The sequence below is a fragment of the Mytilus californianus genome, unplaced genomic scaffold (genome assembly GCF_021869535.1).
Source record: "Mytilus californianus isolate M0D057914Y unplaced genomic scaffold, xbMytCali1.0.p SCAF_5, whole genome shotgun sequence".
NCBI lineage: Eukaryota > Metazoa > Mollusca > Bivalvia > Mytilida > Mytilidae > Mytilus > Mytilus californianus.
In genome coordinates, this window is record NW_026262701.1 from 83,560,816 (window position 1) to 83,691,457 (window position 130,642).

At 33.3% G+C, this 130,642-nt stretch overlaps 2 protein-coding genes and 2 long non-coding RNA genes across 7 annotated transcripts; 2 read left to right on the forward strand and 2 right to left on the reverse strand.

Moving 5' to 3' along the window:
• Positions 1-8,022: 8,022 nt before the first annotated feature.
• Positions 8,023-45,819, forward strand: LOC127703210 (F-actin-monooxygenase MICAL1-like). Of its 4 annotated transcripts, none has more exons than XM_052207733.1 (24): positions 8,023-8,138; positions 11,816-12,039; positions 18,188-18,395; positions 19,497-19,604; positions 20,401-20,502; positions 22,542-22,583; positions 23,306-23,820; positions 24,798-25,003; positions 26,231-26,346; positions 27,378-27,528; positions 27,739-28,039; positions 29,561-29,738; positions 32,461-32,543; positions 33,388-33,460; positions 34,512-34,734; positions 35,531-35,697; positions 36,250-36,350; positions 38,077-38,302; positions 39,480-39,529; positions 40,410-40,617; positions 42,282-42,381; positions 42,771-43,288; positions 43,890-43,991; positions 44,684-45,819. In XM_052207733.1, the coding sequence occupies exons 2-24, from the start codon at positions 11,824-11,826 to the stop codon at positions 44,818-44,820; spliced, it is 4,131 nt and encodes a 1,376-aa protein (XP_052063693.1). In that variant the 5' UTR covers positions 8,023-8,138; positions 11,816-11,823; the 3' UTR covers positions 44,821-45,819. The 4 variants fall into 4 exon arrangements, with proteins under 4 accessions (XP_052063693.1, XP_052063696.1, XP_052063694.1 ...); XM_052207736.1 differs by having other exon boundaries at positions 34,515-34,734; XM_052207734.1 differs by having other exon boundaries at positions 8,075-8,143.
• A 3,519-nt stretch (positions 45,820-49,338) lies between these two features.
• LOC127703211 (F-actin-monooxygenase MICAL2-like) lies at positions 49,339-92,070 on the reverse strand. The gene is made up of 24 exons (XM_052207737.1): positions 91,833-92,070; positions 89,526-89,748; positions 87,179-87,386; positions 83,639-83,746; positions 74,368-74,469; positions 73,244-73,285; positions 72,045-72,559; positions 71,140-71,345; positions 70,101-70,216; positions 65,819-65,969; positions 65,272-65,572; positions 64,046-64,223; positions 62,933-63,015; positions 61,554-61,626; positions 60,598-60,820; positions 59,169-59,335; positions 58,069-58,160; positions 57,064-57,283; positions 56,002-56,051; positions 55,016-55,223; positions 54,572-54,671; positions 53,789-54,156; positions 53,051-53,155; positions 49,339-49,870 (listed from the first exon to the last, which is right to left on the reverse strand). Exons 2-24 carry the CDS (start codon positions 89,739-89,741, stop codon positions 49,749-49,751), a joined length of 3,954 nt encoding a protein of 1,317 aa, XP_052063697.1. The 5' UTR covers positions 89,742-89,748; positions 91,833-92,070; the 3' UTR covers positions 49,339-49,748.
• LOC127703232 (uncharacterized) lies at positions 67,702-69,411 on the forward strand. Its single transcript, XR_007982832.1, has 2 exons — positions 67,702-68,597; positions 69,275-69,411. It is a non-coding gene; the product is annotated as an uncharacterized LOC127703232 (long non-coding RNA).
• A 25,078-nt stretch (positions 92,071-117,148) lies between the features above and the next one.
• LOC127703227 (uncharacterized) lies at positions 117,149-118,767 on the reverse strand. Its single transcript, XR_007982827.1, has 3 exons — positions 118,129-118,767; positions 117,763-117,869; positions 117,149-117,301 (listed from the first exon to the last, which is right to left on the reverse strand). It is a non-coding gene; the product is annotated as an uncharacterized LOC127703227 (long non-coding RNA).
• Between the last annotated feature and the right edge of the window lie 11,875 nt (positions 118,768-130,642).

Here is a 130,642-nt window from a genome sequence, read left to right on the forward strand (position 1 = left end):
GTATGGGAAAAGGAATATTAAACTCTTTTAAAATATATTTGAATAAACAAGAATTTCAAAATATTTAGTTAGCAGTATAATTTAGATGTAAGTGTATATAATATGAAATTAAGGGACTATGATGCATAGTTTTTTAATTCATAAACTTAAAAACAAAAGGTTTTTTTTTCTTACACAATCATTGTTCGCTGCTACAGAGAATGTATACCCATTTGTCGAAAGTTGAAGACCGCAAGTAGCCTTCTAGATTTCTTTTCTGGTTTTATTGTGTTATTGTCTCATTGCCGCATATTTCTCATCTCTTCTATTCATATCAAGACGAATGGTATATGTCTATGAAGAAATAACATAAAAAATGTGGTGCATACTGAATAACCAGCGACGTCACAATGTCTGAGGATAAGTTATCACAATCGTAACTACTCGGTAGGCGTAGCGAGAATGGCCGAGTAGTTCCGATTGGAAGTTATCAGCGACGTTACAATGTGTGAGGAGGAGTTATCAACCTTACTTTCGTCAGGCGTAAAACTTTTTAAGAGAGGGGGAAAGACAAGTAAAAGAAAGATAAACAGATTATCTGTTATCTACCACTCGACACAATGTGAATGCTTTTTAGCTCGTTTGCTACGCTCACTCGCTAAAAAGGTTCACACTGTGGCTTGCGGCTGATATTTTACGATACCAATGTGTACAAAACCCGATAATCTATATGTATTATAGACAAAACAATGACCATTTGGAAAATATTTTTGAAAATTTACATATCAGCCTTCTCTTTGTAAAGTTGTGATATCATACATTTTGTTTTTCCACAAAATGCAAACAAAGGATAAAATTTTAATAGGTTTTCAGACCGCAAAACATGTGGCAAATTATCTATTAGCGTTCTGTTTGATATAACATGTATTACAAAGAACATCTGACTCGAATATTTAATTTGTCGAACCCTGTGCGCGCTCTGTGTTGTGAAGGCATTTACATTGTGGTTGAAATCCCGAGGATTAAATTAATCAATTTTATACAATTATGTTACAATTACCGAATGCAGATGTACATTTTAATGTCAAAATTTTATAAGAAAGGCTAGATAAAAAACGTTCTATTTCACTTTCTCACATGAAAATGTATCAACCTAAAATTCTTTTCATCTTGAAATAATTGATTTATTATCAGGAGCTACATGTAAGTAGGGCCTTTGTCGTACTCCTTTTTAAAACCTTTTTTCTTCAATCAAATCTATCGAAAACAAACATGAATTCTCCAAGTATATTACAGAATCTCCAGAAAACTTAGTCTAGATTCTCTTCGTTTTAATTTTCATATCCACATTCATACAAAACATTTAAACATTCTCCCATCATTTCACACAAAAGTTCCACTCAGTTTAAAAAAAAACAAAACGAACGTACGAAAAAAACCGGAAACTGTTAGAAAGGAATGGTGATTCAGAGCTATCTTATGAATCTTTCCAATCTTGGAGATCAAGTTTGGAAATATCAAAACTTTCACAAAACAGACGATATCGTTCGAGGTCAATTTGGTTGAAGAAATTGTAATCTTAGTGTGGTTATAATTACATTAATAATCAAATACAAGTTTTACAATTTAACAGTTATTAAAATGTATCGTTTCAATTATGCTAAAACTTGGGACAGAAACCTTGGGAATGGACAATCAGTCAGTAAGAGAAGAAGGTTTTAAATGCAAATATTTTTTTTCAATTTTTATGTTTGAAAATTGTAATATAAAAATGTCTACCCCTTTGTTAAACTGTAAGTTGACCAGTCGTTGTATTTTGATTTGTTGTGTCGTTGGTTTACTGTCGAATTGAGATATACCCCACATCTGTAATTTGTATAAAAATTCACAAATGTCAGTTTCAATGCTTCATTCAGTTTCAGAGTAATAAAAACAAGTTGATAACTTGCCATTTTTTGAAACAAGATAAAAATGTGTTGGAGGCTACAGATCAAACAAGTTATAAATTACTTCCGCATTGTACGTTCTATTTTCAGAAAATAGACAAGCTATGAAGTCTTTATATAGATGATCGTCATCCAATAATGAAAATTTTGACTAACGTTTCCTCTTCATTTTTATTCCTATCATTATTCTTATGTGAACAATGTTGCACTGTTAAAGCATGCTTGATAAATTGTACCATGCACACGTTGTATTCTCATCATGAAAGCAAATTAAAAACGTCTTTACAACAGAAATTTATTTTATGCAGATTCAACATTATTCTCTACACTTATATCTTATCCAGATCAGTTTGTTTTAACTTGATTGTTTTACGTGTCACCTTGAATGCTTGCAAAATGTAGCGATGTCAGCACTTTATATTTGGTGGCACATACTTAGTTATATCGGGTCGCACATTTATTACGTTAATGTATTTTAATGAGATTAGGTGATCGGTGCCCGAGTTGTCTAAATGTCCAACTACTGCATGATGTAGCTAGGTATCCAAAAAACTGTATGCACAAATTGCGGCAGGAGGTTTGGGGGCTGCTTAAGGCCCCCAACAGGTCAAGGGCAAAGCCCTGGAAGGGAGTTCAGGGGGGCGAAGCCCCCCGGCGGAAAACGGTTTTCAGCATTTTTAGTTGCAAAATTTTGTGTACAAAAACTGGTCATTTTATGATGATAATATACACTTTTTTTAATTTACGATATGCATTGCCCAGCGTGATTAGCGTAGTCCTTTTATTAAGCAGTAAATTCTGTTTAGTATTTTCATATCTATTCCTTTCTGATTGAGGATAATTGATATATACGTCAATTGATAGTACATATTGACGAACCTTCATTAAAAAAAATAAGGGTGATAAATATAAAGTATATAGGTAAAAAAAATTCAGAGACAAGTGCCTGTGCATGTTTCACCAAAACCTTTGTCAAATTTGATTCCATTTAGCATAAATAAAACGTCTGATGTTAACAGTAGTCTGGGTTCCGGACACTGTTCTCAGTAACGCAAGGCTCATTATTATCATACTGAAATTAAATAACTCGAATTGGTATCAAACAATATATCCAATTCTCACGGGTTATCATATAAAACATGTTAAGCGTTATATTTTTGCTCATTGTGCAAGGGCTTACTATGGTGACCTATAGTTGCGAGCTTCTTTAATTTGTAATTTGGTCTCTGGTGGAGAGGTGTCTAATTGGTAATCATACCACATCTTTTTTTTTCATATAAGCATCAATGTCATCGAAAAAAATCCACAGAGAGATAAAAGATATATCAGACGTTTTTTTTTATGCTAAATGGAATCAAATTTGACAAAGGTTTTGGTAAAACATGCACAGGCACTTGTCTCTGAAAATTACCTGACAGTGTATATTTTCAAATTTTTGTTCATTCAAATTTTCAATTAAAATTTAGATATATTATTTTTTCACGCGTGAAATGTACAAAAACTGAACATCGATCACAAACACCACCGTGAATTTTTTTTTTTATCAAAAGCCCTTTTACGGCTGTTACGACAGACAATACTTGTGGATCTTAAAAATAGATAACTTTAAAAAAAAAACAAAAAAAAAAACAATCAATTTTTGTATTTGTTATTTCGAGTATTTCATTTAATTTTGTCATTACGACAATGTTACAATTGACAACTTTTATTTATCAAATATTTTGTTTCCCAAGTTCTATTATTTATGATTTATTCATTTCAACAAACAATTATGTTCATACCTGAGTTACAATCCCTGGTTCTGCATCGTTAGTTCCATAAATTTAAACAGATTTTGAGCTTTCCTCTGATGTCAAATTATCGTCGTCATCAACTTAAATCATTTTTCCTCTTTAGTTAAATTACACTTTGAAATCTAAACATAAATAGAAGAATTAATAAAATTATTTAAGTGTAAATGATCAAATGGTCATGCGTATGATTGTCCTGTTTATGCATGTAATATTTGCCACTTTACGTTCAACAAGAAAATATAATTTACATCAATTTATCAAAATTTGAAGAATAAGATAAAATGATGAAGCCTTTTCTTAATATTCTATAATAAACACAATCTATCAAATTGGTGTTTTTTTTTTCTTAAATCTAACCGTCGGATTTGTGTATGAAATTGTGTTTATATCATGATCTGAGCTTCGTCGGATAGAAATCGACCTTATGTAAATGAATATCAATACGTCTGTTAACCTATTTCGGGTTGAAAAATCTCTCTGCAAAGTCTGTAACTGTTTGAAAATTGAGTTGTTACAAAAACCTTACAAAACAGACAAAAATGTCATCTTCTATTTCGTATTCGAAAATTTCAAAATCAATCAAAGTTTTATACATGTACATGTATACGTCCAATTGCATACGGTGGATTTCTATCCGACGCAGCTCATCTTTTAAACTGCGCTTTTCAGTGAAGGGTTTGCTCATTGAAAAGGGTCGCCCGGTAACCTATAGTTGCTTTCATTTGCGTCATTTTTTTCAGTGGAAAGTTGTCTTAGCGGAAATCATACCACATTTTCATATTTTTATTTTTTTATGATAAAATAACTTTTAACCATAAGTGTGCGTGGTATAAACCATTCCTTGTTATTCACCTGTTCTTCTTCCGCCATTGAAAAAAATGGCCTCTTGAAAAATTGATCTAGTAGACTTGTTGACTTTGTTGTTATATTTATAATAGAATTCTCCAAATAAACTCGGCCAATCTCTTGTTTCAACAAATTGGGCTCTGAAGTATGCAACAACTGTTCTATTAAATTTGTTTACAAGGCCAGAAATTATTGTGTAAAAATGTTTTTTAAAATTGTATGTTCAACGAAGGCAGCAATTAGAACATAACTGTTCAGTTTATTTATAGTTATACCGTTTGTCTACATAAAGGTAATTAAAAATAATGAATAGTCATGAAAAAAGTAAGGTTAAAAGCAATGAATATTCATAAAATAAGTAAAAAAAAAAAAAACAGGGGAGGTGTAAAAACAATGCATATTCAAAAAATAAGTAAGGGTGAAAAAAGCATAATCAAAGATATAATCCTGGAGGTAATGTAAAGACAATATATATTGTAATGTTTAGGTGATAATAACTTATTATTTGATTACGGATAACGTATTTTAGTGAAATTCAGTTTCTAACCATGTGGCTGGGGATGGTAAGGACGACCATTATTTTTTCTAGTTTAGAGTCCTATTTTGGATTTGGCTTTTGTATAGGAAATTTTTGTCATATAGCTCTTCAACTGTTTCGGTTCTTACACATCCTCGGCTTTCAAATATTCGACTTTGAGTGTTCCTGATGAAGGTAAATCCAGTAAACGCTTCGGACGCATGAAATTATTTAACGCATTGTTTTCATTTTTTCTTCATATATATTATCATCTAAGTGAAAAATTATTTAATTGTGGTTTACATTATCCGTAAAAAGCCTGCTTATGAATCTTGTTACTGTTGGATTTGTTAAAAACTGTGGAATATTTCGTTATTCATCAATTACTTGAAGTTTGATTAGGATATTCATCGGAAGAGACTGTAATCAATGGACTATACAGGATTTACAATTTTGACTTCTTGAACATATCTGTCTGCAGATTAACAATTTGTAAATTTCAAAATAAACTCCATACTGCTATAGTGTTGTTTTCTCTAATTTCTGTGGTGTCTTACGTAATTTGTCGCGGAAATTCGAATTTGATGGAATTGTGTGCTTTTTAATCGTATGTACATGCAACGCCATGGACTGTCGAAAATATGTTCTCTTGTAACATTATCATTTATACTTCCAGAGATACAGTTAATTAAGGTGGTCTATATGTGTACTAAATGTACATAAAAAGCAGTGAAAAGGTGCATTTAAAAAAAATTATATTCATATTCATATTTGACAATTTCTTAGTCCGCTGATGCCTGAACAGTGCTAATGAAATTGTAAAAGATTTATGACATTATGTTAAGATACTGTGGGCACCTCATTGAAAGCAATATTGATTTCAACAAATTGCTTTGTAACAAGTGAGTCGCTGCGAGGTATAACTAAATCGAATATAACTGTTTTACCATAGACGTCCGTAGACACAACGTTAAGTTATTCTTTTTTGAAGTAACAAATGTATCTGACAGTTATAAAATGCATTGTAATACTCAACAATTGAGCACTTTTATTTTTGGAGAATTTTCACTGGTAAAAACTCACCAAAGATGCCTGGCTTATAATTTTGTCCACCAGACACGAGTTATGGGGGTAAACTCAGTTAATGAATATATCAAGTCATCAAGGACCGCCTCTTTGGGGAGAGCTTTCTGGATAACACGGAAGACCTGTCCTCAACTGATTGGTACAAAACTAGGGTTTATAGAAAAAAAAATAATGCTGAGTGCAGTTACTTTTTTTACTACAGGTTTGAAAAGTAATGGGTTCAGTGAAGTAATCTAGTGCGGATCTACAGTGTTTGTAAACAAGCCATGTGAATGTCCCAAAATGCAGCATGACGCTATGTATGTTTTGATTGTTGCAAAGGATAGGCCTACATTTTTACTTTAATGAATGATATATGAAAGCTTTTAATTACTTAAGGTGAACCAGGTATAAATCTAGTTGAAGGAATATGTTTGCATTGAAGTCAATGGTAGGTTTGTTTTTACTCCTATAGAAAACGATAGATAAATTTAACTATGTTCCTTCGAACATCGGCAAACTACTGTTGCCTATATTACGAATACAATCTTTTCAATTATGTTCAAACTTTTGCGTACACAGACTTAAAATCTAGACGGACTCGTTTTATTATCATCATATACAAATAAGACAATGTGATATGACTGAAACTAGTTTTAATCAAGGAATTTACAGCTCACCGAAGTACCCATCACAGAGAACCGTGGTGTTATATGTAAACTATAAATACACCCGCTGTATACAAAATATGAAATTGTTTTACAAAGGCAACTACCGATTTATTTTTTAATTGTAAGCCAATTTTTAAAACATGCATAGTAAAGTATAAAATGACTATTACTTTCTAGGTTCGCAACAGATTCAATTTGTCATTGTTAATAGCTAAATATCAATTAAAGAGGGTTTAAAAAATCATATTAAACAAATGATTGGTTTTTTTTTCTCAATTGACTAGTCATGTAAAAAGTAAAATAATAAAAATACCGAACTCCAAGGAAAATTCAAAACGGTAATTCCTTCATTAAATGGCAAAATCAAAAGCTCAAACACATCAAACGAATGGAAAACAACTGTCATATTCCTGACTTGGTACAGGCATTTCCTTACTTTATCTTAGAAAATGGTGGATTAAACCTGGTTTTATAGCTATCTAAACCTCTCACTTGACAGTCGCATAGAATTCCATTATATTGACAACAATATGTGAGCAAAACAAAGAGACATAAAAGGTAAAAATGTCAAAAATTGTAAGTTAAGCATTTACTAGCCGCTAAAATATCCTTTTATGTGAATAGGGACATAAAGTTTCAAATTATTTTTTATTGAATATGTATTTATATTCTTTGTACCCTCGTTGTTATTGCTGGTATTTGTTTTGCTACACACAAATGTAATAAATATGATATGTAATCTCTAATAATCAAGATTGAAAAGACCCTGTAACCCAAGATATAATTCATTTGTAGATCTATGGTTTCAACGGAACATCCTGAGCGATATGTTCTCTAAATGTAACATGAAACTATAGAATATATATAATTTCCCAGAAGTTAAACTGAATGTGACAGTTCAAAGAAATTGCAGGGATTAACAGTTCTTCATAACCTTAAAGTTAGCATGGTTAGAAGGTAAATTAACCTGTTTAAATTTCTCACTATATTTTTAAGTTATTTTTGGATTTTAAATATATAAACTATGCAATAACAATTTAGCTTGTTATGTTATACCTGTGATTTGATCAATGGTCGTTTTAAGACGAATACAACATGAACCTATCAAAAATCAGTTTTATCAGATTCCAGGAAATCTTTGTTTCAAGATAGTGATAATCCTACTTTTATTCTTACAATATTTTTTAAACCAGTACAGTCACAAACACACATTATATTGACTTACAATGTTTAAAATTTAAATCCCGATTAGTCCTCAAATAAGCATTATTTAACAAATAGTTGTGCTGGAGCTAGGAGCCAGAAAGGTCTACTGGCGAAGGTAAGGTTTGTTTTATTGAACGTTTTTGTACCATCATTTAAAATATTATTTTAATGTCACTTAAAGTTTTATAATACGTTCTTGTTGGATTGCAATTGTCTTGTGGAGGATTTGTACTATAGAAGGAAAACCACTTTCGTTTTAATGCATTTGTCGTATTTGTTTTGGTACCGTCTACCTACAGTTGTAATATGTTGTCGATGTATGCACGTTGCACAGAGTGAGATTATTGTTAACAAGGTAATTATCTTATCCGTACTTGCATAATCCATGAAACGATCTGAAAACCATATCTCCTTTATACATTCGATTTCAAAGATGAAATAAGCATTTAGTAATGTAATGTCGTCATTACAGGCTAGAGATATTACACTTTAAGTAGATAAAGTAAAAGTAGCCAAGCAAGTCTTGCAATAAATGCAATTGTGTTGCACATACATGACTTGGTATCCAAATTAATGTACACATTGCTCAGAGATCTCTGAGATAATGGTATTAATGAAATAAGATAGAGTTACCTTTTATAACTTTGTTTTCTTAAAATAATTTTTTTTCCATTTGTTTTTTCGTGTTCTTTTAATTTGAAAAGTGCATGTTGATTCTTGATTATGATAAAAGTTAATTCAAAAAGTGTTTAATTAAGCGTTGATATTGTATGCGTTTGAGTATAATTGTAACATGAATAGACATTTCATCAGTTAAAAGGATTTATCACATGAATTCAGGCTATACTGACAGTTTAAAGCACCCAATAACAAATTCATACAATGTACAATATAAACCATGCATGACAATGATTTCTTTCAGAGATAAAGTTACTCTGTATGTTTAAGTTTTCCAAATGAATAAACTTTAAAAACCTGAAATCCCTTCAAATAAGAAAACGTGCAATTCCATAAATTTAGCAACAAAATTGACTACCTGACTTAAAATAATGCATACATGAAAAAATTGTGAATAAAGTGTAAAATACGCATTTTAGGACCCCTTTTTATTGCGTTTGTTCTAAACCTGAAATAAAATTGTCATTATCAAGTCAAAAGCGAATTACTGTAGTTGAAATTTTGTTAATCCACGTGACAAAACATTGAATTGCGTTTGAGATGTGTTGGTTCAACAAAAGGTGATAGATGATCTGTAACAGTTATTCCTATTTTGGAAACAAATAGGTCTTTGGATATTAATAGCAATCTTTTACACACGTGGAGAAGATTCTGCTTATCCTTTCGGAGCACATGAGACCACAACCGGTTTTTGGTGGGGGTTAGAGTTACTCAGTCTTTATTTTTCTATGCTGTGTTTTGTATACTGTTCGATCTGTTTGATCGTTTTCGTTTATTGACACTGGGTTGTCGGTTTATTTTTCTACATACGAGTTTGAATTTCCTTTTGGTATATTTCGCGCCTCTCTTTTAACACAATTTTTGTGCTTAAAAAGTAAAAGATGACTTGTTGTGCTAGTTTCGTCAATCAAAACATTATACGCATGGTTACCTTGGAAGACGGATGGAATTTGTTTCCTTTTATCAATTTATTTAAAAGTGACGTTTTTCGTGCAGTAAGGAAATATTGCCACTTCAGTAAGAAACCTATCAACATGTTCGTGCTTCTATAAATGTGGTAATAGATTCAGGAAAATTTGCCCTACCTCTTTAGAAAGTGTTAGAATTTAAAAAGCAGTTGGCAAATAAAAAAAAATTAGACTACTGAACATATACACAAAGACAACGCCCAATATGACAGTTTAATGCAATTGCCTATTTGCCAATCCGTTACTAACCCTTTAGTAGGGATTTTTTTTTAATTTGCTTTCACTTAGGACGATTGACATTAATTTCGATCACATTATATAGCACAACTACCAAATTTAAATGTTTGTAATGTGTGTAATCTTTAAGTTCTTCAATTCGTTTTTTATTCTACTAAATGTTATGTCCAGTGTAGTTTTGTGTGTTGAGGGGTCGAAACAATAGATCATATATTTTTGACTTGTCCATTTATATCAAAATTATGGGACGATGGGAACTCCTGGATATTTGAAAAGATAGAACAAACCAATATGATAGCGCTTAAAAATTCTTTAAAAGAAAATTTATTTTATAAAAGTAAAAGACTCATTAGGACGGATAAATGCTGGAACCCCTGGACTCCTTTATTGTCATAACAACAAAAATAAACAAAAGACACCATATGTTGTATAAATCAAAAATATGTACTATCGATCCAAGCAGCCTTAAGCTATAGATATATCTTCTGCCTATATATTATATTATGCATAAAATGTGGATAACTTACTACCATGTCCATGTGCAAATAAAAAGAAATTCATTATAAAAAAAGTTATGTCCAGCTCAAAACTTTTGCTATTTATAAGTAATTTTTTTAATTGAGTTTTGGTTTAAACACCTAGTAGTCATGATTCCGCCGTTAAGGAACCAGTTTACAATTGGCAAAGGGTAAGATTCTGTGTTTAAAGTGTACAATAACATATGGCAAATACATGTTTACTATTGCAGGGATCAACAATTCTTGTTTACCCATACAAGGTAGAAAATTGAGTTTAAATAGCGCCTACAATTTTGAGCTATATTTAGATCAAACAATTTGATCTGGGTTTACCTGTTATTCAATCAATGGTGGTGTAAACAAAAGGCTATATATAAACCAGTAAAAAATATTATTTTTTAAAAGATTCAAGGAAATCAGATAATGTTCCTTTGATTGATTAAAAAAAAATCAGAAAACTGTTCTTCGAATTTTATTTTTGCATTATCATTATATTCTGAGCCTGGATGAACACTTGGTAATGACTTGCAAGACATATTTGTTTACAGATAATCATTGATCTACGTTTAGGTTTGCTGGGTTTATTGTTCATATATCACACAGGGATTTTGAGGAGGTAAGGTCTTTCGTCGTTGTATGTTGTACGCTTTTGTTGCGGCGATATGAAATCATATCAGTGTCACTGCAAAACCAAATAGATCATTGAGCATATCATCAACTAATGCCATTGTCATTGTGAACTATAAATCAGCATTTTAGATAAGATACTTTTTTATCGTAATTTTTTTTAATGTCTGAAGAGTATTATACGTATTATAATTTCATATTGTGTAGATCAATTACAATTACTTTGACTGTTGCCCATTTATGGCTACACTTAAAGCTAGGTTAAAGTGATATTCAATTTAAACGAATGGAATCTTTACGTTAAACGGTCTCCATGACACATGTGTTTATAATTATCAAATGTTTTTGTCACAAATGATCATTACAAACGGATATCACCTCCTTATTTTTTCGGTGAATTTGTTTTAAGCTTGAAAATGTATATACGATTCATCCAAACTTATAATCTGATTAAATACAGTCATATGTCCACGCTTCTCTTCAAGACGCATCTGACAACGCACCGTTCAACTTTCTGTTCTAATGACGTTTTTGAATCCTTTGGTTGTGTCGTAATTTTACACACCTTCAAATATTTAAAGGCCAGATTGCATTTGCCGATGAACTAGTTACTCGTATATATATATATATATATACAAAAATGCATGAAGTAAATACTATTTATCTTCTTATTTATAATGAAAACAAAGGTCTTGATATTGATTATACAGATATGTCAATAAATTTGATAACATTTAAACAAGTCGAGCTGTAATATTTTATAGGCTTTAGGATGGAAGAATTCAACGTTTTTACAGAGGCTCACACTTGTAAAGATACACTTAAAGCTTTTAGGGAATTGAGTACAAAACTTGGATTAGACGATACACCTCATGAACAGTTTTTTGACAAATTAAGATCAGGATTTTCCAACTGGAAGATTAAACGATTTTTAGATCAACTGCAGAAAAAGTTTGCCCCGAAAACACAAAATAGCGATGCTACAAAAGTAAGTATATAAGTGTATATAGTCTAAATTTACTCTTGTTTAACAATGTCAGTGCTTTAAGAGATACAGATAAATTTTCAACTTTAGTATACCACCATACCTTTATTCTTAATTGTTATTTTAAGATTACAGGAATATTTTTTAATGGTCGATATAGCTATGTTTTGAAAAACTTTGGTTAAATTCCAGGGACCTTGGTGGTCAAGTAGTTCATCTACAGCAATCACTATAAAAATAAGGAGATGTCGTATGGATGTAAGCAATTATAGGCAACCGGACGGCCGTCAACAATGAGAAAAACCCATACCGTAAAGTCGGCTATAAAAGGCCCTGGCATGAAAATATGAAACAATTTAATTGAGAATTGTCTGTCAATACTTAAGTTGTGAGTTTACATTACACGCTCATTACAGGTGTTTTCGACTGCAGTCTAAATTGATTAGGATTGCCTGTTTTCCTGTCGATTTTCTCCATCAATAAAAACTAACAGCCATGATGTAGCTAAGTGTGCTGAAAATAACGTTAAACACCAACAATCAATCATTAAATCATTGTTTTCATTTCTAAATATGGATTAGAAACTATGTAATAATATCACAAGATTTCAAACGTTAAAATGTCTGGCCTGCTTTACTGATGTTGGTAAACTTTGTGTGTTCATCACAAATATAAAGGGTTTTTTATAACTTAAACCAACCACTATTAATGATTCATGAACATGAGGTCATTGTCAGATGAACCTTGTCAGTCAATTAATTATATAAATACATAACAATTATCAAAAGGCCGTACACAGCAGTTGCCCTATTGCTTATAGTACATGAGCAGCGAACATACTAAAGTAAGCTCAACTTGACCTTTGAACCATGAAAATGAATTCAAGATCAAATCAACCTTACCAGACTGACACGTAGCTTATGATCATTCATTACAAAACATTTGACATATTATGATAATAGTATTTAAGAAAATCACTTAACATATATCTCTTAACCTTGAAATGAGGTCAAGGTAAGATATACCCTTTCTGTTGAACATGTAGACCTTGTAGCGATTGAAAAAAAGGCACTCTATATACCAAATATACCCCATATGCAGTAAACATTTAATTAAAAAAGTTTATAACTTGTCCTATAACAGACATGTACTTCATCTATAACTAGATAAAATTTTGAATTGTTAAGATATATTGTTACGTTTTTATCGAAAGGAGGCAAAGGGTAAATTTATTATATTTGATGAAATTTGGATTGAATGATATCAGTGGGACGTTAAGTGTTCAGGTTATCTTACAAACGACAACAAATATGCAAGTATCATAAATACTTTGATGATAAATACACTTTAGGCTGTGTATCTGAATTAAATGTAAATGACATCAGCTCTTTTCCGGGTGCTTCCACTATTCTGTCAATCCAATAGTCCGAATATACGTTTACTTGCCATAATACTTTATACTAAATATATTAATTACTTTGGTAGTTGCATAACTTTTAAATTCTTTTTGAAATATTAAATAAGATTTATTAAAAAAAAATACCATCGGAATAAAGAAGAAGGATAACTGAAAATGTGCATGACGTAATAAGCCTCAGTTTTTTGGCGTTGCCTTGACGTTGCGCACGGCATTGGTACCACTGAGCGTTACACGACGTCCCAATAAAACAAGGATGCTGACGTTGTTTCAAAGAACGTTTCAAGCATACAAGTTTTTTACTTATGTGAAAATGCCACTTTAAGTAACCATAGAATTTACATTCTTTTAAGAAGTCTTTATTTTGCAGAGATTTTCGTAGTCGCTTCGATTCATTATGTATTTTCATTTTGCATTAATAAATACAAACATTGATATCCAAATTAAAAAAAAATATTTTAAACACTCATGAAAAATTGCCCCTAACAGCAATGTTTAGCACTGAATAACAATTTGACGTTTTGAATCATTTGTATGTGAGAAGATTTAACATCTTTTTTGTATATTATTTAGCGTCTTTCATTTTCAAAATCCAGAATGTTTTGAAACTTCAAAACTGATTTTGATACAATAAGCGAAACAAATGCAGGGAAAAACTGACACTACCGTTTTTCACTTATGAAGAGTGTGCTTCCAAAATATTATGTGCATATATATCTGTATTATCCGTTTCTTCTTTTTCTCAAAATTAAGTAATGTTCTTTGTGCCGCAAAACTTCTTCAATCTTGGCTAGTAAAATTGTTAATACTTTGTTTCTTGTTTCTGTTTCTTCCCTTCTATTATTAGTTTCTTTTTGTCACGTTGTTGATGTTGGTATTTTCTCTCCCACAATTTGTCTTTTTAAAATTTAGCTAATATTCAAATGCTTCTTAATTTGATTATTTGAAAGATGTTGATAGACGATAGCCTGATATTTTTCTTTTCGTAATCTCATTTTATCTCCACTTTATTCATAAGAGGTCCGTTGTATTCATTTTTTTCTAAAAATAAAAGTCGCTTATACTAGTGTTATAATTCATATTTCATATATTATCGGTTTAACTCGATGAATCATCATCATATGCGTATTAGTTCACGATTTTGACATCAATAACAATTTTGTGGAAATTGTTTAAAATTGGCAATATTTTTTGATAAATCCCTTAGGAAAAACTTTATGGAATATGCATCACGTATGAAATAGAAATACGTGTACTTGTGCTGCCATTGTTGATTTTCAATATTTGAAGGTAGAACGGGGTTTAAATTATTAATTTTTTTATTGCAGAAAACTACAAATAATCGATTTAAAATTTTTACCATTATTGTTAGCAAGATTGAATGATGAATAAATGAAATTAATTTGTGAAATTTTCTTTGAAAAGAATAAATAATGAGCTTATTTTATGGTTACATCTTTTTCATTTAAAAAAAAAGGTTTCATTGATTGAAATTTTTAAATCATGGTTGTTTTATCAGGTAAATAATCCAGAATGTTTATAATTTATTTTATAAAGGAATTTACAAAACATTTACCTATTTTGTGATGAAGTAAGAAAACGAATATGGGGATTCCGTGTTTTATTTTTTGCTTTCGGAGAGCACATTATAAGAGCTGTCTTCTCATATATATATATTATTTAAAACTCTATCTTTTAGTTTTCTTTATATTCGCATAAATTTACATTTCCCGTGTATAATCCGTACAAAATCTGAACATTTTCCACAAACTTTTAAAAGCTCTAAAAAAAGGTCGGCGATCCATACTTTTTACTATGTTTTTGAAATTATAGCATTTTGGCAAAGTATGAAAAACTCTACCCCTTTTTATATGGACCCAAATAAAGCTACATCAACTGATATTTGACCAACAGCAGAGTGAAACCGATTTTAAAAAATATACTCAATTTGTTGTGACAAGATATATATTATTTAAGTAGCTGCTTTCGTAAATATACATGGATCAATGTTTTCTGAAAGGAAGTACTATGGACCAGGAGTGCATTTCATGTACGTTTTATACTATGAATTGGGTTTTTTAGCGCTTCCAATTTTAAAATATAACTGGGTATTGGTTAACACTAAATTTTCTTTGACATTTTTAGACCGTTTTCAAACGGGTTATCAAGTTACGGGTTTCGGGTTTCGGTTTTGAGTGATTTTGATTTTTTAACAAGTATAAAGGCAATATTCCAGCCATTTTTGTGACGTTTTGCGAAGAGAAAAAATAAATCTACTATACACAAAAATGAACTTTTCCACACAGCAGATTGGTTGATTGATTTTTTTGTGTTTAACGCCAAATTCAGCACGATTGGCTATTTCGTGGCGGTCAATTTTTATTGTTGAAGGAAGCCGAAGTGCTCAGAGAGAACCGCCGATACACACAGCAGACATTTTGGAGTTGATTTAGTGATAAAAAAGGAACTATGGTGTCAATTTGTTACACATACAGCGTGTTCAATGCAGTATATTTATTGTATTTAATATTCTTTCTTTAGTATTTCTATAAATTGGTTATGCATGCAAACAATGATGTACTTCCCACAAAATATACACTTTCAAGAAATATGGATAGGTTTTTTTTTGGAAGATATGGGGTAGAGTGCATGGTGACTTTTTTCTAAAGGGAACTTAAACTAGGTTAAAATGTACTTGGGAGTGTCTTTAAATTATTACACTGGACCTGCTACATACATAGTTGCGTGCAATCCATCATATTTATCGGACAACTATTACCCTAACACTCAAATTAATGTAAAAGACAAGTTTCAATTAACATTTTAATACTCGTCCATCGCATGCCTATGTAGCAGTAAATTCTGTTGGAGATTCGAGACAACAAACTCCATTATTCCACACATTACTTCTAGAAGTAACACTGCGACCTTCCTTTTCATACATATGTTGCTAGGTAGATGATAAGAGATTGTTCTACTCACAGTAAACATTTCTATATTTATATACTACATGGAGCTAAGAATACAAGTACGAAAACAAAATCCCGGCTCTGCAAACTGGCTAGAAAAATTGATTCACATATATAGTTCCGATTCTTTAATTGCAACGCTAGGAATTAAGGTCAGGGTGTAAAGCTTGGGTTTGAGTCGTTTATAATCTGGCTAAGGGAAAACAATTAGGTGAGCCCATTTTTGGATGCATTTTCATTTTTACTGTATGTTCTTTTTCTAAAAGTGAGACTGTGATCGTATGTGAACTTGTCTCACATTTTTGGCCTCGGAGCCTGGTCTTTGTCAAGCATCCGAGTTAAATATTTCGTCATATTTGAATTATTTATACAATGTAGATCTACTTTGATGCATATTTAAACAAGAACTTTATTTAATATAGATCAGATCATTTCATAAGATTAATTGTATGCCAAATATGCAAAAAATTAAGCGTTATCATGACGTGAACGTCAAATTACAGTTATGGGGACATGTTATTGGACATCTAAGTTCGTTTCGTATTTTATACCTGCAGCTCAAACAAAAATATATATCACATCATTTTAGAAGAAATGAAATGTATTTTCCGTTCATATCGGTTAAATAGTGTTCAAAATTGGGGATCAAATAAAATTTCGTTTAATAAACAGCCTCTGGGTTACTCTATGCGTCATTTTATCCATCGGGACATTTTATTGGACACGGGAAAACTGACGATGTTTTGAAAGTAAGACTGCAGTTATATAGTGATGACTTCATAAAGCTTCTTTAGGACATGTATAAATTTTCTGATAATATTAAAAGCCACTTTCATCTGTTATATCTTGTAATAGTGGAGGCCGAAAGTTTTCATAGGAGCTGAGCAGCTGAATGGGACATTTTTTCTCTTCCTAAGCTCAACGCTCCTGACAATCTTCTTTCACTCACAGTTAAAAACGTTTATGACGCTATTTTTCATCAATTGTATACAATACTGTTGTAAAATGTTATCTCATTTAACTTACGAACTAGTCCGCATTGTGATTTCAAAGACACAAACAAAACAAAATTGTAACAGCGGGACACCCTTAAAATGACGTTATAGCCGTCGAAATGAGCAAAGTTTTTCTTTACATGATATAAATAGCACAAATTCATCTAATTTATTGATTTCTGTGGTTTATTTCCTTTCGAATGATATACTTATCATGGATATATATTGTATAGGAAAAGAGCGTGAATTGGATTAACTCGCTATCTAACGCATTTTTTCAAAGAAGCACCGATACCGTGCGCAACGTTCTTTAATAAACTATTTATAAGTACACGTTAGCTGTTCCAAATCTAATATTAACCTCTCCTGACTATTCCGGCGCTGAATATAACGTTTGATCATAGAAGATTCCCTATGTTTTTAGCCCATAAGAAAAGAGAATTTTTATAGTCATATAATAAACTAAGATATTACCCTTTACTTAATCGGGCTACACAAAGTGCATTATACACTTTTGTTTGGTGGTTTCATATGTTCAAACTCGCAAATTTCACAAAGCACTGGTGGCATTTCATCATAACTCCATTCAGCACAAACGAATATCATTAAGCATATATCACACGTTTTCGTCGATACTATGCTGTATATGCAATTCATAATTATCTTATTCGTTTCCCAAAAGAATGTATAAATAATTGAATTGTATTTTCTCTAGAATCCCAAAGCTTTACCTTGTTGGAACTTGCATAAAGTGAATTTTGACATTTAAGGTACTAGTTGTTGGTGCAGGGCCATGTGGACTACGGATAGCTATTGAGACTGCCTTTATGGGATGCAAAGTTGTCGTGATAGATAAACGGGAGGCTTTCACAAGAAACAACGTACTCCATCTCTGGCCATTTACAGTTACTGATTTGAAGAACATAGGCATAAAACATTTCTTCGGAAAATTTTGCCAAGGGGAGTTAAATCATATAAGTAAGTCTTCAATTTTGAAGCTGAAATTGCTCATCTAATATATACCCTCGTTTGAATTTATCTATGACTAAGTATAAATACAGCAGATGATATTAGTTTAACATGTTTAAAGTTTTCCCTTGTAATTCCACAGAAGAGATGAATTCAAATATAAATGTGTATCTCATTATTTTCAAGAACATAAAGTCAAACAAAACAATCCTTTCACGCATGATACATATATCTGAATATTGTATTTGAAGAAGTTTCTTTAAACAAAAGCTATATCATATTCATGAATTTATAAAGATACACGAAACAATCAATCGGTTTTATTTTACTCGAATCATTATCATGTGATGACGGCTCTCAGAAATTTTTTTTTTTAAATTATATTCAAGCGATCATTTTTTATTAATCATACAAATACAGTTTACTCATTTCAGATGTCTCCTATAAAAGTGCAAACATTTTAGGTAAACAATGGCCATTGGCTTGGCGGGAAAACACTTTTATGATATCTCACATTGAATTAAGTGTTAGGTTTAATACAAAAATATTTTGAAATACATATTCAAATATTTGGTAGAATTATTACGTGACTTTATTGAAAAACGGGAATGTTTCATTCTCTTTAACAGTATTTCGTAACTCAGAAAAAAGGATCAATATTGTGTTATAACGATTAGTCGACAGTCATTTATATCCTTTCAGGTCATTATAGATACACGAGTAAATTATACAATATACAACTAAAGATTGATGCATTTTACAGCTTTATACTGGACAAATGCGTTTTGTCAACGATTCATACTCTCTTTGAACCATAGAAAATCTTATCCTTTTTATTGAATCGCTTTTCAAAATCTAAATACGGATCTCATTTGAAATATTCCCTTTTAAAGGTTCTTCTCAATGGTGACTTTGTAGAAGCGTCAAAAGGCTTTCTATGAAAGCTACGCTATATTTTTAATCGTGTGCTTTGTTGGGTTATGAAGATTTGACCTCTATAGGGCATTATATTTTAATTCACACTTCATTATGTTGTGTTTATTAAGTTAAACATGTAAGTTGTTAGTCACATATATTACTATTTACTAGATAACATTTTGCTCCTTTTAGGTATTCGTCGCCTTCAGATTTGTCTTATGAAAATAGCGTTGGTGCTAGGCGTAGAGGTTTATACCAGCGTTGAGTTTGATGGTTTGCAGTGTCCACAGAAAAATGGTGGTAAATATTTAGAAAATGCTAATTTAATCATCTCTTCGACGTTGTATGTTCAAATATTTTGACCTCGAGCATCATTGAAGAGAAATTAAATTATGAAATGTCATTCTTGTTCAGTAAAATTGGAACCGCTTATGTCATTATACCACTGTGTCGACACCTCTGCTAGTTCACTGTTAGTCTGACTATACAACATATATTATTATATTGAAATTTGCCATTATGAAAATTAGGTAATCATCTTAAATGACGGAATGTATCTTCGTCATGCAAATCTATGATTCCTTTTTCTGGTTTGACTATACATTTGGTACTTTTCGGTTTTATCAGCTCACAAATTTTCATTTTAATGTATGTTAATTTAATTTAATGAATGTATAGATAAGTTGGAAAATTCAATTTCCTTGATATACTGGCATTTACTAATGATGGTTGTTTAAATTATGAGAATATTCTATACACTGGCTTATTCATTTAAACTGAAATAAAGAAATTATATAGATTATGCATTAACAAATATCTGATTAAGTGTTTTCGGGAATTTCTTTTAGTCGAATATCAATGTGGATGATTGGTATTTGTGTTCATATATCTTATTGCAGTAACTTCTTTGCGTAAAAATGTAATCCCTTGATGCTTATCGTTATAATATCGTATCTCAACATAAAAACTAGAAATAAACGAAATCTGCCCACGAATCAATTTTCATACATCTTGTTTTTAATTAAGGTAGCAATATAACAGTTATTTCGTTTTCTGTAGATAAATACGATTATATCAATGATTTCTCGTTTTGAAGGATCAGGATGGAAAGCCGTTTGTAAGCCACAAAATCAAAAGGTTGCTGATTTTGAATTTGATGTTTTGGTTGCCGCAACTGGAGCTCGTGATGCTCTGTGTGGTAGGTAGTGAAAAAAAGTATTTTAAAAAGTTATCATGATTTTAAGAGTTTGAATACAAAGCTTATTATATTCATAGGCAACATTATTTTACCGATATGCAAATCTGATAAATCGGTTAAGAACATTAATGTGTGTAAACAAACAGAACTTTTTATATGGGACGAGATTGTCTCTATTACGATAAGAAAAACATTACACAGAATGTACATGCTAAGTGAATGAACATAACATAAAATTTAGGGTGTCCAAAGCGCTTTTCTGAATTTTACTTCCATCGGGAACGCTCAAACCTAAAATTTTGAAAGCCACGGATGTATTAATAAGTAGAAACGTTAAGAGCAATATAAGCATAATAATGTTAACTGAGTCTTAAGTATTCATTATTGAATTCACATTATTTTCTGTGTTACCTTATTGACTTTTTATCCGTTGCACAATATCTCCAGGCTACTTTAACGGATTCATATTCATTCTAACACACACTAACAGGCGTGTAGAATGAGGCCACTGTGGGTGAACATGTCACGAATTGGAAGTCTAGAGTTAGTTTACGTTGAAGGTGCAAACATTAGAAGAATCCAATGTCGCATACAATAATACAAGTTTTTAACTGTCTTTATGTCACAGTTTTTCCGATGATTAAATCTCATTAATCGATTAAGAAGACAAATCAAGGTAACAAAACACAAACTGAGGGAATTGCATGAAATCGAAGAGGCAAGGAAGGCGCGTCTACAGGATAAGCGTCTTCTCCTATACACCAAATCTAGGTCCCTAGCTCTTTCTCTATATTCAAATTTTTAAAAAATATTTAAAACTGAAATAAATATTTGTTTCACATTGATAAAAAAGAGGCAGAAGATACCAAGGGGATACCAGTATGCAAAACTCATTACTCGAAGAAAGACTTACAATTCCATGGCAAAAAAACAACGAAAAGACAATTGCACAAAACACCAATGTAACATAGAAAACAAAGACTGAACAACACGAACCCCTCAAAAACTGGGTGTGATCTCACATGTTCCAGAGGGTGAAGATATACTAACCCACTACAATGTAGTAGCACCTTTTAAGTTGATCATGGTAAGTATAAATTCGGTGATGGGTCTATTTCGTTGATGCCACAGTCGAGGACGAGAGGACGGGATTGTGTTTACAACAACTCGGTGGTCATCTGTAACTTAGATATGCTGTAACTGTCAACCAACTCATGATGACGTCCGTAAAACTTCAAAACGATGACTTCAACTGTACCACTTGGAACTCTTGGTTCAATACCTTCCTGGCTAGTGGTATCCTTTAATCAAGGATAAAAAGATACAAACATCTGGTTACAAATTACATTTTGTGGAACAATTTGACCAAGAAACTTCCTGAAACTATTTTTCTATTCACAACATATTAATTTGTACATTTGGTGCACATTCACAGGAAACCCACTCACTCTGTTGATCTTCTAACTGACTTGTTTCTTTGTTTAGACATCATATAATTGCTTATGAAAAATATTGTGAAGACGTTAGCATATTCCTGAAATTTCAGGATCATTTATATGTATGATTTCCTGTTCCTAAATAATTCAATAATCTATGATTGTTGGTATGTTTATCCCATTAATCCAATTGAAATTAAAATGAAGGTCCCCACAAATACATTTTAATCTAATTCATATAAAACAACTGTGATTTAAGGTCGGTCGAAAAGCTGATTTTAGTTTTCCAATTGTGAACGTTGTCTGTTTGGTTGTTCGACTTTTTGTTTTTCATTGTCCCTTGGTATATTCTTCTATTTTTTTTTTATTTAAATGTAATGTTTGCAGGGATAGGAAATGTGTTTAAAATAAATCATTTAAAATTACCCCCCAAAATGTTTAACACCTCATCATCCTCAGTAACGTATGTTGCGGATTTTCAATTAGTATGTTTACGTGCTTGAAAGTTGTTTCATGGGCCATCGTACAACATCTTCTTATTTTTATATTAATACTCTAAAATAGAAATACAGAGTTGTGATCGTTGAAAACCTTATATTTCAGAATACAAACTTCGATTTGAAAATGGAACAGTCATTAAACAAGGTTAATATATTAGTATAGAGTTTTGAAAAATAGATGAATGTTTTATCGATGATTATTTCTCTTTACTCTAAATGTATCGTAATGACATTTTTCCGACATCTAAGATGTGTTTTTAAATACGAAAATATTTTTTACAAGCGATATATTTTCAAATATATTTTTTTTGTTATAAATTAACACATTTACCGTGCAAAACCGTTTTAGAAATATGTATTACAGTATAAGATGGTTTAGGAACAAGACGAAGTAAACTACTGTGGATTCATTTATTTTCGTGGATTCAAATTGTCGTGGATTTAAGAAAAGTGTTATTTTCGTAGATACGTCATTTTGTGGTTTTGTCAATTAAGTAAGCATACAAGCCTACATATAATTTGTACTTCTTTGATGATTTAAATTCTTGGGTAAAGGTGAAAATCCACGAAAATGGGTATCCAACGAATAATAGTGAATCAACAGTACATGTACCAACCAAATGTTTCTGAAGTAAAATTTATGAAAGGCATTTGAATATTATACCTCTTGGATGATGACGGCCGATAACAAACGGAATTGACATTAAGAAAATGAAGCCTATACATCCAAGCATTCATGAAAGAATAATAAATAGAAGAACAAAACGTTCAAAAACTCGGTCTTTCGTGCGTTACAACTATGAAAGAAATTTAGAATAATCACAAGAGTAACCGAATGAATTGTTTCTATGATTTATTTTGGTAAAGGTTTTGAACGAAAGGAATTTCGAGGACAACTCTCCATTGCAATTACTGCTAACTTCGTGAATTCAAACACTGCTGCTGACATGAAGGCAAAAGAAATTGGAGGAGTTGCTCGTCATTTTAACCAATCATTATTTAGTAATTTGGAGACTAAGAAAGGAATCAGGCTGGAAAATATGGTTTACTTTAAAGATGAGACGCACTATTTTGTTATGACACCAACAAAGGCAAGCTTAGTCCGTAGGGGTGTTTTCAAAGCAGATTTGTCTGATGCTTCAAAATTATTAGAAAGAAAAAACATTGACGTGCAGCGATTGCTAGCGTATGCAAGAGATGCTGCAAACTTTTGCACTGACAATGCAATGGTTAATATGTGCTTTGCAAAAAATTCTCATGGGATGGATGATGTGGCCATGTTGGACTTTTCATCGAAAGTTGAAGCTGTAAATGCATCGCATATCATTGAGAGGAATGGTAAAAAACTGCTCATTGGACTAATTGGTGACAGTCTTTTAGAAGTATGTTTTATAATATTAACACTAAAAATTATCAAAATAAATACTCGGGTTGTAAATTAAGAGGGTATCACCAGCCCAGTATTCAGCAATTCTGTGTTAACACGAATTATCATTCATATGGTCAAAATTATAAATATGCTGTTTTGCAAAAATTTGAATTGTTCAAAATACTAAGGATTTTCTATCCCCGAGGATTAGATTGCTTATAAGGAGTATTTGGCAAAACTTTTTAGAATTTTGTTTCCTCAATGCTTTTCAACTTCATACTTGAATTGGCATTTAAATTTTTATTCAAGCCTCACTGATGAGTCTTCTGTTGACAAAACTTGTGTCTGGCGTACAAAATCATCAGTCTGGTATCTTTGAAAAATTTCTTTTTACAATATGAGTGAATAAAAATTATTACCCTTTAATGCCAGCAGATCAGTAATCAGAAAAATATATCCAACTTACAATTACACAATAACTTCCTGTTAGAAAACAAAGCAATAAGTTATTAACTCACCAAACAATTGTAACAACTAATGATTTATAAATGTCATCAGGATAGAAGTTTTCTTGTCAAAGTCAGACCTTTTAAAACCAGTGCCTCATATTATATAAGGTGATTAGTTTATTTCACTTGCATTACACAGAAATTATGTAAATGAAGTTGGATGGTAACCATTACTTATATTTCACAGCACTCACTTTATACTAACAACCTTTCACTGAAGCAATTTGCTAAAATATTTTACCAGTTGATCAGTTTGTTGAGATGAAATCAAACTGCAATTTGTTTGAGCAGTTTGTATTGTGATAGGCCAAAGCCTTTAGGATAAGCACAGTAAGTTTAGTTTGTAGTTTCCTTATAATAGAACAGAAGTTTAGAAATTCATTGTTTTACTGAAATTGACACATTTTAACTATATTAAAGCAACAAAGGAACGATACTGTGAAACATTTATCAGAATCATATTCATATGATAATTTTTCAGCCGTTTTGGCCACAAGGTACTGGGTGTGCACGTGGATTTCTTGGAGCTTTAGATACAGCTTGGATGATAGGGAATTGGAAAAGTATGAAAGAAAAACCTCTTGATATTATAGCCCAGAGAGAGAGCGTTTACAAAGTCTTATCTCAGACAACTCAGGACAACATCAGCAAGAAGTTCAGTAATTACACGGTTGAACCGAAATCAAGGTATAATCAGGTTATGGTAAATAAAACATGCATATCTTTTATGCTCACCAAATAAAGGAGGAAGTATGATAACTTGGATGAGAGCCAATGTTTTGTCCTGAAATTGCATAAATAGTAAACTTATTCAAGCCTTTCAAAATTATGTTAGTTTTATTATTAAATGAAACTGTAAAATCTGAAAATTTAAGTTCAGTAAGGTCACTTAGCCTGTCAAAATTGACCATGTTGACGTTTTTGACTTAAAATTGCAACTTAAGGCATAGTTGTTGGTAAACTAATAGAAATGAGCAAGGTCTTTATCCAAACGATATTTTAAACAAACTAAAATCTTTGAAAAAAAACATATGTTAGCAAAATATCTTTTTATATTAAGCCTTTGGTCATATCGAAATATGAATGACAAGACTCCAAACGAGGGTAGACTCCAAACGAGGGTTTGTTAGCTACAACCTTGGCATTCAGTTCTTTTGCTTTGAATGTCCAGGATGAAAGTAAATCCAAATGCGCTTTGGACGCGAAAATTGTAAACAGTTATTTTCATTTTCTAGCCCTGGGTTTACACCGATGCTAGTGGAATTTTAGTCCAGTATGGTTTATCACCTCATTTCTCAGTGTTCATATACTGACAAGAATGTTGTTGATAAATTTAGAAAATATCATTAGGATAAGGCCTAAAATTCTCAGACAAAATTGACCTTAGATACATTTTTTTAATTTTTAAGTCGTTTATGGTTTTGGCTCTTAACATTTTCGGATGTTATACATCATTGGCTTTAACATATTTGACTTTGAGCGTAACGGGTGAAATAAAATCAAAGACGCGCCTTATACGCATACATGAATAGTGTTATTTTCATAGATAGCATATAACTCAATTCCAATAAGACAAGAGCCCTACTGAAAAAAACAAAAAATAAATTTCAAAAATCAACTGATATCAGACGGACTTATGTTTTTGAACATCTGTATATTTATAAGACGTTTTGATTTTCGAATTCAAGAGGGCTTATTATACGACCTCATTTATATGAAGTTTTCTTTTGGTTAAACGGAGACGAACTTTAACGTTGAATCTAGAATGCACATTTTTTCTTATTGTAATTTTGAGTTAGATTCAATATTTTGTCTTTTTTATCAGTGTGGAACGGACAAAACAATGCGACTAGAGATTAAGAATATGTATTTGTCGATAATCAAGAGGTTATTGAGGTTTATATTTGTCTTCAGATATTCAATCATTAATTTGAAAGCAGTTACTACCGAAAAAGCAAAGGACTTTTATGATGACGTGCAAGATGACTTTAGTGCAGACGCTGTTTCTCCGGTTAAGAAACCCAAACAAAGTAAGTAACGACCATGTATAAATTGCTGTTGAAATAATGCACTTTTGCAACTGACAAAGGATGGCTAGATGTGTTTTCCCCAATATTCAGACTATCAATTCTAATTTGTGATGTAATATTTTCCTTCTATTTAAACCAGTAAGATAAGATCTATTACATGATGAAAATAGGAAATAAACGCTTCAAAAATTTGTCTATCGGCGTCCTTGTCAATTAACTATAAACTACAAAATTTTTTTTGTTGGCGTCTCTGTTAGATTTTTTTATATGTATGTTTGATTTTTTAAGTCAATGATGTTGTATGCCATTGGCAATCAAACTACATCTTCGTATTGTTATATTGAAAATTATACCGTCTGTTTTCCGTTGAAGGGACTGTATCAATTCGATCATTGTTGTTTTAGTACAACATTAAATTATTACTTTGCTAGTAATCCTTTTATTTTAAAGACAATCCGGTACACGTTTAAATATTTCTATGAAAACCTCATGTTTCACCATTGCTGTGACAGAGGGTGACCCTGTTACTATTAGTTTCTGTTTTTTTTTCAGTACTCTCCGTATCTGATTTTGAATAATGACGTAGATTCTGTATATCGAGTGGAACTTAATTAACTCATTTGTTTTGTTATTTCATATTTTTGAATACTTACAAACGTATAAAAAGTGGTTGCAAAATTACACGAACAATTATTCAAATGAGTTCATCCTTAGAAGAAAACAAAACCATGAAACAACTTATTCGAAGTACCAGAAGAACATAGCATAGTTGTTTTTCATTCCTTCAGTATATTCAACTCTTTTATTGTGTTTTCTATTATAAAGAAACCATTTATGAAATTATAACGGTTGCTAACTATACGATTCAAAATATATATTACAACTTATTTAATGTACTCATAAATGGCTTTCTACGTAAACAGAGAATTTCAAGAAGCGCGAAAGGTGATTCATTCATATTTTGCTCTGACTTATACCTCTTTATGTCTGACGATAAACATCATACTATACTTTTCCTCTTTAATTTATAGGTGACGAATCAGTGGATTTACCTGATTTACTGCTATGGTGTCAGAAAGTGCTGGAAAAACACACACAGTTTAAAATAAAAGATCTGACAACTTCCTGGAGAAGTGGATGTGAACTCGGTTGCTTGATCCATGTTTTTCGTCCTCATATAATGTAAGTAGCAATATGATGTCAATAGTTTTTTGTCTTTTATATGTCTTTTTGTTCCAAATAAACATGCTACTTCTTTTGTTTGCAAAACGATCAAATCCCATAAAAACCTGCAATAAATCCCTAGTATTTTGTTTTGAAAAGAACTTTTAGACTTTCAGTTTTATTGTAACCATAAGGGCATGTACGTATATTGATATTACTTTCTTCTAGAAAAATGGAAGATTTGGACCGAACAAATGCATTGCGAACTATGGAAATAGTAGTAAACATTGCAAAACGAGAATTTGAGATATTTCCTGTATTAGCGGTTTCAAAAATGGTAAACTTTTCGTCTGAAAATGAGGTAGAAATGGCATCGTATCTGTCCCAGTTTTACCAGCTGTTTCATGGAGAACCTATTCCTGAGATTACTTCCTCCGACAACAGCGTATTGGGCGATGAAAAGAGAGACATCACAGAAACAAATATTGTAAAACCCAGAACAAGTAGAGTTCAGATACATGACGAAAAAGTAAGTAAACAGTGGGGTTTGTTACATTCGTTCTTAGTTCTGTCAAGGTTGTAATGATAAAGAAACGAACTTGCCAATTTTCCAAAATAACGCGTGGCTCAAAATGAAAGATATATAGCTCAAATCGTACAGGTAGTTATCGCATAAAATATTACTCTAACAGGTATAAACATGTCATGCACCTTCAAATACTACATTCCTCCAACCTAGGAATATTCTGAAATTCTTTGACGTCTAACATATTCATACTAGGTACTTAGATGGAAAGGCTAATCGTGTATGACCGTTGTGTAATCTGATTCAATATCCTGACCTTTTTGTAATCTGTGTGATAATTAACAAATCTGGATATTTTTCAATAAGGCTCAAATGTTATTAGAATTGTCTCCCTTTTATCTAGTCACAGTAAGTTCAAACATGATATTCATAGATCGATTTGTAAATCAACAAATCCTCTTTGTCAAACAAATCTTTTAGTAAATGCTTAAAAATTTAAGAAATCGGCGAAAAGATTGTGTGCGAAAAACAACATAAAAAAGTTCTGCGTTGAATTTGTCATAATGCTCTTCCTGAGGTTAAGTTTGCTTTAACATGTTTTTAAGGGGGTAGGCGCACATTGCACATCAACGACTTTATCTTTTTACACATATGTAGGTAACAATCTCTTCACAACAGTATAATTATTTTACTGAAAAGTAATAGAATACACCAGAAATAAACTATATCATATCTTACTTAATAAAATGTATTTTATAAACACTAATATAACAATGGTCGTTTAAATCATACTGATTTATTACATCAATTTAGTAAATTAATGTTAACAGAACTTAAAACAAAATGAGGAATGACGTCCACACCTTTACAATAACCCGCCATCCCTTCTAATTGACTTTGCTGTCGTAGTACCCTGTTTTATTCATAGGATGTTCTCCATGACCACTCCTCCGCGGGTCACCTTCTGTCTTCTTTTTTTATATTAACGTTACTAATCCAAATGCACCATGTGCATATTTATAATTAATGTATCTTCAGTTCTTATAAATTCAAAAGATAAAGAGCTGATAAACCCTCCCAAAAATATTGCCCAACCAGGACAAGGAAACAGCAGGGGCGGATTCAGACGGGGGCATGGCGGGCGTGCGCCCGCCTAAAATTTGCAAAGCATGGGTTGATCTCAGCTTAATAAAGAATATTTCGATAAATTTACCTCAAAACAATTTTCGCCTCGCTCCCCTTGGCGAAAATTTAAGTTTGCGCAACCCCCCCCCCCCCCCCTAAACCTAAAATCTTGGATCCTTTAGCAAACAGTGAAAACCCTACACTGTACTCCGAAAGATAGATTTTTTTAATAGACTGCCTCCGTTTGACTCTGATATACAACAAGGGTGACTCAGATACCCGTATGTTGCAAAGGAGATAAACAGCCTATATTTTTAGAATTACCAAACGATAAAACAATTCTACTTAACTCTCCATTTATTCCTGGAACATTGTTTATAATATCATGTCATTTCACAGGTAGAAACTGATGAAAATATCAATGATATTTGCTACCTCTGCAAGAAAGTGTTATTCTTCCTGGAGAAACTTAGTGTTGAAAATGTGTTTTGTCATCGCCGGTGTCTGAAATGTGAAAGATGTAATTGTGAATTGAATCTCGGAAATTATAGAACACAAAAATCATACAAAGGAAGAGGTAAACCTAATTTCGTCAGAATGTTAAGGATTATTAGAATAAATTTTGCAATTGCTACAAAATTATTCAATTAAAAAGATTGGCTCTCTCCCTCGCTATCTCTTATTCTAAAGTAAATCAACTTGATTCTCGAATGTTTTACAGTTTGTGAAAGGACAGCTGATTGAAATGCTTTTGTCGCCTGAGTAGATAGTCTGACATGAAAATATTTTCTGTCAAGACCAATTCTAATTACAACAAATAAGAAGATAGTTTACAAATTAGGAGATGTGGTATGATTGCCGATGAGACAACTTTTCATAAGAATTACCATCATCTGGATAATAGCAGTTTCACCTTTAACAATGAACAATTGCTCAAGAGTGAAAATGTAAAACAATTCAAACCAAAAACCTGTAGCCTTATTCATAAAAAATCAATTTACGAAAAAAAGATATGACAGACATGAACCAACTAAAACGACATAAACACAGGCTGCTGACTTAGGACAGGCAGATGAAGTGGGTCATACCGGAATTAAAAAGCGACCAAGTGACATATAATATATAAAGGTCAGCATTTAGTCTTCAAAAAAAGACAAGTGTCTTAACATTGTATAAATCATGAATGTGCCCTTCGTCTGAACAGCAATACCTTCATTCATGTACGAAAAATCTTTAAAAACAACTCCTCATAGGACAGTACATACTAAGACTTTACTAACTGATGAATTTGACATTGTACATGTTGTACATGTGCATGGACATGTGGCAGGGTAAAAAAGTAGTTTACCGACTTTCAAAACGCATACATCCATTTAGATAATACAATTCAAGATATAAAAAACACCTCAGAGAATCGCATGAACTCACAATTGAGCGAGGCCTAGTGATTTAACATGGTGGGCATCTCCTGCGATACCAATCGACATTCTGTCAAAGTTTTACAGTAGGGATTTCGACACAATTGTTTAGATAGAACCTATCAGGATCAGAAGCATTTCCAAGTGGAACATTAAGGAGCAGTTCATCAATTCCGAATAAGCACTTAACTCTGTAATATCTATCATAAAACGTATTTAAAGTGGAGTAGCAATCACAAATTCAATAACATTTCTTTATAAAAAAAAATCCTAAATAAACTCATGTAAATACCACAATGTACCAGGCTTATAATTTTGTAGACCAGAAGCGTGTTTCGTCTACATCAGACTTATCAGTGACACTCTAATCAAATCAATTAGAAGGTGGAATTGCATAAGTTGAAGAGCATAAAGAACCGAAAATTCGAAAAAGTGGCCACATATAAAGTATACACAATCAAACTAATCATAGACACTAGAATTTAAATTTTATTCACCAGACTCGCGTTGAAGAGCATAGAGGACCCAAAATTCCAAAAGGGATCTACACATGTGGATAGAAAAACCTTATTGTTTAGAATGATTCAACATTTTATAAACAGTTAATTTACAGAAAAATGATCATATCAATGACATTTCATCCTTAAATTACTAGCTGTACAGAGTTATATAGTTTTATCAATTTTTGTGATCAAATCTACTGAATTTCGGTAAATGGATAGTGGAATAACAAAACAATCATGAAATGGACGAAATTAATCTTTAGACAAATTTTGTTTCTGTTAAATTTTTATTTTAATCATATTTTTAATTGGACATTGTTCAGGCATAATCACAGGAAAGGCATATAATCGATAATCAATGAAAGTATCTAATAGTATACATCTTAAACTTGGTATTGGTCTTTTTTCAAATGGAGGGGATACTGAATTCAAATATTTATTTGAAAATAATTAAAAGTCATCAGTTTCACATTGAAGTTATAATAAAATTGAAAATGAAAATAGGGAATCTGTCAAAGAGACAACAACCCGACCATAGAGCAGACAACAGCCGAAGGGCACCTATGGGTCTTCAATGCAGCGAGAAACTCCAGCACCCGGAGGCGTCCTTCAGCTGGCCCCTAAACAAATATGTATACTAGTTCAGTGATAATGGACGTCATACTAAGTACACTTTTACAACTTTTTATACTTTAATTCACTATAAAATTTACATATTTGTTTTACATGTTTTACTTATATCAAGAGGGTCTATAGAGTTCACATTTAATTGCAATTTAAAGTATTTTGAAATTATTTGTAGCCCGAAATGAGATTTTTTAATTGATAAAATACAAAGTTTGCCCTTCTTATTTCATAAGAATTGAGGGCAAAATTTAGATTTTTAAAACGTTTCAGTGAAATATGGCGATACCTTTTTAAATTTTCTAAAATACGGTGAAGTTGGCAATTAAAATGCCACTTTAATTTCATTATAAAAGTTCTTGTTAATGGACATGCATTCCTCTCATTGTGGCCAAGTATTTTTCTGGAAAATCACTATCCAATGACTGATGCATGGACAAATATTCAACTTTTCTGCACAAAACAACTTTCGTTTTGAAAATAATTTATCATTACTTTTGTAACTCATTCGATTGTTTATTTTGTGCAATGTCTTAGAATAGATGTGTAGTCCTTTGAATATAGTCAGTTATTATGACGTCATCATAGAAAAAAACGAGTAATAAAGGAAATTGAAAGTTCATTATCATGTTAACGGTGCGGACATTGTATCGACTCCCCTTAATTATTTATGAAATTATTTACATGTTCCATCATTTTCTATTTGAATCAGAAAGATTACAAATATGATCAAATTTTATTATTTTTATTCCAGTGAGGTTTTTCTGCATTAAGCATGCTGGTCCTAACGCAAAGTTTACACAGTCTATCAGAAAACGTCCAACACTAGTATTGAAAGTAAGATACAATCTAACTTATTAAAATGAATAACAAATTATGTCATATAAAGTAAGTATCTTCTGGTGTTCATCATATTCGACTTGCGTTATATATTTTTCCATCAATAAATCAAGTATCGGAAATAAATTTACATGTTACATTGAAACATGTAGTACAAATATGACAAAACCAGGACAAATAGGAAAAAATAAGAAACCTAGTGATTTAATAAGGAACGAGGGTGAAAACACTTAACGAAGGAAATAGGTGGGAACTTTTGTTAGATATGTAAATACACATTCCTGATGATGAGCATTGTCACGACGTGCATCAATACAGTAAATAAAAACGTCAAACCATTGAAATTTGCAATGATATATTATTTAAACTTGGTAGCTTGTAATATTTTTTATGTATTTGATAGTCTTCCGCACCAATCAAGATTGTTCATCTTTTGTTTTCAAGCAGGCTTTGACTTTTTGATGATGATGATGATGATGATATGATGATGATGATGATGATGATGATGGCTGCTTAACGTTCAGCGGCAAATAAATATGCATATTCAGGACGAGAACATGTTATTGTAACACGAATTTTAACCCTGCTTTGTGCTAGACCGACGCGCTAAGCCGGATTTTTAACGTGCTAGTTCAAAAGGTAACAGTCCGCAGGAAGACATATCACATTACCCGGACATATTATACAGACTCCGAGCCGACCAGTCTTTGCTCTTACTCTTTAATGCCGCGTGCTTAGCGGAGAAGCATTAAATACCTTTTCCTTTTTAAACTGCATTATTATGCATATATGAAACACATGGTTTTAGTGACTAGTATCAAGTTATCAATATTTTATACAGGCAAGGGATGACCCTCAACCTTCAAAAGACGCACCTAATGTTGCAAATGCAGACAGAGTCAAACATATTTCAGGTAAAGGATCCCATTACAAGTCAACAAAATGTACACCATTTAATTGCCATTAAAATAGAAGACACTATATAACTTAAAATGTCTTCAAGACGAACCAAACCATACGTCAGACATGAAAATAATGAAAATAATGATGACAAGTTTAACCTTCCTTTAACGGTACTGAGTGCTGATCATGCTTATATTCCGTCATGAATTTCGTTATCTTTTGTTTTTCTGTTTGTGTTATTTTGAGGGAAAAAATTATCATACATAGGAAATAAAGTAAATAATACGCATCATGTTACAACGCAGCATTGGCAAAAAAAATGCGTAATAAAAAAGTAAACTATCAGCGCTTTTCTAACAACATGCATCCACTGCGACCCTATAGCAATATAATTCTTTAATCGGGTCTCAACACCATCACTATTATTTTATTCAATCCTGATTCTGATGTTCCGTGTATGATATTTTCTCCTTTCCAGAAGGCGTTTCCAAGAAAGTTCTACTTATTTAGGCCAATAGAATCTATATATATGATAATAACAAAGGAATGTTTTTGTTTTAGAATATATCTTTTGGGATTTTCGAGGTTTTATTGCTCTTCGTCTTCATATTTGAACTGTCTTCCAACTGCTTTGATTCGAACGTCATTGATGAGTCTTATGAAGACCAAACACGTGCCTGGAGTACAAATTTATGAGCATGGTATCCGCTTTAAGATTTTATCCTTTCAAAACGTTACAGTTGTGAACATAATACAAAATGAACATCGATCTTTTTATATTCTATAACTTCCATACCCTAAATATGATTGTGGAAAAAACAATCATCAAAGTATCTATCAAAATATTACATTTCAAAACACGCTGGCCATCCTGCTTGAAAATTATTAAAAACGATTCCTTTGGAAACAATGCTACGGAACTAATTCAGAATAGTCACTTCCAACACCTAATTCCTAACAGCTACATTGATTAAAAGATATGAGGAAGTCAGGGGCAAAGTGCCCTAGCCGTGTCATATATCAATAAATAGTCTTTAGCTAATATATTGTTTCTATGTTTAGCAGACAAACCAAGAATTCCTGCCAGGCCAGACTTCTTAGCAAGAAGAGTTACCTCAGCATCAATGCGGAGGATAGACTTCTACAATAGCGGAGATGATGAAAAGGAGGTAGTAACAGAAGACATTATATTTGAGCATAATTTTGGCGTATCTGTTCGCGGTGGATTAGGTGCGTTTACCCTAACGTTACCGGAATCTGATGAAAACGTAGATGACTCGTCAAAGTATGTATGATTTGTATAATATATTTAAAAGAGTTAGTGTTACTCACTCTGCAGTTTGGAATGTTCTGTGTATGATATTGTCAATTTAGTTTTTTTCTTTAACATGGACTTGTACATAAAGTAAGGAGATGTGGTATTATGATTGTAAATTAGATAACTATCCAAAAGAGTCTTAATTAAGCGGATTTAAGCAATTGTATGTCTGATTTTGTTTTGGCGAATGTCGTCGCAGAATGCGAGAGATCGTAGTGCTAATCTGGCAGCAGAAACAGCAGCACAATGACGGAATTTTTGTTTAATAAACCTTTATTTTTAAGAAAGTTAATAAGGAGGGTAGTTCGTGTCTATTGTGCAAATGTCTTATAATCCGAAATTTCAGTGTCTGTAATAGCAATTTTAAACCGCGGATAGGTCTTATTAGTTGTCATTATGGAGGAAAATAGAGGACATGGTTATCTTTGAGGTAACGAAAAAATTTAACATATCCGTAGTCATATGTTCGACATATGCTAGATTAAATTTACACCAGATTATGATACTATTTAATACCCTTCTATGGCTTCCCTGTAAGTCTACCAGAATATCTAATAGAAATAGAAACCCTGAAATGTATATAATCAACTGTAGAACTATCACATTTTCAGCCAGCATATCCACACTAGCAGATAGCGTCTTTGAATCAGTCCAAAAATGACAAGTTTAGCTGAACCGGTTTAACAAGTCTTTTTGTGTGACGTAAGCTGGTCTCTTAGATTTACAATGTGACATTTATTAAGTGACGTGAAATCTATTTCAGTGAAGACAGTGACGACGATATTGAAGAACGACTTGAAGCTACTTTAGGACCAAACATTGATAAAAATATGACAGTTAAAGATGCTTCAGAGTTCTGGCAAACCTTGAAAAGAGATACAAAGCCACGCAGCTTTTCTAGACATAAGCCGGATATATCTGCTGAAAAAGGTAACAATATAGTATTACAAATATATAAGATAAAAAAATTTTACACTGTGTAAATATCAATAAGACTACTACTCTTCAACATAAAAACAAATATAAATGTCGACATTTTGTCTTTACAACTGTACGCGTTTCCAGGATAACCGTAATCAAGTAATCGTGATTTTATAAAAAGTTTTCTATAAATTGTCTTACATCGGAAATTAACTCGGTTATTTTGTGTAGTGCGTTTATCACTTAGTGCGGCTGCCATACAAATCGACACCATCAAATGCCTTTTCACGAAGGTTTGACATTGTATAATGCGCCAAGAAACCACTGTTTTTGTGCTAGCATGATACAGATATTGATGCATTTTGATTTGTACTTATACCATGGTTGCTAATACTCTACCTTAGGAAACGATTAACCTTCGACAATTTTGGTTGCTTAGATTATATCCTCTCTTCAACTTAAGCTGTTCTCTGAGTTTATGAAAATTTAAATATTTTAACTATAGGTATGGTCAAATATGTTTTATTTCTGAAACATATTTTTTACACTGAATAATTTTAGATTCATCGCCAATTCATAGCAAAGCTAGAGTGACTCTACAACCAAATGTTTCCACCAGAGAACATTCAACAATGCAAGACGAGCAAGAAGAGGAAAACGATGTAGGATAAAGATTAATAAAATCCATATGATATAAAAATAAGAAGATGTGGTATGATTGCCAATGAGACAACTCTCAAAAAGAGACCAAATGACACAGAAATTAACAACTAAAGGTCATCGTTTGGCCTTCAACAATGAGTAAAACCCATACCGCATAGTCAGCTATAAAAGGCCCCGAAATGACAAATGTAAAACAATTCAAACGAGAAAAACTAACGGCCTGATTTATGTACAAAATAATGAACGAAAAAAAAATATGATATACAGCAACGTACGACAACAACTGAATTACAGGCTCCTGACTTGGGACAGGCAGATACAGAATGTGGTAGGATTAAACGAGAATGTTGGCGCCAACCGTCCTCCCTAACCTTGGACAGTGGTGTAACGACACAGCACGTGAACAAACTATGCAAAACAATAAACGAAAAACAAAAATGAAAAACAGCAATATACAACAACCACTAAATCACAGGCTCCTGACTTGGGACAGGCACATTAAGAATATGACGGGGTTAAACTAGTAAGATGGCGCTAAACCCACCCATAACCTGGGACAATAGTGTAAATGTACAACATAAGATCAAATTATAAAAATCAGTTGAAAAGGGCTTAACTCATCAGATGGATACAAAGCAGAAATACATCTTACAAAAACACAGAGTGGACGTGACAGGGTACTTATACATCCCCACAACAAAAAGACACTCAGTACAGATCTGGGGGTACTCGCATTTACTGACAGCTAGTTAAAAGCCAATAACAACTAAAAAAATCATGCATCTAAGACTAAAATATCAATCAATACACATCCAACATTTAATGGATTTAGTGTAAAGAGCTTATTTAAGGATGTAGTCATTTCAGGTTTAGGAGTTTTTTGTCAGATGTTCGGACGCCTTGGTTTTTTTCCTACGATACAGGGTAAAATAGTTTGCCCCATATCTCCCACTTTTCTTTTCATAGAAGACTTCAATAGCTCATAAAAGGTCATTACCAAAATTTAAGCAGATTCTAGATTTCTATTTTTACGATTTGAGACCCAAATAATGCCAATGCAATATAAACAGTAAAAGTCCGAGTCAGCCTTTTCCCGCCACTTTTTTAAATCAAATATCTCGAAAAGGAGTTCAATAACCTATCAATATTTTAGCTTAACTAATGCTTTTGTGAATTATAGTATCAATTTTAAATTATTTAATTTCACCTGACTACATCCTGAAACAAATTTAAATATTTAAATAGCGTTAGTTTACTATAATTGTTTTAAGTATGGGCTACTGTACTCATCGACATTTTATAGCATTGGAAATAAATCTAGCACAACATTCTCGAACTATAAATATTATTTGTCTGTTTCTGTCTGTAATTACTATAAATTTGCATCCAAATGAACCTAATAACTAGTTATTGCTTTCTTTTAGATTGACGAGATTGTGTTTTTGAATTTTAAAGAAATAAAGTCAAAAATTGATAACACTGAAAGTACAATGGAGAGAAGCCTACCCGTTATTACAGTAAAAAAATAAGGATTAAAAAAGATGCAAAAATATCATTAACAATGAATTAAATTTCTAAGAAAAACTTCACCGAAAAAAAGTTCCATTATTTATAAACTTTGAAAAGTTTTATGTTGTTATAATGGAAGAAGTATCAATTCGTACATTTTTTTGAATCCTGTTCTCTTTTTTCATGTGTGTCCATTTTGTTTTTCATGAATACTAGGATTTAGAAAGTACAATCTGTGCTGCACCAGATGTAATAACTAACTTGTCTGATGTTAACCTACCCGATGACAAGCAGCATACAAATAACAGAAATTCAAGGGAAAATAACGAAATGTTTGAAAGAGCCCTTAAGGACTTGAAAAGGGAATCTAGAGAGCTTGAAGATAAAAGATCAAATTTTTCAGTAACTTGTTTCCAACCACAAAACAAAAACATTGATAAAGGTAACTAATATCTCTTTTATTCTGAGATTTGCTACTGTCTCATTGGCGTATACTCCGAAATCTCTTCTTGTCATTAATGCCGTATTGAAAGTGAAAGAGCAAACAAATATGTAAGGTTAAATATAAATATGAACTTCAAGAAAGTATTTTGATGGCCCCAGTCCACATGTAAACAGACAATTGGAATTAAAAACCTCCAACTTACATGCACTACATATTACACTTATTGTTTCTTTTCTATCAAGAAAAAATGTAGCAATTGTAATGATGATTAGCTGGAAATCGTTTACTTTATTTACATTGCGTCATGGTTACTAGTAACTTGACGTTATATTTAACGAAAAACCACTTAAGGATAAAAATGATATTGTATAACACCATTATATTACTTCCAAGTACTGTCTGATTGTTAGTTAAACAAATGCAAAAAAAGAACATATATCAATAGATGGTCCAGATGTTGTTTGTAAATGTTCAAACAGTTACTTGTGTCCGTGTTATGCAATTAGAAAAAGTTAATACTATTGAATATACAAACAGTATTAACAAGACATCATTGAGATGGGAGCCATTTTTGTGGGCCCCGTTGACCTTGCACTTTGACCTAGGAAGTTGTACAAACAGTCTGACACACCCTCTGGTGTTGGTTAATATACATGTCAAGTATAAAGTATGAAATTATAACGGTTCTCTAGATATAGAGCGGACACAATTTGTTACGGACGGACGGACAGACTGATCACTTTTTATAGGGCGATCCGCCACCAGGCGGTGCCCTAATAATTTTCTGATGATAATATTTTCCATTCTCCTTGTTTATGGTCCTTTTACTCAACGATCGGGTCATAAAGAAACATTTATAGAGAGTGGTACTGATTTAAATATTATTGAGTTGCAAGAAAATAGTTGATGCATTTAGATCAAAGGTATAAGAATACCAAAATAACAGCACTTAGTTCGGAAAGTATACAGAGTATATTTGTTTTGATTGTTATAAAAGCATACGATATTGATTTCATTAGGCAAGACAATTTTTTAAGAATAATTTTCCTCACGTGCACGTACGATCATTGCGAGAATTCTGGGATGCCAAGTAAATTAAACATTTAAGAACGTAAAAATCAAATGGGACTAAATATAAACATGTTTTACATATCATGTGATACTTTCATTACAGGCCCTGAAGCAAATCAACCCGAAAAAGTCATCGGACGTAACAGACCACAGGTACGTACACGTGGAAATGACATTAGTCAACCTGAAAATTAGAAATAGAAAACACAATATATAGTATGTGTTCGACAGCATACTAAAAGTCGTAAGAGGATGGAGACTGGGGAGTGTTTGTTAATTAATAAATACTGTTAAAAAAATTATACCTTGTAATAGCGTTCATATTTCAGAGGAATATTCAATAGTGTATCCAATAATGTTTCGTTTAAATGTGTCACAGTTCCTGTGAAACTCAAAAATAAAAGACAAGTCAGTGGATTCTTTAACATATAGAATAGGGTTTTCGTTGAATTGACTGCAATGGCATTTCTTAGGTATTCTATTGAATGTATTTGTAACTGGTCAAGACAAGGGTTGATTTAGAGCTTTACATATTGTCAAAACATTTGTCTAGTGTATTTACTGTTTTATTGCTTTGATTCTTCTTAGAGTCTGACATCATCTTTAATTCCATGCCAATACAAAATTTTCACGTACGAGTCGTATACTTCGTTAGGACTAAAATTAGATGAGACGACTTTTCGTTCATATTCTTAATTTTCCTTGTCTAAAGGGTGATGTCAAGTTTATATATATTATTTGAAATATTAAACACCCTTGGCGTAATGTGCATAGGTTATAAGTAGCAGGATAATCATGCATGTAAGATGTTTATTACTGAAAATTTTAAAGAAAGTATTTACATATTAGCAATTGATCAAAACGTTAAATACTAGAAACTATTGGTAAATACAATAAAATTATTAATTGTTGAATTCAGATACTATTTATCGGAATTTATATAAACGATGTTTTAATCTATTTGTAGTTTACAAAAAACTGCACATATTATATAATCACAAATACAATAGCAGTTATGAACATGATTTTGTAGTTAAAACGTTGTGACTCTGATCCGACTGAAGAGAGGCATGCTCAGCGTGTTCAACTTGCAGCAAGAAAGCTTGCTATACAAAGGCAACAAAATAAAATATTCATGGCTCAGGAAATAAAACGACAATTAGAAGAAGCTGATGTTGAGTTACGGGATGTTGAACAACAAGGAGTGGAGATAGAAACGAAACTCAAAGACAACACTGAAAGTAAGCTAATAGTTCATCCGCCATATTTTGCTATATTTTTGCCAACTTTTTCTTAAAATGTAATACCACCATTAATTTTCCACAATAAGTCTTTGTTAAATTGGCAATTTTCTAAAAATTGTGCAGAATTTATCTTTGTTTAAAATAAAGAAATACTTGGCATGTGTTAAGTTTTATCCTGTTCAGTACTACAGTGAAATTTTCACAAAATATTTCATTGCATATAAGATAATAACTATCACGGGAAGTAAACCAATCAAATATTTACTCCTTTTCTCTGTTAACAAGCTTTAGTAACCATGTCATCTGAAATTTCCAAAATATTTTATAGGAACAGCAAATAAAAAAAGAATGGTGCTCTGAAACACCAAAGATATATGTTTATAACTCAGAACTTTTTTCGGCAATGAAATGCGGTGGTTATTTTCCTACAACTGTCAAATTCAAGGGACTATTTTTTTTCGACCCTTTTTTGTATGAAACCGGATGTGACGTACTATGATTTGGTGGTATTAAAACTAAAGATAGCAGTTGGGAACTAATGTATAATGTCACTCTATACATATTTTTTTATCAGGAAAAAAAAGCCAAAACGTCTGTATTTCAAGTTATTTTTTCATGTTTTCTTTCCCTTGGTCATGTAGATTAACTATCACAGTTTCACTGATGATAAACACACGGAATTAACAAAACTGAAGGATTATTTAAAAAAAACAAATTCAAGTTCAATCTGAATAAAAATTATTGAAGGCTTTTCTGGACATAAATGAGACCTAGGGCTTTCCAAACTATGTAGGCGGTTATCAATCTATAAGAACCGTATTGTAAGTTTTATACAAGACATCTTTTTCGTAGGGAACTGCAAATCCTCTATCATTTGTTTATGAATGAGATGGTTTAAATTACAGAATTTACAAAAGTAGTTTAGAGAACAATAAACTTATTAAGTAATTAAGTAATAGAAGTACGTTGTTCATAAAACAAAATATGTGAGAACCGTTTTGTGAATTTTATATACTTATATAAGGCACTTTTTCGTTGGATAACTTCAAATCCTCTATTTATTTCTTTATGTATGAGATGGTTAAAATTACAGAATTTGCAAAAGTAGATTAGAGAACAATAAACTGATTAAGAAATAGAAGTACGTTGTTATAAAACAAAATCTGTGAGAACCGTTTTGTGAATTTTATATTCTTTTATAAGACACTTTTTCGTTGGGTAACTGCAAATCCTCTATTAATTTGTTTATGTATGAGATGGTTCACATTACAGAATTTACAGAAGTACGTTAGAGAATAATAAACTGATTAAGGAATAGAAGAACGTTGTTAAGCAAAAATCCGTGAGAATCGTTTTGTGAATTTTATTTATTTATATAAGACAATTTTTCGTTGGGTTACTGCAAATCCTATAAATAATTTGTTTCTGTATGAGATGGTTCATATTAAATAATTTACAAAAGTAGGTAAGAGAACAAACTGATTAAGGAATAGAAGTACATTGTTTATCAAACAGCGACACAAAAATTCGAGATAGGTTTGCAAGCTTAAGGCAAGACATGAATGGTATAAATCTAAATTTAAACAAATAGACTAGTGTGAAAACAATAGAAGTAAGAGGTGAACTATTTAATTGACATACCAAAAATTCAAATATTTCAGTCTTGGAAGAGAATAAACAAAGTTTACGGCGACAGCTGTGTTCATTGTACACCCGGCGACAAAAACTACTTCAATATGAAGCCGAATTACGATCAGCCAGGTAAGTGCATAAATTTGATTAAGTTAAAGATATCAGTTGACAACGAATGCAAGTATAACAAAATGTAGAAATTAAAAAAATAAATGTAGTCATTGAATTCCCGTGTAGACTTAATTTTATGGGGATACATAACATATATTATGTTGCAAAATACATTTTAAAATTGGGGATACATAACATATATTATGTTGCAAAATACATTTTAAAATTAAGTTTGTATTTTCTTAACCATTGGTTTACTCTATAATTAATATATAATATGTGAGGAAATTGTTCAATGTTTTCAGTTAAAGTATTTGGAATATCCGAGTTAAAACCATCTTCTTTTTAACGTCGTACCTTAAGCTCTAACTTTGAAGTTTTTAGAATATAAATTTCGATCATTGCAGCGAACACTTTTTACCAAGTCAAGAAGGGGAAGCTGAGGAGACATGTCCTTCTGAATATATACCAAGAGTGGAAGAGGAAAACAGTTTTGATGAAATGTCTGTCGCTTTTGGTTCCGAAACTTTCAATGAAACAATAAAGGCCAGTGGCGTCATACTTGATGACAACAAGACGTATGAGACACAAAATGCATCGGAAACAAAATCTGACAAATACACTAGTAGAATATCAGATGCTGTACCGGACACAACATTCTCAGACACAGTAAGGGCGGAAACATACGGGTTGTTAGAAATAAAAGATGCTGGTATATTGTCAGAAAGGCCATGTGAAACAACTACTGAAAAAACTAATCAAGCGAATGATGTATATAAAGTAACAACGAACGTTGTCACTTTAAAATTGTATGTAAAAGTGGTTACGAGAACTCATACTGGTGTAGATTCGTCTTTAAAGATGTCGGAAGATGACAGTCGGTGCGAAGTTAGTGGTGGAGATATATTTTCTGATGATATTGATAGTAAGCAATTTATACATTTACATATAAAGTTCCAACATTGATTCATGAATTAAAACTGTATAAATATAGACAAAAATGTGCATTTATGATTAAGATACGAGGCAGAAAATACCGAAAGGACAATCAAAAATCATAAGTCGAAGAAAATATGACATAAACAACCCGTAAAAAACGACCAATAAAACAAACAACAATCTACAAAACACTTGATAGCAACAAACAGAAAGACTGAGCAATACTAATCCAAACAAAACCCGGAATTGTGCTATTAGGTTATATATTTCACATAATTTTCAACTTTCTACATTGGTATGGGCTGGTGTTCGATAATACAAGTTAGAATTTTAGTACATTTTTAAAGAGTTTAACCCTGCTTTATATTTATAGCTCGCTATCTCTGATGAGTGTTTTTTTTTGTCCACAAGTTTGCTTCATATAAAATGTGAAATGAACTAAATGTAAATATGTTTGCTATCTTAGTTCTAGCGTTGCCATTGAAATCAATTTACAATAATAAATAATTAAAACAATTCTTATTTTTTTATGACTTAGCATACACGTGTATGACTCATAACGGAATTTTGTATTTGTTTTTTTTCAGAACTTACATTTGTTGATGACAGAGCAATAATAATATATTGGGAATGTCCTTTCTGTACACTTCATAATGACGACGGAAGCAGTTTTTGCAGTGCCTGTTATGGTGAGAAAAAATGTGCTGATCGTATTCAAGGAAAACAAAGCAAACATTGGTCCAATTTATAGAAATATATAATATACGCATAGTATTTATTTTCATAGCTGTCAAGCAGTTGTACCACATGTTATCATATGATGATACGTAGTTAAATTTATTGTGTACGTATATTGTAAAACAATTGCCACAAGAAATACAAACTATGCACACTAAAGCTCAACTCCAGAATGCTTTTGGTTAAAGGTATGAATTGAGGAAGTCACACTTATTTTACCTCGTTTGATAAATAGATTTAATCTGCTCGAATGACTTGATTACCACTTTTATTCAAATACTAAATAATTTATGAAACCAATACTACTTTAAAACAATACTTTTGTTGTGAAGTACATTTAAATTGTAAAACTAATTCAAATTGTGACCTATAACAAAACTTTTGAGATTTTTGAAATATATGTAAACAACGCTTCTTAAACATGATCAGGAAAACTAAACGAACCTGGTAATTTATAGATATATAAAATACGATGTGTGAAAGACAAACTATACAATGAATAAATAAGCTATGTATATTTGGAACACATAAACTGAACTTGTTGACCAAATTAAAGGGGGAAAATGAAACTCATATAAACTATCGGGTTATCTGTAACATGAATTATATTACACTAATATAAGTACATGTTTTGTATTTGTAGCTTGGAAATGCAACAAGTGCACTCATGTTAACGACAGGAGAAGGAAGGAATGTGAAATGTGCCACAACAGTAAACCACCACGTGATCATCATTCACGTGATCATCGCCATAATAGTTCACGTGAATCATTTGCCTAGCCTGTCAATGTTATTTGACACTACTACATGTTAGGTGACATTAGATGCGTTAAGATGAAATAAGTTCGATTATTTATTTGACGAACAATTTATGGAAGAAATAGGCGGTTGAACATTCTCATCTAAATTTTCTTCTGTTTAGTTTCTTTATGTTCATTACAGTCGTTATCATCGAAATTACTTCTATCAATTATTACATAATTTTAGTTGTATTGGGGAAAATTTGATGAATTAGGTGACTTAACAATAACTAATAATGATGTTTGGAATACTAACGCTTAAACTAATTTCATAACTTAATTTCATCGTATGTTAAATGTTTAATGATAGAGAAATATATATATATATATAAATAAATGTGTGTTCGTGTGGTTTAATTATGGTTTGGGATATTGTTCAATTTATGGATTGAAGAAAATTTAGACTGTTATTATAATGCACATTGTAAACGAGGTTATTGTCGTTGCTTTTCTACTTCTTTTTTATTAATTGTTAATTATTAATTTTTCCCAAACCTTCTATTGAATTTCCTGCATTAAACTAACATTTTAACAGTTATGCCATTAAAATCTTATAGAATAATGTGAGGCGAGAGTTTTCTTTCATGTTGAATGGTTCGCTGTGACTTTAATAAAAGCGATGTTTCATTGCTTCCTGTTTTGTAAGTGCGTATAGTAATTATGTGTCATGGTTTTCTTACACCATACCTTTTCTTTTCCATTATGTGTTATAACTATCTTAACCAAAGTAATTTTGTGTCAACAGCGTTATAAAAATTAGTCTGAGCATTTACATGGAGTTAATCTTTTAATCATGTTAGCATTTTTAAAATAATATATAGAAAATAGAAGAGTTGAGGTGCGAAATTGAGATAATATTGATCAAATGTTTGATGATGGCGTCAATAATGGAGAAATAATTTGAGTCGTTCTACTTCATAACCTTGATTGTAGAGTTTATAATGTTTTGAGTATTCTTCCATTAAACAAATTTAATTTCGTTACTGCTCAACCGCCACCCACTGTTTCTCGCCTCCATTATATGAACGAATACGTCCAAAAAAGAATGTTATAGAACAATATTCCCGAATTTGACATTTTGATTGAGTGTGAATTTTTAGATTTGATCATCGGTAAACTACAAGTTTGATATTCTTAATTTTCTGATAGAAAATGTATGCGTTGATATTATATTCAAGAAATCTACTGTGTTTGTTTTAGCAACTCACAAATAACCCCTAAAACATTTGTAAAAGGGAGAAAAAATATTGTCTAAAAATAATTTTGACACGATTTTTATCTAGTACTTTTACCTCGAAATGAAATTAGTCCTCTGTTAAACAAGTTTTACGTCGTTACTGCTCAGCCACTACTTTCTTTATTACAGAATATTGGACTGAGGAAAACATTCATATAAGTATCCTGTCACTAAATAAGTTGTGCTCATAGCACAAAAACTATTTCAATAGAGTTATGAAGAAGAAAGACTAACTCAACACTATATACGTTTTACGGTCACGAATTGGTTGACTGGTACGATATTTGGTGTCTCAACTCACTAGCGACATGTTTTTGCGGTCTTGGGTATTTTGAAACCAATTTAGTCGTATAGTTTGTTTTTTGACCGATTATGTCCTATTTCAGATTGTGACAATTTGAATGAATGTGAATTCGCATGGCGGGGAATGTATCCATAGCCGCAGACCCTTTTCCCGTTAAAGAACCCGGTCTCGCTCCTTTTCAAGTTCATGCGATTCCTAAAGTTTGTTAGTTACCTTAATTTGTCTCCTCGTAATCGATTTACGAGATTTAATCATTGAATCAACTGCTCTCGCCTTAATTTATTGATGACTGTTTTGACCAATTTTACACGAAGCATTATATTGTTTAACATGGTCTTATCATTAGATTACATGCAGATCGAATCTACATCTTGAAAGAGTACCACTTACTAATAAGCTAATCAATTTTGAACAGAGACTTACGGAAAAATTATCAAATGAACACGTATATGATATCGCAGATATTAGATATATACGCTAATAAGACAGTACAAAAACAATGTTTGGACAAACTGATAAATACAAATAACGCAAATTCCTAAAATTGTATAGTTCATTTGGAAATGTTTTTTTTCAATACTCACTGTTACCGTTTTACAAAGTGAAAAAAAACAAATGTTGCAGAATCAATCGACACTTAAAACCCAGTAAAGCAAGCGTTTTAAATGATAATATTGAAAAACTGGAACACTTTGATATGTTTGATGATGCCTCGGTATCTTATTACCTTTGATTCTAGTGAAGCTAAAAAGATGATATGATAATAACTATGTCATTGAAGCTGACCAAGAACCTTTATATTGAGATAATGTTTTGATTATAACAGCATTGTTAAAGGCAAGTCATGGGATAATACCTGAGAAATCTGATATGGAACAGTTAAACCCGGCGTTTACGTTTAAGCAGTATAATATGTTTACGATATTGACTTAGATTAAGTTATTTGTTAATCTTGGACCTTTAATAGCATTGTGCAAGACCAAACAAATCATATACATGATATACTTATGCATCCAAAAATGTAAATGCATTGTGTTTTTTTTTATCATGTTAATATTGATGCACACTGTACCTAATTAGTTTTACAAATCAAAAATTGCATGAGAGATATTAAATTTAACCTGTAATACATGTAGAATCAAATGTATTTCTACACGCATATACATGTACATTTCATAATCAACGGGTCAAGTAAATACAGTTAAGTCCGCCTGTGACGTTTAACAATCTGAGTTAATACGTTACGCTCGTGCATCTCCACACTATACAGACTTCATTATTAGGAGTGTGCTCCTTACACAAAAACTTCTCCAACAAAGCTATATGAGAAAGGAAGACTGAAATTGACACTACATAAGTTTTCCGGTCACACTCACGAATTGGTTGCCCGTTTTTAGGTTGGTGTCTAACTAGCGACATGTTTCCACTGTTTTACTTCTTCAGATACCAGTAAAGTCGTTGGCCTTTATATGATTATTTAACCAATTGTGTCCTATTCCCGATTGTGGCCGTTTGGTCGAATGTGAATTCGCATGACGGGTGAGGCATACATAGCATGAAATGCTTACCCTGCCAAAGTACTCGTTCTTGATCCTTTCGTTCCTGCGATTCCCTCGGTCCTTCGGAATCGCTAACGTAGATTCAAACATCTTGCCTTACGGAGGGATAAACCGTACTTTGTAAAACATCACTCTGATTCAAACAAAAAATCTCTGAAACTGACATAATCAAGATGCTTGATTTCTTGATGGACAACATATTTGCAACGATTGGAGGACGTGTTTTGTCTACAACTGTCCCATAGGAAACATATGTGCCCTCGTCTTGTCGACTTGTTCCTTTATTCTTACTATGCAGACTTTATATAGGACTTATTTAGGAAGTGTGAAAAGAAGCTAGCATATCTTTTAACTTCATGTTCCGCTATAAAAATGTCCTCCCGCTAAATAATTCAAAGTGTGGTGGTTAAGTTGAACGCATCTACCCCATTGAACTTGAAATAAAGGATACAACAGATACAGTTGAGTCTGTCTCATATCTTGACCTACATCTATAAATTAACAATTGACGTTCGGTTGACAACCAACATTTACAACAGAAGATATGATTTCAGCTTTCCAATTGTGAACTTTTCAGTTTTATGTAGCAAAATTCCAGCAGCGCTTGCATATGGAGAATATATACCAGTTAGTACGATGTTTCAGAGCTTGCATTTCGTATCATGATTTTCTTGATGACGATTGCTGCTTACAAGGAAGCTATTAAACCAAGAGTTCCAAGTGGTGAAGTTGAACGATGGATATGTTCCAATTGTCGTAATCAAATCCTCCTTGAATGCGACCTATAGAAATAAACTGTCAAAGGATGTGTACTTAAGTAAGCAAAGAGTTGTCTTATTGGCAATTATACCACATCTTTATATTTTTTATATTCTACTGATTTCTTCAGTTAAAAAATGGACAAAGTGCAATTACTCGGTCCCTTTACAACATCGAATCAGAGTGATGGTAAATTAAGGTCAGCAACACATAATGAGAAACATATCTAACAAGTGTGAGAGCTTTCTGTCAAATTGTCTCAGAGAAGCTGCGTTCAGAAGGTGTCACTGTGATAGGATAGAAAAAAGTTACGAGTTCAAGAACATCCTGTCAATATGATCGAAACAAAATGACGACACAAGATGGTCTTTTAGACATGCAGGCAAACAAACCTTTCGAACATATAGCGTTCTGTCAACCGTTCTCAGAGTGATTCACAAGTTGTCATTGTGTTAGAATATTCAAAACAGTCCCACATCCGTCAGAATGGTTTAAAATGAAGATAAGATATGGTTAACTGCAGCTGATGGCAAACAAAGTTACCAAGTATGAGACCCTCAAGTCAAACGTTGTCAGAGGAGTTGCAAAGTGATATTTTGGTACGATATTCAAAAACTAACTTAGAACACGAACAATGTGTAAAAAATGTGTTCATTTAATAAACATTTAAAGCCGTTGATTTTAGAATATTGGGTTTTATTCATACAAATTGGTTGTCTTCATACAAATCGGAAACATATGACGAAATCAAATGATTCGCCTTTTAGCAAAAACAAGGTCAGCATTTGTATGAATTAAACACCTTTTGTGAATATCTGAGCTACAATAATCTTGACAGTTAATAGTAATGACTTCAAGACTTCCGACTGTAGAACACAAAGTAGGTTAATGAATTTTGATACAAGAAAGACAACATTACTGTAATGTTACAAATGATCGACTGCTCATCACACAAATTCATACATGTTTTCAGATACATATACGAAATAATACTCTCCGATTAGTTCTGACCCATCTTGTATAATGACATTAAATTTGAATAAGAAAAGCTAAGCATCTGATTCACGTAATTCGTTTTGGATGACATCAAGTTGTGGTTTATTGTTGTAGCACATTTCACATTTCTTTCTTCTGGTGTCGTTTACATAGGTACACATGCTACATTTCCAAGCTATAAATACAAAACAAACTTAAATACAAAACAAATTAAAATAATTTAATCAATGATTACCTCATCCTTTTTACAATTTTTGTTCTCATATATTTGAATTTAAGTTCTGCGAATGCATTCGACCATATTAGCTAATAATTTAATTTTGGATGTAACGCGTCTTCCGATTGGCTGACGTTGTTTTGTTTATCAGCTCATAGACATAATTTTGTCATGTGACCGTGACGTCATCAACGTTTTTTCATGGTTTACTCCGGTTTAAAATGGAATTTAGAATTAAATTATAAGAAATGACTGTAATATTTTTTCTGTCTATTCGAAATAACATTAAAAATGTGGTGCACACTTTAAAATAAACAGCTACGCGGGTTATTCAGTGTGCACCACATTTTTTATGTTATTTCTCCATAGACAGAAAACATATTACAGTCATTCCTTAAATATTGGTAATGACTATTGTATTTTTCAACATGGAATAAGCTGTCAAATTGCCAGCAAACCGGGTCTTCCTTGATTTGAAGGTGACCAATTTTTAACTTAAGAGGACAGATATCGCGAATCAAACTGATTGATTTATACTAATGTATGGCGCTTTCAGGCTTGCCTGACCTGTCACGCTATGTACCTATTTTCAATGACCATATGTCCTGAACGGTAAAAGTGAAAATAGTCAATATCAAACTTAGCCGTCATTTTGTCATCAGTAACAACATATTAAAATTTGAAAACCATTGGTTGAATGTTTATATGTTACATGTATTACATGTCGAAATGAACTTAAGTGGGTATTTTGTCAAATCTATGAAGGCACATAACTCCAGAACAGTAAAAGTTAAAGACGTCAATATCGAACTTGATCTTCTTTTTGTCATCGTTCGCAGTTCACATCAAAATTTAAAAGCATTGGTTGAATGGTTCATAAGTAAATGCATGGAGTCGAAATAACGTTCTGTTTTCCAATCTATCAAGCACCATTACTCCAGAACGGTTGAAATGAAAATCTTTTATATCGAACATGAACCCCATTTTGTAATTAGTAACAACATATTAAAATTTGAATAGCATGTTATTGCACAGAAACGGTTGGCAGCTGCCAGCTGGTCGCCCATCGTTCTACAACATTTTGATAACGGTATTTTCCATCGCATTGAGTTGATTTTCGTACATTATTGATGTGTAAAACTGGACCATATCACTCACAACCTTTACATGAGATATTCATTCATTAGTAAATCGGTCCAGTTGACAAATCAATACACTCCTTAAAATATGTTTAATCCATATAAAAAGCAAACAATTCGTTTAGTTCTTTACTTTATAATACTTAATTTGAGCTGGTATGACAATGTTGAATGCAACATGTGCAATGCATGGTTATTTTCATAAAAATAGTGTGTTTGTCCATGGTTTTTTTATATTTATTTAGTGTTTAAAAAATATGGGGAAATTAAATCATTTTTGGACAGATGCCATCTAGTATGACACAATAAAAAAATCAGAAAGTGCGAAACCAATGTTCCTGTAGACAACACATATTTTTGTTATACCTTTCATCGGGGTATACCTAAGACCAAAAGTTTGAAAGCTTCACTCATGTCTACGGACTCTTTCTTATCTTCTTTTTAACTTTCCATTGCCAAGCTGCACCCGGAGATAGCCCATATGTCATGAGGCAGTGTTAAACAGATAATAATGAATAAGTCTAACTTTTGCCGAAATCAGAAATTATGTTGTACAGGTCAGAAATCACCTATTACATCAACTCGATATGAATTATAACAGCAGTCGACCGAATTTCATAAATCGATTCAGAAAATAAATCAAGATAATTAACACACAAGACCAATACCGGGTCTGGATTTGCGTCTCTGCATGTAATTAATTGAGGTTGCATTTATAATAGGGCCTCGGTGGCCGAGTGGTCTAGGTAGTTACTTCTGTAATCACTAGCCAGTCAACACTAAGGTTGTGAGTTCGAACCCCGCTCGTGCGGGTGCACTCGACTCCAATCTTAATTGACTAGGATTGTCAGTTTTCCTATCGAAGGTCGGTGGTTTTCTCCGGGCACTCCGGCTTCCTCCACCAATAAAAACTGGCCGCCACGAAATAGCCCAAAAGCGGTGCTTAAAAGTGGCGTTAAAACACAAAAAATCAAAATCAAATCATTTATAATGAAGCAAAACTCTGACGACAATATTTCTTGTACAGCGAGTTTTGTAAAATTTCAAACTGTTTCAAATAAGAAGTGGCAGCACGGCGGACGAAAAAATTGCTTACACACTAAAACACATCAATATCAAGCACCATAACAAATATAAAATCATTCCCTTCAAAAAAGAAGCCAAGAAAACTAAAGGACAGACGGAAGGACGGACAGAGTCGAGCGGTTACTAGACATGCTCTCATGTTTGTCGATGCATGATAAAATGAGGAAATCACATGAAGTAAAAAAAGAGTGATACTAAGTTCGTCGAGGACAGAGTAGCCGTCTCGATATTTGCATACATCTAGTGTTTAGCATACATCACCTACCATGCGAAACTCCCCAAAGTCAAAATGACACAATCAGGAATTATATGACGATCATACCATTGCTAATGAAATCAGTGCAAAGTGTGAACATGCATGCACATGCGTTACGTATCAATTTAGATATGTAAACGACATACGATAGGACAAATTATATTTCATCTGTCGCGAAATTGGAAGTTGACAATGAAAAAATGAAATCATCACGATTTTCATGGATTCTATTTTGAAGTTGTTTATATGTGTCAGTATCGAGGAAAAGGCCAAGATATAAAGCAGACCTTCTAGTTTCGGTAGTGTCCTCAATATCATTTTAACTGGGAAATATGAGATGCACTCACTGAAATGGGTATTGTTGAGTGACAGGATATAATCAATATATCCGAAAGTTAAATTAACGAACTTAACAATATATCTTTTATCGTTATGTCTTTGAGAAGGTTTTGTATGAAATATGTTTCTTATGATTACAAGAACAAAATGACAGTACGGATAGACAACTCGTGCTTTTTGCAATGAAGTTCAGGGCTTTATGGTACAGGTGATTATACAATGAAAACCAACAATAGTTGTAATCTTATAAATCTACGTGTTAAGTAAATAAATTTTGTACTTCAATTCCATGAACAAAATTAATATAATTCATCTTACCTTCACAGGCATCACAAAAGCTGTTTGTGTCGTCATTATGAAGTGTACAAAACGGGCATTCCCAATTCTGAGTTCCAGTTGTAAATACATCAACAAATGTAAGTTCTGAAAAAAAAAAAGAAAAAATTACATTGGTACACAAAAAATGTATGTTAAGTAGCAGCTAAAATGAATATTTGTAATAATTAGTAATTTATTAATTTTTATATTTTTTGAACTTTTTTCTTTTGATATCTGTTCTATAGAAAATTTCAAATATTTCAAATTATGTATTTATAATAATGACATTGTATATATCTTACATGTATTATATTGTATGTACGTCATGTATATGTTTTAATTGTTGGAAATAAAAAAATAAAAATAAAAAAAAATAAAAAAAAAAAATAATAAGAAATTAAAATGGATATATATGCAACTGCTAGAGCCAGAAAAAAATGAAAAACACTTGCTGCATCCCAAACGCTTTGCTCGTATTCAATATTCGGAGAGAAAAAGCGGCAAAATTAAGTAGAGGACAACAAAAACGATTATAAAGTTAAAATTAAAATAATTAAAAAAATCTTTCTGGAGATATGGTAAAACCTCGAATATCAAAGACAGAAGATCCCATTTACCGTACTGTGAAACTATTATAAACGTTATTTATAATAAATACACATTGTTTGTCACATTCATTTTTCATTCATGAAGGGTAGTCCGCATTTTGTCTAAATTTTTTTTTGATTCATTGCATACTTTCAATATCAGCAGACAAAATATCTCCACCAGTAGCTTGGGATTGACTTTCTTCTTCTGAGATCTTAGGCGTGGATTTCAAATCAGCTTTAGTACTAATGACTCTCTGTAGATATGTATCTGTGGAGATAATTTTTGGAGCCACTTCGTTTACGCCATTTTTTATTTCCGATGGGTCCTGTATGTCAATCATCTTGTCTCGTTTTACTGCCTCGTCACTTGCCTCCCTTGTTACATGGTCACTTCCAAACTCTGGAGAGTCAGACTTTTCTACATACATGTATTCTTCTTCCTCGCTAGAGCTATCACTATCACGAGGACTTATTTCACAAATTTCTTCTTTTTGACTTGGTGGTACAAATTGTTCGCTGCAAAAAGCATACTAAATATTAAAAAAATTGAAATGAATAGAACAAATAACAAATATCACAGTCATGATTTATGTATCAAACTGAGATGCCATAGATATTTTAACTGCAAAAACTGAAGAAAACGTTTTATTTTTTATCTAAATTTAAGGTAGTATAATAGTGTTTAAACTATAAGATTTTGTAGAAGCAAATTTGAAATATTATGTAATATTTGTATAATTCCACAAGAATGGTAACGCTTTCTGTGTGTCTGTAGAGTTAAAAAAAAGTAGGACTTGAATGATTAGTGTGTCTGGAGTTTGATATAGTTCAAATTTTACATGACAGCTCATCACGGCCTAAATTAATATGTACATTTCTTATTTGTGACAAACTACATATCAATGTTATTTTATCAAATATATTCACATACTTAGCTGATCGTAATTCGGCTTCATACTGTAATAACTTTTGTCGCCGACAGTACAATGAACACAACTGTCGTCGCAAACTTTGTTTATTCTCTTCCAAAACTAAAATATTAAAATCTGTGTTATGACCATTAGATAGTATAGTAAGCCTTATTCATGTTATTTATTATCTTATTTCTATGTGTATTCTTTAAATCAAATTCATGCCTTGTAAACCACGATAGACTGGTAGTAGATGTGTGATGATAGCTATGAAAACATGTCACACGTTACAATATGCACACATAAAACTTGGTACCAAAATCAAAGAACATGAAGAAGCTCTGGCTTGTTACTGAGAAATGTGACGAAAATGTCCTTTATTGTAATTATGTGTAAGAAAAAATTTAGTATTTGGTAAACAGGAAGTTGATAAATAAAATTTAGCATATGAAATGTTTGCTTACTTTCAGTGTTTTCTTTCAGCTGCTTTTCTATCTCAACTCCCTGTTGTTCTACCCTGCAAAGCTCCACTTCTGCTTCTTCTAGTTGCCGTTTGATTTCCTGAGCCATGAATAATTTGTTTTGCTGCCTTTGTATAGCAAGCTTTCTGGCAGCAAGTTGGACACGCTGAGCATGCCTCACTTCCGTCTGATCAGAGTCGGATCGTTTCAACTAAAACATAGTGTTCAAAACTGCTATTGTGTTTATTTATTTTTGTTTGTATCATACTCCTAACAGTGGTTTTTTTTGGTTTTTTTTATTTACTTGAATTTTGCCTTCTAACGCTGTATGATTGACCCTTAAAATCGGACTCTTTTGTTAACGGCATTACTATAAAACAACATTTGTGTTAAATTGTATAAGATATGTTTATTTTCACGAAAATGAAAATGGTGAGAGACAATTATTCTATATGACATCTTAACTATATTAATATAACTGTACTGCTTTAAATTTTTCCCATATATACTAATTTGTAGATGATATCATCACAACTTTTATTGAGACCCAAATGAAAAATTTAAGTATAAATTACCATCAAAGTAGGCCTAATGAATACCATTGTCTATCTTTCCTTTAAGAAGTGCACACCCTAACAACCAAATGTCACATCAAATGACATAGATGTTATCATTGCAGAACACTTGCATTTGTATTACCCATTAAAACTATTAATGATAGTTATATTAGACAGTGAGAGATCAGCAAAAAAGTATATTCATAACTTCTTCACTTTAGTAGTACAAACAATTATGTATTCTAACGAAATTATTTTTATCATGTTTATAAGGTACCAATTTTATTTAACAGTCTTTATTATACAATATAGATAAAAACAAAATACAAATATATGTGTCCATTGGATACCAAGCTATGCTCTCGGTGAAACACTAATTTGACATGTATCTTAGAAAATTAACATCATATGTACTAAGTTATTCGTACTTACCTGTGGCCTGTTACGCCGGATGCCTTTTGTGGGTTGATTTGATGCAGGGCCTGTCAAGAACATATCATATTATTTGTACTTTCTGTTATCTCATTTTGTTTATTGTAATACCCTTTAATATGTTTCATGCATTTGGCTTTAGACAATTAAAATCAAGTGTTATGCATAAAGGTTATTGTAAATAAAAAGGAGATATGTGTTTTGAAGCCAATATCATATGTTTCAGTGAAAACAAAAACAAAGATATTCGTTCATATGGGTTTTTTTTCTGAAATATATATATATACAACTTCATACCATTAATCATTATCTTACGATTGATTTCGAATTCCGTTTTAACTGACTTAATTACGAACACTAACAAATGTTGACGTCGTCGACAGAAAAAGCACACTTAACTCTTATCGCCAAAGTTGGTTGCAGACGACATAAAAAAAGTGCTCCAAATAATATGATGTTCGAATGGCATATCTTATGTGCATTCTTCTCTACTATAGTTAATAATGGTCTATTGCAGCCGAGTAGTTAATATTTCTTTTTATAATATGTACTTATTTAGAAACAAATGATATTATATAATGGTTTTATATCAATAATGAGCCGTTTCAATTATAACCAAATCGTCAAATAACAACTTATAAGGGTAATTGCAAATGCATGTTTGATCCTAAATAGTCATTTATATAGAAATTAACTGAAAATAAAAATCTACGGAAAGATAAAAAATATCATTATTAAAAACAATAGATCTAGGTAAAATTCCTTAATTTAATATTTTCAGACTTAATTTGATTTTGGTAGATCTTGAAGAAATCGTTCATATAAACTTTTAGACGTTTTTACCCCCATTTTAGTCTGTTTATACCTGAACCATTGTCATCTCAACGAACATCAATATACTTTCGTAAAGTTCATACCTATATTTGTGTATAGATACTTGTTGGTTGTGAAACTGTTGAAAAAAGAGGGTTTCTTTAAACTGGGTTTTTCATTAATGATCTGGTTTAAATGTCAATGAGACAGCAATCATAATACAAATAAAGTAAAAACAATATGTGTTACCTTTGTCAAAGCCTTTGCTCTTAGGTCGATAACAAGTTGCAGAAAATTTATATCTTCTATCATCAAAATCCCTAGATTCTCTGTTTAAGTCCTTAATAGCTTTTTCTAACATTTCTTCATTTTTGCTTGATTTTCTGTTTTCACTGGACTGCTTTTCATCAGGTAGGTATACATTAGAACTGTCCGTTTCTGAAGCAGCACTGATTGTGCCTTCTAATTCCTAGTATGTAAAGAATTACATCGGATATACTTGCAATATACTTTTATTTTAAAAGAGAAACAGATTTTCGTTGAGAAGTTGTATATTTCAATCATCAAACAAAACATACATGTTAAGCTATCAATTTTGTCAAATTTGAAATAATTAACCATCACACTTTTATTTTCTAACTTTTCAACTTCTTGGCAAACTATAACTGTGAGTGACTTCACACACACAAATCCCGTCCCGAATATTCGATCTTTAACATGTCGTACTGGGAGTATTTTTCAGTATGATCAGTCTCAGGTAGTGTTCTGTAACTCTATTGAGTTTCATCAATAATCATTCAGCTCATAATGAAATGCGTTTTCAAGGCACACAAACATACATAAAGATTAGATACCCCTAAAACTGTATTTTCAGAGGGGTAGAAAACTGTAAATGTTTAAGGTTAATTTTGGTATATGTTAGAATTGTTAGACTTGTGTGTTGCAAACTTTCAGACTTTGCTCAGATTTTAATGTATTGTAAAATACACAGTACCATGTTTAGACAATCTTAAAATGCAATTAGCTACATGTAGTTTAAACACTACGCAACGTATTCACTTATATGTTCATTCTATATTAAGCAATGATATGAAGAAGCTTAAATTCAAACTATTTAAAATATGTGATGTTAGATTAAGTTTTAACTTCTATAAAATGTTATTAAAGCAATCATAAGAAACTTTATTTAACGATTTCAATTTAATTATAATTTTTCTATTACCGTATATAATTTCTAAAGGGTCTCGTGCCTACCTCGTTTTCATCCTCTTGAATTGTTTCACGTTCTTTATCACTTCTATTTTGTCGTATATTGACTCTTTGTTGACTTGGATCCGCTGCTGAGTCTACAATAATTTAGTGTATGAAATATGTTGCAGAAAAGCATACATGTTTAATAGTTCCAATTATTACTACAGAGCACTGTCTTTGATTTATACAATGAACGTATGAATAGGGTAAGTCGAAGGGAAAATACAGACATAAGCAACCACTGGTACTTTGCGGAAATCTCCTTCAAACTGGCTAACAAAAACAACCACATTATGTGTTTGTAATCATATCGAATGTGACATATCCGATTAGACTAATCACTGGGTTAGAACTTACATGATCACGATGAGCAAAACGACGGGTGCCAATTTTGGAGCAGGATCTGCGTACCCTTCCTGAGCAACTGAGATTATCCCAAGGATTGGTAGGGTTGGTGTTTCTCAGTCTTTACCTTTCTATATTGTGTTTTGTATACTGTTGTTTGACATTTGATCGTTTTTTCTTTTTTTACTATGGCTTAATAAATTATTTTTCGGCTTATGAGCTTGATTATTCTTTTGGTATCTCCTCCTCTCTTTTTAAACAGGTTTTATAATGGTTTACTTTTATAAATTGTAACTTGGATGGAGAGTTGTCTCATTGGCACTCATACCACATCTTCCTATATCTATTTAAACTGCATCATCTGCACAGTTAAAGGTACATACATAATATCGAATTCTGTTTTTCAACTTAATCAACTCAGATAATTGAACTAAGCTACACTGAATACCTTGTCTGTTATAATATGAATGATTGAAATAACAGTTGCAACAGAATGGACTGAATAGTAGACACGCCAAAACATCTACTGAATGTAAAGTTCAGTTTAAAAATCATTTTACAGAAATCAAGTATAAAATCATGATAATGTATGGGGTTTAATCATGATAATTTATGGGGTTTAATCATGAAACATATGCAATAACTAGTGTATAAGACCACACGTTGTCATTTAGATGTCCTTCGAGAAGTGCTTTCCTTTTGACATCTACTCATAATATCGTATTCTTATTATATGCATGTACTACTACTTTTCTTACCAGTTTCAGCTGAAATATCATGTAAATGCTTTATTATGCTACGTTGCTTTGTATCTCTTTTCAAGGTTTTCCACAACTGTGAAGCATCTTTAATTGTCATATGTTTATCAATGTTCGGTCCTAACGTAGCTTCAAGTCTTTCTTCAATATCATTATCACTGCTCTCACTGAAATATATTTATACGATGTGTAAAAAGTAAAATAACAAAAGTTCTGAACTCCAAGGAAAATTCAAAACGGAGAGTCCCTTATCAATTGGCAAAATTAAAAACTCAAACACATCAATCCAATGGAAAACAACTGTCATATTCCTGACTTGGTACAGGCATTTCCTTATGTAGAAAATGGTGGATTAAACCTCTCACTTGTATAATTTAACTTGACACATTGTGGACAAAAGAGACCAGCTAATTTCATTCAAGATTACTTGTACGACCATTAATTATTACCTTACACTTTGTTGACAGTATAACTAACCAAAGTCGGATATGCCCCATTTTCTTGTTTATTTTATAAAGAAATTTGTTGCCAAGTTTACTTGTACTGAGCAACACGATGGTGTCCAATAGTGGAAATGGTTATCCTTTACGAGCACTTGTGAATATCCAGAGGGATTTTGATTGTCATATCACCGGACTTGTACTTACATGAGCAGGTGCCACATGTGGAGCAGGATCTGCTTACCCTTCCGGAGAACCTGAGATCACATCCAAATTTTGGTGGGGTTCGTGTTGCTAAGTCTTTGGCTTTCTATGTTGTTTTATGCACTGTTGTTCGTCTGTTTGTGTTTTTTTTCTAGCTATGGCGTTGTCAGTTTGTTTTCGACTTATGAGTTTGAATGTCCCTTTGGTATCCTTCGCCTCTCTTATAGTTTTTTTTTATAAGATTTGTGTGGTCTGCCATTAGTCTTTCTGCTTAAATGTGGACAAGGCTTTTTCTTTCATTTATATAAATAAGAATGCGGTATGATTGCCAACGAGACGTATATCCACAGGGGATCAAAGTGCGAGGATATATACATATTAAGGTCACTGTTCGGCCCTCAAGTCCCATATATATAGTTTACTATAACAGGCCCTAAACTGGCAAAGTGTAAATTCAAAGGAGAAAATCAACGGCCTGGTTTATGCTAAAACCAAAAACCGAAGAACAAATATGTCACACAGCAATCATTACAACCACTGAATTACAGGATCCTGAATTGGGACAGGCAATTCCAACTTACAAATAAACCATGCTAAAATATCAATCAGTTCTTATCCAAAGAATCTAGTGTAAAGACGTAATAAGGAGTTAGACAAAAACATGACCTTGTTGACTGTTCATTACACAGAGCATAACATTTAACTGCAGAGCGAATAACAATAACTTTATAAAGGTATGCCACCTATACATAGAAATAAGAAGATGTGGTATGAGTGCAAAATACCTTGAAGACTTATCATCCTCATCCTCATCAGATTCTGGTAGTTTTATGCTAAATGTACCCATTCCGCATCGAACAGATGCACCAAAATTATGCTCAAATATTTTATCTTCCGTTTCTACTTCTTTGTTATCATCTGCAGTATTGTAGAAGTCTTTTCTCCGTATTGACGCCGATGTTACTCTTCGTGCTAAGAAGTCCGGCCTTGGCGGAATTTTTGGTTTTTCTATTAAATAAAATATCAGTATGTTTTACTAAACAATTACTAAATATATATTTTCAGTGAACCAAATAAAGATATTCATATTGCACGACAAAAGGGTCGGTATCACTGACTTTCTAGTTAGTTGGAATTCAAGCGGCTTTTATATATGTGATACAATTAGGAGGTTTTCAAATTAGTTGTTCTTTGTCAGATTGGTGGAAGTCAACAGCGATATTTCCAACGTGAAAATACATATGATGTTTTTTTAGATATACAAATACATTATAGTTTGGCAAATTTTGATATTCAATTTTCTTTTATATTCCTTACATTTGAAGCATATATATATAGATTCCATAACAAGAAAGATTTATGTTTGGCTTGTAGAGGATAAAGCATACGGTTAGTCAACATCTAACATTTGGTTATCCATACTGCGAAACAATATTTGTATTCCAAACTTTTATTTTTGACATTTGATTTTTCATGTTATATTTCTTCCTGTAAAAACGGTAAATTTGTGGTAGTAAATAGTTGGTGGATGTATCTTTAATCGGGTATGGTATCAAATATTTTCACACCTGACGTTTCGAAAAAATAATAGCTGACAATTGTGTAATTTGTTTATATAGAGAATGTACCATATAGAATAATTTCTTCTAACGTGAACTTTATATTTTGTTACTGGCCAATAGAATTCCACATGTATACTACTGATTACAATTTGCATTCAAATGAGTATAGGATACTATACCTGAACGTTTTGGTAGTCTGTCTGTGTTTGCAATATTAGATCTGTCTTTTAGAGGTTGAGGCTCATTGGTTGTCTGTATAATAATTATTATTATACATTATATGGTGATTGCTAAAACTGTTATGCTTTTTCCTTAGAATCATAGCTTTACAAAAATTACAAGAATTGTTCTTTCTAAACATGAATATATTTATTCAAAAGGAACACATGTAAAGTACATAAAATAATTCCGGACTGCCAATTCAAAATCATATATCATTGCACTTATCTTAATGCAAACATATCAATGTTAAAATTATACATTTAATACTTTTCTTTACAATATTTGAAAGGGCAGTGTCGCTGACAATTGTTTTACCACTATCTGAATTCTATCTTCTTCCTGCATTCCTTATTTTCACCTTTTTAAACTTGTTTCTATCTTTGCACAAATTATACATTACATAATCATACGAGCTGATCTTATACATGTTATATGTAAATCTTTTGGATTTTAAAATGTTTTGGACTCGGAGCATTACTGAAGATTGACATTAATTTTCCTCTGCGCATCTGGTGCAAACATGGTATCGTTAATGTTATCATTTTTTAAAACATATTCGGCAAACAAAAGAGCAAATCAGAGAAATATTGAGACAACTTAGGTTTCTCTGTCTTTACCTTATTTGATGATGCTCTCACAATAGGAACATAATATCTCGAAGTCATATGTAATTGCTATTTATATTATTGATTAAAAAGGTATTCACGTATTTGAAAATTATGTCATCTAAATAATATGTGTAGATATCTTTGTGTAAGATATAATCGCCAAATTTGACACCAATCATAATTATTTATTTGATTAATTATCATGCATGGTATGCATGAAATTATAACTATCTATTCGTTTGACTGTTTGTTTGCTTGTCAGTCGAGGGAAACATATGACATACGATGTGTAGTTTGATCATGCATTTCATGTCGTTGCTTTCTGATGACAATGAATTTGTAGTTAGGTATCTTATCTGAAATAATAATCGACTTTATCTTGTTTATGTAACTTAATCGATATGCATTGTCCAATACTGTGTGTTTCTCCTCCTTTTTTTGGCCATTGTATAGTCTGGCCATTGTATAGTCTGTCATTTGTCATGTAATGATTTTTATCTGCACTAGACATCCTGTTATTTTTCTTATTTTTATACATGTTCGTGGATGCACATATGACTTTGTTATTGCGTATTACATTTACTGCCATAAAATCGTTTTATTTATATGCATGTCAGAACAAGGATTCGTTGATGTTTTATTGTATAATAACGAATCGGGTTTTTGCCTGAATAAAATAAGTCTGTATTTATAGTGTTGATGGTCTGTTAATAAATTAAAAACCTTACATCCAAGACTTGAGATGGACGTTTCCTGATGGACTGTGTAAACTTTGCGTTTGGTCCGGCATGCTTTGGACAGAAAAACCTTACTTTAATCAACAAAAGAAATAAAAATAATCATTGAAATCATTCAGATATAAAACGAAATTGGCAGAATATATAAATTATTTCACATGAAACTATTCTAAATAGACCACTAGTACTAGTATTGGAAATTATATGTTAATATTACAAACAGTTATTGAATATCTTTTTTCAATTTGTTATTTATGTTTTTCTTTAATATTTGAATTCAGGATCATAACAATTTTAAATAATGATTGATGCTTATTCGTGTATGCTGGTGTATTGCTTGGTTTATTGATGCAATGTTATTCCTTTGGTCAACTGCAAATAACATCATTGGAATTTGTATTTTAAGATTTATGCGGTATATTTCATTTACTGACTCAGCTATTTAGCAGTCTACATAACAAATATTAAGTTGGTTTGGATGCAAAAAATATAACAAGTTTATAAAAGTTCCATTTTTATTGCAATTCCATATTGGATAGGGCGTCACGAATATCCTGATATTGACTACATTTTCATGATCGATGTTAGGGTGTATTCTTCTTTGTAACCTTTGTCATTCCGCTGGTGGAGCTAAAGATGGCATTATTTAGTGTTAAACAACTATTTAACCAATAATTATGTTCGTGTACCTGTTCGGAGTCAGGAATTTAGTAGCTGGTTTGTTATGTTATGTCAGTATTTTTTATGCTGTGAGAGTTTTATGTTCCTTGCATTGCAGATTTCTGCAAGTATTGTTTTATTTCAGTATGAACTACTTGTCTTGAATCATGGTGACTAAAATCTAGAAATATTATATAGACACTTTTCTATTGTTGAAGACGGGATATTGATATATACATTGTTTGGCTTTATTGTGTCATTTAATCCACTTTCTTTGTATTCGTTTTAATCATATTTGACCTACAGAAAGAACATTTGTATGGCAGGCAATTTTCTGGGGCAAACAAAAATTCAGAAGCTGCCTTTTCCACCAGAATTGGAACGTGTAAAGCTTTGAAAAATATTAATTAATGACCATTTATGTTCTTTTCCAAAAACAATTACCTCTTCCTTTAGATGATGTTTGTGTTCTATAGTTTTCGAGATTCAATTCACAATGACATCGTTCACATTTCAGACATGCGCGATGACAAAACACACTTTCCACACTAAGTCTTTCCAGAATGAATAATTCCTTTTTGCAAAGGTAGCAAATATCATTAGCTGTTTCAACAGTTTCTTTCTGTAATTGAACAAAGTATATTGTGCATCTGCAGTAGGATAAGAGGCGAGATTAGAATACCAAAACTATTTGAACTGTACTTGAAATTGAACAGCTGTATTTTCATTTTGTGTAATTCAATTTTCGTTTTCATATTAGGTCATATAAATTGTTCATCGTTTATTGCGAACCTTTCACAATGTTTTATTTTGAGGTCGTTCCTTATGCTTTAATGTTAATATTCACATCATGGTCTTAAAGACACTCATAATCCTAAAGTGTAGTCTTTTGGGGGTTACAATTTCCGTTCTTATTCCATGACGTCCCTTTTGTTTTCTTTTGAATTTGAATATTTTAAATATAACAGAACCTAAAGTTCACGAAAATAGGTCATCGTGCATTATGCGAGATGATCTTAAAGTTCGTGGACAATCAGTATATCCAATTGCACTGTAATAAAATCAGTTAGGTTAAAACACTTTGCCTACAGTCAGTTAACATCTGTGAATTATCAGAAGTTATTTTGCAGTTTGGACTTGCCACTGGAAAAAATGAAACTGAAATGAAACTCTTTATGATTGTCTATGTAGTGTCGTTATATTTTTAAACATGTTACGATCTGTCAATCCTTTGGGAAGCTTCAATCACGCCTTTCTTCAAAGCAATAGTATCAGAAAAAGGACTTTCTGTAAAAGCGTTAACCTTCCGCTAAAGAGTAAACTGTAGCATGTGTTAACAGTTTTTTTATTGTCTGCTGTGTCATATATTTATAGTCTTTTACTTTTATTTTGCTATGAGGTTTTATGCTCCAGCTTTAACGTTAACTTTTCACTAACAATCAAATCTGCATAGTACATACAACAATAGAATTAGAACTTTCGCTAACTATTTCCTATTTAACTTTAATGCAATTTTGGATCAGTCTTAGTTAAGAACAGTTTTAATCATATTGTTTTTTTAGCTATTGAATAATTTGAATGAGCTACAATTATTGTAATACTTGTCATAGTTACAAACATTACGTTGTCTTGAAGACTGAATTGAAAAACAGATTTATACGTTTACTTACTTTTTCCATTGGAAAATCAAATCTACCATTCCTTGGTTTTACAATATTTGTTTCTGTGATGCTAGTTGTTGTATTGCTCGTTCCACTGTTATCATAAGATATCATCTCAGAAATAGGCTCATCATAAAACAGCTGGTAAAACTGGGATAGATACGATGCCATCTCTACCTCATTTTCAGATAAACAATTCACCATTTTAGAAACAGTAATAACAGGATATATCCCAAGTTCTCGTTGTGCTATGTTAACTACCATTTCCATACTCCTGAAGGGATTTGATGGATCCAAATCCTTCATTTGTCTACAGGAAAATAATAACCAAATATGTACATGCTTAAAGGGATATAGTTATACTGACAGGAGTCTCAGTCATGTAATCACATACTTTAAAAATACATTCTTAAGTACTAGTCATAAATATTTGCTCGTTATGATAAAAAAGAAGGAAAACGTGTTTATTTCCTACACCAAATTTAACCAGTTAATGTTAAAAAGTTAATATTATAATTATTGAAATCGTACTGCTGTAATTGTTGTAAATACATACATCAAATGTGGACGAAAAACATGGATCAAACATCCGATTTCACATCCACTTCTCCAGGAAGTAGTCAGGTCTTTGATATATAAATGTGTGTGTTTTTCTAGCACTTTCTGACACCATTGAAGTAGATCATGGAATTCCACTGGTTCATCATCTAAAATAAAAATGAAGAATCCTTAATTCATCAATTTCAGCAATCTATAAATTAAATAGAAGTCAAATACATCATACTATAGTTTCTACTGGAAAATAAATAAAGGCAACAGTAGTATACCATTGTTCAATCGTCATAATTCGAATAAGAAAAAAACAAATCTGGGTAACAAACTAAACCCGAGGGAAACACATCAACTATAAGAGGAAAACAACAGAACAACAGAAACACTGAGAAATACGACAAAAGCAAACGCCAACATACATAGAAACGGACTGTAGATAACAACTGCCATATTCCTGACTTGGTACAAGACATTTTAAGAAAAAATGGTGGGTTGGATAAAGGATACGATATAAATTATGGGACGAAATCACTACAACCACTTCATAAAATCAAAAGTAAAGGAGAATTTTTATTGAGCGGTTGTGAAAATTATAAATAACATATGGTATATATCCCACTAGTATTGTTATAATTTACGTACTGTTAATATTGCTGAAGTGCAAACTGAATGTATTAATGGACTGAATAAGGATTATGTCACATGTACTTCTGAGTCCTCGTATTAGTCTATCTTGTTTTGGCTAACTTCCTCTACCTTCTTAGGTTGTAATCATTGTCATTATTGTTTGGGTAATTTTCATTTCCATTTTTAATTATTTGAACTAATTATCACTGAAAGAAACATATAAGGAAAACAAGTGTACCGAACTTTTAGTCTTAGACACATGAATTTTTTTATTAGTTGTTATTGTCTTTGAACTAGTTGTCAGTAACTGCGAGTTCTCTCAGATCTGTACTTCGTGTCTTTTTTGTTGTTAGGGATGAGGGATAGATATATACCCTGCCACGTCCTGTCTGTGTTTTTGTTTTTGTTTTTGTTTGATGTTTTTATTATTGTATCGACCTGATGAGTTCAGCCTTTTTCAACTGATTTTTATAGTTTGTTCTTATGTTGTGCTGTCCCAGGTAAGGGGTGGGTTGAGCGCTCACAAACATGTTTAACCCCGCCACATTCTTTATGTGCCTGTCCCAAGTCAGGAGCCTGTAGTTCAGTGGTTGTCGTTGGATTATGTCTGTCATATTTGTTTATCGTAAATTGTTTTGTTATAAATTAGGCCATTAGTTTTCTCAATTGAATTGTTTCATATTTGTCATGTCGGGGCCTTTTATAGCCGACTATACGGTGTGGGTTTTTCTCATTGTTGAAGGCCGTACGTTTGCCTATAATTGCTTACATCCACTTCATTTTAACTTGGGTGGATACCCTTACAGAAATGAAAAGTTTGCTGCAATATTGCAACAATATAGCGGCAATATTGCAGCAAACAAATTTGTTTGCAAGAAGTGTTTGCAAGAAAGTTGCAGGTTGTCGCAGCTACCTGCAACATTCTCGCAATGTTACTGCAACAAAATTTGTTTGCAAGAAAATTGCAGCAAGTTTGCTGCAATGTTGCAAGAAAGAATTTGTTTGCTAGAAAGTTGCAGGAACCTTTTCTTTTATTATTTAAGGAATGACTTTTTGCAACAACTTTGCAAGAAAAGTTTCTTTAATAATGTCAGACAATCAGATAGTTTGCACCAATATTTCAAGCATTTTAAAATATTACATATGATTATTTGTTTTAAGATTTAAGGTTCAAATAATACACAACATATTGTTTCTTTGAACATTTGGTTATGGATACTTCTAACTATCTAAATTTGTTGTCATCATAAATTATTTTACTCAGAAATATCTGGATATTTGAATAATTTATTTTAAATAAATCTTCAAATAACAATGCTTATATTTTTAGAATTCCTAAACTGTACGTCACATTTATATGATATTTTGTAAGGAAAGAATTTCAAGAATACTTTGGTATTTATTTCAACAAGTTTAATCTAAATAATTGAGTCATAATAATTTTTGTTCTACATGTATTATTATGCTTTTTTGTCAATTTTTTGTGACATTTTTCTATGAACAATATTTTTAATTCTAATATTTTCCATCAAATGAATTTAGCCTCACCTGCAGGTTGCATTTTGTTTAATTTCTAGTATCATTATTTTAAAACTATGTATACACAAATTATCTTTCTCATCTCAATTAGTAATATGAGCTGGTGATAGAAATGTAATGTGCCATCTGGTTTCAATTTATCTCTGTGTAGTGGTAAAGACAGGAAGTACCATAAATTAATGTACACAGAGTTTGAGGCCAAATTAAGGGTAGAGCATTTCTTCTTTGTATATATTTCCATTATAACTTATAACATCAAAGATAAAAAAAAAAATATATATATAATTATTTTTTTATTATAATATATAACAAATATTCAAGATTTAGGCAATTGATATTTATAATTAGGGGCAAATTTCAAAGGGATCACACTGTCACAATACCCTAAGCAACCTTGATCAACATATTCAAAATTTGAACTGGACATGAACATGCATACAACAAACAAAGATGTCTTCTATCATGAACAAAGTAATATGAATTTTACAATGGATTTAGATCCAAAAGTTCCAATTAATTCTATTGACACTGGATAGTGCATATGATAGCCTTCAGTTGACATGACTCTTGGATTTAGGAAGATTGTTGTTTACACATAATTTGGATAACATCTTTTGGTAAGTACAATGGAGTTGAATGTCCACCATTTTGAATAAGTGCTTGCTCTTACAGTTCAAAATAGTGATATTCAAAGAGTTTTCTTAACTTAATAGAGTTGACAAATTTGTATAAGACAATAGATTTATGCACATGAATATTATTAAAATTGTGTAAGTCAGGAGATATTTTTTTTTAAATCTATTTAAGACTATATGTTTTAGAAAGTACATTACTTAAATTGAAACAAGAAATCTTCTAATAAAAGCAGTTTGGTATTAAATTAGAGATCTGTGATTTGACTGCCAATAAGAGGTCTTTCAACAAATGGCAACAATATTTAGCTTTTATATATACACAACTAATCACAAAAATTTTAAAGAATAGACAAGACCAATTATGTTATAGTTCAATGAAAAACAAATATTCAAAAAAGCAATAACAACCTAGTACTGGCATAAGGTTAAATGTATAGTAATATGCAATTTCTAGAAGGACTTGATAACTTTTAGACATTGACCCTTTAAGTGAAACAAATGCTGGAAAAATTGGTCTGTAATCATCTCTTTATAAAGAGTTATTTTCATTTTACAAGTCCAGAATTTACAATATATAGTAGTAACTTATATCTTTATATCTTTATAATGTTTAGTTATTCTTTTAATGTATGCTAAATTCTTCAACTTTTATTTTGCAGTATTTGAAATCAGAAAATTCAACTTTAAGGACAGTGAATACAGAGAAACAGAACTAAAGGATACACAGATATGTAACACAACAACCTATAGAGGACAGAGAAAATTTTGTTTTATTATTAAATCATACTTTTTTAAATGCTTAGTTTTTAATTCCTAATTTTTCAACTGAAATTGTTGAAAGACTTGCTGCAATATTGCTGCAATATTGCAAGAAATTAATTTTCCTGCAATATTGCTGCAACATTGCAGCTAATGAATTTGCCGCAATATTGCTGCAACAATCATAGCTACTGATTTTCCCGCAAACATTTGCTGCAATATTGCCGCAAATTGTTGCGGCAATATTGCAGCAACTGTTTGCAAGAAAACTAATTTGCATACGAAAAATGAATATTTGCAGCAATATTGCCGCAAATATTTGCAGCAACATTGCCGCAAATATTTGCAAGAAGCCTTATTTTTCCATAAGGGTAGTTGTCTCATTGGCAATCATACCACATCTCCTTATTTTTATATTCAAATCAGTAACATAACTGATCATAATTGCCATATACATCAATTTCAAATACGTGAAAATAAAAAGACAGGGAACATATAAAGACACAAATTATTGACCTCAGTTGGCCACTTTGCACTTAGACAAACAAAATCAGCTTAAGGAGAATAAACCTTCTATTCGTCTAACTTTAAAACAACAAAAGTTAAAATTTATAGCTCATGGTTTTTAAATGAGTAAACACTTCAAGTTGTGTCCTTTTGTCTCCAAAAACACGCCTTTCTGTGAATTCTTTTCTTTAAACAATAAAACATATACATGCCACTTACTTCGTTTAATCCTTTTAGCAGGAGAAACAACGTCTTCACTGTAATCGTCTTGCACATCATCATAAAACTGCTTTGCTTTTTCGAGAGTAACAGCTTTCGGATTAATGGAAGGATATCTGAGGAAATATATCATTAACTTGATAAATGCATTGGTTATCATGCAATATGTTTAAATATATATTATAAGTCCCTAAATGCTATGCTTTTCTCATTCAAACAAGACTATAAACCAAGAACCAAGAACAAACTAGACAAAGTGATGCCCCCCCTTCCTCCACCCCCCAAAAAAATCCACTCTGAAGTAACTGTTTTATAACAAAGTCAATGTGAGACTTTCTTTGAGATATAATTGTGACTGGGAGACACAAATGATGCCCCCGCAGATGCAAAGTTTTATTTTAAAATACACAAAGTTGAGCATGGGAGCACATAGGTTTGTGGTTCACTGTAGGACTACCTCTTATACAAATAAATACTCCAAAAATGACAAAGTTCAACTATCTCCCAAAAGAGCAAATATTAAAAAAATAACAAAACCCTGACCACATGCACACCTTCAATATATGTACAAAAGCCTGCAAAGTGAAAAATTCTTGGCATTCAAACTGTAGGAGGAGTTATCCGGAAATGCTATGCACCTCTTATGCAAGTATATACTCCAAAAATGACAAAGTTCAACTATCTGCCAAAAGAGCAAATATTAATAAAAATCAAAACCCTGACCACATGCACACCTTCAATATATATACAAACAGCCTGCAAATTGAAAACTTCCTAGCATTCAAACTGTAGGAGGAGTTATGCGGAATAACTATATACCCATAATGGGACGGACGGACAGACGGACGGACAGGGGTAAAATAATATGCCCCGCAAAAAGTTGCGGGGGCATAAAAATGAAGGTATCTTTACACATTGGCAATATATAAACTATAACAGGTGCCAGAACTAACGTATGCATAAAGATCATTCAACAAAATGCTTCATATAATTAAATTTTGATAATCAAATTTATATTTTGCTTATAACAATGACTTACCTTGATTTTGGATCAATACTGTATTCACTGTATTTCTTCTTTATATTGTTAGGTGTCGTCTGAGATAAGACTTTGTAGACACACTCTCTCTCAGCTATGATTTCTAAAGGTTTTCCTTTCATACTTTTCCAATTCCTGATCGTCCATGCTGTATCAAAGGCTCCAAGAAATCCACGAGCACACCCAGTACCTTGAGGCCAAAAGGGCTGAAAATTTGAAAATTTTAGATATGATTTCATTTTACAAAACCTTTCTATGAACAAGTTGAATAAAATTAAATCATTTAATGCTGCTCCCGGTGGATTGCTAGTCCACAAGGTTATCATTAGCTCAGTAGTTAATGTTGCGGTACTGACATGATTGATAATAATATATGTTGTTTTAAAGCTACGTTAACTTTATAACTATATTTACATTATCAAGTTAAGAAAATAGGTTTCAACTCCCTCAGTTAAAGCTGATTTTAGTTGGATTTGGCTATACTTTCAAACTCACAAAATATATTTTATATAATAGAGTTGTTATCATTTTGAATGACTTTTCCCAGATGTTTGAGGCACAATATCTGTAATCTCAAAACCAAATATATGATAAAAAAATATCTCCTGTTCAGGGGTGGATCCAGGATTTTAGGTTAGGGGGAAGCAAACTTAAATTTTTTGAGGTAAATTTATCGAAATATTCTTTATTACACTGAGAACAACCCATGCTTTGCAAATTTTAGGGGGGGCGGCGGACGCCCGCCACGCCCCCACCTGAATCCGCCCCTGTTGTTTACAGTTTTAAAACATCTGCAAGAAAAGGAAAGACAGGAAAATCTCCAAAACACAAGAAGAGAAATGTTGTTGTTATATGGCATACAAATTAAAAGCCTGGTATCTTTCATGATCTTTTATGTGACCTACCTCTAATAGACTGTCACCAATAAGTCCAATAAGCAGTTTTTCACCATTCCTCTCAACAACATGTGATGCATTTGCAGCTTCAAATTTTGATGAAAAGTCTAACATGGCAACATCATCCACCCCTCGTGAGTTCTTTGCGAAACAGATATTGGCCATTGCATTGTTGGTACAAAAGTTTGCAGCATCTCTTGCATACGCTAACAACGCTGACACATCAATGTTTTTTCTTTCCATTAACTGTGAAGCATCAAGAAAATCTTCTTTGAAAACACGTCTCTGCAATAAGCTTGCTTTTGTTGCTGTCATTACAAAGTAATGAGTCTCATCTTTATAATACACGAAATTTTCCAGATGAATCTCCTTTTTAGCTTTCAAATCTTTAAATAGTTTTTGATGGAAATGGGATGAGACTCCACCTATCTCTTTTGCCTTCATTTCAGCAGGAGTGTTTGAGTTCACAAAGTTTGCAGTAATTGCAATGGAGAGTCTGCCTCGAAATTCTTTTCGATCAAAACCTGAAACAAAAAAATAAAAGCATCTTATCTAGTAAGATGGGATTGCCAGTTTGAGTGTGACTGTGCGACTTAGTTGTTGGATGTTTTTCCTGTCATGTCGTGTTCTTCTTCTCTCGGGTTTATTGGAATGTTATAATCTTCATTGTCTTTACAACGGTTCAATGCATGCTCGTGGTCTTGAAGCCGTATAATATTGAAATATTTGTAATGAAATAACAGATATTCCACTGATATTAGACTTTATGTTGTTCCGACAGCATTTAATACTTCAAAGCATTTTCAATATTAAGTAATTGAATATTTATTTCTGTAGTTTTATTTGGTGTCAAATAAGTGTTTTCCGACGTACATTTCGTACGAACCGCGGAAGCTCAACATACAAAAATATGAGCATGATCATCGCTTCTACATCATTATAAATAATACAACAGAAACACTTAACTCAGATAAGTACATTTTGATGTTAAGAACCGGAACTAAAGAGTTAAAAGAAACATTTCAGTTGTCTTGCTATGCATTGTCCTGAACCACGTGATTGTCAACTGTCAATCAACAGATGGGATCCTTATAAAACTTATATATAATGTAATGAAATTCTTATCAACGTGGACGAAAAGATGTCGGATAAATCTATTGAACAATCTATATTTCAAAAAAACATCTGATATATTATAAGACATTTACCTTGTTTCATGACTGTTCCATTTTCATGTTGGAGTCTGTATTCTGAAATATAAGATTGTCCTTGATCAAAGTTATGTAATAATTATAATTGAAGTAGTTTAACAATATCATGAACATTGGGTTCTTTGCGCTTTTGATGCAGGTTGTGCATCCAATGTTTCAAAAATGACACGCTATATTTTTGATAATTCCTGTTATCATTTGAATGTGTTATTTCCACATGTTCCAATTGGGCAAAAAAAAAGAGCGAAAAGTTTTAACCTGGAAAGGTAACCTGGCCATCTTAAACAATCAGCATGACCTATCTGAACCATAAACATTTAAATCATAAATACATACCCTAGCTCGAAAAACAAAATATTATGTAAAACTTCAAAACAAAAAAATACAACTAGAAGAATAACCGTTCATTAAAGGTCTGCGTGAAAATATATAATTCCAGGAAAAACACAACTTTCAATGTGAAGAACTTGTAAGGAGTATACCTTTGTAAATATATATATTCAAAGACAACAGCTACTCCAAGAACATGTAAAAAGTAGCTTCATTTACCCATCCAATGCTTTGTGTATTAAAATCATGAAAGCAACTTGATTAATTGTACGACATAGAAAGATTTCCTGCAATGAAAACAATTGAAGACTCACAACTCAGGGAAAATATTTTTGTTTAAACAAAAGCGCACATTTTTCTTCACGCCTAACATCTTGTGTATAATAACTAATGTACATCCATAAAAGCAAACTTGAGTTATTGTACCACATACAAATTCCGTACAAATCCTCATTTAAAAGGACGTACATATATACATAGGGCACACGCCGAGATTGGCAGGAACAAAACCATGGCCAAGTACATGCCAACAACTTCAAATTTCAAACCGAAAACACATATAGTTGCATAGATACTTGCCTCCAACTTTTCACTTCTATTGCTATTAACTCTTCATTCTAAAAATTGATATCTGCTCAATAAACAAATTTAACATATAGATTCGGTGATCTGTTTTCCATTAATAAAATTCAAATCAAATGCAATGTTTACATCTCCATTATACTAAATGGTCAACCAAATGATATAATTATATGCTATTTTTAAAGTCAAATATTTTTTTTTCTACATACCGCACAGAGCATCACGAGCTCCCGTTGCTGCCACCAAAACATCAAATTCAAAATCAGAAACCTTGTGATTGTTTGGTTTACACACGGCTTTCCATCCTGTTCCTGCAATGTAAGACACATTAAGAGAATCAGATATGTTCACTTGATACAAAAAATATGCGACATCGTAGAAAGATTACGTTTATTGAACGGACGGGTATTATCTACAGTGTCAATTTAGGGCTTATTTTACGTCAGAAAAGGTGCATATGAGAACAAAAATCGATCTTACTCGAACGTCTCAAGTATTCAAGTATTTTTACATCCATTGGTTTGATTGTAAATCCAGAAAACCAATTCAGACGCACCAAATTTATAAAGTATTTTTTTCATTTTGCATTAATGTGTGGTAATCAATAAATATATTTTTGCACAAAAAGATATATATCCATAAGAGCTCATACATGCTTCCGATTACATTTATTATGAACAAAAATGACGATGTGTTGTAAAATAAGTAGTCATTATAATTAAAGAACCTTAGTGAGCTCGCTCACATACCCCACGTCCCCACATTGTCATTGGAGAAATAAAATAAGTGTAAGAAAAAAAAATTGTATAAGAAAAAAAAATTGAATCATAATTTCCTGTCAATATGCAAATCTACATAGTATGTCCTTATTATCTACAAAGTTTCATGAAATTCTGTTGTGTGGTTTCAGAGGAGTTGTGATGACAAACTGTTGCAAAAGTACATTGAAGCAAATAAGTTCAAAGGGGCGTAACACCTGGAAACAAAAATGAATCGTAATTTCCTGTCGATATGCACAACTACATAGTATGTCCTTATTATCTAAAAAGGTTTCATGAAATTCTGTTGTGTGGTTTCAGAGGAGTTGCGATGACAAACTGTTGCAGTAGTACATTAAAGCAAATAAGTTCAAAGGGGCGTAACTCCTGGAAACAAAATTGAATCTTAATTTCCTGTCGATATGCACATCTACGTAGTATTTCCTTATTATCTGAAAAGGTATAATGAAATTCTGCTGTGTGGTTTGAGAGGAGTTGCGATGACAAAAGGTTGCAGTAGTATATTGGGCAAATAAGTTCAAGGGGCGTAACTCCTGGAAACAAAATTGAATCGTAATTTCCTGTCAATATGCACATCTACGTAGTATGTCCTTATTATCTGAAAAGGTTTCATGAAATTCTGTTGTGTGGTTTGAGAGGAGTTGCGATGACAAAAGGTTGCAGTAGTATATTTGGCAAATAAGTTCAAAGGGGCGTAACTCCTGGAAAAAAAATTGAATCGTAATTTCCTGTCGATATGCACATCTACGTTGTATGTCCTTATTATCTGAAAAGGTTTCATGAAATTCTGTTGTGTGGTTTGAGAGGAGTTGCGATGACAAACTGTTGCAGTAGTACATTAAAGTAAATAAGTTCAAAGGGGCGTAACTCCTAGAAAAAAAATTGAATCGTAATTTCCTGTCAATATGCACAACTACATAGTATGTCCTTATTATCTAAAAAGGTTTCGTGAAATTCTGTTGTGTGGTTTGAGAGGAGTTGCGATGACAAAAGGTTGCAGTAGTATATTGGGCAAATAAGTTCAAGGGGCGTAACTCCTGGAAACAAAATTGAATCGTAATTTCCTGTCAATATGCACATCTACGCAGTATGTCCTTATTATCTGAAAAGGTTTCATGAAATTCTGTTGTGTGGTTTGAGAGGAGTTGCGATGACAAAAGGTTGCAGTAGTATATTTGGCAAATAAGTTCAAAGGGGCGTAACTCCTGGAAAAAAAATTGAATCGTAATTTCCTGTCGATATGCATATCTATGTTGTATGTCCTTATTATCTGAAAAGGTTTCATGAAATTCTGTTGTGTGGTTTGAGAGGAGTTGCGATGACAAACTGTTGCAGTAGTACATTAAAGTAAATAAGTTCAAAGGGGCGTAACTCCTAGAAAAAAAATTGAATCGTAATTTCCTGTCAATATGCACAACTACATAGTATGTCCTTATTATCTAAAAAGGTTTCGTGAAATTCTGTTGTGTGGTTTGAGAGGAGTTGCGAGGACAAAAGGTTGCAGTAGTATATTTAGCAAATAAGTTCAAGGGGCGTAACTCCTGGAAACAAAATTGAATCGTAATTTCCTGTCAATATGCATATCTACGTAGTATGTCCTTATTATCTGAAAAGGTTTCATGAAATTCTGTTGTGTGGTTTGAGAGGAGTTGCGATGACAAAAGGTTGCAGTAGTATATTTGGCAAATAAGTTCAAAGGGGCGTAACTCCTGGAAAAAAAATTGAATCGTAATTTCCTGTCGATATGCACATCTACGTTGTATGTCCTTATTATCTGAAAAGGTTTCATGAAATTCTGTTGTGTGGTTTGAGAGGAGTTGCGATGACAAACTGTTGCAGTAGTACATTAAAGTAAATAAGTTCAAAGGGGCGTAACTCCTAGAAAAAAAATTGAATCGTAATTTCCTGTCAATATGCACAACTACATAGTATGTCCTTATTATCTAAAAAGGTTTCGTGAAATTCTGTTGTGTGGTTTGAGAGGAGTTGCGATGACAAAAGGTTGCAGAAGTATATTTGGCAAATAAGTTCAAGGGGCGTAACTCCTGGAAACAAAATTGAATCGTAATTTCCTGTCAATATGCACATCTACGTAGTATGTCCTTATTATCTGAAAAGGTTTCATGAAATTCTGTTGTGTGGTTTGAGAGGAGTTGCGATGACAAAAGGTTGCAGTAGTATATTTGGCAAATAAGTTCAAAGGGGCGTAACTCCTGGAAAAAAAATTGAATCGTAATTTCCTGTCGATATGCACATCTACGTTGTATGTCCTTATTATCTGAAAAGGTTTCATGAAATTCTGTTGTGTGGTTTGAGAGGAGTTGCGATGACAAACTGTTGCAGTAGTACATTAAAGTAAATAAGTTCAAAGGGGCGTAACTCCTAGAAAAAAAATTGAATCGTAATTTCCTGTCAATATGCACAACTACATAGTATGTCCTTATTATCTAAAAAGGTTTCGTGAAATTCTGTTGTGTGGTTTGAGAGGAGTTGCGATGACAAAAGGTTGCAGTAGTATATTGGGCAAATAAGTTCAAGGGGCGTAACTCCTGGAAACAAAATTGAATCGTAATTTCCTGTCAATATGCACATCTACGTAGTATGTCCTTATTATCTGAAAAGGTTTCATGAAATTCTGTTGTGTGGTTTGAGAGGAGTTGCGATGACAAAAGGTTGCAGTAGTATATTTGGCAAATAAGTTCAAAGGGGCGTAACTCCTGGAAAAAAAATTGAATCGTAATTTCCTGTCGATATGCATATCTACGTTGTATGTCCTTATTATCTGAAAAGGTTTCATGAAATTCTGTTGTGTGGTTTGAGAGGAGTTGCGATGTCAAACTGTTGCAGTAGTACATTAAAGTAAATAAGTTCAAAGGGGCGTAACTCCTAGAAAAAAAATTGAATCGTAATTTCCTGTCAATATGCACAACTACATAGTATGTCCTTATTATCTAAAAAGGTTTCGTGAAATTCTGATGTGTGGTTTGAGAGGAGTTGCGAGGACAAAAGGTTGCAGTAGTATATTTGGCAAATAAGTTCAAGGGGCGTAACTCCTGGAAACAAAATTGAATCGTAATTTCCTGTCAATATGCACATCTACGTAGTATGTCCTTATTATCTGAAAAGGTTTCATGAAATTCTGTTGTGTGGTTTGAGAGGAGTTGCGATGACAAAAGGTTGCAGTAGTATATTTGGCAAATAAGTTCAAAGGGGCGTAACTCCTGGAAAAAAAATTGAATCGTAATTTCCTGTCGATATGCACATCTACGTTGTATGTCCTTATTATCTGAAAAGGTTTCATGAAATTCTGTTGTGTGGTTTGAGAGGAGTTGCGATGACAAACTGTTGCAGTAGTACATTAAAGTAAATAAGTTCAAAGGGGCGTAACTCCTAGAAAAAAAATTGAATCGTAATTTCCTGTCAATATGCACAACTACATAGTATGTCCTTATTATCTAAAAAGGTTTCGTGAAATTCTGTTGTGTGGTTTGAGAGGAGTTGCGATGACAAAAGGTTGCAGTAGTATATTTGGCAAATAAGTTCAAGGGGCGTAACTCCTGGAAACAAAATTGAATCGTAATTTCCTGTCAATATGCACATCTACGTAGTATGTCCTTATTATCTGAAAAGGTTTCATGAAATTCTGTTGTGTGGTTTGAGAGGAGTTGCGATGACAAAAGGTTGCAGTAGTATATTTGGCAAATAAGTTCAAAGGGGCGTAACTCCTGGAAAAAAAATTGAATCGTAATTTCCTGTCGATATGCACATCTACGTTGTATGTCCTTATTATCTGAAAAGGTTTCATGAAATTCTGTTGTGTGGTTTGAGAGGAGTTGCGATGACAAACTGTTGCAGTAGTACATTAAAGTAAATAAGTTCAAAGGGGCGTAACTCCTAGAAAAAAAATTGAATCGTAATTTCCTGTCAATATGCACAACTACATAGTATGTCCTTATTATCTAAAAAGGTTTCGTGAAATTCTGTTGTGTGGTTTTAGAGGAGTTGCGATGACAAAAGGTTGCAGTAGTATATTGGGCAAATAAGTTCAAGGGGCGTAACTCCTGGAAACAAAATTGAATCGTAATTTCCTGTCAATATGCACATCTACGCAGTATGTCCTTATTATCTGAAAAGGTTTCATGAAATTCTGTTGTGTGGTTTGAGAGGAGTTGCGATGACAAAAGGTTGCAGTAGTATATTTGGCAAATAAGTTCAAAGGGGCGTAACTCCTAGAAAAAAAATTGAATCGTAATTTCCTGTCGATATGCATATCTATGTTGTATGTCCTTATTATCTGAAAAGGTTTCATGAAATTCTGTTGTGTGGTTTGAGAGGAGTTGCGATGACAAACTGTTGCAGTAGTACATTAAAGTAAATAAGTTCAAAGGGGCGTAACTCCTAGAAAAAAAATTGAATCGTAATTTCCTGTCAATATGCACAACTACATAGTATGTCCTTATTATCTAAAAAGGTTTCGTGAAATTCTGTTGTGTGGTTTGAGAGGAGTTGCGAGGACAAAAGGTTGCAGTAGTATATTTAGCAAATAAGTTCAAGGGGCGTAACTCCTGGAAACAAAATTGAATCGTAATTTCCTGTCAATATGCATATCTACGTAGTATGTCCTTATTATCTGAAAAGGTTTCATGAAATTCTGTTGTGTGGTTTGAGAGGAGTTGCGATGACAAAAGGTTGCAGTAGTATATTTGGCAAATAAGTTCAAAGGGGCGTAACTCCTGGAAAAAAAATTGAATCGTAATTTCCTGTCGATATGCACATCTACGTTGTATGTCCTTATTATCTGAAAAGGTTTCATGAAATTCTGTTGTGTGGTTTGAGAGGAGTTGCGATGACAAACTGTTGCAGTAGTACATTAAAGTAAATAAGTTCAAAGGGGCGTAACTCCTAGAAAAAAAATTGAATCGTAATTTCCTGTCAATATGCACAACTACATAGTATGTCCTTATTATCTAAAAAGGTTTCGTGAAATTCTGTTGTGTGGTTTGAGAGGAGTTGCGATGACAAAAGGTTGCAGAAGTATATTTGGCAAATAAGTTCAAGGGGCGTAACTCCTGGAAACAAAATTGAATCGTAATTTCCTGTCAATATGCACATCTACGTAGTATGTCCTTATTATCTGAAAAGGTTTCATGAAATTCTGTTGTGTGGTTTGAGAGGAGTTGCGATGACAAAAGGTTGCAGTAGTATATTTGGCAAATAAGTTCAAAGGGGCGTAACTCCTGGAAAAAAAATTGAATCGTAATTTCCTGTCGATATGCACATCTACGTTGTATGTCCTTATTATCTGAAAAGGTTTCATGAAATTCTGTTGTGTGGTTTGAGAGGAGTTGCGATGACAAACTGTTGCAGTAGTACATTAAAGTAAATAAGTTCAAAGGGGCGTAACTCCTAGAAAAAAAATTGAATCGTAATTTCCTGTCAATATGCACAACTACATAGTATGTCCTTATTATCTAAAAAGGTTTCGTGAAATTCTGTTGTGTGGTTTGAGAGGAGTTGCGATGACAAAAGGTTGCAGTAGTATATTGGGCAAATAAGTTCAAGGGGCGTAACTCCTGGAAACAAAATTGAATCGTAATTTCCTGTCAATATGCACATCTACGTAGTATGTCCTTATTATCTGAAAAGGTTTCATGAAATTCTGTTGTGTGGTTTGAGAGGAGTTGCGATGACAAAAGGTTGCAGTAGTATATTTGGCAAATAAGTTCAAAGGGGCGTAACTCCTGGAAAAAAAATTGAATCGTAATTTCCTGTCGATATGCATATCTACGTTGTATGTCCTTATTATCTGAAAAGGTTTCATGAAATTCTGTTGTGTGGTTTGAGAGGAGTTGCGATGTCAAACTGTTGCAGTAGTACATTAAAGTAAATAAGTTCAAAGGGGCGTAACTCCTAGAAAAAAAATTGAATCGTAATTTCCTGTCAATATGCACAACTACATAGTATGTCCTTATTATCTAAAAAGGTTTCGTGAAATTCTGTTGTGTGGTTTGAGAGGAGTTGCGAGGACAAAAGGTTGCAGTAGTATATTTGGCAAATAAGTTCAAGGGGCGTAACTCCTGGAAACAAAATTGAATCGTAATTTCCTGTCAATATGCACATCTACGTAGTATGTCCTTATTATCTGAAAAGGTTTCATGAAATTCTGTTGTGTGGTTTGAGAGGAGTTGCGATGACAAAAGGTTGCAGTAGTATATTTGGCAAATAAGTTCAAAGGGGCGTAACTCCTGGAAAAAAAATTGAATCGTAATTTCCTGTCGATATGCACATCTACGTTGTATGTCCTTATTATCTGAAAAGGTTTCATGAAATTCTGTTGTGTGGTTTGAGAGAAGTTGCGATGACAAACTGTTGCAGTAGTACATTAAAGTAAATAAGTTCAAAGGGGCGTAACTCCTAGAAAAAAAATTGAATCGTAATTTCCTGTCAATATGCACAACTACATAGTATGTCCTTATTATCTAAAAAGGTTTCGTGAAATTCTGTTGTGTGGTTTGAGAGGAGTTGCGATGACAAAAGGTTGCAGTAGTATATTGGGCAAATAAGTTCAAGGGGCGTAACTCCTGGAAACAAAATTGAATCGTAATTTCCTGTCAATATGCACATCTACGTAGTATGTCCTTATTATCTGAAAAGGTTTCATGAAATTCTGTTGTGTGGTTTGAGAGGAGTTGCGATGACAAAAGGTTGCAGTAGTATATTTGGCAAATAAGTTCAAAGGGGCGTAACTCCTGGAAAAAAAATTGAATCGTAATTTCCTGTCGATATGCATATCTACGTTGTATGTCCTTATTATCTGAAAAGGTTTCATGAAATTCTGTTGTGTGGTTTGAGAGGAGTTGCGATGTCAAACTGTTGCAGTAGTACATTAAAGTAAATAAGTTCAAAGGGGCGTAACTCCTAGAAAAAAAATTGAATCGTAATTTCCTGTCAATATGCACAACTACATAGTATGTCCTTATTATCTAAAAAGGTTTCGTGAAATTCTGTTGTGTGGTTTGAGAGGAGTTGCGAGGACAAAAGGTTGCAGTAGTATATTTGGCAAATAAGTTCAAGGGGCGTAACTCCTGGAAACAAAATTGAATCGTAATTTCCTGTCAATATGCATATCTACGTAGTATGTCCTTATTATCTGAAAAGGTTTCATGAAATTCTGTTGTGTGGTTTGAGAGGAGTTGCGATGACAAAAGGTTGCAGTAGTATATTTGGCAAATAAGTTCAAAGGGGCGTAACTCCTGGAAAAAAAATTGAATCGTAATTTCCTGTCGATATGCACATCTACGTTGTATGTCCTTATTATCTGAAAAGGTTTCATGAAATTCTGTTGTGTGGTTTGAGAGGAGTTGCGATGACAAACTGTTGCAGTAGTACATTAAAGTAAATAAGTTCAAAGGGGCGTAACTCCTAGAAAAAAAATTGAATCGTAATTTCCTGTCAATATGCACAACTCGTAGTATGTCCTTATTATCTAAAAAGGTTTCGTGAAATTCTGTTGTGTGGTTTGAGAGGAGTTGCGATGACAAAAGGTTGCAGTAGTATATTGGGCAAATAAGTTCAAGGGGCGTAACTCCTGGAAACAAAATTGAATCGTTATTTCCTGTCAATATGCACATCTACGTAGTATGTCCTTATTATCTGAAAAGGTTTCATGAAATTCTGTTGTGTGGTTTGAGAGGAGTTGCGATGACAAAAGGTTGCAGTAGTATATTTGGCAAATAAGTTCAAAGGGGCGTAACTCCTGGAAAAAAAATTGAATCGTAATTTCCTGTCGATATGCACATCTACGTTGTATGTCCTTATTATCTGAAAAGGTTTTATGAAATTCTGTTGTGTGGTTTGAGAGGAGTTGCGATGACAAACTGTTGCAGTAGTACATTAAAGTAAATAAGTTCAAAGGGGCGTAACTCCTAGAAAAAAAATTGAATCGTAATTTCCTGTCAATATGCACAACTACATAGTATGTCCTTATTATCTAAAAAGGTTTCGTGAAATTCTGTTGTGTGGTTTGAGAGGAGTTGCGATGACAAAAGGTTGCAGTAGTATATTTGGCAAATAAGTTCAAGGGGCGTAACTCCTGGAAACAAAATTGAATCGTAATTTCCTGTCAATATGCATATCTACGTAGTATGTCCTTATTATCTGAAAAGGTTTCATGAAATTCTGTTGTGTGGTTTGAGAGGAGTTGCGATGACAAAAGGTTGCAGTAGTATATTTGGCAAATAAGTTCAAAGGGGCGTAACTCCTGGAAAAAAAATTGAATCGTAATTTCCTGTCGATATGCACATCTACGTTGTATGTCCTTATTATCTGAAAAGGTTTCATGAAATTCTGTTGTGTGGTTTGAGAGGAGTTGCGATGACAAACTGTTGCAGTAGTACATTAAAGTAAATAAGTTCAAAGGGGCGTAACTCCTAGAAAAAAAATTGAATCGTAATTTCCTGTCAATATGCACAACTACATAGTATGTCCTTATTATCTAAAAAGGTTTCGTGAAATTCTGTTGTGTGGTTTGAGAGGAGTTGCGATGACAAGAAATAGGACTGACGGACTGACGGACTGACGGACAGACGGACGGACGGACGGACAGACGGACGGACGGGTCAAAAAACATTATACCATTCGCAACTCGTTGCGTGGGGTATAAAAACAAATAGAATGACTAATTTTGTATTTGTATATTTACCGCCATTTTTCCGTGGACATTTTAGGCCTTCAAATTCCACATTGGTATGAACCTCTACTCCTACCACCAACGCTATTTTCAGTAGACTCAGCTGAAGGCGACGGATACCTAGACAATACAAGATTCACCAAACTGTTTATATTAATTGCTGAATGATTACTTTTTTTAATAAATAACGGCAATTTGAAAAGCTGAAAATGTAATGTGTGATAAAATTCAAATATAAAATATAGAAGCACAAATCAAAGACAGTGTGATGCCATAGCAACACCTTTTACGTTGCAACAAAGTAACCATTAGTTAGGACCTTATAAAATGTTCAGAAATATTAAATTTTCCGTATCTGAATTTCAAACTGTGTATATAGATTACAAAAGTTGATAAAATCTTTTTGTAGTTAAGAATTAACTTCCAAAGTTGTCGAATAAAAAATAAATTCTTGAACGGTAAATGCCAAAATCGTTACAAGGAACGTGTTCTGTTCATGTCATATTATTAAAACCTAAAATGATTTGTTGGATAGTAGTTTAATTATCATTCGTGAATAAAAAAAAAATTAACCCTCAGTATGTCCTTTCTTTATAAAATTATAGACGAATAAATTTACTTTTTTTACGAAATTGTCTGATAAGACTATATAACGGTGAAGAGTTTAAAAACTTTTTACTGGGTATGAACTATCTACTGGAAGCAGAAATTTCCCCGTAAAAAGACTAGTAAGCGGTTAATAGTTTCAAAAACTTTTTACTGGAAGCAAACATTTTCCCATAATTTCTGTATAATAAAACACTTATTTATTGCCACGTCCGGCAATATTAAGTTAAAATTTAAATGTTAATGAAATTGTGTTAAATTTCAAAAGATTTTGCCGAGAGGTATTTTAATTATCATCCGGAAAAATTGTGACCGACTGACGAAAAGACCGATGGATAGACGACAGGCGTGTGCGTCAATATTTACCCCTCCCTTCTTTCTTTAAGATATTTTTTGTAAAACTCAGAATTAAATAAATTAGAAACGACTACTCCTAAGCATATGCCCCCTGATGCATGCATCACTATCGCAAAGTGTCTACAGCCTGTTTAGATATCAGATGTCAAATACAGTGTTATCGGGTTTAAGACAACGCATGATGTATTTTGAAACTGCTTAAATCATTGACTTTCTTCATATGATAAATGCAATGACCGTTCAAACGATTGCTACATTATAAATATTAAGCATATTTTTATTTTTTTCAATTTATTTATGTTACCAATTACTTACATTTAATCGAACAGTATATGTATTGTTAAAGTTTTTACTCAGAATATTTAAAAAAAAATCATATCAATTAACATAATAGCCTTGGTTACTCTGATATCAGGAAAAGAATGTATTTTCTAATTTTACTATTGAGATTATCCCCAGGGAACTAACATCAAATAGATATAATGTTGACATCAATAATTGTCCTTTTCTAGATATGGATATTTCAGTTTCGCACGGGAAACTCTGTACATTAATATACGATTTTGTTCCCTAATCTTATTCATATGAAACGAGTTTCAGGTGAATATAATGTTAAGGAAATCATTGTAACAATGCATGCATACATGTATATACTAAACTAAGTCATATGTGCACTTTTTTAAGCCACATTTATTACAAATTAATCAATGATGTGTTATCGACAAAAGTATTTCTCATCCGGTGATTGCATTGTCAATCAAAATCGTTGGCTTCTTGTTAACTTTCGGGTTTTTGTGAAGAAGTTAAACGACCGTGACCTTGATAAACAATCAACAGTACACAGAATCATGGACCACGGGTATAATAAATGATATGATAGAGCGATGTCTTTTTTTTTTCTTTTTTATATATATTTTCCATGCGGTCTCATTTATTAATTAAACTTTTTTCATAACAGTTGTTAAAGTTTAAGTTAAAGTTTCCCTCGGACTTGCGCTCTGCGATTGCCGAAAAAAAAACGAGAAGTGTCATAGTTACGATCATAGCATACTTAAAAGCTGTAGTCGAATTAGATAATATGAAGACAATAATTCAAAAGCAGTACATTTCTGAAGATTTAGATAAATTATAAAATGTTTTTCTTTTAAAAGAAAGTCTACACGTATTTTATAATAAAACTTAGACATGCAAGCATATAAAACATTTTCACTTTTTTTTAATTTGAAGAATCATATGACTTTTTTTTCTTTTCTTTTTTTTTTTTTGGTGAAGTTCCTTTGGTCCCTTCTTTCTGTAAGTATATTTCAGAGCTTGTTGGCTATAGTGACGTTTTAGATTTTAATGAACGTGATCTATGTATAACTGGTAAATCATTAAGTCAGGGATTTCGTTACCCCATATAATTAAAAACGTTATTTTAAAATTCTTTCATAGATACAAAGATTTGGTTTGGAAATTTGGCGTGTTTAAGTCTGAGAAACGCATGACCTTGTGTAGTGCCAAAATATAAGTAAACAGTAACGACAGGATGTAGGATCATGAGTAATCATAACTGTACATACAAAATGTATATCGCAATATATGTTTAGTTATAAGTCTAAATTGAAAACAACGTTCAAACCTATGATTGCGTATGAAAAAAAACCGCAATTTTTATACGTGTGTATGCAAAACAAATTTCTTGGTAGAGGTGCCTAAATACAGCACAAACAACATTTTCCAAAAGACCAAAAAAAGTGAAAAAGTATATTTAAACAAAACGAATTTGACTAACAGGTCGAACAACGGATGTTCTTAAACCCTGCTGACTGCCATTGGCGATTGCCAAATAAACGGATCACAAGATGTAACAAAATAGATCTTTATTATTAATTAAATACCAAACAGAAAACAATAACTTGCGGAAAAGATGGTATACCGCAAACATGAGGTGCAAACAATTGTACACTATATCCGGATTTCGACAATTAATGTCGCTTCAGTGAAGTTAGGAATCGAAACGGTATTTGGAAGGTCATATAATTTACCTCAATTTAGGATAGACTCTTGAATTTTAAAGAGTCGAAATAGGATGAACGGATCATATAAACCCGAAGGCAAATTATATTCTAATTTCACTACGGTGTTAAATTGATAACCTTTGAGAATAAGATGTATCATATCTAACTTTACGGGCTCTATAAATAACATCACTGTTAAAATTAGGATGAGATATCCCGTTTGTTTTTCATAAACTGTTTACCTCCAGAATTAAATGGCCTTGGCCTGGTTTTATATAACTTTTTTCTGTTTCCGTGCTCTTCAACTTAATTATTGGTATTGACTTCCAACTATTTTTTATTCGAGCACCACTTATTAGTCTAATGTAGAACACGAAACACGCGTCTTGTTTATAAAATTATAAACCTGGTATAATTGATAACTCTTTTTCTTGGAAATTGTTAAATCACATCTTAATTTTAATTTATTCCTGTTAGGAATACGTTAAGCTGATATCCTTTACTTTATCCATACTTAGCTAAAGATCAATTAAAAAGAAAATATATTTTAGAATTGCAATATCAGCCAAGCTTCAAATTCAATACTTACTTATATGATCTAGTTCTCCACAACAAAACCGTCCAAAAAATTGTTTTATGCCTATATTTTTTAAATCAGTTACTGTAAATGGCCAGAGATGGAGGACGTTGTTTCTTGTGAAAGCATCACGTTTGTCTATCAAAACAACTTTACATCCCAAAAATGCAGTCTCAATGGCTATCCGTAGTCCACACGGCCCAGCACCAACAACTAGTACCTAAAATATACAGATACACGCTACACACATCCTTGCACGGCCAAGCACTTTAAAACATATTAGGCGGTTTAAGAGAAGATAGTGATTGTAGCGCAGACGCTTAGGGGAATGGACCCCCCTTTTACTATTTTTTTTTCTGTTTTCACGTAGAAAATAATAATAATAAAGGGTCAAAATTTATTAACCGCTGTTATTTCAATATCGTATGGAACAGAGCAAGAACACATTAAATAAGTGAAAATACGTTAAAAAATAACAGAATATTTACTAAAATAAATTATAACAGAAAAAAAAGCAAATCGGGGTTCCATTCCCTAAGCGCCTGTGACTTATAGATGAAAATCATTAAAAGAGACGCGAAATATACCAAAGGGACATTCAAACTCAGAAGTCGAAAACAAACTGACAACGCCATGGACAAAAAGGGAAAGCGACGAAAAGTCAAACAACAATATACAAAACACAACATACGAAACTAAAGAATGAGCAATACGAATCCCACCAAAAACCGGAGGTGATATCAGGTGCTCCTGAACGTAAAATTAAAATTTTAAAATTTTCTTTTACACCTAATATAAAGTGGAAATATAACCGGTGAAATCATCCAAATAGAACCTGCTACTTGGTTACAAACATTTTTTAAAACTTTTAAATCTCTTATGAGTTATTATTCATGCATTCACGTACGGTGACCTATAGTTGTTAATGTCTGTGCCATTTGATCTCTTGTGGAGGTCTCATTGGCAATCATATTATATTTTCTTCTTTTTATAATTACTGGTATTTGACGCCTGGTGTTATACAAGACATAGACACGCAGATTATATTTTGCATATTAATGAAATAAGATGAAGGGAAAACATCTATTATGAGACAGCAACCTAGAAATAAAGCTCTAGGTTGACTTCCTCGATGAACTAAATAACATTAACCATTGTATACTTGTTTCAGTGACATTGTGCCGAACAGAAGTTCTCAATTGCACACCAGAACAAATCGTCAAAAGAGGAGAGTGCATTAGGGCTGTGTTGACAACTTTGCTGATTAAATTATAGAGTTAAAACATGTTAACATTCTATTTTCTAAATTTAATGCATCTTAAGAACGTAAGATTATATTTTTCATATCTACGTATCACAAAATCCTATTGATAACAAATACGTCAAGTTTACTTTCTCTGGTGTATTTATCAACAAAGAATCTAAATACGTTAACGTTGTAACATGCCAGATAAATTAAACTGGACAGTGGTAAAATCAATCACTTCAAACAGGTATCACTTCAGTCCATGTTTCATTCAATATAATGTATTTACCCATTGCCTCCTTTAGACAAAAGCGTTATCTACAATCCAGATAGTGTGTGTTTACTATTTAATATTGTATCTTTACTTAAGATGGACATCTGGAGAATGAAATAGGTCAATAAATCGTAAACTTTCAACATTTACTTCAGGAGTGACCCACATTTTCTAATGTTAGTAATTAAGTCTTCATAAAATTATTGGTTGTCTTTCTCAAAATATTATTTGCCGCCCACTTTCCTAAAATTTCGATTTTAACACGTTATATATATTAGCAGATTCTAAATTGTTCAGTGATGAAATAGGATTAACTTGACAAAAAAAAAGCGATTTAAGCATTTTTATTATAAAAATGATAAAAAATTACGATCGGTGGAACAAAGCAAGATGTGTACTATAATCATGTTACATTTCCTGAATAATTACTAATGCTATAGATTAATTGATTGTTGTCAGCTTAACGTGCAGTGGCAAATTTTCCATGCATGTTCAGGACGAGAACAAATCAACAAAAAATACAATAGGCAGTTCATGCAATAGGGGCCCACCGCGATGAATAGCGGGAAATTTAGACTGCCACCAGATTTAATATAAATTATAGATGTGCTATGATTACCAATGGGACAACTATCCACTAGTACCAACTGACGTATAGATGTAAGCAAGTATATTAAGTCACCTTACGGTCTTCAACAATGAGCAAAACTGATGCCGTATAGAAAGCTATAAAAGGCCTTGCCATGACAAAATGTTAAACAATTCAAACGAGCAAACTAACGGCCTGATTTGTGTACAAAACAATAAATGAAAAACAAATATGATAGACAACGACTTACTTTTGTAGCTTCTCCTTTTCCTGTGTCTTGAAACTTATTCTTGAGATGATCCAAAAATCTTTTAAACTTCCAATTTTTTGCCAATCCAAAAGTAAGTTGATCAAAAAACTCTTCGTGAGGTACATTGTCTAAGCCGAGTTTAACACTTAATTTCTCAAAAGCTTTTAGTGTTTCCTTACAAGTGTGCGACTCTGTAAATACGTTGAATTCTTCCATCGTATAACTAAAAAAAATTAAATATCGGTGAGCATATTAACAAGACAACGTGAATTGTAGAAATTTTATCAGTAGTATTTGAATACTTACCTTCAAATTCTTTACTCTCAATATCAATACCTTTGTTTTTCATTTATGAATAGAAATAGTGTTTACTTTAAATACGGTTCGGTGATTCATATTTTGTGAGTATAATTTATTTAAGTTCGGAAATAATCCATTGACATGAAGATGTCTTCCTTCTTACACAGTAAGGGTATTACAATGTTCATAAGATTAAATTAGTCAAATAGCTTCTCCGCGAACGACAGGATCCAGCATTGAATGTATTTTGATTTTTTAATATTGTTTTTATACATGTGCTAAAGGGTAAATACGATCCCCTATTTTTCAAAGGAGATGTGTCGAATGCAGCAACTTTATCCTCAACCTCTTGCTGTTTACATTTTCCTACACGTACTCAGCTGGCACCTTGTGCAAAATAGGCCCAGTTGCACTGCAATTACGCGTTCAGTTTCTATTCAACAATTGAATCGAAGTTTACCTCATGATAATAACTTGAGACACAATTATGATTATTAAAGAAACATATATTTAGTTATGAACTTGCTTATACTAATTAAAATTTTTGCAAAAGTTCTACTTGCGTCATACGCAGCTACAAAACAAAACAGAAACAAAACAAAACAAATTGAATATGAACAGAAAAAACCAACACGGTCATAATATGATCCTTTAAATAATAAAAAAAAAAAAGTTTTATATACTTGAATGGCTAAATTTTACAATAAAACACATTTACATAGACTTTCTGTTAAAGAAAATTATTTATTTTAACAAAATCTTCAGATATGTTCTGCTATATATTGGGTTATTGTTTGCCCGTACTATAATTCACCAACAGCTTTTTCGTATGCAATGACCTCTCTATATATGACTTCTCTCGTTCGAAATTCGACAGTCGCGCAGCGCAATGTCGAGGGATAACCGGGACGGAAGAAAAAGTAAACAAACGTGGAAAGAAACTATTAATAACTGATTTTGAAAGAAAAAACTAATACACCAAATTATTTAACAACCGTTATGATGAAATGTCAGTAACAAATGGGAATGCATGGAATACATTTAAAAAAGATATATATATATATCTATCATCTCACTTGTAATACACGTGCTCAATGATTCGGTGTTGATTGTTAACAGGGTCACGATCTGTAAACCTCGAGTGGCCTCTGTGGCCGAGTGGTCTACTGTGTCACTAGCCTGTCAACACTGAGGTTGTCAGTTCGAATCCTGCACGTGGCAGGTGCGCTCGCCTCCAATTTAAATTGACTAGGATTGTCAGTTTTCCTACCGAAGGTCGGTGGTTCTCTCCAGAAACTCCGGCTTCCTCCACCAATAAAAACTGACCGCCAAGAAATATCACGATAGTGCTGAAAGTGGCGTTAAACACCACTCAATCAATGTAAACCTCGACATCAAAACCCAAAAAGTTAATAAGCAGTCATTGTTTTTGATCAATTATCACAAAATAAAACATTATTTTCTATTATTTCATAATAAATGCAAAAAGCATGCACAGATGACTTAGTTTAGTATATATATGCATACAATGGTATATATAATTTCCTGAACATTATAATTAATCACCAGAAACTCATACTTAAAAAATCATAACAATGACAAACCGTGACACGCACGTTACTCTGATAATAATATATTTGTATGTTTGTTACCGTCTTTCTGTCAATGTTAAGATGACAAATCAAGCTATCGCTAAGATTATGTTCAATGAACATGTCTTCCGAGTGTTACCATACCTATCCCTGATATTTTTACAGCTGGAAAAAAAGTCGACATCTGATTCTCTTACGAAATATATTTATCCTAAAATGTGAATTCCCGATTACAGTACTTGATATAGACGAAAGCGGTCAAATGAATGCGATATAGATTACCCGCTTACAACATTTTGTCGAGGAATTGTGTGTGAAATATCACATACGGATATTTACATATTGAAGAGACATTGTACATTTATATGATTAAAAAAGTTTATTAACGAAGGAAATTTACATATGCAGTACTTACGTGACAAGATCTGTCCTAAACTCGATGATATATGTGTATCAACTGCAAAGGTAATTTTCTCAATGACAAAAAAAAACTGATGACCTCGATATTGGCAAATATATCAGGCATATGACATGTAAGCTGTGGTATTTTCCAGTCTATTTAAAAATAGAAAGTCTATTTAAAAATGTCATAATCATGATAATGACGTTCAATCACTTTCCACTTACTTATCCCTTTTTATATGATTATGATTCACACTGATAACAAATATATGTTTATATTAAATGTATCCGTTGTGTTTAATTTATTTGTCATCGTTCATAAAAGGTAAATACGTTTTAAATCCTGAATAAAAATAAAATTGTGTATTTCTCAATACGACTCGAGTACTTTTTAAGCTCTATTACATATATATACGTGTATCACGAAAGGGGATCACAGCTGCAACAAAGATATTTGTCGATCGATTTTGTGGTTTAATGAAACCATATTGTACTTTCTTTGTTCTGGAAGCATTTAATTAATCACGCTTTTTATTATAAAAAAGTTAATTCGACGAAAAGGTTATCTAGTATAAATACATAAGGTTATTTCGCTGTACGGGTACACTTTCTGAAAATCAACTTAGCTAGAGGAGTGTTTAACTAGAAACATATGATTAACTCAAAAAGAGATTTTGAATCAGTTGTTGCATTTATTCATTGTTTCCCAAAAATCCGTTAGAGTCTTCACTCATATGACCTAGCTACTGCATGCTTATGTGCTTATGAGACAGCTCATGTTCGGTGTTGTTGTTATTCGTGTATTTGTCATAGTCTCGTTTTTAAGTTGTCTCGCTCATTGGCCCTAATTGGTATCTAAATATGCTGTCTGTTCACATTTAGGTTACTCTCGACTCTGCGACGTTTTGACTTGCTATATATACTTTAAGAATTTATTCAAAACATGTTATTAATTTCTACAAACGAACAGTTCGTGTTGAAGGCCTTACTTTGACCTATAATTGTTTACTTTTTATACATTGTGACTTGGATAGAGAGTTGTCTCATTGGCACTCATACCACATCTCCTTATTTATATTTGATCAAATTGTGAATACCGATATATGATTTTGAACAGCAATTTCTGATAGAATTTGATTAAATTGGCTTTATCAATCAAAAACATTAATAGAAAGGAAATTGATAACCAAATCCAAAATTCTGCAAGTAAGTAATTTTATATATATTGTCTTACAACGATGGCCTTCGATGCAACATTTTTCCAAAATTATGATTAATGCAATATTGTCTTCAATACCAATAGGTAGTATTTCAAATTATTTTTGTCCGGGCACTCCGTCTTCCTCCACCAATAAAAACTGGCCGCCACGAAATAGCCCAAAAGCGGTGCTTAAAAGTGGCGTTAAAAACACAAAAATCAAATCAAATCAAATTATTTTGTCAGTATGGAAATATATAAAACTGTTGAATCTTTTTTTAACTATGTAAAATAATCTCATAAATATTAAAATTCCAACAGGTTTTAATAACATTCTTTTTTTACCCTGTGAGTGAAACGAATAAAAGGGAAATTGGCCTTTCTGCTTTACTTGTTATGATGTTATTAATTTCTCGAAGGGCGAAAATTATAGGGTTTTTCGGGGAGATTTTTCTGATTTTTTACCCTCCACATTTTTCCATTATTTTCATCGGTTCCCCTTTTTAAAAATCCTGGTTCCGCCAATGTTCTCATTTGTCTATCGGTATACATTTTATTAATTGAACAACAGGCTCACTGAAGTTTCATCAGAAAAAAAAAATGTTTTACAATTCTATTCATTTGCACTTAAATTTTTGTTTAATACCAGCAGAAGGTCTAGATTCAAAGACACTTGACCATGACTGAGGGATCCGGAGTGGCCAAATAATGAGTTGTGTCAATGTTAATACAACTGCATACCACATATCATTGACGATTTCCCTCAAAATACCTAATCACTTTAACGAATTGTAGCCACCGGAAACAGAATGCTTAAGTCTTGCCTCAGCTACTTTGAAAGTGAGACAAAAATGGTACATTTGGAAAACGGAGTTAAAATGAGATCGCTACTGCTAGAAGTTACCTAAGGAAGACACAGATGTTGGTTCAAGCTTCTGCGACTCGAAAAAGCAGAAACAATATTTCTAACCGGTATTATGAAGTCTCGTCATATCATCATAACATTTAATTGAAATCGGATTTATTTGTGGGTACAACAATAAGTATATTTCACATCTTCAGACGGTCAGAAGAAAGAACCATAATTTTACTTTTTAGTATCTGAATAGGTAGGTATATATACTTCAGACATGTAGCCCTTGCCTTTGAAAGATTTAAGAGCTTTCCCGATTTCAAATATATCATTATCAAAGATTTGCTTCTATTTACAACATAACAACAGAATGTAGAGTGAGAAATGCTGATATCAATTTTAAACGAGAAACTTTTTATTTACTGACAACTGTTTTGTATTTAGGAATTCCGGAAATTTTACGATATGAAATCTTGTCATAACGAAAACAATCATTATTCTGACAAAATACCATACTTACGCTGTATTTGTCAATATGAAGAAAACTCAACATGTTATTCTAAAGTGCGTTGAGAATCCTTAATTTTACACTAACATTTTTGTGAAAGGGAGGGGGGGACTGTCAAAACGTTTTTACAGAAATAAGAACATAGTTTTTTAAAGATGGAACTATAAAAACTTGTGAAAGAATAACATTTTTCTGTTTCTAATATCGCCTGCATGTGAAGAAACTACCCCACAACTGGCTTTCCTATATATTTGTCTTACTTTAAACTCACAAACTCACAAAACTCTTCAATGCACTACAAGTTGTCTTATTATAGACAAATTAGGTATCATTCTAAGCAAGATGTACTGATAAAATGAGTAAAATCTTCATGACTTTCTTCACACCACCCGGTCTTTACCATTCAAAATTTAATATTCAGCTCCATTATTCGGCGTGTTGATCATTGATCAATATTGGCAGGGATTGATTTTCTACAAAATGTAACAAAAAAGGGGGTGCACGATTACATTTTAAAAAATTTCATGCACATGAGCAATTTGTGCGTATATATTCTTTTTGGAAGTGCCCATTTTCCTTGTAATTTTCAGTATGCTTGGCATGTTTATAAATTCTTGTCTTCCTTTTAAGCATACGTTTAATTAGTTTAATAAGCCATAGTAAATTATTTTTCGTCTTTATTATGCTTGGTTTTACGTGCAAGTCGATGGTAGCTTGAAATTTTTTTTAACGATATATCCACCCAGCAAACAATATTACGTCATAATTACGTCGTGACAATGTAATTTTTTCGTCGCATCGACGTCAGGTTATTACGTTGTATTTACGTAAAAGTTATGGTTTTCTTGACGTTGTCACAACGTCATACATCAACGTTGTAGTGATGTAAAATTACGTTTCTACAACGTTATTCTGACATTACAACAACGTTAATATCACGTTATATCGACGTAATATACTTGCACTTTTATATTATGCTATATAATTGGCCCAAACATGATCATCTATATACATACATAGTATCAACTGTGTTTGTTACCATGAGGTGACCTCTGCAGGATGATACATGTTGGTGTCAATTCTCAGAAGGAATTTGTATATCCGGCATTTTCATCATCTGTTTTTATTATATTATAAGCAAAACAATTTTTTTGTGTAGCCTTTATCGGATTACTGTTTCATTAATTTGGATATTACAGAAAGGAATTGTACTGTGTTTTGGGGCCATCCATAGCTGATTGCCTGTTCGTATGCAGTTCTTGGTAGTTCCTGCTTGTAAAAATTATATGCTTTGTCATATATGTTAGTCTATAAATGGGATGTTCCCCCTGTCCCCCTAAACCCGCCTTTGATTAGTATCAATTTCTCATTTAGCATGTTCACGTTCTGAATATGTATCTGACTAGCTAAACACCCACCCATGAAAGTTTTATAAAAAAAAACTAAAAATGAAAAATAAAAGATGCATGTACTAGTATATCAAAAAGAGAAGAATTGATCGTTAACTTTGTTTATTCTAAACTACTGAACGTTGCGTCTGGGTCCCTGGCATGTCCGGCACTGCTTCTTGTACCCTCTTAGCAATTGGTTCCTGCAATGACAATAAAAAACTTATTTGTACAAAAACTGAAATTGTAATTATTCTATAGGTCTAGTAACATTATTGCAAATAAATACTAGATGTAGCTGTGTGTAAGACGTGGCTTTCCAAATCTCTTTGAAAAACACATAAACCCCATAATTATATAATCAGTTAAATACGTCGTGTGCGTTTAATATTACCCTTTACTGTCTAAAAAGAGCGTCTTGATCTTCAAAATATTAGTTACAAAATACATATTTATAATAACAATTTCGTACTGAATTCAAAAATAACCAACTGTAATTTTCAACATAGAATACAGACAATAATAATTTTGTTTAATAATCCCAAATTGATGGTTGCACTATACGGGGTAAATGAGGTCATTCTTACCTTATAGCGTGTTCCGCCTGGTTTCCCCAATCAATTCCTCGACATCTGATGATCTTGCTGACGGGTAGTTCTTCATGTAAGCCTCTACAAAATTGACATTAATAAAATTTGCATAATGATATTTAACATAATTTTAAAAAAACCAACCTTATCAATTATAATAACAAAATATATTTATTTATTGGTAGTATAAGTAAATACTTTTAATAAAATAAACAGCAGCTATTCTTATATACATTTAGGACCGTCAATCTGGTACTATTATATCAATAGTCCCAGCGTCAATGTGATATATCAGATATACTATATATATACAAACTTTACAAAAAAACGGCAAAATAACAAATTCACAATTTGCCGGCGCCGGAAAAATAGCAATTGCTATTGAATTATGCTATTCATAGCTCACTTTTAATAAAAAAAATATTATAATCAAATCATAATTAATGTTTCGCCGGCAAAATAGCCACTGCCAAAATATGAAAATTTAAATATAATTGAAAATTAAGATCAATAAATGTATAATTATGATAATAAGAGGAGCAGCGGTATTAATTTTTTGTAAACTTATTTTAAAAAATATTGTCCCTTGCGAAAAATATAATGTTGATTTTAGTAAAAAAAAAAAAGGTCAGGTTGCTATCATCAGTTTCGTAAAGTCTCTTAAGGGAACATTTATGTTTTGTATTCCTTCATTCTAAATTTTTATCGGTTCTTTAAGAGTTCAATGCATAAGACAAACTATCTTGTAAATACACTGTGTCTGTTTATACATGTTATAAGGAAACATGATCTGGCAAATAAATAACACTGTGATAGCTTGCTATCCTGACCTCAATTAGAATCAAATTAGCTGCACGTGTGTAAGGTTTCTGCAGACGAAATTTACAAAAGTTAATGAATACATGTTGAGTGTTACACTAATAAAATTATAATATAAAGCAAGATATACATGTAAAACACAATTAAATTCCTATTTTCCTAAACGGTTTTAGATATTACATCATGCACGTGTAATATATATATTATATATATATAAGAACATCAGTTGTTCGACCTGTTAGTCAAATGCGTTTTGTTAAAATAGACTTTTTCACTTTTTTTGGTCTTTTGGAAATTGTTGTTTGTGCTGTATTTAGACCCATCTACCACGAAATTTGTTTTACATGCACACGTATAAAAATTGCGGTTTTTATCCAACGCAATCATAGGTTTGAACGTTGTTTTCAATTTAGACTTTTATATATTTTTTCGTTTGGGCTTGTATTATATTTTTCTTCGGGTTTATATGATCCGTTCATCCTATTTCGACTCTTTAAAATTCAAGAGTCTTTCCTAAATTGAGGTAAATTATATGGCCTTCCAAATACCGTTTCGATCCCTAACATCACTGAAGAGACATTAATTGTCGAAATCCGGATATGGTGTACAAATTTTTGCACCTCATGTTTGTGGAATACCATCTTTTCAACAAGTTTATTGTTTTCTGTTTGGTATTAAATTAATATTAAGATCCATTTTGTTAGATCTGGTGATCAATTTATTTGGCAATCGCCAATGGCAGTCAGCAGGGTTTAAGAACATCAGTTGTTCGACCTGTTAGTCAAATGCGTTTTGTTAAAATAGACTTTTTCACTTTTTTTGGTTTTTTGGAAATTGTTGTTTGTGCTGTATTTAGACCCATCTACCACAAAATTTGTTTTACATGCACACGTATAAAAATTGCGGTTTTTATCCAACGCAATCATAGGTTTGAACGTTGTTTTCAATTTAGACTTTTATATATTTTTTCGTTTGGGCTTGTATTATATTTTCCTTCTGGTTTATATGATCCGTTCATCCTATTTCGACTCTTTAAAATTCAAGAGTCTTTCCTAAATTGAGGTAAATTATATGGCCTTCCAAATACCGTTTCGATCCCTAACATCACTGAAGAGACATTAATTGTCGAAATCCGGATATGGTGAACAAATTTTTGCACCTCATGTTTGTGGAATACCATCTTTTCCACAAGTTTATTGTTTTCTGTTTGGTATTAAATTAATATTAAGGTCCATTTTGTTAGATCTGGTGATCAATTTATTTGGCAATCGCCAATGGCAGTCAGCAGGGTTTAAGAACATCAGTTGTTCGACCTGTTAGTCAAATGCGTTTTGTTAAAATAGACTTTTTCACTTTTTTTGGTCTTTTAGAAATTGTTGTTTGTGCTGTATTTAGACCCATCTACCACGAAATTTGTTTTACATGCACACGTATAAAAATTGCGGTTTTTATCCAACGCAATCATAGGTTTGAACGTTGTTTTCAATTTAGACTTTTATATATATATATATATATATATATATATATGTAGGTCAGATACATTTAAGATTGGTTCAGTTTTGAATTGTTATTGTTCATTTATATACGATAGTAGATTAATGTTTATCGTGTAGTATATATTATTCTGTTCCTATATAATAGAAACTTTCTAAAAAGTGAGAAAAAAACCAACAGTGAAACAATACAAAGATAAATTTACTTACATTGAATCTGGGTGCAGTTCGAAAGAGACGTGGCTTGCTGAATGGCGCTAAAATTTCATACACAATCGCGACACAGTCGCACCCATTATCTGGGTCAAAATTCAAACAGATGCGCGTATATATATAAAATTGCGGTTTTTATCCAACGCAATCATAGGTTTGAACGTTGTTTTCAATTTAGACTCAATTTTAGATTTAAAACTAATCAATATCGTTCAATAGTTCAATAAAAGAACAGAAAAAAAGTGAAATTTAAATTGAGTACAACAAAAGAAAAAAAAACAGTAAAAGAAGAAATTTTGCTATTGTAAATTTTAGGAATGTCGATAATTACGTCGCAACAACGTTTTAATTACGTGATTTTTATTTGATCGGATACAGTACATACTGCAGTTATTTATTTCTTATTTTTTTATTATTGCAATGTATTATTGATGACAAAAACATAGTTCCTCTTTTATAACAGCGTAAAAATCAACTTAATATTTTTTCGACCAAAAATATGACGACGTTGCTATAACGTTACAGATACGTGATAGATGCGTCGCAATATGACATTGCAACAACGTAAGATGGACGTTATTAAAAACAATAACAACGTTGTCCTGACGTCTCTTCTACGTCGTATCTGACGTGACGTAAAATTACATTCTCACAACGTTGCAACAACGTCGTACTAACGTGACGTCAGTCATGACCTTCCAGCGACCAATACATAACGTCGCAAGGACGTCGTGTGTTTCCTGGGCATGAGCTTTCTCGAGTCCTGTCTTCAAAAAGGTGTACGATGTCTGATAGAAAGTTGCTCGTCCCAATCTTTGATTTTTTAACCCCCACGTGTGACTGTGAAATAGAAATATAGGCACTTAATTAGGTTTTCTGTCGACCGGAATAAAACCCTGTCCGATTGGCTGTGCGGGATGTACAAGTACGCAGCCACGTCCGGTCAGAATGGGGACGTTTTTACGGGACCTACCTATATTACTAATTTATTGTAAATTTTTCATAGTCCTGAACATGTATGAAATATTTGCCACTAAACGTTAAGCAACCAACAATCAATCAACCAAGTTTGGTTTTGTTCCAATTTGCTCTAAAATAGGTGTCACGTGGATTTTGAATGCAGTAGAAGGGTCTAATCGTCAAGTCGGCAATACTGATTGCGTGATCTGAGATTCCTGGGACATTACTAGTGACTTATAAGGGATTGGTTATTTGTAAATACAAGTTCAATCATATTTCCTTCTCTGATGGGTTTATCATGCACTTGTGTTAGACCATATTTAATTGAACCACTATGATCTAACAGTGCTTGTTGGACATCTCTCTCTGAGGCAACTTTTTCAAAAGCCATGTTTGATCCAATTTATATCTGGGCAGTTGAAATCTCCAGTCAAGACGATATGTTTTGATATAGTGAACTGCCAGAATAAAAGGGACAAATGGCCTTGATGACTAACCATGCGATCTGGTCCCCCCGTTCCCCCTTCCTCTTCCTCTCTCTATGATTTTGTATCTAATCAATGAGTAAATAGATAAGTAATATTATTAGGCTTATTAGAAATCATACCACATTTTCTTATTTTTATAATGATAATGTATGCATGCAGACTACCAGAAATCACAATTGTAGGCTACATCTATGAGAGCGAGAACGAAGAATTTAAAAGTTGACAATCAAACGGGACATATTTGTTAAATGAATGATATGCCAGTTTCAATCTGATTCAAATACAGATCAATATATGATCTGTCTTTTAATCAGACTGTTGTAGCTAAATCTCTGAAACAAAAAATGTGGTGTAACAAAATGCAAGTTTCTGTAGTGTGAAAACAGTCGATTAGCACAAAAGGTATATATACTTTAAACTTTGGTTAGAAAATTCATAAGATGGACTGCAGAAAGATGCATGGATGTTACATTCAATTTTTTTTAATACTGAGATCAGCTGTGTACCGAGAAGAGCTTAACGATAAACCGTGCATGTTTGGAGATCTTTGACTTCTGATTTACAGCTGAGTTGATGACGTTTGTTACGATTTATTTCTTTTTTACCGTGAGATTTACGTCCGCGTACCTTATTCGATAATATTTAATTAAAGTGAGCAACTGCATGTGTGTGAATTATTGTTATCAAACTTCTCAAACAGAATGTACTTCCCCAATAACAATACGTACCTGTATCGACAATAATGGGACCGCAGTGACGTAGGCGCAGACTAAAAATGCAGGGGTTGGGATAGGGCAAACTCCTGAATGTGACAAGCAAAAAAAGTTAGTCAGCGTACTAACTCTTTCATTTTCATTTCTTGTATTTAATCATTTTTATTTTTGGCAAAAATGCGGGCAATTCCATCCTTGCGCACCCCGGCTCCCCGCCCCCGGGCTCCTACGCAAGTGTGTCCTAAACAAAATTATATTTACATAATTGGCAGTATAGGTACGAGCATGGGAATTTATATGAAATATTGCATGCTTTACGTACTGTATAGAACTAGAGAATGTATACCTCCTATTAAAATTACTTTTCGAGAAAAATCAATAAATATTCGGCAGATGGAAGTATACAAGTGCTAAGAACGCAAATAAACAAATTTCTCTCTAGCGCAACTTATGGGATTGTTCACGGTTCATGATTCCTGGTGCAACGGAACGTATATTGTATGCTGTCAATGAACCTTATGCAGCCAGCCATCCGATGCAATTTAATTTGTTAACATAACCTTGAATAGATGCTTTTTCGATCTGTAGGGTCAAAGTCAAGATGTTGTGAAATTGTCCTCCCACAATGCTATTTTATGTTATTGTATATATTGTGAAAGGATATAGATTGAGGAAATATATGAACACCTCGGGATACCATAACAGATCATAAGACCAAATTATAACGTAAGTTGTTATTAATTAGATGATATAACATGAATGCATGAAAGGGTAAATGCGTGCACACGCTTGATCATAACCGACATTTTAAGAGGTTTTTGCTTCATTGGTTATACAAGAGACCTATATCAGTGTATATAAAGTGCGAATCCAGGTAGTTCATTTTCACTGTTGTATGCGAGTATGTCTATTGTAGAATAAAGGATGATGGGAAAAACTGCGTTTGTTTACTTTTTGAAAATACAAAATAATAGATTTGAATGTATGTTTAAACAGAATTTCATTAGAATATAACTTTTTAATGTATAATTACAGGATTAAAGTCCAAAAAAGTGTTATTTAAGCAGCAGAATCCATAATATTGATTACTGAATGCGATTCATTTTAACTATAAATGAGATGAATTATCACTGTAAGTGCAATCATTTCTGATGGGGAATTTTTGGAAGTGCGATGAATTTTCATTGTCGTTTTATATGATTATTCGACATACAACAACTGAAAATAGTTTTTAAATGACTTTAATATTGATGATATTTACAATTTGAAATGCAAGCTAGTCGTAGATGTTTACTTGAATATACACGGGTATAACCACATTCATATCATGAATATTCAAATATTGTTGGTGAGTTTGCTTTTAGCTTGTCATGGATCCTAAAATTTACTGGAGCAGAACATCCATGAATATATAACGTTTTTCTACGGTGAATTTTCTTTGAAAAGTTTTATAACTCGCTTGAGAAAGCTTTGAACATTTGTCATGCCGTGTCATACATATTTCTACCGTATTGATAGGCTTTTGCACAACGAACAGCACAAGAATGTACAACGAACGGTACTAAAGAAAGAAAACAAACTACAAAGAGAATGAATCGTACAGTGTCAAAATTCTGAGGTCAGTTTTTCAAGTAAATGTCTTCAAATAAAATTAAAACAACGGGTTTCTCATTCGTATTATGTATTTTAACAACAACAAAGCACAAAATACACGGTCGCATTTAGTGAAAGAGCCAATCAACTATGCTCTATTTGTAGTTTAATCAAGTTTGAGTTACACATAGTGTTTGTTTTGCGATGTTTTCAAGTAATTCACAGACCTGTCTATTTAAAATAGTCACATGGTGTTCATGTAATATAAATTATATACAAAACTTTGTTTTCATAAACATTGAATACTTAACTGAACAGTTAGTCAATTAGTCTTTGGTGTAAATATATGAACGGTATATCTACCAACATTGCATTGCTTCGCGATGTAGCGATTAACGTCCGGAATCAACTGTACGGCGGTTAAATCCCGTGGTATACATAGAACCATTTAAACATGTAACAATAAACTGTTTTAAATATTTCTTTGTATTCTCACAATTGCGTATTGGCTTATTTGTAACACCGACTTATAAGAAATTCAAGCATATTTAAGGTGACTCGACTGTTGCTCGAATTTTCTTTACTGTATAAGATTTAGACACAATGGCATAATAAATATCAATTATCCAGTCATCCAAGTGTCAATTGTTTGTGCAAAATGAAAACGTTTCCACTCATTCAGTCGTGAAATGAAGATCGTTTTGTGAATGCTCTTTGTTATCTCAAATGCATCCATTTGAGCTATTTTCCTAACGCTTGTAGTTTAAAGGTTTGGTTGGCTTGCTTGCTTTGTTTGAGGATGGTAATGGGGGTACCTTCATAACGAATAACGGTAAAAAAATCTTGCCAAAATGACGTTAACGGTAATTTTTGGTGCATGACGATAAAATGAAGACTTTCTTCAAGACGATTAAAAAATCGACAGATTTTGACGAACCACGTTATATTTTTTCCAAAAATAACGGTAACGATAATTATTTGAGACCTCTGACGAATCACGATAAGGATATGTTGACGAATCACGGTAAAATTTTAACCAATTTGACGCTAACGGTAGCCGAAAATGACCGTTTGACGGCTGACGGTAAAGTTCATTCATACCCTCTTGCTTGTATAAACGTTTGCTCAATCTTAATTACAATGCTTAGGCAACATTTACACAATCAAGGCCAACCACACCTTTTAATTACAAGCATTAGGAAATTAGCTCTGATGACGTTTAATTTATTAGTATGCGATGTAGATTTAGACCGAAACAGAAACTTTGCTTTTCCGGTGACGTGGATTGGCTTAACTGTCCAAGATATATGTATTTAATGATGACGTGTCATAGGAAAGACTTAATTTTATCCTACATATAGATCAGGACAAATTATTTGAGAAAATAGAATTGACTATATTAGCAATAAATACCATGTTTAAGGAATTTATTGATATATTACCTCAGACTTTCACTCACTAAGTATGCATATATAGTCAATCCTTCTGACTTCATAAATTTTGTTAGAGAGTCGGCTGAATTAAGATTTTATATAATGAAAATTAATTAATTTCCTTCTGTTAAAATACATCGCATATACAATAGAAATGAATCGCCCTACAGTGAAAATGAAAGTCTAGTATCATTATTCGACATTAAACATGAATCGCATAACGAAAACAGCATAGTGGAATTTGATTCAATATCAACAAGCTGAATAAGAAAACCTGTTTTAAGTTAAACAACATTAATAATTGTGTTAAAAGGTACATTTTTCTGCAAATGAAACTTAACTGCTACTTTTAAATCTCTTGCACGCTCTGTTCGTGAACTATTCTTAATATTTATCTATTTGTGTATCAATTTTGCACCTGGATGGCTGTAGGCGCGAGGAAAACCCATACACATTTATATATTATTTCTTATTTTATTCAAAAATCTTGAATTTGTCGTCTGTTTATTTATCATTCTACATCAGAAATTCATCACGGATACAGTAAAAATAACATTTTAGGATTCGCACATTACATACACTGTATATTATATCGTATATGTCTGATTATACCAATATCGAAAAATTAAGTATTTTTACATATACTGATAAGTTGAATTGTGCTTTTTAAATTATATGTATATCTTTCCGTTCGTCCTGCAATTCCGCTCATTTATCCTTGTGAGTGTCTGTGTGTGTGTTTGTGTATACAAAGAAGATGTGGTATGATTGCCAATGAGACAACTCTCCACAATTGACCAATTGACACAGAAATTAACAACTATAGGTCACCGTACGGCCTTCAACAATGAGCAAAGCCCATACCGCAAAGGCCCCGAAATGACAAATGTAAAACAATTCAAACGAGAAAACTAACGGCCTAATTTATGTACAAAATAATGAACAAAAACAAATATGTAACAAAGCAACAAACGACTACCACTGAATTACAGGTTCTTTACTTGGGACAGGCACATACAGAATGTGGTGGAGTTAAACTAGTTTGAAGGCGTCAACCTTCCCCCTAACGTGGGCCAGTGGTGTAACAGAACAACATAAGAACAACTATCTACTGGATTCCGAAGCTGCACAAAACTCCTTACAAATATAGATTTGTTTCGTCTTCAAGCCATTGTTCCACTACTAAACTATCTATTCTACTTACTAGTACACTTGGTACAATCAAAAACCTGGTAATAAATTGTTCAAATAAGGCCTTTGAAAATAGTGGAATTAATTACTTTTGAAGTGTCAAAAATTCGTTGGAAGTACTTGATAAATTGCATGCTAATATTTGTGATTTCGAATCTGTTCAAAGTTTAGATTTTTCTACCCTATATACCACGTTGCCTCATAATCTTATTAAGAAAAAAATCACACACCTGATTAAATGGGCATTTAAACAGTCGGAATGCGAATATATATGTTCAAACTCGTTTAGGTCATTTTTTAGTAACAACAAACAAAAGAACTATGTCAATTGGACCTGCTTTGATACTATAACTGCCCTTGAATTTTTACTAGATAACATTTTTGTTCGCTATGGAGATTCCGTATATCGTCAGATTATCGAAATTCCCATGGGTACTAACTGTGCACCACTTATTGTGGACCTGTTTCTGTATTGTTATGAGTTATAATTTATGACTAAAATCAGCAAACACCCATCGAAACAACATCTGATTAAAAAATGTAATAACACTTTTAGATATTTAGATGATATATTGGCTCTCAATAATGACGACTTCAGTATGTAAAGCTAATACTAACAATGAACACTGCCCTTTCCTGGATCTTGATATCTTTATCTTTAACGGGAAGCTTAATACCAAAATTTATGATAAAAGAGATGATTTTTCATTTACTATTGTTAATTATCCATTTTTAGATGGTGACGTTCCCTTGTCGCCATCTTATGATGTTTATATATCTCAACTTGTTCGATTCGCTCGTGTATGTAACAACGTATTTGATTTCAACAAAAGAAATCTCTGTATTACTGAAAAATTATTACACCGGGGTTTTCGATATCACAAACTAGTCAAAACATTTGCTAAATTTTATCATCCGTATAAGGACATCATTCGTAAATATAAATCAACATGCAGACATCTTATACGTTCAGGTATTTCACATCCAATATTTTATGGTAATATTCAAATACAAAGCACAAAAATGTCGGCATTCACCTCAAAAGCTAACCAAACCTTTAAACAGACTTATTCGGAAAGGATATAGTTACGATACTGTTGTCAACTCATTAAGGATTGCATATTTTGGTATTAATATTGATTCACTCATAGGGTCTTTGCTTCGGAAATAAACACATTTATTCTAAAACCAGTTGTTGGCATGATACGGGTTATGTCAGTAACTGCTAGTAGCCCTTTGTTCATTTATGTATCATTGTCATTTTGCTTAGTTTCTTTTGTTACCTATTCTGACATCGGGCTCGGACTTCTTTTAAACTGACTTTTACTGTGCGTATTGCTATGTGTTTCTATATTCTACATTGGCTAGACGTATAGGGGGAGGGTTGAGATCTCACAAAACATGTTTAACCCCGCCGCATTTTTGCGCCTGTCCGGGCCAAGTCAGGAGCCTCTGGCCTTTGTTAGTCTTGTATGTTTTCTAATTTTAGCTATTTATATGTTTTGGAGTTTAGTGTAACCTCCATTTTCACTGAACTAGTACACAATTTTATTTGGGGGCCAGCTGAGGACCACCTCCGGGTGGGGGATTTTCTCGCTGCGTTGAAGACCCATTGGTGGCCTTCGGCTGTTGTCTGCTCTTTGGTCGGGTTGTTGTTTCTTTGACATATTCCCCATTTGATTTTCCATTCTCAATTTTAAACTATAAAAACCAGTTGAAAAAGGCTTAACTCATCAGATGGATACAAATAGAAATACATATAACAAAACCACAAAGTGGATGTGGACGGGTACTTGTACATCCCAACAACAAAAAGACACTTAGAACAGATCATAGAGTACTCTCGGTTACTGACAGCTAGTTCAAAGCCAATAACAACTAATAAAAAAAATCATGCATCTAAGACTAAATGTTATATTTGTCACAAGCATGCTTACTTTGTTACGTGACAATAACACATTAAATTAATAAATTTGAATGTGTAATGTTAACCATGTTAACCGAATAAACGGACTTATCGGACAAACGACAGTATCGTACATGACGGATGATATATGAAGAAAAACACATGTGGAGTAAAATTTGATTAGACATGCAGCAACCTAGCATAACAAAACGCCGAAAAGACATGTAGATGTACCTATCCCATTATGGGGTTTCAGTAGGATATCCTCCTAAGATCACATCACGTTAAAAAATTGCCTCAGGATTAAGCAAACTTGTCTATACTGTTCTAATTAAATTATCTGATTCTAGGATTTGTACATTTTTGAAAGTTCACAGGTCCTTATAAATGAAACGTCAGTTCGCAAGGTCGTCCACCTACCCCCTGAAGTCACAGGTCGGAATTGTCCATGTTAGAGCAAACATTGTATTTCGCCTTATGTGTTTAATTTATCAAAGCAAACCAACGCGAAATTAAACACGAAATGGCATAATCTGTGCACCATAAAAGATCATAAAATATCTTTATATTGTAAGCTTTTACGTCTGTTTGTTTTTCTCACACCGTGATTGTTGTCTATATAATGGAATTCTATGCGACTGTCGTACAAGTGAGAGGTTTCGCTAGCTATAAAACAAGGTTTAATCCACCATTTTCTGCATAAGGAAATGCCTGTACCAAGTCAGGAATATGACAGTTGTTTTCTATTCGTTTGATGTGTTTGAGCTTTTGATTTTGCAATTTCATAAGGGACTTTCCGTTTTGAATTTTCCTTGGAGTTCGGTATTTATTTTACTTTTTACAGGAAAAGGTTATAAAGAAGGCACATAACAAATTCCTAAACATTCGTTATAAATTGGTCTAGTTTAGGATTGTTGAAATTTAAATTCAATCTATTAGAAAACCGTGATATCGTGATTCAAATCTGCAAAATGCTATCGGCATTAATGGAGAACTAGTTTGTTATTTTAGGTCGTTAATAGGTGATATCACGAAAAGTCATCGAGGGTTATCACAAGTACATTATCCAATGTTGTGTTCGTCTGGTACCACTGATCCTCTTGTCCTGAATATGCAGACATGAAATGCAAATTCTCCTTATAAGAAAATAGACGAAAAAAGGCCAGTTGATAACATATAGATCAATTTTGAAGATGAGCTTCCTTAACATGCAAAAACATTAAGTTTGGCATACATTAAATGTTCACTGGTCAAATAAATATCGGAAAAGAGTATTGCTGTACATATCATATTTGTTTTTCGTTTGTTGTTTTGTACCGTAAATCAGGCCGTTAGTTTTCTCGTTTAAATTGTTTAACATTTGTCATTTCGGGCATTTTAAAGCTAGAGTTTTAAAGCTTACGATGCGGTATGGGCTTTGCTCAGTCATTGTTGAAGGCCGTTTGGTTACCTATGGTTGTTAATTTCTATGTCACATTTGCAATCATACCCGTGACATCTTCTTATTTTTATACGTATTATATACTGTATTAAAAGAACACTTGTACTATAGTTAAGCATCGTACATAGCTATTGATTTTGATGTATCAAGACATTTTAATAGACATAAGACATTTTAATGTTTTCTACGACCAGGGGAGGTACATTGATTTGAGTATTACTTACTTAGATTTCGTTCTCTTTTCTTTTTAAGAATTTCGTTTTTGTGCTTTGTTGACCAGACCTCAAACGGTGTTTAGTTTTATTTCTATTAGTTCCCAGAATGATCAATGTGACAAGACCTGTATTCATCTTCCCAAAAGTTAGCTCCCTTTATATGAAATAAATAGGATTATTTGGGTGATCGTTCAGAAGTTTATTTATTTCTTATTGAAATGTCAGCGAGCGGTTGAATGAAAAAAGAAAAAGAAAAAAAGATTTATATCAAACAGAACGCAAACTTTCTTCTCAGTATTGCATTATTTTTATACAAGAAAAAAGTAATCCCTGTTACAGTGAGAAAGCCACACGTCAGTCTCCTTCCATATGACGTAACGGACAGGAATTCAAGGGCGACAATCGCGATTTTTACATAGACGGCGACAGTATCGCACCATCTCGGTAATTTGTTTACATCGTGTACGTTTGATTTTTCAAGAAATTTATTATTAAAGACAATTAAACTTTCATCATTTCATCATCAATTAGTTATATAGGTAAGTCTAACAGGTGACCATGCCATTTTTTTTATCTTAGGAGATTTTATTTTACAAGAAACAAACATCTGAAAATGGCAAGTGACTTTGTTGTTTTGGAAGATAAAAATATGGCGGGTGTTTTCCCCTTCTGAAAATAACTGACACATTTGCATCCTAATGGCTATTTAAATATAAAATGACCAAAAATAGTATCTATAATGATGGGAGTCCCTAAATATTTGCATAACTACCCATCACTCCGTGTCCAAATGGGGTGTGCCAAATTGCAACTGAGGCTGCGAAAGGGAAGCACATAAATCGACGCCATTTGTCAACAGATCCACATGAATAGTAGGTTTCTGTGCTCACAAAATCCTAGTAATATCCTTTTAATTGGTTAGTAGAAAGATATAAACAATATCCATAACACAATTTTATTGATCAGATCGGTTTATGCCAAATTAGGGCTATATATTTGCCCCTTTTTCGATGCTGAAATTTCCAGACCACATGTAAATAAACGCCCCTTTCCCAGCGTGAGACTTCAATTTTAAATAAAACTTTAATTTTGGCCTGTCAATGCCGGTTAACATTTATATTTTAGTTTATTTATAACGGTTGTGTAAAGCATTTGTGATCATTTGTTTGATTCTCTCGAATAGTAAAAAGGTTAGTAATGCATGGTTCAATGAGTGTGTGACAAAAAAAATAACAACAGAATAGAGAACTATGGCTAAAAGTATAAAGAATATAGAGAAAAATTGACTAAAAAATATAAGGAATAGAGAATAATGTTTTGCTTGTTTTTTGAGAAAAGAGAATGATGGGCAAAAAGTATAAAGAATAGAGACAAATTACCTTAAAGATTTAATAATATAGAAATGGAGGACACCCCATCCAGACCCTTGTTTATGTGAACAACTACCATTTTTAGGCAGTTAAGCTGCCTTATGCGAGCACCCTAGATTTGTGTTCTAACCAAAAAAAAGCTGAAATACGTGCCATTGTTATTATCTTGCTGGCTATTATGTTATTGTAATGAATATTGTATTTTGATATTCTCCTTTTTTTTCAAGATTTTATATGTATTTGTATGTATTTACAGTTATAGCAATAGTGTTATCATTTACTTTGCTCTTTTTAAGGTGGGGTTAACAAGTTTCATCATTCATATATAAGTTTGTCAGTTATAATTAGTCAGCCCACTGTTTTTAAAGGTTGTTCTTTGTTTCATAAATGTAATCTAACTATCAATGACAGACATTTCCTGTTTTGTTGACCTAGTTTGCAGAGCCCTACCAGGTGCCCTACCAGCCCTACCACTGGAGCTGTAGTGCCCTACCAGGTGCCCTACTAGCCCTACCAGTTATTTGTCACTTTTTCATTGGTTAAGGGAGTTAAGTGTTTTATGATTATTCAGGTTAATTGGGGGAGTATAAATAGGGAGGTTAGGCATTATTTTAGACAGTAATAGTAAGAAGTCAAGAGTTTTGTAGTCTGTAGGGTGAATTTATTGTAATACCGTCCGTTTACTATGCATTGTTAAATTGCGTATATTCCACATGTTTTTTAATACAAGTTGAACTTATCATTGACTTCGAGTATCTTTTAGTTATACACTACTCAAGGATCCACTTATAATTTATGTGACCAGGAACATTCTCAGTACAACGCTACCTGATTCATGAAACTTAACAATACTTGGAGGATCAACCTGAGAGAAAGCGGAGTACCACAGGAGTATTAGGAAATTGCCATCACTTTCATTCGTCGTCGTCAGGTTCAGGCATTCCTAGTTCCCCCAGTTACCCGACAGTCCTCTCTTTGTCGTCACATTGGTGGCAGCGGTGGGATTTTTATTGAGTGACTTTGATAACTTTAATGACATTCAGTTGTGATATTTTTCTCTTGGATTTATTGTTATGGAAACTCCAAGGATTATATGGAGGTCATCTACTCGGGCTCCAAGGTCCGTTGAGGTAAGACAAGATAACTGTAGATCTAGATTATTTTCACCTGCAGACTCGGGAGTTGAGGTTTCACCATTCCCCATGACTCCTCTGGATGCACACTCTGGGAAGAAGGCAGGCGACCCGAGTATTCGGAAGTTTATGCATTCATCACCCAGGAGCTACCAGGGTATGGAAGTTGTTGGTGCGGTCAATGGTTTGGAGACCAAATGTAGTTGGGGTTGGTTTTGGTCCGTTTGGATTTGCCTTCTTGTTGTATGCAGTGGCTGTGTAGTTTTCGTGTGGGTGTATTTTCCGGAGAATAAGGTTGTCCGACGGTCCCAGGAATATGACTGGTCTTTTTATGATTATTGGGCTCCTTGTTTCGACGGTAGGCATCAAGATTGTTTGGCGCTCTAGTAAAAACGGTGAACGCCATATGTCCGACTTGATGTATGCTGAGAATGGTATTTTCCCTGATATAAATGGGGATCAATGTGTTAGTGAAAACCGTGATCAACCATGCGACAGAGAAGATTGCACTATTGGTGCCTCGATTCCTTTATTTAGGCAGTCGAAGCCCTCACAATGTGCTGATGGAGCTGAAATGGTGGTGAATGCGAACGATGTGGCAGAGCGTGAACGGTGTGTCCCTTCGCTGGTGTCACACCGGGATGCTTTGGCTCCATCTTATATGGCAGCTAGTATCCCACGTTCCGGATCATCACATCAACCAGAATACCCTGTTCGTAGAACATTCTCTGGAGTCAACGAAGACGTCTGGAATGAATTTCTGCAGTATTTCGAGAACATCGCCGAGCTCAATTCTTGGGATCCTGAAAAATCAAGACGGGTACTTCTCAGCACTCTTAGAGGACAAGCCGAAACTTTTGCATACGGGTTGCCATTGGTATTTCAGCGAGATTATACGAGGTTGAGGCAAAAGATGGAGGAAAGGTTTGGCCATACAGCCATGAAGGAGAAGTATATAGCCGAAGCTAAGATGAGGAGAAGACGGGATAAAGAGTCCTTGCGAGATTTTGGACAGGCGCTTGAAGATCTATGCAGGAGAGCTTACCCGGGGAATCCTGATATAGTTGAAGAAAATGCTGTGAAAGCTTTTCTGGACAAGTGCGGTCAGTCTGAGGACTTTCGCCTGGCCGTTAAAAGGACAAGGCCTAAAAATTTGCAAGAAGCAGTTATAAATGCAATGCAAGAGGAATGTCTAAGAGTAGGAGAAAAGGATTTAGTTAAAGATAAGCCTGTTAATAGGCCTATATATGAAGTGAGACATAGAGATAATATGATGATAGATGCCAGTGAACCTCCAAGGGCGGGTTCTACTGAGCAAACAAATGATTATGAATATAATAGAGGGGTCAGCCGAGGAAGATATAATTGGAATAATACTGGTAGGGGGTCCCGCGGGAGACCCTTTAATCGAGGCTTTATGAGAGGTAGGGGAGGTGCCCACGGTTTGGTAGAAGCCAAACAGACCATGGAGGCGGACAAGAGCCGGCACCATTGTCCGTTGGAGCCGAGCCGAGTCCGTTAAACTAGATGTGACCGATACTGAGGGCCAAGTATCGGTTACCCAAAGGAGGCCTAATAAAGAAGTTAATGTAAAAGTAAAGAGAAGATGGAGGAAGAGGAGAAAGGTGAAGTTTAAAGAAGACTCGGATGTTATTGTAAAAGAAACGAGTAGCAGTGACGGTCATGCAGTTGAGACGTCGAGGGAAACTGGAACTCCTACTGATAGTCCTTCCCCAAAAGTTAAAGTAAGAGGAATTGCTAATATGGTTGTGAAAGGACAGATCGAGGGCACGACAGTCGAATGGAAAATAGATACTGGTGCCATGAGTACTTTCATTACCAATGAAACGTTTGACTTAATATTGGACAAACCCATGTTAAGCCCAGTTGATAGTCATTTTGTAGCTGCTAATGGACAACCACTGAGGTGTCTTGGTAAAGCAGAGATGATGATAACGTTTGGGGAGAATGTTTTCGAACATGAGGTTATTGTTGGAGGAGTTAGAAACAACTTAATAGGAGAGGATTTCATCTCAACTCATCGTTGTACCTGGGATCATGACGAGTCCAGTTTTGTTATTAAAGGTAAGAGAATACCTTTGGAAGGATCGAAAGAGGCCAAGTCTAGGAGAGTTATAGCATTGGAGACTGTTATGGTACCGCCGAGACATGAAGCTGTAATCAAGTCGGGATTAACGAACAAGGCTAAATATCGTAGTGCATCCAGTTCCTTGGGTATCTTGACGCCCGAGCGCCCTTTTCTGGAGCGGCTTGGGCTGGCGTTGGCAAAAACGTTAGTTGATTCAGCAGATGGAGTGGTGTATACCCGAGTGTATAACCCTGGTTCTTCAGATGTTATTGTATATAGGCATACACACCTGGCATTGTTTACGCCCGTGTGTCGAGTCGGGCCGGTTATAGATATGAATGAAATGTCGAACATTTGTGAGGTTGAAGTGGATGCTTCAAGGAGCACGGGCAATATACCTGAGCACCTGCGTCCAATGTTTGAGATTGGTTGTAGGAATTTAGATGAAAAACAAGTGGAATTGTTTAAGAATTTTCTAGGTGCCAATCAGGAATGTTTTGCCCAACCAGGTGAGGTTGGTCGGACCAATATGGGCACCCACAAAATAAAACTTAGAGACGATAAGCCCATTAGAGAACCACCTAGGAGGATCCCCATGTACAAGAGGCAGGCATTGGAGGATGAAGTAAAGACGTTAGAACAGAAAGGTCTTATTGAAAAATCCGAAAGCCCGTGGTCATCACAAGTTGTGATGGTACAGAAGAAAGATGGGTGTTGGCGGATGTGCGTAGATTACCGAAAACTGAATGAAAAGACCATAAAGGACGCCTATCCCCTAACAAGGATAGACGAAAATTTAGATACTCTCGGAGGGGCTGAGTGGTTTTCCTCGCTGGATCTAGACATGGCCTACCATCAAGTGCCAATGGTAGAGGAAGATAAACAGAAGACTGCCTTTGCTACCCCTAGAGGGGGGCTGTACCAGTTTACGACTATGCCGTTTGGTCTCTGTAATGCGGCTAGTACTTTTGAAAGAATTATAGAAAAGACCTTGTTTGGGTTACAATGGCGAGTTGCCGTACTATATCTCGATGATATAGCAGTATTTGGCCAATCGTTCCAAGAACACCTTTCGAATCTTCAGAAAGTTTTTGGTCGACTAACAGAAGCAGGTCTGAAGTTAAAGCCGAAGAAGTGTCATATGTTGCAAAAAGAAATATCCTTTTTGGGGCATATTGTATCCACTGAAGGGGTTAAGACAGACCCAGCTAAAGTAGTTGCAGTTAAGAATATGAAACGACCTGCGACAGTGACACAAGTTCGTAGTTTCCTTGGTTTAGCTTCCTACTATAGGAAATATGTGAAGGACTTTTCGAAAATTGCGAAGCCTCTGCCCCAGCAAACAATTCAACATTTTAAAAACGTTTTAAAAATGTTTTGTTTTGGTTTCTAAAATGTTTTATTAAAACGTTTTAAAAACCAAAATTTGTAGACTCTTATAAATGTTTCAAAAACATTTTGAAGAAACGTTATTTTGGAACATTCAGAAAACGTTGAAATAAAGTTTTATGAAAAACGTTTCTGTCAACCTCCAACAAACGTTTTCAATACATTTGTGTAACAATGATGCATTAGTGCGACCACCATTACTTTGGTTTAAAAATATATATTTGATTGTGCACGTGTTTAGTTGAAGAAAAAGCAACATCTCCATAAGCTTGGATGGATGGTTGGTTGTTTAACGACCAGTGGCAAGTCAGATGCATATTCTGGATGAGAACATGATTATTAAAAATTAATACCCTGTCTTGTAATACACCAACATGTTGTGCCAGATTTTTTGGTTCTAGCCCACAAGGCAAGTTTGCAGGATGACATGTCACATTATTCTGACTACGGGCCAAGAAGTCTTTGCTCTAACTCATTTTGGGGAGAAGCAACAAATAATAATTTTATTGTCATTGGTTTGGCCCGGCCGAAGTTCCAACCCACAACCTCCGCACTTGAGGCGACGACACTGACCATTACACCAAAGCTCTAAAGGAAGATATTCTTTATAAAAAAAACTATGCCAAAGCAAAGCTTGTCAACCTCTGTTTAAACTTGGTCCTGTGACCTTGAAAGTCAATTCAATAAGGTTCTTGCATTGACAAGGAGATAACATATCTCTTAAACCGAGAATTTGACATATTATCATAATAACTTCAATCAATGATCTAGTTTATAACCAAAGCTTCAAATGTTGCAGAAATTGGAATATAAATCAAATATTTTATTGTCTTATAAACTTTACAGTTTGTGACCAACATGTATTAACACAATAAACATATATACATACATATCAAACAAACACAATAAAAACAGCATCAAAATTTATAAAAACAAACAAGTTGTTAAGAGTCCCTTGCCCTCAGTTCTAATGACTTTTTCAAGAAGGATCCTAACTTATTTGTTTGTAAAGGCGTTGCTGGATTTAGTAAATAATGAATTTTTTCTTCTTCATTTAAATTATTAAAGTTATTATTTTCAGTACATATGTGTTCAAAAAAGGCATTTCTTAGTGTTTTATTATAATCACAATAGAGTAAAAAATGTTTCTCATCCTCTAGTATTTTACATTTATGACAAAGTCGTTCCTCTCTTGGGATTTTAAAATATCTCCCCTTTTCAATTAAGAGGGAGTGATCACTTAGTCTAAATTTAGTGATCAATCTCCTTATCTGAAAATTAGATATATTTAGATAAGATTCTAGTTTGCAATCCTTTTTAAGTTTTTTATATAGATAAAATTTACTTTTATCATCAATGTTTTCAAATTTAGTTTCAATTAAATCTTCATATCTATTTTTCATTTTTAACTTTATATCGTTTTTTATTTTATTTACATCTTTTATGTCCTTACAATTAGAAAAAATATTAAGGTCAATATTAGTCTCTTCAACAATATTCTTTGCATATGTATACCATGAATAAGTTCCAGTTAAATCTAGAGACTGTGCTAGAGAAAAAGCTTCCTTTATCAATGGATTAATATTATTATTATATAGTCTAGCTAAATATAAAAGGGTTTGTGTTTTAATAAAACATTCTATAGGCAATCTTCCTAATTCAACTCTTGCCCCTAAATTGGATGCATTTTTTCTTATTCCTAGAGTAGATTTACAAAATTTAAGATGCATATTTTCAATAGGGGTTTTGTCTGTAAAATCAAGTTGATTAATTTGTTTTCCTGAAGATAAGGCTCTGTTTTTGGCTCTATGAAAAGAAATATATGTATCTAAATATGTTACTTCTGAATTATAGGTCATAATTGGTTTTACTAAAGAATCAAAAAGGTTATTTGCTACTTTTATAGGTAGATTATTCAATGATTTAGTATAGGATTTTATTGCAAAAAATACTTTTTTTGCCTTTTTTGTCAGCCCTAAGGTACTTTGTGATAAATTTCCATTACATTTTATCAACATTCCCAAAAATGAATATTCTGATACGCTCTCTATGGCTTCATTCTCATAGTAAATATGTGATGTTTCACCATTTTGTTTGGACTGACTGAAAATCATGGATTTTGTTTTGTTTGTATTTAAAGAGAGTTGCCATTTGTTGCAATATAATTTAACATTATTTAAACTGTTTTGAAGACCCTCTTTCGATTCTGACAGGATCAAAAGATCATCTGCAAAAAGGAGGCATCCCACCTTACTATTTATAAGCTTAAGGGGACTTGAATCATTTCCCTCAAAATTTTTTACAATATCATTTATGAAGACATTAAATAAAGTTGGGCTGAGGGTATATAGTTTTATAAACATCTTTAATCACTTTGCAACAAAAAAAAAACAGTATTGACAGGACTAAAATCAGTAGAATCAATGTACTTTTAAACAGATTTATTTGTTCAGACTCCAATTCTTCTTGCGCAATCGTCTGTCCTTTTCTTACAGGTTTCTGAAATGATCAAAAGCAATTTGTTAACGATATCAGTACGCCCAAGTACACTGTTTAGCATATAACTCTTAACCCCAGTTAGTTGTTGTACTCCCTTTTAATCAAGCTATTTCATTAAATCTATAAAGAGGAAATTATGCTATTTTTTGCAATCCAAGTAATTATTAAGATAGGCAAAAAACATAAATAATATTTAACATGTCAAAAGCAATTGCTACAAATGTAAATCTCAATGTTTTACTTGCAGGATAAAGACAATAATTCCATCGTCAAGAACATAACAATGTATTATTCTAATGTCTCTAAATAAACAGAAGTTCTGCATGGTTGGCAAATGTTATATTGCTATAAGTGGCTCATAAATTTGTGTATAGATATTCAAATTGCAAAAGTAAACTTTTAAATAAATAAAACCTTCCACTTAAACGTATATTAAGATATTTTATTCAATTGAAAAATACCTTATATTTTGGTCCTCCTGGTTTGTGTGGGGCCTATTTTAGGATTTCAATTAAGACTCCCTCCATATCGGAAACCTTGGATTTTGGGAACACTCTTGTACAACTTTCTGAAAAAGTATTACAGAATTAAAAAGATATATTTCATTATTATTTTTAACTTCTTTAAACTTTTATATATATATATATATATATATAAAAACTTTATGTAACTTTACACTCTGTTTCTACCTAAAATAATAAGTGAGAAACATTATATTCATATTCATCATATGAATTCTTTTTGAGATTAAAGTCAGATAAAAAATCCAATCTATATTAATGGCACTTGCTTTTAAATGTTCCGACATATTTTCTTAATCAACTTACTCATGATTATCCTGCACAAAGGGTGACCTGTGAATGCCTCTTTTCCCTTTTGCCCCTTCAGACTGTATTTGGTCCATAACTGATTAGTGCCACACTTCTTCATCATCCTTCCTATACAGTTTGAAGGGCTGTGACCACCCTGTGACACCAAATACTGGACCTACAAAATTACAATTTAGTCCCGTTGTTATTTATTTTTCGTGAAATCAAATATTTGTTTTATAAATAATCGTGTCCATGAACCAATCTTAGCAAAACCTACTAATATTATTATTTTATTTCTTGTCCGTATCGAGTTTCTATAATGATTTTCCATGTATCGCTGTGTATACGTTATATGCAATTTTATATGCATTTGAATGTTTGTCTTCAATTACAGGTTTATTCTATTAATGCATGATTTTTTTATTCATATATATAGCATGTTTCGCTTATATATATTTACTTTAAATTAATATATATTATCTTTAACTGTTAAAATCTGATTTGACCTTTTCTCGGTAGATTGTTCTGGTGTTACATTATAAACTTTTACACATCTATTTATTTGAAAGGATTTTCCCAACGTAAATGATCTGTGGTAATCAACACTGGTCGTATATGAATTTCTTTAATTGATGATATTACACCTGGTGTTTCGGATATCATTCAGTTCAAGTTCGACCAAGGTCGTTCATCCTCGTCAGGTGCCCTTGCGTAATATTTTTATTTACTATAAAATTTGATTATGATTACTTTTTAACTATAATCAATATGTTTCTATCGTGTAACATATCAAATGCAGTTACATTTTGTGGTAATACTGAATTGTTCATGACTGGCAAGTTACAATTAATTTTAGTCAGACATAATCACAAGATATTTTGTAAAATGAGGCCCAGCACTGGCAGCACGGCTATGGGTAGTCCAAAAACAAATATGACGTCTTGAAAGGATATTTTTGATTTTTGCTGTTGCTACGAAGTTGGAGGAGGGCGTCCACATTTTTTTTGTCAAATAAGAAAGCCTTACAAAACGTCATTATTATTTGACTACGCTCTGGGTAGTTTAAATGATTAATTATGCTGTCTTCGGAGGCTTGTTTTTATTTAACTCGTGTAAAAGTCAGACCAGTAGCCCACGAGGCATGACAAATTGACACGTGATGGCATCATGCAGTGGTAAATGTGAATTTATGCCTGTACTGTAGTAGTTAAATCTGTTAATCATGTAAATAGACCATGCAAATCATACGAATGTCATGGAGAAAATAATGCAGTAATTTGTCTCAATTTCTTCAAAATACATCGAATGTTTATTGTTCATAGACTGAACGCTATTCTGTAGAACTGCTCTTCTAGCATGTCTAGTGTCGTTGTTTTCCCAATTTAAAAAAGGCGGCGAGAGTATCCGGAAGTTTCGAACAAATTTTATCTAATGAAGAATTCTGCTTTAATACAAATTATTGTCGTAAATAATACATGTTCTCAATTAAAATGTCTATCTACGAATATGATAATACTTTAGAGATGCGATAAATGGAAATATAGAAATAAAATACGAAACTAACTAATAAGTTACAACTGGTTCCCGGTTCTACAGAAAAGAAACCAGTTATTAGAATTCAAGAATAATTTTTTTGACATAACATATCATCATATCGACAGATCGCAGATGACTTTTTGTAAATTAAAAATTAAAAGTAATTATTAAAAACTAAAATATTGCGGTGATATGGGAAACATGATTTATAAAGTTTTTCTATACTTATTAAAAAACATTTTTGAAACATTATTAAAAAACAAAATTAAAAACGTTGTTTTAAAATGTATTATTTATGTTCATCAAAAACATTTTTGAAAAAATGTTTTTTTTACGTTTAAAAAATGTTTGCAGAAACATTTCTACTATAGTTACAGAAAACGTTTCAATTTAACCTTTTAAAAACATTTCTTAAACGTTCTTTCGACACTAACTTATTTGAAACCTTTAAAAAACGTTTCTAAAATGTTCTGTGTTTGGTGGGCATGTTTGACCTTACAAAGAAAAACCAGAAATTTGCTTGGAACAAAGATGCAGAAGCTGCTTTCCTAGGACTGAAAAGTAGGTTAATTTCGGCACCTATATTGGGATTTCCGCAGGCTGATGGGTCCGAGTTTATACTGGATACTGACGCCAGCGCCTATGCCATTGGAGCCGTTTTATCCCAAATTCAGGACGGGAAAGAGAGAGTAATTGCGTACGGTAGTAGGTGCTTGGATAAGCCGGAACGCAACTATTGCGTGACAAGGAGGGAAATGCTCGCTGTTGTTTATTTTACCAAGTATTTTAAACATTATCTTTTAGGACGTCCGTTCCGTATAAGAACCGATCATGGGTCCCTGACGTGGCTTCAGAATTTTCGGGAGCCCGATGGGCAGATACATCGATGGATTCAGCAACTGAGCCAGTTTCACATGAAAATTGAGCACAGGCCAGGAGTACGCCATGGGAACGCAGATGCGATGTCGCGGCTAGTAACTGATAATGGAGAATTTTGTAAACAATGTGAGATGCCTTGGGGTTATGGCTACGAGGGTCCGATTGAAACAGAAATTAAATATATGAAAGAGGGCGATAAGAAAAGCATAGACGTAGTTTCTGAAAACTCAGATAGTCATGACGACCACACGAGACCAAGCTTTGACCGTGTAGGAAATAACAATACAGATGTAGTAGTCGATCCTGATTCAGGAGAATCTCCTTTAGTTAGGAGGGGACGAAAGAGCAACAGACCAAAAATCGCCGAGCAAAAGCCGATGCCAAATATAGATCTGAGTTTAGAGGCAGTAATTAAGAGCCCGACAAGAAGCTGATGTTATTTTAGGGAAAATTTTGAACTTTAAAAATAAAATCGAGAAGCCCGCCTGGGAAGAAATTTGCGGTTATGGTTTGAATTTAAAATTTTGGTTAGCCAAATGGGAGCTTTTGGAAATTAGAAATAATGTATTGTGTTTGAAATGGGTTGAAATGGCCCAACAGGCCCGATGGAAGATTTGTGTGCCCGAGTCGTTAGTAGATCCTATTCTCTGGTATTTACACGATGCTCGAACGGGTGCACATTTAGGAATAAAGAAAACTTACGAAAAGGCGAAGCTATCTCCCTTCTACTGGCGAGATATGCAGGGATCTATTAAGTTATATATACAACAGTGCGAAATATGCGGGGAACGCAAAAGCCCGATGGCCAAGAAACGTCATCAGATGAAGTCGTACGTAGTTGGTGCCCCATTCGAACGGATAGCGAGCGACATTGCTGGCCCTTTTCCTACATCGATTAATAAGAATAAGTACATTTTGGTAATAGGGGATTATTTTTCGAAATTAACAGAAATTTATGCCATGCCTGATATGCGAGCAGAAACCGTTGCGGATATTTTATTTAGGGCATGGGTAAAGAGATACGGTTGCCCGGTGGAAATTCACTCCGACCAAGGTCGACAATATGAGAGTGCTGTTTTCAGAGAGTTATGTCAGTTATTAGAAATAAATAAAACTAGAACGACACCCCTTCACCCAAGATCCGATGACATGATTGAAAGAATGAATAGGACCGTCAATGATATACTTTCGAAGTATATTAAGAAACACCAAAAAGATTGGGATGAACATTTAGACTATATTGTTATGGCTTATAACGCAACACCCCACGAAAGCACTGGTATTACACCTCACCGCATGATCTACGGTCGGGAGATGTCGTTTCCATTAAATTTAATGACTGAGACTGTCTCGGATGACAATGAAGAAGAAAACTTTATTTCTGAGTATGTTAATAAACTTGAACATAAATTAAGGGAAGCACATGAGTTAGCCCGTAATAATTTAAAGTCTGCTGCTGAGAGGCAGAAAAATATTTGTGATGCTAAGGTTCGACCAGTCGTCTATAACGTCGGAGACTACGTGTGGAGAAACCAAAAGAAAAATGTTCCAGGAATTAAGCTCAAAATTGCTCGTCATTGGACTGGACCTTGGGTAATAACTGAAAAGCTTAGTGACATTACGTTTAAAGTGAAGTGTGCTAAGAATTCTCCAGAAGTAACTGTTCATGGTGATATTTTAAAACCGTATTTGGGATCTAAAAAAATGGTTTGGTTTAATCAACAAAACGCCTGTCCTGATATGCCCGATGTGCCCGAGCAACCTTACCTTACCTTACCTCTGTATCTTTACCCCCTTCAAAGGAGAACCACACAGGTTCTGTGTGTTGAACAGGTGCTTTGGGTGGCGGTGCTCATTATTTACAATGGTGCTGTGAATGTGGATCCCATCACCACAATTTATCCATGAATTTTTGGATCATCCTTCCACCATTATGTACATTATTTACATATATGAGTATCGTTAAAGATAGTATTTGCAATCCGCAACGACACCTCCCGACATTTTAAAAAGTTATTTATGTTATAATTAAAAGTTCATGGCGATTTTTTCAAAGTTAAAACAAGTCTTTCCACACGGGATTTTGCGGTAATATATAAAAGCGACGCCTTATTAATCGTTTAAAATCTAAAATCCCCTCACTATCACATACAGAATATATATAGAGCGGCTTTGCCTAGTTAAAACGTATCATAGTTAAAGTTCAATGTTCTAAAAATATTTGCTTTTTAAAATCTAAAAGTTCAGTGTTCACACGGGATTACCATATCGTGATAAAAGTATATGTACGGTAAAGTCTAAAAGTATGTTCACTAGGAATCTGTAGGCAAGCCGGTGGTTTATGACCCAGAGTCAATGGTCTCCCTACCCCTCCCCTCTCCATGCTAGTTTATCTTCTACGCTGTGCCTCTAATTCCTTTCGTCCAACAGTACGTTTCTCTTTATATGCAGCTTGAAGAAAAGGTTTCTGGAATGGTTTTCCAAACGGGCTGCGCTGGCTGAGTTATATTTATTTAGGTTGATGAGATTTGCACTGTCAAGGAGCAATTGCATTTGTGTTGTGATGTTCAAGTCATGGAATCTTGTGGTGTTATTCATTTCATTTTGCCATATGTCATTCACCTCTTTAAGTATCACTATTCTAACGGACTGCAGCTTCTCGCATTGCATTACAAAATGTTCTAGCGTTTCCTCTTGCATTCCACAAAGCAGGCAGGTCGGGTCTGTTTCTTGTCTGTAGAATTGAATCCGTTTTGTTTGGAGTACATAAGTTCCAGTAATAAGGCGTAATCTGGTAGGGATTCTGCTGTTGTCTAGCGCGGAGTGACTCTTGTGTTTGAGGATTGGGTGAAGTTTTCCCTTGATTAGGTTTTGATTGCTCAGGTACTTGAGCCCTAAGTATAGTTCAGACATTTGTACAATTTTGGTGCTCCAGTATTTCATCACAGCGTTCTTTATCAATGTGATCCACTGAGTTTTCTTTATTGGATTGGCCAAGTAGGTATTCGCTTCGTTGAGATCGTATAGACGTAGCAACTTGTTGATGTTTATGAACCAGCTATTACTAGCCTCACTGCAGACTGTCAGTTGTCTCCTGGCAAGCTTTTTCTCGGTGCTCTCTTCTGATTGGTGGCAGACATTGTTGAAGAAAGTTAGTGTCTTGATGTGGATTTGGGCTTCAATCGGGAGAATTCCTGTGAGTATGTAGACGGCTGGATCAGGGCATCTTGTTGGCAGCGATAATATCTGTTTAAGCATTCTTTTTTGGAAGATCTCAAGTTGTTCAAGTGGCTTACTGGATGGGGTTAGTAGTTCCATTCCGTAGAGTAGCACGGGAAGTATATACGTCTTGTAGATGTGCAGTAGCGACTCAGGGTCCAAGCCATTATGTCCATGAAAACCAGATCCAAGTAGACTGTATGCACTCCTTCTTGCCTTTGTTATATTTTCGTTGGTGTTACTTTGTATGTTGTTCTTCCGAGTTGTAGTTATGATGATCCCAAGGTGTGTAGACTGCTCAACATTCGGCATAGGTGTGTTTCCCATCATCAGGTTATCTTTTTCCAGTTTGGTGTTATTGCTGTTACCGCTTATTTTAATTACTACACTTTTCTTTGGCTGCAGCTGGTATCCTTCTGAGTTGGCAAAGTCAAGGGCCATGTTGACCATAATTTGAGCATCAGTTAATTGTGTACTCAATATTGCGACATCGTCTGCACATCCGGTGTTGTTTGTGTTGACATTCCCTATAGTCATGCCGTAGGTTGTATTTTGGAAGTGGTCTAACAAAGGGTTGATGTATAACTTGTACAGGTCTGTACTCAGTATGCCTCCTTGTCTGACACCCATGCCTACTGTGAAACGCTCTGATGTTTTTCCGGACCATTTTATGCTACTTTCTGCGTTTTGATGCAGACTCTTAATGATTGTCCATGTCCTGTCTTGAATCCCAGCATGATACATCCTGCGGAATAGATGTGAGTGCACCACAGTGTCAAAGGCAGCTTTTGCGTCCAGCAAGACAAGATAACCGTTTTGCTTATCGTCGGTGAGAATTCGGTACATTTCCTCCACAGGAAGGGCTGCATTCATAGGGGAGGATCCTTTGGTGAATCCTCTTTGAGTTGGGTTTTGCACCTTCTGCACTTTTGGTTGTATCCGGTCTCTAACGATGGCCTCTATTATCTTGCTCACTACGGGTAAAATAGTTATCCCTCGGTAGTTTAATGCATCATTTTTGCTGCCTTTGTTCTTAAATATAGGAGAAAGCAGTCCTATTTTCAGAATTTTTGGTATATCTCCTTCTGAAAATATAATGTTAATGAGTTGAGTGAGGGCGGACAACATATTTTCTCCAGCATATATGAAATGTTCAATAGTTATATTGTGGTAGTCTGCAGATTTTTTCCTATTTATTGTAGATATAGCTTTGTGGACTTCATTTTCTATGACAGGGCGTATCGATTCTTGGTCTACCATTTTGCAGATATTGCTTATTTCCATTTCCACTTGGAAGTGGTACTCAGGGTTGCTGAAGGCCTCTTCTTTAAGTGTAGACAGGGTACAGAAGTGTTCCTTGAATCCCTCTATGACTTTATCTCCCGAGAATATCTCGCCGCTAACGTTTATATCCTGTATGTGATCAATTCCCTTCCTACGGTTCTTTTGGACTAGTTTGTGGAAGACCTCCATGTTATTAGATCTTGCTTCCATGATACTCTCTTTTTCTGCCTCCAGTTGCCTTGCTACTGCTATGCGTACTGTTTTCCTAAATTCCTTTTTTCCTTGCTTTTTCCTGAGTGTTAGAGGGTTTGTGGGGTCGTTTGGTCTCCCCCCTTTTTGCCATTCATTGTACGTAATCCGTTTTTCCTTCAAAGCGTTCTTTATGTCACCATTCCATACTTTGAGCTTTGGTCTCGAATGGTAAATTGTTTTATTTCCTGATGAAGTTTGTGATGCTGTTGTGAGTATGTCATTCATCCGCTCAATTACTTCTTGTGACTCTAATGAATCTGTAATCATGGATTCTTGCAACTTCAGTGCCTCGTCGTCTGTTATTGCTTTATACAGATCCTTGTCTACCTTGTCCCATTTAATTTTGAAGTTCGGACGGGCTTTCTGGTTCATATCAAGTTTCTCATGCTTCCAGTTTATACTCATACTGATTGGATAATGGTCTGAGGCGTTGGTTTGGCATTTGAGGATTGATTTTCCCTTCTCTAATATGTCTGGTGTTAAGTTGTGTAGGAAATAGTCGATTTCAGAGCATTCGCATCCCTTTGAGTTGACGAATGTATTTCCTATGTTGTCAAATTCCAATTCATTTTCGTTTATAAATTTCTTCAGGTACTCCTTTCTCTGGTTCGTTGGTTTTCCAGCGTTAAGGTCTTCGTTAATGTCTCCACCTATAACAATGTGGTGAGTACTGTTGTATTTTTGGCATATCTCGTGCAGTTCGTCTATGCACTCTTGATATTCTATTTGATGGTTTTTGCTCCCGTTTGATGGTAGATACACGCTAACAACCAATATTCGCCTAACTGCGTTCTCAAGTTCAATACACTGTATTTTTTCCGATCCGTCGGGAAGAGGCCTAATGAGATGATTTATGTTTCTGTTCCAAATGATTCCCACGCCACCATATCCTCTGGGCATTGATACTGGAAGAATTGGTTCGTTCATATCCACCCCCTTGGCTGCAAAGTTTATGTTAGAGTTGATGTCCGAGATCATATGTGTTTGTGAATGAAAAAGCCAATGTTCCTGAATTAAGATGATATCATTTTCCTGTAGAATTTCGCTGGTGGACTGTCCACATGTTTTGATATTTTTACAGTTGTATGAGGCTATGCTGATAGATTTGTCCTTAGTGTCTAATATCGGTTGATGTTGTTTCGTTGGGGATTGCTCTGCACTAAAAAAGGGTTGTTTCCAGGAGCGGCACCTGTTGCCATGTTGTATAACGGTTGGTGATTACTAAGGTGGTGCATTGGAGGGGTTTGTGGCTCTAGTCTTCTGACATAGTAGTGTTGTCTTGGTGGTAATGGTACGCTTGGACCAGGGTGTTGTACATGTGCCTGTTTTGTTCCATTCCATGTCTTGTGAATGTTATTAGATTTCTGTTGACATGCTCCTGTAGCGGCTTTCTTGTTTGGATGGCTGTAAATTAAAGGTATCCCGTGGAATTTGGTAGGGTCCTCGTTTGTCATTGATCCTGGAGAGTAGTTGGCCGATATAGTTTTGGCCTCCTCAGTTGTATCACTGACAGGGGTGTTTGGCTTGTCTTCTCTTCTATGGGTAGCCTCATCCAATTGCATGTTGTCTATGTGTTTGTCAATACAGTCGAATACAACATCTGTAAGCTTCCTGTGAAGTCGCTTGAATCTTTGGTTGAAGTATTCAGCCATATCATTGCTGCTATTGTCATGTCTGCTGTTCTGATTACTTGTTTCATTTGGTGAGTGGTGTTGTTTCTCATTGACTTGTCTATTTGCCACTTGTTGCACCTCAAGACTTTCTATTCTACGGACTAGCGTTTTAACTGTATGTTCCAGTTCGTGGTTCCTTGCTTCTAATTCTTGGCACCTTGATTCCAGTTTTGTCCTGTTGTTATTTGCTTCTTGCGCAGCCTTTTCTCGTAGTTTGACCTGATCTTCCATTTTTTTCAGTTTTATTTCCTTTGCACGCAGTTCACTGTATTTTGTATCCTTATGTGCAGTTGTTGTATCTTCTTTTTGGCTTGTTGCAGGTTGCTGCATGGTCATATTGACAGTCTGGTTAGGTGATAATTCCACATCTGTCTGTTTGTCTTGCCTCAAGGCGGCTGTGCATACATAGCATTGCGGTTCCTCGTTGGTATATTCCATGCATTGCATGTGACATTGTCTGTTACAAGTTGAGCAAACGTCGGAGCCTATTCTTTCCATAGATTTTTCACACTTTGGGCATTGTTCTGTTTGTTCCTGCCAGTCAATCTGTAATTGCTCTTTTCTAATTTCGACTTCCTCCATTAATAAGGTTTCGGCTAACGACTCCTCAATACTTTCCTTGCCCCTTGTTTGCTTTAGTGGTGTATCGCATAACTTGCATGTATAATCGGTGTCTGTATCGTCCGAGCCTTCCACTTTCTCTATTTCAATGGCGGATAGCTTTTGACAACTGTGATGCACCCAATGATTGCCTGTCTTACAGAATGTTCCTTTTGTTCTACAGGGTCTTTTACATTTTGGACATGTGATGTTATTGCTGCTGTTCTCTCCTTTACTGCAGTCAGTCAATTGTTTAAGTTGATCTTGAAGTTGATTGTTTAACAGATTCACGTCAAGGTTTATTCTGTCGGCTTCATTGACAACAATTTCCTGTATTTTAGGGACATCCACCCTCGTAAATATATCACTTCCTTTTCCGTTTACTAAGAGTTTGCTTTGTGTAGTATAGATGTTGACCGTGTATTGGGGGTTCTCATTTTTCTTTATCTTGACAGTATATTGGACAGTTGCTCCTGACTTGTCTTGGTATGGTTGTATATGGACTTCCACACCGTCCTTCTTTATACCTTCATAATACGCCATAGCAGCCATCTTAAACAGTTCGAATGTTACGGCATCTGCTGTAATTACTATTCCGCCACTGGTATACCTATATTGGAGAATTCTTGCCCTTTGTGTCGCTTTCAACTTTTTCGTTAGCGCTTTGTCAATGTTCAAGTTGTAGTTGTTGACAATATTACTGATATTACTGATTTTTGTTGAACGTTTGTTTGGTCGGTCCAATTCCATTGTGGATTTTATGCGAGGTAAACTGAGTGCTGTCGGGTGTATCCAACGCAAAGCTAACTTTCACAATTAAGACTATTAGTGCACAGTGTGGCTTGGTCATCCCATGCCTCCTGTAACACAATAGCAGTTGAAAATGTCAAAGTAGCTATTGGTAACAGTCCTCTTTTACTTGGTCCACAATTTCTCTTAGCCAGACTCTAGATAGCAGTGGAGATGGGTGAATTCCGTCGGAGAGCAGACTGTACTTTATGACGTCTTTAGTAGGCTTGTTTTTACCCCTCTTGACTTGCTTACGGGTTCGAAGATGAACAGTCAGCAGTGGTGAGCGCACCCCTAGTTCGCGGTTAAGTGAGTGGAGCTTCAGGTTTAGTTCTTCTACTTGCTGTCTCAAGGTTATGTCTTGTTCAATGAATAACTCTGGGTTTTTGTGGCCTTTTGATGTATTCCAGCGGACTATGGAGTAATGCGGCACTTCGAGGAATGTTAATTTGCAGCCTGGGTGTTTCTTGACCAGTTGAATGAAATTGGCATATAATTCTGCTATTTCTTGCACCGCTTCCTGTGTGTTTGCGTTGGCAATTGAGATTTGTCCCTTTTTTTCTCTCTTGGTCAGATTGCACGTGCCGAGCCAAATGTAGAAGTGAATATTCCCGTATTGCTGTATTTTGTCAGCAATGTTGTTTTTCAGCCAGCGCAGTCGATGTTGAATGTCGTCGCCGGATTTATGCCACCATTTGATGTGTTGGTTTGCCGGGCTTATGTAGTTTTGCAAATATTTTGACTTACTGTCAGAGATAACCGCTGCTGTGAGCACTCTTCGGCCTTGTACCGGCTTATCTTCTTTTTGTAAGAAGTCAATAAGTCTCTTATTTGACATGGGTTGATGTTTTGATGTGAGGATGAGGAGAGGGGAAGAAAAAGGGGGGATACGACGTTTGCCTAGAAGTGCACAAGTTCACACGGATGGGAGGTGTACAACGATGCTTTTTGATTATTGTGTCTCGGACTACATGATACGGTAATATGAATAGTAATACGGAAAAGTTAATGTTCAAGTGTTCATAGAAAAATTTCAATATTTCAATCACTTTACGATAAGAATGTACGAATTTGTATTTACTGCATAGAATTATTGTAAGTAGATCAGTGGATGTATACGCACTCCACCAACACCTTTTCCAGTCGTTATAACTCAATAAAACACCATAAAATGTAAAAAAACTTCCACCAGAGAAAAAAATTTCATCCACCATTTATTTACATCCGGGCGTCCAAATCACCCTGTTGAATTCCCGGATTTAGCCAAATTTACAGCTGATTTCGATGATGAAAATAGTTCTGTGAGTGAAAATCTACCAAGAATTATTAGAGGAGAAAAAATATGTCCGCCTGAAATAATACCGGTTTCGACAAGCGATGGCAAAAACTGTTCTGATACATGCCCGACTAATCTGGGAATGCCGGAATCAGGTACCCGACCAGCCCGACCAAGCGCGCGAATTAGAAACCACATGACCATTTCCGCATCAACAAACACGAGAACCAGAACAATTACCAGACCTACAAGATTTTTAGATATTGATACTTTAGACAAAATGCCAGGAGCTATTTGTATCTATTGTGACACAAAGTATGCTAGTCGGAGGAATTTGAAAAGGCATATAAATGCTGTGCATAATAGTAATGTGAAATATGTTGGGTGCAATGAACCAAATTGCGATCGTATATTTTTCCGAAGGGAATATCTACTTATTCACCTCCAGAGTACTCATAAAAAAACAGTGGACGAAGCTAGGGATCTGTCCAGAGAAGCTTATCTGGGTTATACCGCTAGGGAGAACATTGAAACCTGTGGGCCACAGGAAAAGAAGTTAAAGAGAGCTGAAGAGGATAATGTGCCTGGGCCCAGCAGTCCAGAAGTCCCTGAGGTCCCTGAGTCTGTGGATGAGGTGGTTCTGCAGGAGGATGCCTCTGAGTTTGATATGGAGTCGGCACAGGAGGGTGTCTGTCACGGTGCTTCAGGAAGCAATACCCTAGAGCCGGATGACGTTTATAACTCTGATTCAGATACATGTACCACAACCAGTGATCCAGATGAAATAGGAGATTCACACATTGACAGTGTAGAAATTGTGAATTTATCCCTTATAACAATCCGATCAAGCAGGGATGGAGTCCCGTCTGTAAGAAGGGAACATAATTTTGCCACATCAACACATTACGACCCAAGAAGTTTTGATTGGCGTGGCTTCATACGCCATATGGAAGAAGAACTATGTGAACATGCGGAAGCATTACGCAGAACCGAAGTGGTGGTCAAACCTGTAGAGTAGCTA

Bases quoted from the DNA above. Each gene is read 5' to 3' on its own strand.
- LOC127703211 (XM_052207737.1), bottom strand. From the start codon at position 89,741: ATGGAAGAATTCAACGTATTTACAGAGTCGCACACTTGTAAGGAAACA. The intron at 54,157-54,571 runs GTATGTGAATAT...TGCTTTTTGCAG, and splicing joins GCCGAATTACGATCAGCTAA to CGAACAATTTGTACCACCAA. The intron at 53,156-53,788 runs GTATGCAATGAA...TTTTTTTTTCAG, and splicing joins TTTGTCTGCTGATATTGAAA to AACTTACATTTGTTGATGTA.
- LOC127703210 (XM_052207733.1), top strand. From the start codon at position 11,824: ATGGAAGAATTCAACGTTTTTACAGAGGCTCACACTTGTAAAGATACA. The intron at 22,584-23,305 runs GTTAATATATTA...ATTTTGGTAAAG, and splicing joins TGGAACAGTCATTAAACAAG to GTTTTGAACGAAAGGAATTT. The intron at 26,347-27,377 runs GTAAGTAACGAC...TTTAATTTATAG, and splicing joins GGTTAAGAAACCCAAACAAA to GTGACGAATCAGTGGATTTA.